We start from the raw sequence: 144,179 nt of genomic DNA, 5'->3' as shown, positions 1-144,179 counted from the left end.
GTTTGCAACTGAAAAGAAACTTTGTGTTCCCAACAAGCTAGGTGAAGGACGGCTTTCACACACACTTATCTCTCAGAACTGAGCAAGTGGAGAGACGTTCGTTCATCTAGCACCAATGGAACGGGTTGCAGGAGACACTTTTTCTCTGCTTTCTCAGTCTGTTTCCTATTGCCGGTTTGATGTTCCTGCAGTTTTCACTGTAAAATCGAGTTGGAGCTAGCACCTCCCCATATATACGTATGGAATGGAGTTTGCAACTGAAAAGAATCTTTGTGTTCCCAACAAGCTAGGTGAAGGACGGCTTTCACACACAGTTATCTCTCAGAACTGAGCAAGTGGAGAGACGTTCGTTCATCTAGCACCAAGGGAACGGGTTGCAGGAGACACTTTTTCTCTGCTTTCTCAGTCTGTTTCCTAGTGCCGGTTTGAAGTTCCTGCAGTTTTCACTGTAAAACCGAGTTGGAGCTAGTACCTCCCCATATATAAGTATGGAATGGAGTTTGCAACTGAAAAGAAACTTTGTGTTCCCAACAAGCTAGGTGAAGGACGGCTTTCACACACACTTATCTCTCAGAACTGAGCAAGTGGAGAGACGTTCGTTCATCTAGCACCAAGGGAACGGGTTGCAGGAGACACTTTTTCTCTGCTTTCTCAGTCTGTTTCCTAGTGCCGGTTTGAAGTTCCTGCAGTTTTCACTGTAAAACCGATTTGCAGCTTGTACCTCCCCATATATATGTATGGAATGGAGTTTGCAACTGAAAAGAAACTTTGTGTTCCCAACAAGCTAGGTGAAGGACGGCTTTCACACACACTTAACTCTCAGAACTGAGCAAGTGGAGAGACGTTCGTTCATCTAGCACCCAGGGAACGGGTTGCAGGAGACACTTTTTCTCTGCTTTCTCAGTCTGTTTCCTAGTGCCGGTTTGAAGTTCCTGCAGTTTTCACTGTCAAACAGAGTTGGAGCTAGTACCTCCCCATATATAAGTATGGAATGGAGTTTGCAACTGAAAAGAAACTTTGTGTTCCCAACAAGCTAGGTGAAGGACGGCTTTCACACACAATTATCTCTCAGAACTGAGCAAGTGGAGAGACGTTCTTTCATCTAGCACCAAGGGAACGGGTTGCAGGAGACACTTTTTCTCTGATTTCTCATTCTGTTTCCTAGTGCCGGTTTGAAGTTCCTGCAGTTTTCACTGTCAAACCGAGTTGGAGCTTGTACCTCCCCATATATATGTATGGAATGGAGTTTGCAACTGAAAAGAAACTTTGTGTTCCCAACAAGCAAGGTGAAGGACGGCTTTCACACACACTTATCTCTCAGAACTGAGCCAGTGGAGAGACGTTCGTTCATCTAGCACCGAGGGAACGGGTTGCAGGAGACACTTTTTCTCTGCTTTCTCAGTCTGTTTCCTAGTGCCGGTTTGAAGTTCCTGCAGTTTTCACTGTAAAACCGAGTTGGAGCTAGTACCTCCCCATATATATGTATGGAATGGAATTTGCAACTGAAAAGAAACTTTGTGTTCCCAACAAGCAAGGTGAAGGACGGCTTTCACACACACTTATCTCTCAGAACTGAGGAAGTGGAGAGACGTTCTTTCATCTAGCACCAAGGCAACGGGTTGCAGGAGACACTTTTTCTCTGCTTTCTCAGTCTGTTTCCTAGTGCCGGTTTGAAGTTCCTGCAGTTTTCACTGTCAAACAGAGTTGGATCTAGTACCTCCCCATATATATGTATGGAATGGAGTTTGCAACTGAAAAGAAACTTTGTGTTCCCAACAAGCTAGGTGAAGGACGGCTTTCACACACACTTATTTCTCAGAACTGAGCAAGTGGAGAGACGTTCGTTCATCTAGCACCAAGGGAACGGTTTGCAGGAGACACTTTTTCTCTGCTTTCTAAGTCTGTTTCCTAGTGCCGGTTTGAAGTTCCTGCAGTTTTCACTGTAAAACCGAGTTGGAGCTAGTACCTCCCCATATATATGTATGGAATGGAGTTTGCAACTGAAAAGAAACTTTGTGTTCCCAACAAGCTAGGTGAAGGACGGCTTTCACACACACTTATCTCTCAGAACTGAGGAAGTGGAAAGACGTTCTTTCATCTAGCACCAAGGCAACGGGTTTCAGGAGACACTTTTTCTCTGCTTTCTCAGTCTGTTTCCTAGTGCCGGTTTGAAGTTGCTGCAGTTTTCACTGTCAAACAGAGTTGGATCTAGTACCTCCCCATATATATGTATGGAATGGAGTTTGCAACTGAAAAGAAACTTTGTGTTCCCAACAAGCTAGGTGAAGGACGGCTTTCACACACACTTATCTCTCAGAACTGAGCAAGTGGAGAGACGTTCGTTCATCTAGCACCAAGGGAACGGGATTCAGGAGACACTTTTTCTCTGCTTTCTCAGTCTGTTTCCTAGTGCCGGTTTGAAGTTCCTGCAGTTTTCACTGTAAAACCGAGTTGGAGCTAGTACCTCCCCATATATATGTATGGAATGGAGTTTGCAACTGAAAAGAAACTTTGTGTTCCCAACAAGCTAGGTGAAGGACGGCTTTCACACCCACTTATCTCTCAGAACTGAGCAAGTGGAGAGACGTTCGTTCATCTAGCACCAATGGAACGGGTTGCAGGAGACACTTTTTCTCTGCTTTCTCAGTCTGTTTCCTATTGCCGGTTTGATGTTCCTGCAGTTTTCACTGTAAAATCGAGTTGGAGCTAGCACCTCCCCATATATATGTATGGAATGGAGTTTGCAACTGAAAAGAATCTTTGTGTTCCCAACAAGCTAGGTGAAGGACGGCTTTCACACACAGTTATCTCTCAGAACTGAGCAAGTGGAGAGACGTTCGTTCATCTAGCACCAAGGGAACGGGTTGCAGGAGACACTTTTTCTCTGCTTTCTCAGTGTGTTTCCTAGTGCCGGTTTGAAGTTCCTGCAGTTTTCACTGTAAAACCGAGTTGGAGCTAGTACCTCCCCATATATAAGTATGGAATGGAGTTTGCAACTGAAAAGAAACTTTGTGTTCCCAACAAGCTAGGTGAAGGACGGCTTTCACACACACTTATCTCTCAGAACTGAGCAAGTGGAGAGACGTTCGTTCATCTAGCACCAAGGGAACGGGTTGCAGGAGACACTTTTTCTCTGCTTTCTCAGTCTGTTTCCTAGTGCCGGTTTGAAGTTCCTGCAGTTTTCACTGTAAAACCGATTTGGAGCTTGTACCTCCCCATTTATATGTATGGAATGGAGTTTGCAACTGAAAAGAAACTTTGTGTTCCCAACAAGCTAGGTGAAGGACGGCTTTCACACACACTTAACTCTCAGAACTGAGCAAGTGGAGAGACGTTCGTTCATCTAGCACCCAGGGAACGGGTTGCAGGAGACACTTTTTCTCTGCTTTCTCAGTCTGTTTCCTAGTGCCGGTTTGAAGTTCCTGCAGTTTTCACTGTCAAACAGAGTTGGAGCTAGTACCTCCCCATATATAAGTATGGAATGGAGTTTGCAACTGAAAAGAAACTTTGTGTTCCCAACAAGCTAGGTGAAGGACGGCTTTCACACACAATTATCTCTCAGAACTGAGCAAGTGGAGAGACGTTCTTTCATCTAGCACCAAGGGAACGGGTTGCAGGAGACACTTTTTCTCTGATTTCTCATTCTGTTTCCTAGTGCCGGTTTGAAGTTCCTGCAGTTTTCACTGTCAAACCGAGTTGGAGCTTGTACCTCCCCATATATATGTATGGAATGGAGTTTGCAACTGAAAAGAAACTTTGTGTTCCCAACAAGCAAGGTGAAGGACGGCTTTCACACACACTTATCTCTCAGAACTGAGCAAGTGGAGAGACGTTCGTTCATCTAGCACCGAGGGAACGGGTTGCAGGAGACACTTTTTCTCTGCTTTCTCAGTCTGTTTCCTAGTGCCGGTTTGAAGTTCCTGCAGTTTTCACTGTAAAACCGAGTTGGAGCTAGTACCTCCCCATATATATGTATGGAATGGAATTTGCAACTGAAAAGAAACTTTGTGTTCCCAACAAGCAAGGTGAAGGACGGCTTTCACACACACTTATCTCTCAGAACTGAGCAAGTGGAGAGACGTTCGTTCATCTAGCACCAAGGGAACGGGTTGCAGGAGACACTTTTTCTCTGCTTTCTCAGTCTGTTTCCTAGTGCCGGTTTGAAGTTCCTGCAGTTTTCACTGTAAAACCGAGTTGGAGCTAGTACCTCCCCATATATAAGTATGGAATGGAGTTTGCAACTGAAAAGAAACTTTGTGTTCCCAACAAGCTAGGTGAAGGACGGCTTTCACACACACTTATCTCTCAGAACTGAGCAAGTGGAGAGACGTTCGTTCATCTAGCACCAAGGGAACGGGTTGCAGGAGACACTTTTTCTCTGCTTTCTCAGTCTGTTTCCTAGTGCCGGTTTGAAGTTCCTGCAGTTTTCACTGTAAAACCGATTTGGAGCTTGTACCTCCCCATATATATGTATGGAATGGAGTTTGCAACTGAAAAGAAACTTTGTGTTCCCAACAAGCTAGGTGAAGGACGGCTTTCACACACACTTAACTCTCAGAACTGAGCAAGTGGAGAGACGTTCGTTCATCTAGCACCCAGGGAACGGGTTGCAGGAGACACTTTTTCTCTGCTTTCTCAGTCTGTTTCCTAGTGCCGGTTTGAAGTTCCTGCAGTTTTCACTGTAAAACCGAGTTGGAGCTAGTACCTCCCCATATATAAGTATGGAATGGAGTTTGCAACTGAAAAGAAACTTTGTGTTCCCAACAAGCTAGGTGAAGGACGGCTTTCACACACACTTATCTCTCAGAACTGAGCAAGTGGAGAGACGTTCGTTCATCTAGCACCAAGGGAACGGGTTGCAGGAGACACTTTTTCTCTGCTTTCTCAGTCTGTTTCCTAGTGCCGGTTTGAAGTTCCTGCAGTTTTCACTGTAAAACCGAGTTGGAGCTAGTACCTCCCCATATATAAGTATGGAATGGAGTTTGCAACTGAAAAGAAACTTTGTGTTCCCAACAAGCTAGGTGAAGGACGGCTTTCACACACACTTATCTCTCAGAACTGAGCAAGTGGAGAGACGTTCGTTCATCTAGCACCAAGGGAACGGGTTGCAGGAGACACTTTTTCTCTGCTTTCTCAGTCTGTTTCCTAGTGCCGGTTTGAAGTTCCTGCAGTTTTCACTGTAAAACCGATTTGGAGCTTGTACCTCCCCATATATATGTATGGAATGGAGTTTGCAACTGAAAAGAAACTTTGTGTTCCCAACAAGCTAGGTGAAGGACGGCTTTCACACACACTTAACTCTCAGAACTGAGCAAGTGGAGAGACGTTCGTTCATCTAGCACCCAGGGAACGGGTTGCAGGAGACACTTTTTCTCTGCTTTCTCAGTCTGTTTCCTAGTGCCGGTTTGAAGTTCCTGCAGTTTTCACTGTAAAACCGAGTTGGAGCTAGTACCTCCCCATATATAAGTATGGAATGGAGTTTGCAACTGAAAAGAAACTTTGTGTTCCCAACAAGCTAGGTGAAGGACGGCTTTCACACACACTTATCTCTCAGAACTGAGCAAGTGGAGAGACGTTCGTTCATCTAGCACCAAGGGAACGGGTTGCAGGAGACACTTTTTCTCTGCTTTCTCAGTCTGTTTCCTAGTGCCGGTTTGAAGTTCCTGCAGTTTTCACTGTAAAACCGATTTGGAGCTTGTACCTCCCCATATATATGTATGGAATGGAGTTTGCAACTGAAAAGAAACTTTGTGTTCCCAACAAGCTAGGTGAAGGACGGCTTTCACACACACTTAACTCTCAGAACTGAGCAAGTGGAGAGACGTTCGTTCATCTAGCACCCAGGGAACGGGTTGCAGGAGACACTTTTTCTCTGCTTTCTCAGTCTGTTTCCTAGTGCCGGTTTGAAGTTCCTGCAGTTTTCACTGTCAAACAGAGTTGGAGCTAGTACCTCCCCATATATAAGTATGGAATGGAGTTTGCAACTGAAAAGAAACTTTGTGTTCCCAACAAGCAAGGTGAAGGACGGCTTTCACACACACTTATCTCTCAGAACTGAGCCAGTGGAGAGACGTTCGTTCATCTAGCACCGAGGGAACGGGTTGCAGGAGACACTTTTTCTCTGCTTTCTCAGTCTGTTTCCTAGTGCCGGTTTGAAGTTCCTGCAGTTTTCACTGTAAAACCGAGTTGGAGCTAGTACCTCCCCATATATATGTATGGAATGGAATTTGCAACTGAAAAGAAACTTTGTGTTCCCAACAAGCAAGGTGAAGGACGGCTTTCACACACACTTATCTCTCAGAACTGAGGAAGTGGAGAGACGTTCTTTCATCTAGCACCAAGGCAACGGGTTGCAGGAGACACTTTTTCTCTGCTTTCTCAGTCTGTTTCCTAGTGCCGGTTTGAAGTTCCTGCAGTTTTCACTGTCAAACAGAGTTGGATCTAGTACCTCCCCATATATATGTATGGAATGGAGTTTGCAACTGAAAAGAAACTTTGTGTTCCCAACAAGCTAGGTGAAGGACGGCTTTCACACACACTTATTTCTCAGAACTGAGCAAGTGGAGAGACGTTCGTTCATCTAGCACCAAGGGAACGGTTTGCAGGAGACACTTTTTCTCTGCTTTCTAAGTCTGTTTCCTAGTGCCGGTTTGAAGTTCCTGCAGTTTTCACTGTAAAACCGAGTTGGAGCTAGTACCTCCCCATATATATGTATGGAATGGAGTTTGCAACTGAAAAGAAACTTTGTGTTCCCAACAAGCTAGGTGAAGGACGGCTTTCACACACACTTATCTCTCAGAACTGAGGAAGTGGAAAGACGTTCTTTCATCTAGCACCAAGGCAACGGGTTTCAGGAGACACTTTTTCTCTGCTTTCTCAGTCTGTTTCCTAGTGCCGGTTTGAAGTTCCTGCAGTTTTCACTGTCAAACAGAGTTGGATCTAGTACCTCCCCATATATATGTATGGAATGGAGTTTGCAACTGAAAAGAAACTTTGTGTTCCCAACAAGCTAGGTGAAGGACGGCTTTCACACACACTTATCTCTCAGAACTGAGCAAGTGGAGAGACGTTCGTTCATCTAGCACCAAGGGAACGGGATTCAGGAGACACTTTTTCTCTGCTTTCTCAGTCTGTTTCCTAGTGCCGGTTTGAAGTTCCTGCAGTTTTCACTGTAAAACCGAGTTGGAGCTAGTACCTCCCCATATATATGTATGGAATGGAGTTTGCAACTGAAAAGAAACTTTGTGTTCCCAACAAGCTAGGTGAAGGACGGCTTTCACACCCACTTATCTCTCAGAACTGAGCAAGTGGAGAGACGTTCGTTCATCTAGCACCAATGGAACGGGTTGCAGGAGACACTTTTTCTCTGCTTTCTCAGTCTGTTTCCTATTGCCGGTTTGATGTTCCTGCAGTTTTCACTGTAAAATCGAGTTGGAGCTAGCACCTCCCCATATATATGTATGGAATGGAGTTTGCAACTGAAAAGAATCTTTGTGTTCCCAACAAGCTAGGTGAAGGACGGCTTTCACACACAGTTATCTCTCAGAACTGAGCAAGTGGAGAGACGTTCGTTCATCTAGCACCAAGGGAACGGGTTGCAGGAGACACATTTTCTCTGCTTTCTCAGTGTGTTTCCTAGTGCCGGTTTGAAGTTCCTGCAGTTTTCACTGTAAAACCGAGTTGGAGCTAGTACCTCCCCATATATAAGTATGGAATGGAGTTTGCAACTGAAAAGAAACTTTGTGTTCCCAACAAGCTAGGTGAAGGACGGCTTTCACACACACTTATCTCTCAGAACTGAGCAAGTGGAGAGACGTTCGTTCATCTAGCACCAAGGGAACGGGTTGCAGGAGACACTTTTTCTCTGCTTTCTCAGTCTGTTTCCTAGTGCCGGTTTGAAGTTCCTGCAGTTTTCACTGTAAAACCGATTTGGAGCTTGTACCTCCCCATTTATATGTATGGAATGGAGTTTGCAACTGAAAAGAAACTTTGTGTTCCCAACAAGCTAGGTGAAGGACGGCTTTCACACACACTTAACTCTCAGAACTGAGCAAGTGGAGAGACGTTCGTTCATCTAGCACCCAGGGAACGGGTTGCAGGAGACACTTTTTCTCTGCTTTCTCAGTCTGTTTCCTAGTGCCGGTTTGAAGTTCCTGCAGTTTTCACTGTCAAACAGAGTTGGAGCTAGTACCTCCCCATATATAAGTATGGAATGGAGTTTGCAACTGAAAAGAAACTTTGTGTTCCCAACAAGCTAGGTGAAGGACGGCTTTCACACACACTTATCTCTCAGAACTGAGCAAGTGGAGAGACGTTCGTTCATCTAGCACCAAGGGAACGGGTTGCAGGAGACACTTTTTCTCTGCTTTCTCAGTCTGTTTCCTAGGGCCGGGTTGAAGTTCCTGCAGTTTTCACTGTAAAACCGATTTGGAGCTTGTACCTCCCCATATATATGTATGGAATGGAGTTTGCAACTGAAAAGTATCTTTGTGTTCCCAACAAGCTAGGTGAAGGACGGCTTTCACACACACTTATCTCTCAGAACTGAGCAAGTGGAGAGACGTTCGTTCATCTAGCACCAAGGGAACGGGTTGCAGGAGACACTTTTTCTCTGCTTTCTCAGTCTGTTTCCTAGTGCCGGTTTGAAGTTCCTGCAGTTTTCACTGTAAAACCGAGTTGGAGCTAGTACCTCCCCATATATAAGTATGGAATGGAGTTTGCAACTGAAAAGAAACTTTGTGTTACCAACAAGCTAGGTGAAGGACGGCTTTCACACACACTTATCTCTCAGAACTGAGGAAGTGGAGAGACGTTCGTTCATCTAGCACCAAGGGAACGGGTTGCAGGAGACACTTTTTCTCTGCTTTCTCAGTCTGTTTCCTAGTGCCGGTTTTAAGTTCCTGCATTTTTCACTGTAAAACCGAGTTGGAGCTAGTACCTCCCCATATATAAGTATGGAATGGAGTTTGCAACTGAAAAGAAACTTTGTGTTCCCAACAAGCTAGGTGAAGGACGGCTTTCACACACACTTATCTCTCAGAACTGAGGAAGTGGAGAGACGTTCTTTCATCTAGCACCAAGGGAACGGGTTGCAGGAGACACTTTTTCTCTGCTTTCTCAGTCTGTTTCCTAGTGCCGGTTTGAAGTTCCTGCAGTTTTCACTGTCAAACAGAGTTGGATCTAGTACCTCCCCATATATATGTATGGAATGGAGTTTGCAACTGAAAAGAAACTTTGTGTTCCCAACAAGCTAGGTGAAGGACGGCTTTCACACACACTTATTTCTCAGAACTGAGCAAGTGGAGAGACGTTCGTTCATCTAGCACCAAGGGAACGGTTTGCAGGAGACACTTTTTCTCTGCTTTCTAAGTCTGTTTCCTAGTGCCGGTTTGAAGTTCCTGCAGTTTTCACTGTAAAACCGAGTTGGAGCTAGTACCTCCCCATATATATGTATGGAATGGAGTTTGCAACTGAAAAGAAACTTTGTGTTCCCAACAAGCTAGGTGAAGGACGGCTTTCACACACACTTATCTCTCAGAACTGAGGAAGTGGAGAGACGTTCTTTCATCTAGCACCAAGGCAACGGGTTGCAGGAGACACTTTTTCTCTGCTTTCTCAGTCTGTTTCCTAGTGCCGGTTTGAAGTTCCTGCAGTTTTCACTGTCAAACAGAGTTGGATCTAGTACCTCCCCATATATATGTATGGAATGGAGTTTGCAACTGAAAAGAAACTTTGTGTTCCCAACAAGCTAGGTGAAGGACGGCTTTCACACACACTTATCTCTCAGAACTGAGCAAGTGGAGAGACGTTCGTTCATCTAGCACCAATGGAACGGGTTGCAGGAGACACTTTTTCTCTGCTTTCTCAGTCTGTTTCCTATTGCCGGTTTGATGTTCCTGCAGTTTTCACTGTAAAATCGAGTTGGAGCTAGCACCTCCCCATATATACGTATGGAATGGAGTTTGCAACTGAAAAGAATCTTTGTGTTCCCAACAAGCTAGGTGAAGGACGGCTTTCACACACAGTTATCTCTCAGAACTGAGCAAGTGGAGAGACGTTCGTTCATCTAGCACCAAGGGAACGGGTTGCAGGAGACACTTTTTCTCTGCTTTCTCAGTCTGTTTCCTAGTGCCGGTTTGAAGTTCCTGCAGTTTTCACTGTAAAACCGATTTGCAGCTTGTACCTCCCCATATATATGTATGGAATGGAGTTTGCAACTGAAAAGAAACTTTGTGTTCCCAACAAGCTAGGTGAAGGACGGCTTTCACACACACTTAACTCTCAGAACTGAGCAAGTGGAGAGACGTTCGTTCATCTAGCACCCAGGGAACGGGTTGCAGGAGACACTTTTTCTCTGCTTTCTCAGTCTGTTTCCTAGTGCCGGTTTGAAGTTCCTGCAGTTTTCACTGTCAAACAGAGTTGGAGCTAGTACCTCCCCATATATAAGTATGGAATGGAGTTTGCAACTGAAAAGAAACTTTGTGTTCCCAACAAGCTAGGTGAAGGACGGCTTTCACACACAATTATCTCTCAGAACTGAGCAAGTGGAGAGACGTTCTTTCATCTAGCACCAAGGGAACGGGTTGCAGGAGACACTTTTTCTCTGATTTCTCATTCTGTTTCCTAGTGCCGGTTTGAAGTTCCTGCAGTTTTCACTGTCAAACCGAGTTGGAGCTTGTACCTCCCCATATATATGTATGGAATGGAGTTTGCAACTGAAAAGAAACTTTGTGTTCCCAACAAGCAAGGTGAAGGACGGCTTTCACACACACTTATCTCTCAGAACTGAGCCAGTGGAGAGACGTTCGTTCATCTAGCACCGAGGGAACGGGTTGCAGGAGACACTTTTTCTCTGCTTTCTCAGTCTGTTTCCTAGTGCCGGTTTGAAGTTCCTGCAGTTTTCACTGTAAAACCGAGTTGGAGCTAGTACCTCCCCATATATATGTATGGAATGGAATTTGCAACTGAAAAGAAACTTTGTGTTCCCAACAAGCAAGGTGAAGGACGGCTTTCACACACACTTATCTCTCAGAACTGAGGAAGTGGAGAGACGTTCTTTCATCTAGCACCAAGGCAACGGGTTGCAGGAGACACTTTTTCTCTGCTTTCTCAGTCTGTTTCCTAGTGCCGGTTTGAAGTTCCTGCAGTTTTCACTGTCAAACAGAGTTGGATCTAGTACCTCCCCATATATATGTATGGAATGGAGTTTGCAACTGAAAAGAAACTTTGTGTTCCCAACAAGCTAGGTGAAGGACGGCTTTCACACACACTTATTTCTCAGAACTGAGCAAGTGGAGAGACGTTCGTTCATCTAGCACCAAGGGAACGGTTTGCAGGAGACACTTTTTCTCTGCTTTCTAAGTCTGTTTCCTAGTGCCGGTTTGAAGTTCCTGCAGTTTTCACTGTAAAACCGAGTTGGAGCTAGTACCTCCCCATATATATGTATGGAATGGAGTTTGCAACTGAAAAGAAACTTTGTGTTCCCAACAAGCTAGGTGAAGGACGGCTTTCACACACACTTATCTCTCAGAACTGAGGAAGTGGAAAGACGTTCTTTCATCTAGCACCAAGGCAACGGGTTTCAGGAGACACTTTTTCTCTGCTTTCTCAGTCTGTTTCCTAGTGCCGGTTTGAAGTTCCTGCAGTTTTCACTGTCAAACAGAGTTGGATCTAGTACCTCCCCATATATATGTATGGAATGGAGTTTGCAACTGAAAAGAAACTTTGTGTTCCCAACAAGCTAGGTGAAGGACGGCTTTCACACACACTTATCTCTCAGAACTGAGCAAGTGGAGAGACGTTCGTTCATCTAGCACCAAGGGAACGGGATTCAGGAGACACTTTTTCTCTGCTTTCTCAGTCTGTTTCCTAGTGCCGGTTTGAAGTTCCTGCAGTTTTCACTGTAAAACCGAGTTGGAGCTAGTACCTCCCCATATATATGTATGGAATGGAGTTTGCAACTGAAAAGAAACTTTGTGTTCCCAACAAGCTAGGTGAAGGACGGCTTTCACACCCACTTATCTCTCAGAACTGAGCAAGTGGAGAGACGTTCGTTCATCTAGCACCAATGGAACGGGTTGCAGGAGACACTTTTTCTCTGCTTTCTCAGTCTGTTTCCTATTGCCGGTTTGATGTTCCTGCAGTTTTCACTGTAAAATCGAGTTGGAGCTAGCACCTCCCCATATATATGTATGGAATGGAGTTTGCAACTGAAAAGAATCTTTGTGTTCCCAACAAGCTAGGTGAAGGACGGCTTTCACACACAGTTATCTCTCAGAACTGAGCAAGTGGAGAGACGTTCGTTCATCTAGCACCAAGGGAACGGGTTGCAGGAGACACTTTTTCTCTGCTTTCTCAGTGTGTTTCCTAGTGCCGGTTTGAAGTTCCTGCAGTTTTCACTGTAAAACCGAGTTGGAGCTAGTACCTCCCCATATATAAGTATGGAATGGAGTTTGCAACTGAAAAGAAACTTTGTGTTCCCAACAAGCTAGGTGAAGGACGGCTTTCACACACACTTATCTCTCAGAACTGAGCAAGTGGAGAGACGTTCGTTCATCTAGCACCAAGGGAACGGGTTGCAGGAGACACTTTTTCTCTGCTTTCTCAGTCTGTTTCCTAGTGCCGGTTTGAAGTTCCTGCAGTTTTCACTGTAAAACCGATTTGGAGCTTGTACCTCCCCATTTATATGTATGGAATGGAGTTTGCAACTGAAAAGAAACTTTGTGTTCCCAACAAGCTAGGTGAAGGACGGCTTTCACACACACTTAACTCTCAGAACTGAGCAAGTGGAGAGACGTTCGTTCATCTAGCACCCAGGGAACGGGTTGCAGGAGACACTTTTTCTCTGCTTTCTCAGTCTGTTTCCTAGTGCCGGTTTGAAGTTCCTGCAGTTTTCACTGTCAAACAGAGTTGGAGCTAGTACCTCCCCATATATAAGTATGGAATGGAGTTTGCAACTGAAAAGAAACTTTGTGTTCCCAACAAGCTAGGTGAAGGACGGCTTTCACACACAATTATCTCTCAGAACTGAGCAAGTGGAGAGACGTTCTTTCATCTAGCACCAAGGGAACGGGTTGCAGGAGACACTTTTTCTCTGATTTCTCATTCTGTTTCCTAGTGCCGGTTTGAAGTTCCTGCAGTTTTCACTGTCAAACCGAGTTGGAGCTTGTACCTCCCCATATATATGTATGGAATGGAGTTTGCAACTGAAAAGAAACTTTGTGTTCCCAACAAGCAAGGTGAAGGACGGCTTTCACACACACTTATCTCTCAGAACTGAGCAAGTGGAGAGACGTTCGTTCATCTAGCACCGAGGGAACGGGTTGCAGGAGACACTTTTTCTCTGCTTTCTCAGTCTGTTTCCTAGTGCCGGTTTGAAGTTCCTGCAGTTTTCACTGTAAAACCGAGTTGGAGCTAGTACCTCCCCATATATATGTATGGAATGGAATTTGCAACTGAAAAGAAACTTTGTGTTCCCAACAAGCAAGGTGAAGGACGGCTTTCACACACACTTATCTCTCAGAACTGAGCAAGTGGAGAGACGTTCGTTCATCTAGCACCAAGGGAACGGGTTGCAGGAGACACTTTTTCTCTGCTTTCTCAGTCTGTTTCCTAGTGCCGGTTTGAAGTTCCTGCAGTTTTCACTGTAAAACCGAGTTGGAGCTAGTACCTCCCCATATATAAGTATGGAATGGAGTTTGCAACTGAAAAGAAACTTTGTGTTCCCAACAAGCTAGGTGAAGGACGGCTTTCACACACACTTATCTCTCAGAACTGAGCAAGTGGAGAGACGTTCGTTCATCTAGCACCAAGGGAACGGGTTGCAGGAGACACTTTTTCTCTGCTTTCTCAGTCTGTTTCCTAGTGCCGGTTTGAAGTTCCTGCAGTTTTCACTGTAAAACCGATTTGGAGCTTGTACCTCCCCATATATATGTATGGAATGGAGTTTGCAACTGAAAAGAAACTTTGTGTTCCCAACAAGCTAGGTGAAGGACGGCTTTCACACACACTTAACTCTCAGAACTGAGCAAGTGGAGAGACGTTCGTTCATCTAGCACCCAGGGAACGGGTTGCAGGAGACACTTTTTCTCTGCTTTCTCAGTCTGTTTCCTAGTGCCGGTTTGAAGTTCCTGCAGTTTTCACTGTAAAACCGAGTTGGAGCTAGTACCTCCCCATATATAAGTATGGAATGGAGTTTGCAACTGAAAAGAAACTTTGTGTTCCCAACAAGCTAGGTGAAGGACGGCTTTCACACACACTTATCTCTCAGAACTGAGCAAGTGGAGAGACGTTCGTTCATCTAGCACCAAGGGAACGGGTTGCAGGAGACACTTTTTCTCTGCTTTCTCAGTCTGTTTCCTAGTGCCGGTTTGAAGTTCCTGCAGTTTTCACTGTAAAACCGAGTTGGAGCTAGTACCTCCCCATATATAAGTATGGAATGGAGTTTGCAACTGAAAAGAAACTTTGTGTTCCCAACAAGCTAGGTGAAGGACGGCTTTCACACACACTTATCTCTCAGAACTGAGCAAGTGGAGAGACGTTCGTTCATCTAGCACCAAGGGAACGGGTTGCAGGAGACACTTTTTCTCTGCTTTCTCAGTCTGTTTCCTAGTGCCGGTTTGAAGTTCCTGCAGTTTTCACTGTAAAACCGATTTGGAGCTTGTACCTCCCCATATATATGTATGGAATGGAGTTTGCAACTGAAAAGAAACTTTGTGTTCCCAACAAGCTAGGTGAAGGACGGCTTTCACACACACTTAACTCTCAGAACTGAGCAAGTGGAGAGACGTTCGTTCATCTAGCACCCAGGGAACGGGTTGCAGGAGACACTTTTTCTCTGCTTTCTCAGTCTGTTTCCTAGTGCCGGTTTGAAGTTCCTGCAGTTTTCACTGTAAAACCGAGTTGGAGCTAGTACCTCCCCATATATAAGTATGGAATGGAGTTTGCAACTGAAAAGAAACTTTGTGTTCCCAACAAGCTAGGTGAAGGACGGCTTTCACACACACTTATCTCTCAGAACTGAGCAAGTGGAGAGACGTTCGTTCATCTAGCACCAAGGGAACGGGTTGCAGGAGACACTTTTTCTCTGCTTTCTCAGTCTGTTTCCTAGTGCCGGTTTGAAGTTCCTGCAGTTTTCACTGTAAAACCGATTTGGAGCTTGTACCTCCCCATATATATGTATGGAATGGAGTTTGCAACTGAAAAGAAACTTTGTGTTCCCAACAAGCTAGGTGAAGGACGGCTTTCACACACACTTAACTCTCAGAACTGAGCAAGTGGAGAGACGTTCGTTCATCTAGCACCCAGGGAACGGGTTGCAGGAGACACTTTTTCTCTGCTTTCTCAGTCTGTTTCCTAGTGCCGGTTTGAAGTTCCTGCAGTTTTCACTGTCAAACAGAGTTGGAGCTAGTACCTCCCCATATATAAGTATGGAATGGAGTTTGCAACTGAAAAGAAACTTTGTGTTCCCAACAAGCTAGGTGAAGGACGGCTTTCACACACAATTATCTCTCAGAACTGAGCAAGTGGAGAGACGTTCTTTCATCTAGCACCAAGGGAACGGGTTGCAGGAGACACTTTTTCTCTGATTTCTCATTCTGTTTCCTAGTGCCGGTTTGAAGTTCCTGCAGTTTTCACTGTCAAACCGAGTTGGAGCTTGTACCTCCCCATATATATGTATGGAATGGAGTTTGCAACTGAAAAGAAACTTTGTGTTCCCAACAAGCAAGGTGAAGGACGGCTTTCACACACACTTATCTCTCAGAACTGAGCCAGTGGAGAGACGTTCGTTCATCTAGCACCGAGGGAACGGGTTGCAGGAGACACTTTTTCTCTGCTTTCTCAGTCTGTTTCCTAGTGCCGGTTTGAAGTTCCTGCAGTTTTCACTGTAAAACCGAGTTGGAGCTAGTACCTCCCCATATATATGTATGGAATGGAATTTGCAACTGAAAAGAAACTTTGTGTTCCCAACAAGCAAGGTGAAGGACGGCTTTCACACACACTTATCTCTCAGAACTGAGGAAGTGGAGAGACGTTCTTTCATCTAGCACCAAGGCAACGGGTTGCAGGAGACACTTTTTCTCTGCTTTCTCAGTCTGTTTCCTAGTGCCGGTTTGAAGTTCCTGCAGTTTTCACTGTCAAACAGAGTTGGATCTAGTACCTCCCCATATATATGTATGGAATGGAGTTTGCAACTGAAAAGAAACTTTGTGTTCCCAACAAGCTAGGTGAAGGACGGCTTTCACACACACTTATTTCTCAGAACTGAGCAAGTGGAGAGACGTTCGTTCATCTAGCACCAAGGGAACGGTTTGCAGGAGACACTTTTTCTCTGCTTTCTAAGTCTGTTTCCTAGTGCCGGTTTGAAGTTCCTGCAGTTTTCACTGTAAAACCGAGTTGGAGCTAGTACCTCCCCATATATATGTATGGAATGGAGTTTGCAACTGAAAAGAAACTTTGTGTTCCCAACAAGCTAGGTGAAGGACGGCTTTCACACACACTTATCTCTCAGAACTGAGGAAGTGGAAAGACGTTCTTTCATCTAGCACCAAGGCAACGGGTTTCAGGAGACACTTTTTCTCTGCTTTCTCAGTCTGTTTCCTAGTGCCGGTTTGAAGTTCCTGCAGTTTTCACTGTCAAACAGAGTTGGATCTAGTACCTCCCCATATATATGTATGGAATGGAGTTTGCAACTGAAAAGAAACTTTGTGTTCCCAACAAGCTAGGTGAAGGACGGCTTTCACACACACTTATCTCTCAGAACTGAGCAAGTGGAGAGACGTTCGTTCATCTAGCACCAAGGGAACGGGATTCAGGAGACACTTTTTCTCTGCTTTCTCAGTCTGTTTCCTAGTGCCGGTTTGAAGTTCCTGCAGTTTTCACTGTAAAACCGAGTTGGAGCTAGTACCTCCCCATATATATGTATGGAATGGAGTTTGCAACTGAAAAGAAACTTTGTGTTCCCAACAAGCTAGGTGAAGGACGGCTTTCACACCCACTTATCTCTCAGAACTGAGCAAGTGGAGAGACGTTCGTTCATCTAGCACCAATGGAACGGGTTGCAGGAGACACTTTTTCTCTGCTTTCTCAGTCTGTTTCCTATTGCCGGTTTGATGTTCCTGCAGTTTTCACTGTAAAATCGAGTTGGAGCTAGCACCTCCCCATATATATGTATGGAATGGAGTTTGCAACTGAAAAGAATCTTTGTGTTCCCAACAAGCTAGGTGAAGGACGGCTTTCACACACAGTTATCTCTCAGAACTGAGCAAGTGGAGAGACGTTCGTTCATCTAGCACCAAGGGAACGGGTTGCAGGAGACACTTTTTCTCTGCTTTCTCAGTGTGTTTCCTAGTGCCGGTTTGAAGTTCCTGCAGTTTTCACTGTAAAACCGAGTTGGAGCTAGTACCTCCCCATATATAAGTATGGAATGGAGTTTGCAACTGAAAAGAAACTTTGTGTTCCCAACAAGCTAGGTGAAGGACGGCTTTCACACACACTTATCTCTCAGAACTGAGCAAGTGGAGAGACGTTCGTTCATCTAGCACCAAGGGAACGGGTTGCAGGAGACACTTTTTCTCTGCTTTCTCAGTCTGTTTCCTAGTGCCGGTTTGAAGTTCCTGCAGTTTTCACTGTAAAACCGATTTGGAGCTTGTACCTCCCCATTTATATGTATGGAATGGAGTTTGCAACTGAAAAGAAACTTTGTGTTCCCAACAAGCTAGGTGAAGGACGGCTTTCACACACACTTAACTCTCAGAACTGAGCAAGTGGAGAGACGTTCGTTCATCTAGCACCCAGGGAACGGGTTGCAGGAGACACTTTTTCTCTGCTTTCTCAGTCTGTTTCCTAGTGCCGGTTTGAAGTTCCTGCAGTTTTCACTGTCAAACAGAGTTGGAGCTAGTACCTCCCCATATATAAGTATGGAATGGAGTTTGCAACTGAAAAGAAACTTTGTGTTCCCAACAAGCTAGGTGAAGGACGGCTTTCACACACAATTATCTCTCAGAACTGAGCAAGTGGAGAGACGTTCTTTCATCTAGCACCAAGGGAACGGGTTGCAGGAGACACTTTTTCTCTGATTTCTCATTCTGTTTCCTAGTGCCGGTTTGAAGTTCCTGCAGTTTTCACTGTCAAACCGAGTTGGAGCTTGTACCTCCCCATATATATGTATGGAATGGAGTTTGCAACTGAAAAGAAACTTTGTGTTCCCAACAAGCAAGGTGAAGGACGGCTTTCACACACACTTATCTCTCAGAACTGAGCAAGTGGAGAGACGTTCGTTCATCTAGCACCGAGGGAACGGGTTGCAGGAGACACTTTTTCTCTGCTTTCTCAGTCTGTTTCCTAGTGCCGGTTTGAAGTTCCTGCAGTTTTCACTGTAAAACCGAGTTGGAGCTAGTACCTCCCCATATATATGTATGGAATGGAATTTGCAACTGAAAAGAAACTTTGTGTTCCCAACAAGCAAGGTGAAGGACGGCTTTCACACACACTTATCTCTCAGAACTGAGCAAGTGGAGAGACGTTCGTTCATCTAGCACCAAGGGAACGGGTTGCAGGAGACACTTTTTCTCTGCTTTCTCAGTCTGTTTCCTAGTGCCGGTTTGAAGTTCCTGCAGTTTTCACTGTAAAACCGAGTTGGAGCTAGTACCTCCCCATATATAAGTATGGAATGGAGTTTGCAACTGAAAAGAAACTTTGTGTTCCCAACAAGCTAGGTGAAGGACGGCTTTCACACACACTTATCTCTCAGAACTGAGCAAGTGGAGAGACGTTCGTTCATCTAGCACCAAGGGAACGGGTTGCAGGAGACACTTTTTCTCTGCTTTCTCAGTCTGTTTCCTAGTGCCGGTTTGAAGTTCCTGCAGTTTTCACTGTAAAACCGATTTGGAGCTTGTACCTCCCCATATATATGTATGGAATGGAGTTTGCAACTGAAAAGAAACTTTGTGTTCCCAACAAGCTAGGTGAAGGACGGCTTTCACACACACTTAACTCTCAGAACTGAGCAAGTGGAGAGACGTTCGTTCATCTAGCACCCAGGGAACGGGTTGCAGGAGACACTTTTTCTCTGCTTTCTCAGTCTGTTTCCTAGTGCCGGTTTGAAGTTCCTGCAGTTTTCACTGTAAAACCGAGTTGGAGCTAGTACCTCCCCATATATAAGTATGGAATGGAGTTTGCAACTGAAAAGAAACTTTGTGTTCCCAACAAGCTAGGTGAAGGACGGCTTTCACACACACTTATCTCTCAGAACTGAGCAAGTGGAGAGACGTTCGTTCATCTAGCACCAAGGGAACGGGTTGCAGGAGACACTTTTTCTCTGCTTTCTCAGTCTGTTTCCTAGTGCCGGTTTGAAGTTCCTGCAGTTTTCACTGTAAAACCGAGTTGGAGCTAGTACCTCCCCATATATAAGTATGGAATGGAGTTTGCAACTGAAAAGAAACTTTGTGTTCCCAACAAGCTAGGTGAAGGACGGCTTTCACACACACTTATCTCTCAGAACTGAGCAAGTGGAGAGACGTTCGTTCATCTAGCACCAAGGGAACGGGTTGCAGGAGACACTTTTTCTCTGCTTTCTCAGTCTGTTTCCTAGTGCCGGTTTGAAGTTCCTGCAGTTTTCACTGTAAAACCGATTTGGAGCTTGTACCTCCCCATATATATGTATGGAATGGAGTTTGCAACTGAAAAGAAACTTTGTGTTCCCAACAAGCTAGGTGAAGGACGGCTTTCACACACACTTAACTCTCAGAACTGAGCAAGTGGAGAGACGTTCGTTCATCTAGCACCCAGGGAACGGGTTGCAGGAGACACTTTTTCTCTGCTTTCTCAGTCTGTTTCCTAGTGCCGGTTTGAAGTTCCTGCAGTTTTCACTGTAAAACCGAGTTGGAGCTAGTACCTCCCCATATATAAGTATGGAATGGAGTTTGCAACTGAAAAGAAACTTTGTGTTCCCAACAAGCTAGGTGAAGGACGGCTTTCACACACACTTATCTCTCAGAACTGAGCAAGTGGAGAGACGTTCGTTCATCTAGCACCAAGGGAACGGGTTGCAGGAGACACTTTTTCTCTGCTTTCTCAGTCTGTTTCCTAGTGCCGGTTTGAAGTTCCTGCAGTTTTCACTGTAAAACCGATTTGGAGCTTGTACCTCCCCATATATATGTATGGAATGGAGTTTGCAACTGAAAAGAAACTTTGTGTTCCCAACAAGCTAGGTGAAGGACGGCTTTCACACACACTTAACTCTCAGAACTGAGCAAGTGGAGAGACGTTCGTTCATCTAGCACCCAGGGAACGGGTTGCAGGAGACACTTTTTCTCTGCTTTCTCAGTCTGTTTCCTAGTGCCGGTTTGAAGTTCCTGCAGTTTTCACTGTCAAACAGAGTTGGAGCTAGTACCTCCCCATATATAAGTATGGAATGGAGTTTGCAACTGAAAAGAAACTTTGTGTTCCCAACAAGCTATGTGAAGGACGGCTTTCACACACAATTATCTCTCAGAACTGAGCAAGTGGAGAGACGTTCTTTCATCTAGCACCAAGGGAACGGGTTGCAGGAGACACTTTTTCTCTGATTTCTCATTCTGTTTCCTAGTGCCGGTTTGAAGTTCCTGCAGTTTTCACTGTCAAACCGAGTTGGAGCTTGTACCTCCCCATATATATGTATGGAATGGAGTTTGCAACTGAAAAGAAACTTTGTGTTCCCAACAAGCAAGGTGAAGGACGGCTTTCACACACACTTATCTCTCAGAACTGAGCAAGTGGAGAGACGTTCGTTCATCTAGCACCGAGGGAACGGGTTGCAGGAGACACTTTTTCTCTGCTTTCTCAGTCTGTTTCCTAGTGCCGGTTTGAAGTTCCTGCAGTTTTCACTGTAAAACCGAGTTGGAGCTAGTACCTCCCCATATATAAGTATGGAATGGAGTTTGCAACTGAAAAGAAACTTTGTGTTCCCAACAAGCTAGGTGAAGGACGGCTTTCACACACACTTATCTCTCAGAACTGAGCAAGTGGAGAGACGTTCGTTCATCTAGCACCAAGGGAACGGGTTGCAGGAGACACTTTTTCTCTGCTTTCTCAGTCTGTTTCCTAGTGCCGGTTTGAAGTTCCTGCAGTTTTCACTGTAAAACCGAATTGGAGCTTGTACCTCCCCATATATATGTATGGAATGGAGTTTGCAACTGAAAAGAAACTTTGTGTTCCCAACAAGCTAGGTGAAGGACGGCTTTCACACACACTTAACTCTCAGAACTGAGCAAGTGGAGAGACGTTCGTTCATCTAGCACCCAGGGAACGGGTTGCAGGAGACACTTTTTCTCTGCTTTCTCAGTCTGTTTCCTAGTGCCGGTTTGAAGTTCCTGAAGTTTTCACTGTCAAACAGAGTTGGAGCTAGTACCTCCCCATATATAAGTATGGAATGGAGTTTGCAACTGAAAAGAAACTTTGTGTTCCCAACAAGCTAGGTGAAGGACGGCTTTCACACACAATTATCTCTCAGAACTGAGCAAGTGGAGAGACGTTCTTTCATCTAGCACCGAGGGAACGGGTTGCAGGAGACACTTTTTCTCTGCTTTCTCAGTCTGTTTCCTAGTGCCGGTTTGAAGTTCCTGCAGTTTTCACTGTAAAACCGAGTTGGAGCTTGTACCTCCCCATATATATGTATGGAATGGAGTTTGCAACTGAAAAGAAACTTTGTGTTCCCAACAAGCAAGGTGAAGGACGGCTTTCACACACACTTATCTCTCAGAACTGAGCAAGTGGAGAGACGTTCGTTCATCTAGCACCGAGGGAACGGGTTGCAGGAGACACTTTTTCTCTGCTTTCTCAGTCTGTTTCCTAGTGCCGGTTTGAAGTTCCTGCAGTTTTCACTGTAAAACCGAGTTGGAGCTAGTACCTCCCCATATATATGTATGGAATGGAATTTGCAACTGAAAAGAAACTTTGTGTTCCCAACAAGCTAGGAGAAGGACGGCTTTCACACACACTTATCTCTCAGAACTGAGCAAGTGGAGAGACGTTCGTTCATCTAGCACCAAGGGAACGGGTTGCAGGAGACACTTTTTCTCTGCTTTCTCAGTCTGTTTCCTAGTGCCGGTTTGAAGTTCCTGCAGTTTTCACTGTAAAACCGATTTGGAGCTTGTACCTCCCCATATATATGTATGGAATGGAGTTTGCAACTGAAAAGAAACTTTGTGTTCCCAACAAGCTAGGTGAAGGACGGCTTTCACACACACTTAACTCTCAGAACTGAGCAAGTGGAGAGACGTTCGTTCATCTAGCACCCAGGGAACGGTTTGCAGGAGACACTTTTTCTCTGCTTTCTCAGTCTGTTTCCTAGTGCCGGTTTGAAGTTCCTGCAGTTTTCACTGTCAAACAGAGTTGGAGCTAGTACCTCCCCATATATAAGTATGGAATGGAGTTTGCAACTGAAAAGAAACTTTGTGTTCCCAACAAGCTAGGTGAAGGACGGCTTTCACACACACTTATCTCTCAGAACTGAGCAAGTGGAGAGACGTTCGTTCATCTAGCACCAATGGAACGGGTTGCAGGAGACACTTTTTCTCTGCTTTCTCAGTCTGTTTCCTATTGCCGGTTTGATGTTCCTGCAGTTTTCACTGTAAAATCGAGTTGGAGCTAGCACCTCCCCATATATATGTATGGAATGGAGTTTGCAACTGAAAAGAATCTTTGTGTTCCCAACAAGATAGGTTTAGGACGGCTTTCACACACACTTATCTCTCAGAACTGAGCAAGTGGAGAGACGTTCGTTCATCTAGCACCAAGGGAACGGGTTGCAGGAGACACTTTTTCTCTGCTTTCTCAGTCTGTTTCCTAGTGCCGGTTTGAAGTTCCTGCAGTTTTCACTGTAAAACCGAGTTGGAGCTAGTACCTCCCCATATATAAGTATGGAATGGAGTTTGCAACTGAAAAGAAACTTTGTGTTCCCAACAAGCTAGGTGAAGGACGGCTTTCACACACACTTATCTCTCAGAACTGAGCAAGTGGAGAGACGTTCGTTCATCTAGCACCAAGGGAACGGTTTGCAGGAGACACTTTTTCTCTGCTTTCTCAGTCTGTTTCCTAGTGCCGCTTTGAAGTTCCTGCAGTTTTCACTGTAAAACGGATTTGGAGCTTGTACCTCCCCATATATATGTATGGAATGGAGTTTGCAACTGAAAAGAAACTTTGTGTTCCCAACAAGCTAGGTGAAGGACGGCTTTCACACACACTTAACTCTCAGAACTGAGCAAGTGGAGAGACGTTCGTTCATCTAGCACCAAGGGAACGGGATTCAGGAGACACTTTTTCTCTGCTTTCTCAGTCTGTTTCCTAGTGCCGGTTTGAAGTTCCTGCAGTTTTCACTGTAAAACCGAGTTGGAGCTAGTACCTCCCCATATATATGTATGGAATGGAGTTTGCAACTGAAAAGAAACTTTGTGTTCCCAACAAGCTAGGTGAAGGACGGCTTTCACACACACTTATCTCTCAGAACTGAGCAAGTGGAGAGACGTTCGTTCATCTAGCACCAAGGGAACGGTTTGCAGGAGACACTATTTCTCTGCTTTCTCAGCCTGTTTCCTAGTGCCGGTTTGAAATTCCTGCAGTTTTCACTGTAAAACCGAGTTGGAGCTAGTACCTCCCCATATATATGTATGGAATGGAGTTTGCAACTGAAAAGAAACTTTGTGTTCCCAACAAGCTAGGTGAAGGACGGCTTTCACACACACTTATCTCTCAGAACTGAGCAAGTGGAGAGACGTTCGTTCATCTAGCACCAAGGGAACGGGATTCAGGAGACACTATTTCTCTGCTTTCTCAGTCCGTTTCCTAGTGCCGGTTTGAAGTTCCTGCAGTTTTCACTGTAAAACCGAGTTGGAGCTAGTACCTCCCCATATATATGTATGGAATGGAGTTTGCAACTGAAAAGAAACTTTGTGTTCCCAACAAGCTAGGTGAAGGACGGCTTTCACACACACTTATCTCTCAGAACTGAGCAAGTGGAGAGACGTTCGTTCATCTAGCACCAAGGGAACGGGTTGCAGGAGGCACTTTTTCTATGCTTTCTCAGTCTGTTTCCTAGTGCCGGTTTGAAGTTCCTGCAGTTTTCACTGTAAAACCGAGTTGGAGCTAGTACCTCCCCATATATATGTATGGAATGCAGTTTGCAACTGAAAAGAAACTTTGTGTTCCCAACAAGCTAGGTGAAGGACGGCTTTCACACACACTTATCTCTCAGAACTGAGCAAGTGGAGAGACGTTCGTTCATCTAGCACCAAGGGAACGGGTTGCAGGAGACACTTTTTCTCTGCTTTCTCAGTCTGTTTCCTAGTGCCGCTTTGAAGTTCCTGCAGTTTTCACTGTAAAACGGATTTGGAGCTTGTACCTCCCCATATATATGTATGGAATGGAGTTTGCAACTGAAAAGAAACTTTGTGTTCCCAACAAGCTAGGTGAAGGACGGCTTTCACACACACTTAACTCTCAGAACTGAGCAAGTGGAGAGACGTTCGTTCATCTAGCACCAAGGGAACGGGATTCAGGAGACACTTTTTCTCTGCTTTCTCAGTCTGTTTCCTAGTGCCGGTTTGAAGTTCCTGCAGTTTTCACTGTAAAACCGAGTTGGAGCTAGTACCTCCCCATATATATGTATGGAATGGAGTTTGCAACTGAAAAGAAACTTTGTGTTCCCAACAAGCTAGGTGAAGGACGGCTTTCACACACACTTATCTCTCAGAACTGAGCAAGTGGAGAGACGTTCGTTCATCTAGCACCAAGGGAACGGTTTGCAGGAGACACTATTTCTCTGCTTTCTCAGTCTGTTTCCTAGTGCCGGTTTGAAATTCCTGCAGTTTTCACTGTAAAACCGAGTTGGAGCTAGTACCTCCCCATATATATGTATGGAATGGAGTTTGCAACTGAAAAGAAACTTTGTGTTCCCAACAAGCTAGGTGAAGGACGGCTTTCACACACACTTATCTCTCAGAACTGAGCAAGTGGAGAGACGTTCGTTCATCTAGCACCAAGGGAACGGGATTCAGGAGACACTATTTCTCTGCTTTCTCAGTCCGTTTCCTAGTGCCGGTTTGAAGTTCCTGCAGTTTTCACTGTAAAACCGAGTTGGAGCTAGTACCTCCCCATATATATGTATGGAATGGAGTTTGCAACTGAAAAGAAACTTTGTGTTCCCAACAAGCTAGGTGAAGGACGGCTTTCACACACACTTATCTCTCAGAACTGAGCAAGTGGAGAGACGTTCGTTCATCTAGCACCAAGGGAACGGGTTGCAGGAGGCACTTTTTCTATGCTTTCTCAGTCTGTTTCCTAGTGCCGGTTTGAAGTTCCTGCAGTTTTCACTGTAAAACCGAGTTGGAGCTAGTACCTCCCCATATATATGTATGGAATGCAGTTTGCAACTGAAAAGAAACTTTGTGTTCCCAACAAGCTAGGTGAAGGACGGCTTTCACACACACTTATCTCTCAGAACTGAGCAAGTGGAGAGACGTTCGTTCATCTAGCACCAAGGGAACGGGTTGCAGGAGACACTTTTTCTCTGCTTTCTCAGTCTGTTTCCTAGTGCCGGTTTGAAGTTCCTGCAGTTTTCACTGTAAAACCGAGTTGGAGCTAGTACCTCCCCATATATATGTATGGAATGGAGTTTGCAACTGAAAAGAAACTTTGTGTTCCCAACAAGCTAGGTGAAGGACGGCTTTCACACACACTTATCTCTCAGAACTGAGCAAGTGGAGAGACGTTCGTTCATCTAGCACCAAGGGAACGGGTTGCAGGAGACACTTTTTCTCTGCTTTCTCAGTCTGTTTCCTAGTGCCGGTTTGAAGTTCCTGCAGTTTTCACTGTAAAACCGAGTTGGAGCTAGTACCTCCCCATATATAAGTATGGAATGGAGTTTGCAACTGAAAAGAAACTTTGTGTTCCCAACAAGCTAGGTGAAGGACGGCTTTCACACCCACTTATCTCTCAGAACTGAGCAAGTGGAGAGACGTTCGTTCATCTAGCACCAAGGGAATGTTTTGCAGGAGACACTTTTTCTCTGCTTTCTCAGTCTGTTTCCTAGTGCCGGTTTGAAGTTCCTGCAGTTTTCACTGTCAAACCGAGTTGGAGCTAGTACCTCCCCATATATAAGTATGGAATGGAGTTTGCAACTGAAAAGAAACTTTGTGTTCCCAACAAGCTAGGTGAAGGACGGCTTTCACACACACTTATCTCTCAGAACTGAGCAAGTGGAGAGACGTTCGTTCATCTAGCACCAAGGGAACGGTTTGCAGGAGACACTTTTTCTCTGCTTTCTAAGTCTGTTTCCTAGTGCCGGTTTGAAGTTCCTGCAGTTTTCACTGTAAAACCGAGTTGGAGCTAGTACCTCCCCATATATATGTATGGAATGGAGTTTGCAACTGAAAAGAATCTTTGTGTTCCCAACAAGCTAGGTGAAGGACGGCTTTCACACACACTTATCTCTCAGAACTGAGGAAGTGGAGAGACGTTCTTTCATCTAGCACCAAGGGAACGGGTTGCAGGAGACACTTTTTCTCTGCTTTCTCAGTCTGTTTCCTAGTGCCGGTTTGATGTTCCTGCAGTTTTCACTGTAAAACCGAGTTGGAGCTAGTACCTCCCCATATATATGTATGGAATGGAGTTTGCAACTGAAAAGAAACTTTGTGTTCCCAACAAGCTAGGTGAAGGACGGCTTTCACACACACTTATCTCTCAGAACTGAGGAAGTGGAGAGACGTTCTTTCATCTAGCACCAAGGGAACGGGTTGCAGGAGACACTTTTTCTCTGCTTTCTCAGTCTGTTTCCTACTGCCGGTTTGAAGTTCCTGCAGTTTTCACTGTCAAACAGAGTTGGATCTAGTACCTCCCCATATATATGTATGGAATGGAGTTTGCAACTGAAAAGAAACTTTGTGTTCCCAACAAGCTAGGTGAAGGACGGCTTTCACACACACTTATCTCTCAGAACTGAGCAAGTGGAGAGACGTTCGTTCATCTAGCACCAAGGGAACGGGATTCAGGAGACACTTTTTCTCTGCTTTCTCAGTCTGTTTCCTAGTGCCGGTTTGAAGTTCCTGCAGTTTTCACTGTAAAACCGAGTTGGAGCTAGTACCTCCCCATATATATGTATGGAATGGAGTTTGCAACTGAAAAGAAACTTTGTGTTCCCAACAAGCTAGGTGAAGGACGGCTTTCACACACAATTATCTCTCAGAACTGAGCAAGTGGAGAGACGTTCGTTCATCTAGCACCAATGGAACGGGTTGCCGGGACACTTTTTCTCTGCTTTCTCAGTCTGTTTCCTTTTGCCGGTTTGATGTTCCTGCAGTTTTCACTGTAAAATCGAGTTGGAGCTAGCACCTCCCCATATATATGTATGGAATGGAGTTTGCAACTGAAAAGAATCTTTGTGTTCCCAACAAGCTAGGTGAAGGACGGCTTTCACACACACTTATCTCTCAGAACTGAGCAAGTGGAGAGACGTTCGTTCATCTAGCACCAAGGGAACGGTTTGCAGGAGACACTATTTCTCTGCTTTCTCAGTCTGTTTCCTAGTGCCGGTTTGAAATTCCTGCAGTTTTCACTGTAAAACCGAGTTGGAGCTAGTACCTCCCCATATATATGTATGGAATGGAGTTTGCAACTGAAAAGAAACTTTGTGTTCCCAACAAGCTAGGTGAAGGACGGCTTTCACACACACTTATCTCTCAGAACTGAGCAAGTGGAGAGACGTTCGTTCATCTAGCACCAAGGGAACGGGATTCAGGAGACACTATTTCTCTGCTTTCTCAGTCTGTTTCCTAGTGCCGGTTTGAAGTTCCTGCAGTTTTCACTGTAAAACCGAGTTGGAGCTAGTACCTCCCCATATATATGTATGGAATGGAGTTTGCAACTGAAAAGAAACTTTGTGTTCCCAACAAGCTAGGTGAAGGACGGCTTTCACACACACTTATCTCTCAGAACTGAGCAAGTGGAGAGACGTTCGTTCATCTAGCACCAAGGGAACGGGTTGCAGGAGGCAGTTTTTCTATGCTTTCTCAGTCTGTTTCCTAGTGCCGGTTTGAAGTTCCTGCAGTTTTCACTGTAAAACCGAGTTGGAGCTAGTACCTCCCCATATATATGTATGGAATGGAGTTTGCAACTGAAAAGAAACTTTGTGTTCCCAACAAGCTAGGTGAAGGACGGCTTTCACACACACTTATCTCTCAGAACTGAGCAAGTGGAGAGACGTTCGTTCATCTAGCACCAAGGGAACGGGATTCAGGAGACACTTTTTCTCTGCTTTCTCAGTCTGTTTCCTAGTGCCGGTTTGAAGTTCCTGCAGTTTTCACTGTAAAACCGAGTTGGAGCTAGTACCTCCCCATATATATGTATGGAATGGAGTTTGCAACTGAAAAGAAACTTTGTGTTCCCAACAAGCTAGGTGAAGGACGGCTTTCACACACACTTATCTCTCAGAACTGAGCAAGTGGAGAGACGTTCGTTCATCTAGCACCAAGGGAACGGGTTGCAGGAGACACTTTTTCTCTGCTTTCTCAGTCTGTTTCCTAGTGCCGGTTTGAAGTTCCTGCAGTTTTCACTGTCAAACAGAGTTGGATCTAGTACCTCCCCATATATATGTATGGAATGGAGTTTGCAACTGAAAAGAAACTTTGTGTTCCCAACAAGCTAGGTGAAGGACGGCTTTCACACACACTTATCTCTCAGAACTGAGCAAGTGGAGAGACGTTCGTTCATCTAGCACCAAGGGAACGGGATTCAGGAGACACTTTTTCTCTGCTTTCTCAGTCTGTTTCCTAGTGCCGGTTTGAAGTTCCTGCAGTTTTCACTGTAAAACCGAGTTGGAGCTAGTACCTCCCCATATATATGTATGGAATGGAGTTTGCAACTGAAAAGAAACTTTGTGTTCCCAACAAGCTAGGTGAAGGACGGCTTTCACACACACTTATCTCTCAGAACTGAGCAAGTGGAGAGACGTTCGTTCATCTAGCACCAATGGAACGGGTTGCCGGGACACTTTTTCTCTGCTTTCTCAGTCTGTTTCCTTTTGCCGGTTTGATGTTCCTGCAGTTTTCACTGTAAAATCGAATTGGAGCTAGCACCTCCCCATATATATGTATGGAATGGAGTTTGCAACTGAAAAGAATCTTTGTGTTCCCAACAAGCTAGGTGAAGGACGGCTTTCACACACACTTATCTCTCAGAACTGAGCAAGTGGAGAGACGTTCGTTCATCTAGCACCAAGGGAACGGTTTGCAGGAGACACTATTTCTCTGCTTTCTCAGTCTGTTTCCTAGTGCCGGTTTGAAATTCCTGCAGTTTTCACTGTAAAACCGAGTTGGAGCTAGTACCTCCCCATATATATGTATGGAATGGAGTTTGCAACTGAAAAGAAACTTTGTGTTCCCAACAAGCTAGGTGAAGGACGGCTTTCACACACACTTATCTCTCAGAACTGAGCAAGTGGAGAGACGTTCGTTCATCTAGCACCAAGGGAACGGGATTCAGGAGACACTATTTCTCTGCTTTCTCAGTCTGTTTCCTAGTGCCGGTTTGAAGTTCCTGCAGTTTTCACTGTAAAACCGAGTTGGAGCTAGTACCTTCCCATATATATGTATGGAATGGAGTTTGCAACTGAAAAGAAACTTTGTGTTCCCAACAAGCTAGGTGAAGGACGGCTTTCACACACACTTATCTCTCAGAACTGAGCAAGTGGAGAGACGTTCGTTCATCTAGCACCAAGGGAACGGGTTGCAGGAGGCAGTTTTTCTATGCTTTCTCAGTCTGTTTCCTAGTGCCGGTTTGAAGTTCCTGCAGTTTTCACTGTAAAACCGAGTTGGAGCTAGTACCTCCCCATATATATGTATGGAATGGAGTTTGCAACTGAAAAGAAACTTTGTGTTCCCAACAAGCTAGGTGAAGGACGGCTTTCACACACACTTATCTCTCAGAACTGAGCAAGTGGAGAGACGTTCGTTCATCTAGCACCAAGGGAACGGGATTCAGGAGACACTTTTTCTCTGCTTTCTCAGTCTGTTTCCTAGTGCCGGTTTGAAGTTCCTGCAGTTTTCACTGTAAAACCGAGTTGGAGCTAGTACCTCCCCATATATATGTATGGAATGGAGTTTGCAACTGAAAAGAAACTTTGTGTTCCCAACAAGCTAGGTGAAGGACGGCTTTCACACACACTTATCTCTCAGAACTGAGCAAGTGGAGAGACGTTCGTTCATCTAGCACCAAGGGAACGGGTTGCAGGAGGCACTTTTTCTATGCTTTCTCAGTCTGTTTCCTAGTGCCGGTTTGAAGTTCCTGCAGTTTTCACTGTCAAACAGAGTTGGATCTAGAACCTCCCCATATATATGTATGGAATGGAGTTTGCAACTGAAAAGAAACTTTGTGTTCCCAACAAGCTAGGTGAAGGACGGCTTTCACACACACTTATCTCTCAGAACTGAGCAAGTGGAGAGACGTTCGTTCATCTAGCACCAAGGGAACGGGATTCAGGAGACACTTTTTCTCTGCTTTCTCAGTCTGTTTCCTAGTGCCGGTTTGAAGTTCCTGCAGTTTTCACTGTAAAACCGAGTTGGAGCTAGTACCTCCCCATATATATGTATGGAATGGAGTTTGCAACTGAAAAGAAACTTTGTGTTCCCAACAAGCTAGGTGAAGGATGGCTTTCACACCCACTTATCTCTCAGAACTGAGCAAGTGGAGAGACGTTCGTTCATCTAGCACCAATGGAACGGGTTGCAGGAGACACTTTTTCTCTGCTTTCTCAGTCTGTTTCCTATTGCCGGTTTGATGTTCCTGCAGTTTTCACTGTAAAATCGAGTTGGAGCTAGCACCTCCCCATATATATGTATGGAATGTAGTTTGCAACTGAAAAGAATCTTTGTGTTCCCAACAAGCTAGGTGAAGGACGGCTTTCACACACACTTATCTCTCAGAACTGAGCAAGTGGAGAGACGTTCGTTCATCTAGCACCAAGGGAACGGGTTGCAGGAGACACTTTTTCTCTGCTTTCTCAGTCTGTTTCCTAGTGCCGGTTTGAAGTTCCTGCAGTTTTCACTGTAAAACCGAGTTGGAGCTAGTACCTCCCCATATATAAGTATGGAATGGAGTTTGCAACTGAAAAGAAACTTTGTGTTCCCAACAAGCTAGGTGAAGGACGGCTTTCACACACACTTATCTCTCAGAACTGAGCAAGTGGAGAGACGTTCGTTCATCTAGCACCAAGGGAACGGGTTGCAGGAGACACTTTTTCTCTGCTTTCTCAGTCTGTTTCCTAGTGCCGGTTTGAAGTTCCTGCAGTTTTCACTGTAAAACCGATTTGGAGCTTGTACCTCCCCATATATATGTATGGAATGGAGTTTGCAACTGAAAAGAATCTTTGTGTTCCCAACAAGCTAGGTGAAGGACGGCTTTCACACACACTTATCTCTCAGAACTGAGCAAGTGGAGAGACGTTCGTTCATCTAGCACCAAGGGAACGGGTTGCAGGAGACACTTTTTCTCTGCTTTCTCAGTCTGTTTCCTAGTGCCGGTTTGAAGTTCCTGCAGTTTTCACTGTAAAACCGAGTTGGAGCTAGTACCTCCCCATATATAAGTATGGAATGGAGTTTGCAACTGAAAAGAAACTTTGTGTTCCCAACAAGCTAGGTGAAGGACGGCTTTCACACACACTTATCTCTCAGAACTGAGGAAGTGGAGAGACGTTCGTTCATCTAGCACCAAGGGAACGGGTTGCAGGAGACACTTTTTCTCTGCTTTCTCAGTCTGTTTCCTAGTGCCGGTTTTAAGTTCCTGCAGTTTTCACTGTAAAACCGAGTTGGAGCTAGTACCTCCCCATATATAAGTATGGAATGGAGTTTGCAACTGAAAAGAAACTTTGTGTTCCCAACAAGCTAGGTGAAGGACGGCTTTCACACACACTTATCTCTCAGAACTGAGGAAGTGGAGAGACGTTCTTTCATCTAGCACCAAGGGAACGGGTTGCAGGAGACACTTTTTCTCTGCTTTCTCAGTCTGTTTCCTAGTGCCGGTTTGAAGTTCCTGCAGTTTTCACTGTCAAACAGAGTTGGATCTAGTACCTCCCCATATATATGTATGGAATGGAGTTTGCAACTGAAAAGAAACTTTGTGTTCCCAACAAGCTAGGTGAAGGACGGCTTTCACACATACTTATTTCTCAGAACTGAGCAAGTGGAGAGACGTTCGTTCATCTAGCACCAAGGGAACGGTTTGCAGGAGACACTTTTTCTCTGCTTTCTAAGTCTGTTTCCTAGTGCCGGTTTGAAGTTCCTGCAGTTTTCACTGTAAAACCGAGTTGGAGCTAGTACCTCCCCATATATATGTATGGAATGGAGTTTGCAACTGAAAAGAAACTTTGTGTTCCCAACAAGCTAGGTGAAGGACGGCTTTCACACACACTTATCTCTCAGAACTGAGCAAGTGGAGAGACGTTCTTTCATCTAGCACCAAGGCAACGGGTTGCAGGAGACACTTTTTCTCTGCTTTCTCAGTCTGTTTCCTAGTGCCGGTTTGAAGTTCCTGCAATTTTCACTGTCAAACAGAGTTGGATCTAGTACCTCCCCATATATATGTATGGAATGGAGTTTGCAACTGAAAAGAAACTTTGTGTTCCCAACAAGCTAGGTGAAGGACGGCTTTCACACACACTTATCTCTCAGAACTGAGCAAGTGGAGAGACGTTCGTTCATCTAGCACCAAGGGAACGGGATTCAGGAGACACTTTTTCTCTGCTTTCTCAGTCTGTTTCCTAGTGCCGGTTTGAAGTTCCTGCAGTTTTCACTGTAAAACCGAGTTGGAGCTAGTACCTCCCCATATATATGTATGGAATGGAGTTTGCAACTGAAAAGAAACTTTGTGTTCCCAACAAGCTAGGTGAAGGACGGCTTTCACACCCACTCATCTCTCAGAACTGAGCAAGTGGAGAGACGTTCGTTCATCTAGCACCAATGGAACGGGTTGCAGGAGACACTTTTTCTCTGCTTTCTCAGTCTGTTTCCTATTGCCGGTTTGATGTTCCTGCAGTTTTCACTGTAAAATCGAGTTGGAGCTAGCACCTCCCCATATATATGTATGGAATGGAGTTTGCAACTGAAAAGAATCTTTGTGTTCCCAACAAGCTAGGTGAAGGACGGCTTTCACACACAGTTATCTCTCAGAACTGAGCAAGTGGAGAGACGTTCGTTCATCTAGCACCAAGGGAACGGGTTGCAGGAGACACTTTTTCTCTGCTTTCTCAGTCTGTTTCCTAGTGCCGGTTTGAAGTTCCTGCAGTTTTCACTGTAAAACCGAGTTGGAGCTAGTACCTCCCCATATATAAGTATGGAATGGAGTTTGCAACTGAAAAGAAACTTTGTGTTCCCAACAAGCTAGGTGAAGGACGGCTTTCACACACACTTATCTCTCAGAACTGAGCAAGTGGAGAGACGTTCGTTCATCTAGCACCAAGGGAACGGGTTGCAGGAGACACTTTTTCTCTGCTTTCTCAGTCTGTTTCCTAGTGCCGGTTTGAAGTTCCTGCAGTTTTCACTGTAAAACCGATTTGGAGCTTGTACCTCCCCATATATATGTATGGAATGGAGTTTGCAACTGAAAAGAAACTTTGTGTTCCCAACAAGCTAGGTGAAGGACGGCTTTCACACACACTTAACTCTCAGAACTGAGCAAGTGGAGAGACGTTCGTTCATCTAGCACCCAGGGAACGGGTTGCAGGAGACACTTTTTCTCTGCTTTCTCAGTCTGTTTCCTAGTGCCGGTTTGAAGTTCCTGCAGTTTTCACTGTCAAACAGAGTTGGAGCTAGTACCTCCCCATATATAAGTATGGAATGGAGTTTGCAACTGAAAAGAAACTTTGTGTTCCCAACAAGCTAGGTGAAGGACGGCTTTCACACACAATTATCTCTCAGAACTGAGCAAGTGGAGAGACGTTCTTTCATCTAGCACCAAGGGAACGGGTTGCAGGAGACACTTTTTCTCTGATTTCTCATTCTGTTTCCTAGTGCCGGTTTGAAGTTCCTGCAGTTTTCACTGTCAAACCGAGTTGGAGCTTGTACCTCCCCATATATATGTATGGAATGGAGTTTGCAACTGAAAAGAAACTTTGTGTTCCCAACAAGCAAGGTGAAGGACGGCTTTCACACACACTTATCTCTCAGAACTGAGCAAGTGGAGAGACGTTCGTTCATCTAGCACCGAGGGAACGGTTTGCAGGAGACACTTTTTCTCTGCTTTCTCAGTCTGTTTCCTAGTGCCGGTTTGAAGTTCCTGCAGTTTTCACTGTAAAACCGAGTTGGAGCTAGTACCTCCCCATATATATGTATGGAATGGAATTTGCAACTGAAAAGAAACTTTGTGTTCCCAACAAGCAAGGTGAAGGACGGCTTTCACACACACTTATCTCTCAGAACTGAGCAAGTGGAGAGACGTTCGTTCATCTAGCACCAAGGGAACGGGTTGCAGGAGACACTTTTTCTCTGCTTTCTCAGTCTGTTTCCTAGTGCCGGTTTGAAGTTCCTGCAGTTTTCACTGTAAAACCGAGTTGGAGCTAGTACCTCCCCATATATAAGTATGGAATGGAGTTTGCAACTGAAAAGAAACTTTGTGTTCCCAACAAGCTAGGTGAAGGACGGCTTTCACACACACTTATCTCTCAGAACTGAGCAAGTGGAGAGACGTTCGTTCATCTAGCACCAAGGGAACGGGTTGCAGGAGACACTTTTTCTCTGCTTTCTCAGTCTGTTTCCTAGTGCCGGTTTGAAGTTCCTGCAGTTTTCACTGTAAAACCGATTTGGAGCTTGTACCTCCCCATATATATGTATGGAATGGAGTTTGCAACTGAAAAGAAACTTTGTGTTCCCAACAAGCTAGGTGAAGGACGGCTTTCACACACACTTAACTCTCAGAACTGAGCAAGTGGAGAGACGTTCGTTCATCTAGCACCCAGGGAACGGGTTGCAGGAGACACTTTTTCTCTGCTTTCTCAGTCTGTTTCCTAGTGCCGGTTTGAAGTTCCTGCAGTTTTCACTGTCAAACAGAGTTGGAGCTAGTACCTCCCCATATATAAGTATGGAATGGAGTTTGCAACTGAAAAGAAACTTTGTGTTCCCAACAAGCTAGGTGAAGGACGGCTTTCACACACAATTATCTCTCAGAACTGAGCAAGTGGAGAGACGTTCTTTCATCTAGCACCAAGGGAACGGGTTGCAGGAGACACTTTTTCTCTGATTTCTCATTCTGTTTCCTAGTGCCGGTTTGAAGTTCCTGCAGTTTTCACTGTCAAACCGAGTTGGAGCTTGTACCTCCCCATATATATGTATGGAATGGAGTTTGCAACTGAAAAGAAACTTTGTGTTCCCAACAAGCAAGGTGAAGGACGGCTTTCACACACACTTATCTCTCAGAACTGAGCAAGTGGAGAGACGTTCGTTCATCTAGCACCGAGGGAACGGGTTGCAGGAGACACTTTTTCTCTGCTTTCTCAGTCTGTTTCCTAGTGCCGGTTTGAAGTTCCTGCAATTTTCACTGTAAAACCGATTTGGAGCTAGTACCTCCCCATATATATGTATGGAATGGAATTTGCAACTGAAAAGAAACTTTGTGTTCCCAACAAGCTAGGTGAAGGACGGCTTTCACACACACTTATCTCTCAGAACTGAGCAAGTGGAGAGACGTTCGTTCATCTAGCACCAAGGGAACGGGTTGCAGGAGACACTTTTTCTCTGCTTTCTCAGTCTGTTTCCTAGTGCCGGTTTGAAGTTCCTGCAGTTTTCACTGTAAAACCGAGTTGGAGCTAGTACCTCCCCATATATAAGTATGGAATGGAGTTTGCAACTGAAAAGAAACTTTGTGTTCCCAACAAGCTAGGTGAAGGACGGCTTTCACACACACTTATCTCTCAGAACTGAGCAAGTGGAGAGACGTTCGTTCATCTAGCACCAAGGGAACGGGTTGCAGGAGACACTTTTTCTCTGCTTTCTCAGTCTGTTTCCTAGTGCCGGTTTGAAGTTCCTGCAGTTTTCACTGTAAAACCGATTTGGAGCTTGTACCTCCCCATATATATGTATGGAATGGAGTTTGCAACTGAAAAGAAACTTTGTGTTCCCTACAAGCTAGGTGAAGGACGGCTTTCACACACACTTAACTCTCAGAACTGAGCAAGTGGAGAGACGTTCGTTCATCTAGCACCCAGGGAACGGGTTGCAGGAGACACTTTTTCTCTGCTTTCTCAGTCTGTTTCCTAGTGCCGGTTTGAAGTTCCTGCAGTTTTCACTGTCAAACAGAATTGGAGCTAGTACCTCCCCATATATAAGTATGGAATGGAGTTTGCAACTGAAAAGAAACTTTGTGTTCCCAACAAGCTAGGTGAAGGACGGCTTTCACACACAATTATCTCTCAGAACTGAGCAAGTGGAGAGACGTTCTTTCATCTAGCACCAAGGGAACGGGTTGCAGGAGACACTTTTTCTCTGATTTCTCATTCTGTTTCCTAGTGCCGGTTTGAAGTTCCTGCAGTTTTCACTGTCAAACCGAGTTGGAGCTTGTACCTCCCCATATATATGTATGGAATGGAGTTTGCAACTGAAAAGAAACTTTGTGTTCCCAACAAGCAAGGTGAAGGACGGCTTTCACACACACTTATCTCTCAGAACTGAGCAAGTGGAGAGACGTTCGTTCATCTAGCACCGAGGGAGCGGGTTGCAGGAGACACTTTTTCTCTGCTTTCTCAGTCTGTTTCCTAGTGCCGGTTTGAAGTTCCTGCAGTTTTCACTGTAAAACCGAGTTGGAGCTAGTACCTCCCCATATATATGTATGGAATGGAATTTGCAACTGAAAAGAAACTTTGTGTTCCCAACAAGCTAGGTGAAGGACGGCTTTCACACACACTTATCTCTCAGAACTGAGCAAGTGGAGAGACGTTCGTTCATCTAGCACCAAGGGAACGGGTTGCAGGAGACACTTTTTCTCTGCTTTCTCAGTCTGTTTCCTAGTGCCAGTTTGAAGTTCCTGCAGTTTTCACTGTAAAACCGAGTTGGAGCTAGTACCTCCCCATATATAAGTATGGAATGGAGTTTGCAACTGAAAAGAAACTTTGTGTTCCCAACAAGCTAGGTGAATGACGGCTTTCACACACACTTATCTCTCAGAACTGAGCAAGTGGAGAGACGTTCGTTCATCTAGCACCAAGGGAACGGGTTGCAGGAGACACTTTTTCTCTGCTTTCTCAGTCTGTTTCCTAGTGCCGGTTTGAAGTTCCTGCAGTTTTCACTGTAAAACCGATTTGGAGCTTGTACCTCCCCATATATATGTATGGAATGGAGTTTGCAACTGAAAAGAAACTTTGTGTTCCCAACAAGCTAGGTGAAGGACGGCTTTCACACACACTTAACTCTCAGAACTGAGCAAGTGGAGAGACGTTCGTTCATCTAGCACCCAGGGAACGGGTTGCAGGAGACACTTTTTCTCTGCTTTCTCAGTCTGATTCCTAGTGCCGGTTTGAAGTTCCTGCAGTTTTCACTGTCAAACAGAGTTGGAGCTAGTACCTCCCCATATATAAGTATGGAATGGAGTTTGCAACTGAAAAGAAACTTTGTGTTCCCAACAAGCAAGGTGAAGGACGGCTTTCACACACAATTATCTCTCAGAACTGAGCAAGTGGAGAGACGTTCTTTCATCTAGCACCGAGGGAACGGGTTGAAGGAGACACTTTTTCTCTGCTTTCTCAGTCTGTTTCCTAGTGCCGGTTTGAAGTTCCTGCAGTTTTCACTGTAAAACCGAGTTGGAGCTTGTACCTCCCCATATATATGTATGGAATGGAGTTTGCAACTGAAAAGAAACTTTGTGTTCCCAACAAGCAAGGTGAAGGACGGCTTTCACACACACTTATCTCTCAGAACTGAGCAAGTGGAGAGACGTTCGTTCATCTAGCACCGAGGGAACGGGTTGCAGGAGACACTTTTTCTCTGCTTTCTCAGTCTGTTTCCTAGTGCCGGTTTGAAGTTCCTGCAGTTTTCACTGTAAAACCGAGTTGGAGCTAGTACCTCCCCATATATATGTATGGAATGGAATTTGCAACTGAAAAGAAACTTTGTGTTCCCAACAAGCTAGGAGAAGGACGGCTTTCACACACACTTATCTCTCAGAACTGAGCAAGTGGAGAGACGTTCGTTCATCTAGCACCAAGGGAACGGGTTGCAGGAGACACTTTTTCTCTGCTTTCTCAGTCTGTTTCCTAGTGCCGGGTTGAAGTTCCTGCAGTTTTCACTGTAAAACCGAGTTGGAGCTAGTACCTCCCCATATATAAGTATGGAATGGAGTTTGCAACTGAAAAGAAACTTTGTGTTCCCAACAAGCTAGTTGAAGGACGGCTTTCACACACACTTATCTCTCAGAACTGAGCAAGTTGAGAGACGTTCGTTCATCTAGCACCAAGGGAACGGGTTGCAGGAGACACTTTTTCTCTGCTTTCTCAGTCTGTTTCCTAGTGCCGGTTTGAAGTTCCTGCAGTTTTCACTGTAAAACCGATTTGGAGCTTGTACCTCCCCATATATATGTATGGAATGGAGTTTGCAACTGAAAAGAAACTTTGTGTTCCCAACAAGCTAGGTGAAGGACGGCTTTCACACACACTTAACTCTCAGAACTGAGCAAGTGGAGAGACGTTCGTTCATCTAGCACCCAGGGAACGGGTTTCAGGAGACACTTTTTCTCTGCTTTCTCAGTCTGTTTCCTAGTGCCGGTTTGAAGTTCCTGCAGTTTTCACTGTCAAACAGAGTTGGAGCTAGTACCTCCCCATATATAAGTATGGAATGGAGTTTGCAACTGAAAAGAAACTTTGTGTTCCCAACAAGCTAGGTGAAGGACGGCTTTCACACACACTTATCTCTCAGAACTGAGCAAGTGGAGAGACGTTCGTTCATCTAGCACCAATGGAACGGGTTGCAGGAGACACTTTTTCTCTGCTTTCTCAGTCTGTTTCCTATTGCCGGTTTGATGTTCCTGCAGTTTTCACTGTAAAATCGAGTTGGAGCTAGCACCTCCCCATATATATGTATGGAATGGAGTTTGCAACTGAAAAGAATCTTTGTGTTCCCAAAAAGCTAGGTGAAGGACGGCTTTCACACACACTTATCTCTCAGAACTGAGCAAGTGGAGAGACGTTCGTTCATCTAGCACCAAGGGAACGGGTTGCAGGAGACACTTTTTCTCTGCTTTCTCAGTCTGTTTCCTAGTGCCGGTTTGAAGTTCCTGCAGTTTTCACTGTAAAACCGAGTTGGAGCTAGTACCTCCCCATATATAAGTATGGAATGGAGTTTGCAACTGAAAAGAAACTTTGTGTTCCCAACAAGCTAGGTGAAGGACGGCTTTCACACACACTTATCTCTCAGAACTGAGCAAGTGGAGAGACGTTCGTTCATCTAGCACCAAGGGAACGGTTTGCAGGAGACACTTTTTCTCTGCTTTCTCAGTCTGTTTCCTAGTGCCGGTTTGAAGTTCCTGCAGTTTTCACTGTAAAACCGATTTGGAGCTTGTACCTCCCCATATATATGTATGGAATGGAGTTTGCAACTGAAAAGAAACTTTGTGTTCCCAACAAGCTAGGTGAAGGACGGCTTTCACACACACTTAACTCTCAGAACTGAGCAAGTGGAGAGACGTTCGTTCATCTAGCACCAAGGGAACGGGATTCAGGAGACACTTTTTCTCTGCTTTCTCAGTCTGTTTCCTAGTGCCGGTTTGAAGTTCCTGCAGTTTTCACTGTAAAACCGAGTTGGAGCTAGTACCTCCCCATATATATGTATGGAATGGAGTTTGCAACTGAAAAGAAACTTTGTGTTCCCAACAAGCTAGGTGAAGGACGGCTTTCACACACACTTATCTCTCAGAACTGAGCAAGTGGAGAGACGTTCGTTCATCTAGCACCAAGGGAACGGTTTGCAGGAGACACTATTTCTCTGCTTTCTCAGTCTGTTTCCTAGTGCCGGTTTGAAATTCCTGCAGTTTTCACTGTAAAACCGAGTTGGAGCTAGTACCTCCCCATATATATGTATGGAATGGAGTTTGCAACTGAAAAGAAACTTTGTGTTCCCAACAAGCTAGGTGAAGGACGGCTTTCACACACACTTATCTCTCAGAACTGAGCAAGTGGAGAGACGTTCGTTCATCTAGCACCAAGGGAACGGGATTCAGGAGACACTATTTCTCTGCTTTCTCAGTCTGTTTCCTAGTGCCGGTTTGAAGTTCCTGCAGTTTTCACTGTAAAACCGAGTTGGAGCTAGTACCTCCCCATATATATGTATGGAATGGAGTTTGCAACTGAAAAGAAACTTTGTGTTCCCAACAAGCTAGGTGAAGGACGGCTTTCACACACACTTATCTCTCAGAACTGAGCAAGTGGAGAGACGTTCGTTCATCTAGCACCAAGGGAACGGGTTGCAGGAGGCACTTTTTCTATGCTTTCTCAGTCTGTTTCCTAGTGCCGGTTTGAAGTTCCTGCAGTTTTCACTGTAAAACCGAGTTGGAGCTAGTACCTCCCCATATATATGTATGGAATGCAGTTTGCAACTGAAAAGAAACTTTGTGTTCCCAACAAGCTAGGTGAAGGACGGCTTTCACACACACTTATCTCTCAGAACTGAGCAAGTGGAGAGACGTTCGTTCATCTAGCACCAAGGGAACGGGTTGCAGGAGACACTTTTTCTCTGCTTTCTCAGTCTGTTTCCTAGTGCCGGTTTGAAGTTCCTGCAGTTTTCACTGTAAAACCGAGTTGGAGCTAGTACCTCCCCATATATATGTATGGAATGGAGTTTGCAACTGAAAAGAAACTTTGTGTTCCCAACAAGCTAGGTGAAGGACGGCTTTCACACACACTTATCTCTCAGAACTGAGCAAGTGGAGAGACGTTCGTTCATCTAGCACCAAGGGAACGGGTTGCAGGAGACACTTTTTCTCTGCTTTCTCAGTCTGTTTCCTAGTGCCGGTTTGAAGTTCCTGCAGTTTTCACTGTAAAACCGAGTTGGAGCTAGTACCTCCCCATATATAAGTATGGAATGGAGTTTGCAACTGAAAAGAAACTTTGTGTTCCCAACAAGCTAGGTGAAGGACGGCTTTCACACCCACTTATCTCTCAGAACTGAGCAAGTGGAGAGACGTTCGTTCATCTAGCACCAAGGGAATGTTTTGCAGGAGACACTTTTTCTCTGCTTTCTCAGTCTGTTTCCTAGTGCCGGTTTGAAGTTCCTGCAGTTTTCACTGTCAAACCGAGTTGGAGCTAGTACCTCCCCATATATAAGTATGGAATGGAGTTTGCAACTGAAAAGAAACTTTGTGTTCCCAACAAGCTAGGTGAAGGACGGCTTTCACACACACTTATCTCTCAGAACTGAGCAAGTGGAGAGACGTTCGTTCATCTAGCACCAAGGGAACGGGTTGCAGGAGACAATTTTTCTCTGCTTTTTCAGTCTGTTTCCTAGTGCCGGTTTGATGTTCCTGCAGTTTTCACTGTAAAACCGAGTTGGAGCTAGTACCTCCCCATATATATGTATGGAATGGAGTTTGCAACTGAAAAGAAACTTTGTGTTCCCAACAAGCTAGGTGAAGGACGGCTTTCACACACACTTATCTCTCAGAACTGAGGAAGTGGAGAGACGTTCTTTCATCTAGCACCAAGGGAACGGGTTGCAGGAGACACTTTTTCTCTGCTTTCTCAGTCTGTTTCCTAGTGCCGGTTTGAAGTTCCTGCAGTTTTCACTGTCAAACAGAGTTGGATCTGGTACCTCCCCATATATATTTATGGAATGGAGTTTGCAACTGAAAAGAAACTTTGTGTTCCCAACAAGCTAGGTGAAGGACGGCTTTCACACACACTTATCTCTCAGAACTGAGCAAGTGGAGAGACGTTCGTTCATCTAGCACCAAGGGAACGGTTTGCAGGAGAGACTTTTTCTCTGCTTTGTAAGTCTGTTTCCTAGTGCCGGTTTGAAGTTCCTGCAGTTTTCACTGTAAAACCGAGTTGGAGCTAGTACCTCCCCATATATATGTATGGAATGGAGTTTGCAACTGAAAAGAAACTTTGTGTTCCCAACAAGCTAGGTGAAGGACGGCTTTCACACACACTTATCTCTCAGAACTGACCAAGTGGAGAGACGTTCGTTCATCTAGCACCAAGGGAACGGGTTGCAGGAGACACTTTTTCTCTGCTTTTTCAGTCTGTTTCCTAGTGCCGGTTTGATGTTCCTGCATTTTTCACTGTAAAACCGAGTTGGAGCTAGTACCTCCCCATATATATGTATGGAATGGAGTTTGCAACTGAAAAGAAACTTTGTGTTCCCAACAAGCTAGGTGAAGGACGGCTTTCACACACACTTATCTCTCAGAACTGAGGAAGTGGAGAGACGTTCTTTCATCTAGCACCAAGGGAACGGGTTGCAGGAGACACTTTTCCTCTGCTTTCTCAGTCTGTTTCCTAGTGCCGGTTTGAAGTTCCTGCAGTTTTCACTGTCAAACAGAGTTGGATCTAGTACCTCCCCATATATATGTATGGAATGGAGTTTGCAACTGAAAAGAAACTTTGTGTTCCCAACAAGCTAGGTGAAGGACGGCTTTCACACACACTTATCTCTCAGAACTGAGCAAGTGGAGAGACGTTCGTTCATCTAGCACCAATGGAACGGGTTGCCGGAGACACTTTTTCTCTGCTTTCTCAGTCTGTTTCCTTTTGCCGGTTTGATGTTCCTGCAGTTTTCACTGTAAAATCGAGTTGGAGCTAGCACCTCCCCATATATATGTATGGAATGGAGTTTGCAACTGAAAAGAATCTTTGTGTTCCCAACAAGCTAGGTGAAGGACGGCTTTCACACACACTTATCTCTCAGAACTGAGCAAGTGGAGAGACGTTCGTTCACCTAGCACCAAGGGAACGGGTTGCAGGAGACACTTTTTCTCTGCTTTCTCAGTCTGTTTCCTAGTGCCGGTTTGAAGTTCCTGCAGTTTTCACTGTAAAACCGAGTTGGAGCTAGTACCTCCCCATATATAAGTATGGAATGGAGTTTGCAACTGAAAAGAAACTTTGTGTTCCCAACAAGCTAGGTGAAGGACGGCTTTCACACACACTTATCTCTCAGAACTGAGCAAGTGGAGAGACGTTCGTTCATCTAGCACCAAGGGAACGGGTTGCAGGAGACACTTTTTCTCTGCTTTCTCAGTCTGTTTCCTAGTGCCGGTTTGAAGTTCCTGCAGTTTTCACTGTAAAACCGATTTGGAGCTTGTACCTCCCCATATATATGTATGGAATGGAGTTTGCAACTGAAAAGAAACTTTGTGTTCCCAACAAGCTAGGTGAAGGACGGCTTTCACACACACATATCTCTCAGAACTGAGCAAGTGGAGAGACGTTCGTTCATCTAGCACCAAGGGAACGGGTTGCAGGAGACACTTTTTCTCTGCTTTCTCAGTCTGTTTCCTAGTGCCGGTTTGAAGTTCCTGCAGTTTTCACTGTAAAACCGAGTTGGAGCTAGTACCTCCCCATATATATTTATGGAATGGAGTTTGCAACTGAAAAGAAACTTTGTGTTCCCAACAAGCTAGGTGAAGGACGGCTTTCACACACACTTATCTCTCAGAACTGAGCAAGTGGAGAGACGTTCGTTCATCTAGCACCAAGGGAACGGGATGCAGGAGACACTTTTTCTCTGCTTTCTCAGTCTGTTTCCTAGTGCCGGTTTGAAGTTCCTGCAGTTTTCACTGTAAAACCGAGTTGGAGCTAGTACCTCCCCATATATAAGTATGGAATGGAGTTTGCAACTGAAAAGAAACTTTGTGTTCCCAACAAGCTAGGTGAAGGACGGCTTTCACACCCACTTAACTCTCAGAACTGAGCAAGTGGAGAGACGTTCGTTCATCTAGCACCAATGGAACGGGTTGCATGAGACACTTTTTCTCTGCTTTCTCAGTCTGTTTCCTATTGCCGGTTTGAAGTTCCTGCAGTTTTCACTGTAAAATCGAGTTGGACCTAGCACCTCCCCATATATATGTATGGAATGGAGTTTGCAACTGAAAAGAAACTTTGTGTTCCCAACAAGTTAGGTGAAGGACGGCTTTCACACACACTTATCTCTCAGAACTGAGCAAGTGGAGAGACGTTCGTTCATCTAGCACCAAGGGAATGTTTTGCAGGAGACACTTTTTCTCTGCTTTCTCAGTCTGTTTCCTAGTGCCGGTTTGAAGTTCCTGCAGTTTTCACTGTCAAACCGATTTGGAGCTAGTACCTCCCCATATATAAGTATGGAATGGAGTTTGCAACTGAAAAGAAACTTTGTGTTCCCAACAAGCTAGGTGAAGGACGGCTTTCACACACACTTATCTCTCAGAACTGAGCAAGTGGAGAGACGTTCGTTCATCTAGCACCAAGGGAACGGGTTGCAGGATACACTTTTTCTCTGCTTTCTCAGTCTGTTTCCTAGTGCCGGTTTGAAGTTCCTGCAGTTTTCACTGTAAATCAGATTTGGAGCTAGTACCTCCCCATATATATGTATGGAATGGAGTTTGAAACTGAAAAGAAACTTTGTGTTCCCAACAAGCTAGGTGAAGGACGGCTTTCACACACACTTATCTCTCAGAATTGAGCAAGTGGAGAGACGTTCGTTCATCTAGCACCAAGGGAACGGGTTGCAGGAGACACTTTTTCTCTGCTTTCTCAGTCTGTTTCCTAGTGCCGGTTTGAAGTTCCTGCAGTTTTCACTGTAAAACCGAGTTGGAGCTAGTACCTCCCCATATATATGTATGGAATGGAGTTTGCAACTGAAAAGAAACTTTGTGTTCCCAACAAGCTAGGTGAAGGACGGCTTTCACACACACTTATCTCTCAGAACTGAGCAAGTGGAGAGACGTTCGTTCATCTAGCACCAAGGGAACGGGTTGCAGGAGACACTTTTTCTCTGCTTTCTCAGTCTGTTTCCTAGTGCCGGTTTGAAGTTCCTGCAGTTTTCACTGTAAAACCGATTTGGAGCTTGTACCTCCCCATATATATGTATGGAATGGAGTTTGCAACTGAAAAGAAACTTTGTGTTCCCAACAAGCTAGGTGAAGGACGGCTTTCAGACACACATATCTCTCAGAACTGAGCAAGTGGAGAGACGTTCGTTCATCTAGCACCAAGGGAACGGGTTGCAGGAGACACTTTTTCTCTGCTTTCTCAGTCTGTTTCCTAGTGCCGGTTTGAAGTTCCTGCAGTTTTCACTGTAAAACCGAGTTGGAGCTAGTACCTCCCCATATATATGTATGGAATGTGGTTTGCAACTGAAAAGAAACTTTGTGTTCCCAACAAGCTAGGTGAAGGACGGCTTTCACACACACTTATCTCTCAGAACTGAGCAAGTGGAGAGACGTTCGTTCATCTAGCACCAAGGGAACGGGTTGCAGGAGACACTTTTTCTCTGCTTTCTCAGTCTGTTTCCTAGTGCCGGTTTGAAGTTCCTGCAGTTTTCACTGTAAAACCGAGTTGGAGCTAGTACCTCCCCATATATAAGTATGGAATGGAGTTTGCAACTGAAAAGAAACTTTGTGTTCCCAACAAGCTAGGTGAAGGACGGCTTTCACACCCACTTATCTCTCAGAACTGAGCAAGTGGAGAGACGTTCGTTCATCTAGCACCAATGGAACGGGTTGCATGAGACACTTTTTCTCTGCTTTCTCAGTCTGTTTCCTATTGCCGGTTTGAAGTTCCTGCAGTTTTCACTGTAAAATCGAGTTGGACCTAGCACCTCCCCATATATATGTATGGAATGGAGTTTGCAACTGAAAAGAAACTTTGTGTTCCCAACAAGTTAGGTGAAGGACGGCTTTCACACACACTTATCTCTCAGAACTGAGCAAGTGGAGAGACGTTCGTTCATCTAGCACCAAGGGAATGTTTTGCAGGAGACACTTTTTCTCTGCTTTCTCAGTCTGTTTCCTAGTGCCGGTTTGAAGTTCCTGCAGTTTTCACTGTCAAACCGAGTTGGAGCTAGTACCTCCCCATATATAAGTATGGAATGGAGTTTGCAACTGAAAAGAAACTTTGTGTTCCCAACAAGCTAGGTGAAGGACGGCTTTCACACACACTTATCTCTCAGAACTGAGCAAGTGGAGAGACGTTCGTTCATCTAGCACCAAGGGAACGGGTTGCAGGATACACTTTTTCTCTGCTTTCTCAGTCTGTTTCCTAGTGCCGGTTTGAAGTTCCTGCAGTTTTCACTGTAAATCAGATTTGGAACTAGTACCTCCCCATATATATGTATGGAATGGAGTTTGCAACTGAAAAGAAACTTTGTGTTCCCAACAAGCTAGGTGAAGGACGGCTTTCACACACACTTATCTCTCAGAATTGAGCAAGTGGAGAGACGTTCGTTCATCTAGCACCAAGGGAACGGGTTGCAGGAGACACTTTTTCTCTGCTTTCTCAGTCTGTTTCCTAGTGCCGGTTTGAAGTTCCTGCAGTTTTCACTGTAAAACCGAGTTGGAGCTAGTACCTCCCCATATATATGTATGGAATGGAGTTTGCAACTGAAAAGAAACTTTGTGTTCCCAACAAGCTAGGTGAAGGACGGCTTTCACACACACTTATCTCTCAGAACTGAGCAAGTGGAGAGACGTTCGTTCATCTAGCACCAAGGGAACGGGTTGCAGGAGACACTTTTTCTCTACTTTCTCAGTCTGTTTCCTAGTGCCGGTTTGAAGTTCCTGAAGTTTTCACTGTAAAACCGAGTTGGAGCTAGTACCTCCCCATATATATGTATGGAATGGAGTTTGCAACTGAAAAGAAACTTTGTGTTCCCAACAAGCTAGGTGAAGGACGGCTTTCACACACACTTATCTCTCAGAACTGAGCAAGTGGAGAGACGTTCGTTCATCTAGCACCAATGGAACGATTTGCATGAGACACTTTTTCTCTGCTTTCTCAGTCTGTTTCCTAGTGCCGGTTTGAAGTTCCTGCAGTTTTCACTGTAAAATCGAGTTGGAGCTAGCACCTCCCCATATATATGTATGGAATGGAGTTTGCAACTGAAAAGAAACTTTGTGTTAACAACAAGTTAGGTGAAGGACGGCTTTCACACACACTTATCTCTCAGAACTGAGCAAGTGGAGAGACGTTCGTTCATCTAGCACCAAGGGAACGGGTTGCAGGATACACTTTTCCTCTGCTTTCTCAGTCTGTTTCCTAGTGCCGGTTTGAAGTTCCTGCAGTTTTCACTGTAAATCAGATTTGGAGCTAGTACCTCCCCATATATATGTATGGAATGGAGTTTGCAACTGAAAAGAAACTTTGTGTTCCCAACAAGCTAGGTGAAGGACGGCTTTCACACACACTTATCTCTCAGAACTGAGCAAGTGGAGAGACGTTCGTTCATCTAGCACCAAGGGAACGGGTTGCAGGAGACACTTTTTCTCTGCTTTCTCAGTCTGTTTCCTAGTGTCGGTTTGAAATTCCTGCAGTTTTCACTGTAAAACCGAGTTGTAGCTAGTACCTCCCCAAATATATATATGGAATGGAGTTTGCAACTGAAAAGAAACTTTGTGTTCCCAACAAGCTAGGTGAAGGACGGCTTTCACACACACTTATCTCTCAGAACTGAGCAAGTGGAGAGACGTTCGTTCATCTAGCACCAAGGGAACGGGTTGCAGGAGACACTTTTTCTCTGCTTTCTCAGTCTGTTTCCTAGTGCCGGTTTGAAGTTCCTGCAGTTTTCACTGTAAAACCGAGTTGGAGCTAGCACCTCCCCATATATATTTATGGAATGGAGTTTGCAACTGAAAAGAAACTTTGTGTTCCCAACAAGCTAGGTGAAGGACGGCTTTCACACACACATATCTCTCAGAACTGAGCAAGTGGAGAGACGTTCGTTCATCTAGCACCAAGGGAACGGGTTGCAGGAGACACTTTTTCTCTGCTTTCTCAGTCTGTTTCCTAGTGCCGGTTTGAAGTTCCTGCAGTTTTCACTGTAAAACCGAGTTGGAGCTAGTACCTCCCCATATATATGTATGGAATGGAGTTTGCAACTGAAAAGAAACTTTGTGTTCCCAACAAGCTAGGTGAAGGACGGCTTTCACACACACTTATCTCTCAGAACTGAGCAAGTGGAGAGACTTTCGTTCATCTAGCACCAAGGGAACGGGTTGCAGGAGACACTTTTTCTCTGCTTTCTCAGTCTGTTTCCTAGTGCCGGTTTCAAGTTCCTGCAGTTTTCACTGTAAAACCGAGTTGGAGCTAGTACCTCCCCATATATATGTATGGAATGGAGTTTGCAACTGAAAAGAAACTTTGTGTTCCCAACAAGTTAGGTGAAGGACGGCTTTCACACACACTTATCTCTCAGAACTGAGCAAGTGGAGAGACGTTCGTTCATCTAGCACCAAGGGAATGTTTTGCAGGAGACACTTTTTCTCTGCTTTCTCAGTCTGTTTCCTAGTGCCGGTTTGAAGTTCCTGCAGTTTTCACTGTCAAACCGATTTGGAGCTAGTACCTCCCCATATATAAGTATGGAATGGAGTTTGCAACTGAAAAGAAACTTTGTGTTCCCAACAAGCTAGGTGAAGGACGGCTTTCACACACACTTATCTCTCAGAACTGAGCAAGTGGAGAGAGGTTCGTTCATCTAGCACCAAGGGAACGGGTTGCAGGAGACACTTTTTCTCTGCTTTCTCAGTCTGTTTCCTAGTGCCGGTTTGAAGTTCCTGCAGTTTTCACTGTAAAACCGAGTTGGAGCTAGTACCTCCCCATATATATGTATGGAATGGAGTTTGCAACTGAAAAGAAACTTTGTGTTCCCAACAAACTAGGTGAAGGACGGCTTTCACACACACTTATCTCTCAGAACTGAGCAAGTGGAGAGACTTTCGTTCATCTAGCACCAAGGGAACGGGTTGCAGGAGACACTTTTTCTCTGCTTTCTCAGTCTGTTTCCTAGTGCCGGTTTGAAGTTCCTGCAGTTTTCACTGTAAAACCGAGTAGGAGCTAGTACCTCCCCATATATATGTATGGAATGGAGTTTGCAACTGAAAAGAAACTTTGTGTTCCCAACAAGTTAGGTGAAGGACGGCTTTCACACACACTTATCTCTCAGAACTGAGCAAGTGGAGAGACGTTCGTTCATCTAGCACCAAGGGAATGTTTTGCAGGAGACACTTTTTCTCTGCTTTCTCAGTCTGTTTCCTAGTGCCGGTTTGAAGTTCCTGCAGTTTTCACTGTCAAACCGATTTGGAGCTAGTACCTCCCCATATATAAGTATGGAATGGAGTTTGCAACTGAAAAGAAACTTTGTGTTCCCAACAAGCTAGGTGAAGGACGGCTTTCACACACACTTATCTCTCAGAACTGAGCAAGTGGAGAGAGGTTCGTTCATCTAGCACCAAGGGAACGGGTTGCAGGATACACTTTTTCTCTGCTTTCTCAGTCTGTTTCCTAGTGCCGGTTTGAAGTTCCTGCAGTTTTCACTGTAAATCAGATTTGGAGCTAGTACCTCCCCATATATATGTATGGAATGGAGTTTGCAACTGAAAAGAAACTTTGTGTTCCCAACAAGCTAGGTGAAGGACGGCTTTCACACACACTTATCTCTCAGAACTGAGCAAGTGGAGAGACGTTCGTTCATCTAGCACCAAGGGAACGGGTTGCAGGAGACACTTTTTCTCTGCTTTCTCAGTCTGTTTCCTAGTGCCGGTTTGAAGTTCCTGCAGTTTTCACTGTAAAACCGAGTTGGAGCTAGTACCTCCCCATATATATGTATGGAATGGAGTTTGCAACTGAAAAGAAACTTTGTGTTCCCAACAAGCTAGGTGAAGGACGGCATTCACACCCACTTATCTCTCAGAACTGAGCAAGTGGAGAGACGTTCGTTCATCTAGCACCAATGGAACGCGTTGCATGAGACACTTTTTCTCTGCTTTCTCAGTCTGTTTCCTAGTGCCGGTTTGAAGTTCCTGCAGTTTTCACTGTAAAATCGAGTTGGAGCTAGCACCTCCCCATATATATGTATGGAATGGAGTTTGCAACTGAAAAGAAACTTTGTGTTCCCAACAAGCTAGGTGAAGGACGGCTTTCACACACACTTATCTCTCAGAACTGAGCAAGTGGAGAGACGTTCGTTCATCTAGCACCAAGGGAACAGTTTGCAGGAGACACTTTTTCTCTGCTTTCTCAGTCTGTTTCCTAGTGCCGGTTTGAAGTTCCTGCAGTTTTCTCTGTCAAACAGAGTTGGAGCTAGTACCTCCCCATATATATGTATGGAATGGAGTTTGCAACTGAAAAGAAACTTTGTGTTCCCAACAAGCTAGGTGAAGGACGGCTTTCACACACCCTTATCTCTCAGAACAGAGCAAGTGGAGAGACGTTAGTTCATCTAGCACCAAGGGAACGGATTGCAGGAGACACTTTTTCTCTGCTTTCTCAGTCTGTTTCCTAGTGCCGGTTTGAAGTTCCTGAAGTTTTCACTGTAAAACCGAGTTGGAGCTTGTACCTCCCCATATATATGTATGGAATGGAGTTTGCAACTGAAAAGAAACTTTGTGTTCCCAACAAGCTAGGTGAAGGACGGCTTTCACACACCCTTATCTCTCAGAACTGAGCAAGTGGAGAGACGTTAGTTCATCTAGCACCAAGGGAACGGATTGCAGGAGACACTTTTTCTCTGCTTTCTCAGTCTGTTTCCTAGTGCCGGTTTGAAGTTCCTGAAGTTTTCACTGTAAAACCGAGTTGGAGCTTGTACCTCCCCATATATATGTATGGAATGGAGTTTGCAACTGAAAAGAAACTTTGTATTCCCAACAAGCTAGGTGAAGGACGGCTTTCACACACCCTTATCTCTCAGAACTGAGCAAGTGGAGAGACGTTCGTTCATCTAGCACCAAGGGAACGGATTGCAGGAGACACTTTTTCTCTGCTTTCTCAGTCTGTTTCCTAGTGCCGGTTTGAAGTTCCTGAAGTTTTCACTGTAAAACCGAGTTGGAGCTTGTACCTCCCCATATATATGTATGGAATGGAGTTTGCAACTGAAAAGAAACTTTGTGTTCCCAACAAGCTAGATGAAAGACGGCTTTCACACACACTTATTTCTCAGAATTGAGCAAGTGGAGAGACGTTCTTTCATCTAGCACCAAGGGAACGGGTTGCATGAGACACTTTTTCTCTGCTTTCTCAGTCTGTTTCCTATTGCCGGTTTGAAGTTCCTGCAGTTTTCACTGTAAAATCGAGTTGGAGCTAGCACCTCCCCATATATATTTATGGAATGGAGTTTGCAACTGAAAAGAAACTATGTGTTCCCAACAAGTTAGGTGAAGGACGGCTTTCACACACACTTATCTCTCAGAACTGAGCAAGTGGAGAGACGTTCGTTCATCTAGCACCAAGGGAATGTTTTGCAGGAGACACTTTTTCTCTGCTTTCTCAGTCTGTTTCCTAGTGCCGGTTTGAAGTTCCTGCAGTTTTCACTGTCAAACCGAGTTGGAGCTAGTACCTCCCCATATATAAGTATGGAATGGAGTTTGCAACTGAAAAGAAACTTTGTGTTCCCAACAAGCTAGGTGAAGGACGGCTTTCACACACACTTATCTCTCAGAACTGAGCAAGTGGAGAGACGTTCGTTCATCTAGCACCAAGGGAACGGGTTGCAGGATACACTTTTCTCTGCTTTCTCAGTCTGTTTCCTAGTGCCGGTTTGAAGTTCCTGCAGTTTTCACTGTAAATCAGATTTGGAGCTAGTACCTCCCCATATATATGTATGGAATGGAGTTTGCAACTGAAAAGAAACTTTGTGTTCCCAACAAGCTAGGTGAAGGACGGCTTTCACACACACTTATCTCTCAGAACTGAGCAAGTGGAGAGACGTTCGTTCATCTAGCACCAAGGGAACGGGTTGCAGGAGACACTTTTTCTCTGCTTTCTCAGTCTGTTTCCTAGTGTCGGTTTGAAATTCCTGCAGTTTTCACTGTAAAACCGAGTTGGAGCTAGTACCTCCCCATATATATGTATGGAATGGGGTTTGCAACTGAAAAGAAACTTTGTGTTCCCAACAAGCTAGGTGAAGGACGGCTTTCACACACACTTATCTCTCAGAACTGAGCAAGTGGAGAGACGTTCGTTCATCTAGCACCGAGGGAACGGGTTGCAGGAGACACTTTTTCTCTGCTTTCTCAGTCTGTTTCCTAGTGCCGGTTTGAAGTTCCTGCATTTTTCACTGTAAAACCGAGTTGGAGCTAGTACCTCCCCATATATATGTATGGAATGGAGTTTGCAACTGAAAAGAAACTTTGTGTTCCCAACAAGCTAGGTGAAGGACGGCATTCACACCCACTTATCTCTCAGAACTGAGCAAGTGGAGAGACGTTCGTTCATCTAGCACCAATGGAACGCGTTGCATGAGACACTTTTTCTCTGCTCTCTCAGTCTGTTTCCTAGTGCCGGTTTGAAGTTCCTGAAGTTTTCACTGTAAAACCGAGTTGGAGCTTGTACCTCCCCATATATATGTATGGAATGGAGTTTGCAACTGAAAAGAAACTTTGTATTCCCAACAAGCTAGGTGAAGGACGGCTTTCACACACCCTTATCTCTCAGAACTGAGCAAGTGGAGAGACGTTCGTTCATCTAGCACCAAGGGAACGGATTGCAGGAGACACTTTTTCTCTGCTTTCTCAGTCTGTTACCTAGTGCCGGTTTGAAGTTCCTGAAGTTTTCACTGTAAAACCGAGTTGGAGCTTGTACCTCCCCATATATATGTATGGAATGGAGTTTGCAACTGAAAAGAAACTTTGTGTTCCCAACAAGCTAGGTAAAGGACGGCTTTCACACACACTTATCTCTCAGAACTGAGCAAGTGGAGAGACGTTCGTTCATCTAGCACCAAGGGAACGGGTTGCATGAGACACTTTTTCTCTGCTTTCTCAGTCTGTTTCCTAGTGCCGGTTTCAAGTTCCTGCAGTTTTCACTGTAAAACCGAGTTGGAGCTAGTACCTCCCCATATATAAGTATGGAATGGAGTTTGCAACTGAAAAGAAACTTTGTGTTCCCAACAAGCTAGGTGAAGGACGGCTTTCACACACACTTAACTCTCAGAACTGAGCAAGTGGAGAGACGTTCGTTCATCTAGCACCAAGGGAACAGTTTGCAGGAGACACTTTTTCTCTGCTTTCTCAGTCTGTTTCCTAGTGCCGGTTTGAAGTTCCTGCAGTTTTCACTGTCAAACAGTGTTGGAGCTAGTACCTCCCCATATATATGTATGGAATGGAGTTTGCAACTGAAAAGAAACTTTGTGTTCCCAACAAGCTAGGTGAAGGACGGCTTTCACACACACTTATCTCTCAGAACTGAGCAAGTGGAGAGACGTTCGTTCATCTAGCACCAAGGGAACGGGTTGCAGGAGACACTTTTTCTCTGCTTTCTCAGTCTGTTTCCTAGTGCCGGTTGGAAATTCCTTCAGTTTTCACTGTAAAACCGAGTTGGAGCTAGTACCTCCCCATATATATGTATGGAATGGAGTTTGCAACTGAAAAGAAACTTTGTGTTCCCAACAAGCTAGGTAAAGGACGGCTTTCACACACACTTATCTCTCAGAACTGAGCAAGTGGAGAGACGTTCGTTCATCTAGCACCAAGGGAACGGGTTGCATGAGACACTTTTTCTCTGCTTTCTCAGTCTGTTTCCTAGTGCCGGTTTCAAGTTCCTGCAGTTTTCACTGTAAAACCGAGTTGGAGCTAGTACCTCCCCATATATAAGTATGGAATGGAGTTTGCAACTGAAAAGAAACTTTGTGTTCCCAACTAGCTAGTTGAAGTACGGCTTTCACACACACTTATCTCTCAGAACTGAGCAAGTGGAGAGACGTTCGTTCATCTAGCACCAAGGGAACAGTTTGCAGGAGACACTTTTTCTCTGCTTTCTCAGTCTGTTTCCTAGTGCCGGTTTGAAGTTCCTGCAGTTTTCACTGTCAAACAGTGTTGGAGCTAGTACCTCCCCATATATATGTATGGAATGGAGTTTGCAACTGAAAAGAAACTTTGTGTTCCCAACAAGCTAGGTGAAGGACGGCTTTCACACACACTTATCTCTCAGAACTGAGCAAGTGGAGAGACGTTCGTTCATCTAGCACCAAGGGAACGGTTTGCAGGAGACACTTTTTCTCTGCTTTCTCAGTCTGTTTCCTAGTGCCGGTTTGAAATTCCTTCAGTTTTCACTGTAAAACCGAGTTGGAGCTAGTACCTCCCCATATATAAGTATGGAATGGAGTTTGCAACTGAAAAGAAACTTTGTGTTCCCAACAAGCTAGGTGAAGGACGGCTTTCACACACACTTATCTCTCAGAACTGAGCAAGTGGAGAGACGTTCGTTCATCTAGCACCGAGGGAACGGGTTGCAGGAGACACTTTTTCTCTGCTTTCTCAGTCTGTTTCCTAGTGCCGGTTTGAAGTTCCTGCAGTTTTCACTGTAAAACCGAGTTGGAGCTAGTACCTCCCCATATATATGTATGGAATGGAGTTTGCAACTGAAAAGAAACTTTGTGTTCCCAACTAGCTAGTTGAAGTACGGCTTTCACACACACTTATCTCTCAGAACTGAGCAAGTGGAGAGACGTTCGTTCATCTAGCACCAAGGGAACGGGTTGCAGGAGAAACTTTTTCTCTGCTTTCTCAGTCTGTTTCCTAGTGCCGGTTTGAAGTTCCTGCAGTTTTCACTGTAAAACCGAGTTGGAGCTAGTACCTCCCCATATATATGTATGGAATGGAGTTTGCAACTGAAAAGAAACTTTGTGTTCCCAACAAGCTAGGTGAAGGACGGCTTTCACACACACTTATCTCTCAGAACTGAGCAAGTGGAGAGACGTTCGTTCATCTAGCACCAAGGGAACGGGTTGCAGGAGACACTTTTTCTCTGCTTTCTCAGTCTGTTTCCTAGTGCCGGTTTGAAGTTCCTAAAGTTTTCACTGTCAAACAGATTTGGAGCTAGTACCTCCCCATATATATGTATGGAATGGTGTTTGCAACTGAAAAGAAACTTTGTGTTCCCAACAAGCTAGGTGAAGGACGGCTTTCACACACACTTTTCTCTCAGAACTGAGCAAGTGGAGAGACGTTCGTTCATCTAGCACCAAGGGAACAGGTTGCAGGAGACACTTTTTCTCTGCTTTCTCAGTCTGTTTCTTAGTGCCGGTTTCAAGTTCCTGCAGTTTTCACTGTAAAACCGAGTTGGAGCTAGTACCTCCCCATATATATATATGGAATGGAGTTTGCAACTGAAAAGAAACTTTGTGTTCCCAACAAGCTAGGTGAAGGACGGCTTTCACACACACTTATCTCTCAGAACTGAGCAAGTGGAGAGACGTTCGTTCATCTAGCACCAAGGGAACGGGTTGCAGGAGACACTGTTTCTCTGCTTTCTCATTCTGTTTCCTAGTGCCGGTTTGAAGTTCCTGCAGTTTTCACTGTAAAACCGAGTTGGAGCTTGTACCTCCCCATATAAATTTATGGAATGGAGTTTGCAACTGAAAAGAAACTTTGTGTTCCCAACAAGCTAGGTGAAGGACGGCTTTCACACACAATTAACTCTCAGAACTGAGCAAGTGGAGAGACGTTCGTTCATCTAGCACCAAGGGAACGGGTTGCAGGAGACACTTTTTCTCTGCTTTCTCAGTCTGTTTCCTAGTGCCGGATTGAAGTTCCTGCATTTTTCACTGTAAAACCGAGTTGGAGCTAGTACCTCCCCATATATATGTATGGAATGGAGTTTGCAACTGAAAAGAAACTTTGTGTTCCCAACAAGCTAGTTGAAGGACGGCATTCACACCCACTTATCTCTCAGAACTGAGCAAGTGGAGAGACGTTCGTTCATCTAGCACCAATGGAACGCGTTGCATGAGACACTTTTTCTCTGCTTTCTCAGTCTGTTTCCTAGTGCCGGTTTGAAGTTCCTGAAGTTTTCACTGTAAAACCGAGTTGGAGCTTGTACCTCCCCATATATATGTATGGAATGGAGTTTGCAACTGAAAAGAAACTTTGTATTCCCAACAAGCTAGGTGAAGGACGGCTTTCACACACCCTTATCTCTCAGAACTGAGCAAGTGGAGAGACGTTCGTTCATCTAGCACCAAGGGAACGGATTGCAGGAGACACTTTTTCTCTGCTTTCTCAGTCTGTTTCCTAGTGCCGGTTTGAAGTTCCTGAAGTTTTCACTGTAAAACCGAGTTGGAGCTTGTACCTCCCCATATATATGTATGGAATGGAGTTTGCAACTGAAACGAAACTTTGTGTTCCCAACAAGCTAGGTGAAGGACGGCTTTCACACACACTTATCTCTCAGAACTGAGCAAGTGGAGAGACGTTCTTTCATCTAGCACCAAGGGAACGGGTTGCAGGAGACACTTTTTCTCTGCTTTCACAGTCTGTTTCCTAGTGCCGGTTAGAAGTTCCTGCAGTTTTCACTGTAAAAACCGAGTTGGAGCTAGTACCTCCCCATATATATGTATGGAATGGAGTTTGCAACTGAAAAGAAACTTTGTGTTCCCAACAAGCTAGGTAAAGGACGGCTTTCACACACACTTATCTCTCAGAACTGAGCAAGTGGAGAGACGTTCGTTCATCTAGCACCAAGGGAACGGGTTGCATGAGACACTTTTTCTCTGCTTTCTCAGTCTGTTTCCTAGTGCCGGTTTCAAGTTCCTGCAGTTTTCACTGTAAAACCGAGTTGGAGCTAGTACCTCCCCATATATAAGTATGGAATGGAGTTTGCAACTGAAAAGAAACTTTGTGTTCCCAACAAGCTAGGTGAAGGACGGCTTTCACACACACATAACTCTCAGAACTGAGCAAGTGGAGAGACGTTCGTTCATCTAGCACCAAGGGAACAGTTTGCAGGAGACACTTTTTCTCTGCTTTCTCAGTCTGTTTCCTAGTGCCGGTTTGAAGTTCCTGCAGTTTTCACTGTCAAACAGAGTTGGAGCTAGTACCTCCCCATATATATGTATGGAATGGAGTTTGCAAATGAAAAGAAACTTTGTGTTCCCAACAAGCTAGGTGAAGGACGGCTTTCACACACACTTATCTCTCAGAACTGAGCAAGTGGAGAGACGTTCGTTCATCTAGCACCAAGGGAACGGGTTGCAGGAGACACTTGTTCTCTGCTTTCTCAGTCTGTTTCCTAGTGCCGGATTGAAGTTCCTGCAGTTTTCTCTGTCAAACAGAGTTGGAGCTAGTACCTCCCCATATATATGTATGGAATGGAGTTTGCAACTGAAAAGAAACTTTCTATTCCGAACAAGCTAGGTGAAGGACGGCTTTCACACACCCTTATCTCTCAGAACTGAGCAAGTGGAGAGACGTTCGTTCATCTAGCACCAAGGGAACGGATTGCAGGAGACACATTTTCTCTGCTTTCTCAGTCTGTTTCCTAGTGCCGGTTTGAAGTTCCTGAAGTTTTCACTGTAAAACCGAGTTGGAGCTTGTACCTCCCCATATATATGTATGGAATGGAGTTTGCACCTGAAAAGAAACTTTGTATTCCCAACAAGCTAGGTGAAGGACGGCTTTCACACACCCTTATCTCTCAGAACTGAGCAAGTGGAGAGACGTTCGTTCATCTAGCACCAAGGGAACGGATTGCAGGAGACACTTTTTCTCTGCTTTCTCAGTCTGTTTCCTAGTGCCGGTTTGAAGTTCCTGAAGTTTTCACTGTAAAACCGTGTTGGAGCTTGTACCTCCCCATATATATGTATGGAATGGAGTTTGCAACTGAAAAGAAACTTTGTGTTCCCAACAAGCTAGGTGAAGGACGGCTTTCACACACCCTTATCTCTCAGAACTGAGCAAGTGGAGAGACGTTCTTTCATCTAGCACCAAGGGAACGGGTTGCAGGAGACACTTTTTCTCTGCTTTCTCAGTCTGTTTCCTAGTGCCGGTTAGAAGTTCCTGCAGTTTTCACTGTAAAACCGAGTTGGAGCTAGTACCTCCCCATATATATGTATGGAATGGAGTTTGCAACTGGAAAGAAACTTTGTGTTCCCAACAAGCTAGGTGAAGGACGGCTTTCACACACACTTATCTCTCAGAACTGAGCAAGTGGAGAGCCGTTCGTTCATCTAGCACCAAGGGAACGGGTTGCAGGAGACACTTGTTCTCTGCTTTCTCAGTCTGTTTCCTAGTGCCGGTTTGAAGTTCCTGCAGTTTTCACTGTCAAACCGTGTTGGAGCTAGTACCTCCCCATATATATGTATGGAATGGAGTTTGCAACTGAAAAGAAACTTTGTGTTCCCAACAAGCTAGGTGAAGGACGGCTTTCACACACACTTATCTCTCAGAACTGAGCAAGTGGAGAGACGTTCGTTCATCTAGCACCAAGGGAACAGGTTGCAGGAGACACTTTTTCTCTGCTTCTCAGTATGTTTCCTAGTGCCGGTTTCAAGTTCCTGCGGTTTTCACTGTAAAACCGAGTTGGAGCTAGCACCTCCCCATATATAAGTATGGAATGGAGTTTGCAACTGAAAAGAAACTTTGTGTTCCCAACAAGCTAGGTGAAGGACGGTTTCACACTCACTTATCTCTCAGAACTGAGCAAGTTGAGAGACGTTCGTTCATCTAGCACCAAGGGAACGGGTTGCAGGAGACACTTTTTCTCTGCTTTCTCAGTCTGTTTCCTAGTGCCGGTTAGAAGTTCCTGCAGTTTTCACTGTAAAACCGAGTTGGAGCTAGTACCTCCCCATATATATGTATGGAATGGAGTTTGCAACTGGAAAGAAACTTTGTGTTCCCAACAAGCTAGGTGAAGGACGGCTTTCACACACACTTATCTCTCAGAACTGAGCAAGTGGAGAGACGTTCGTTCATCTAGCACCGAGGGAACGGGTTGCAGGAGACACTTTTTCTCTGCTTTCTCAGTCTGTTTCCTAGTGCCGGTTTGAAGTTCCTGCATTTTTCACTGTAAAACCGAGTTGGAGCTAGTACCTCCCCATATATATGTATGGAATGGAGTTTGCAACTGAAAAGAAACTTTGTGTTCCCAACAAGCTAGGTGAAGGACGGCATTCACACCCACTTATCTCTCAGAACTGAGCAAGTGGAGAGACGTTCGTTAATCTAGCACCAATGGAACGCGTTGCATGAGACACTTTTTCTCTGCTTTCTCAGTCTGTTTCCTAGTGCCGGTTTGAAGTTCCTGAAGTTTTCACTGTAAAACCGAGTTGGAGCTTGTACCTCCCCATATATATGTATGGAATGGAGTTTGCAACTGAAAAGAAACTTTGTATTCCCAACAAGCTAGGTGAAGGACGGCTTTCACACACCCTTATCTCTCAGAACTGAGCAAGTGGAGAGACGTTCGTTCATCTAGCACCAAGGGAACGGATTGCAGGAGACACTTTTTCTCTGCTTTCTCAGTCTGTTTCCTAGTGCCGGTTTGAAGTTCCTGAAGTTTTCACTGTAAAACCGAGTTGGAGCTTGTACCTCCCCATATATATGTATGGAATGGAGTTTGCAACTGAAACGAAACTTTGTGTTCCCAACAAGCTAGGTGAAGGACGGCTTTCACACACACTTATCTCTCAGAACTGAGCAAGTGGAGAGACGTTCTTTCATCTAGCACCAAGGGAACGGGTTGCAGGAGACACTTTTTCTCTGCTTTCACAGTCTGTTTCCTAGTGCCGGTTAGAAGTTCCTGCAGTTTTCACTGTAAAAACCGAGTTGGAGCTAGTACCTCCCCATATATATGTATGGAATGGAGTTTGCAACTGAAAAGAAACTTTGTGTTCCCAACAAGCTAGGTAAAGGACGGCTTTCACACACACTTATCTCTCAGAACTGAGCAAGTGGAGAGACGTTCGTTCATCTAGCACCAAGGGAACGGGTTGCATGAGACACTTTTTCTCTGCTTTCTCAGTCTGTTTCCTAGTGCCGGTTTCAAGTTCCTGCAGTTTTCACTGTAAAACCGAGTTGGAGCTAGTACCTCCCCATATATAAGTATGGAATGGAGTTTGCAACTGAAAAGAAACTTTGTGTTCCCAACAAGCTAGGTGAAGGACGGCTTTCACACACACTTAACTCTCAGAACTGAGCAAGTGGAGAGACGTTCGTTCATCTAGCACCAAGGGAACAGTTTGCAGGAGACACTTTTTCTCTGCTTTCTCAGTCTGTTTCCTAGTGCCGGTTTGAAGTTCCTGCAGTTTTCACTGTCAAACAGTGTTGGAGCTAGTACCTCCCCATATATATGTATGGAATGGAGTTTGCAAATGAAAAGAAACTTTGTGTTCCCAACAAGCTAGGTGAAGGACGGCTTTCACACACCCTTATCTCTCAGAACTGAGCAAGTGGAGAGACGTTCGTTCATCTAGCACCAAGGGAACGGGTTGCAGGAGACACTTGTTCTCTGCTTTCTCAGTCTGTTTCCTAGTGCCGGATTGAAGTTCCTGCAGTTTTCTCTGTCAAACAGAGTTGGAGCTAGTACCTCCCCATATATATGTATGGAATGGAGTTTGCAACTGAAAAGAAACTTTCTATTCCGAACAAGCTAGGTGAAGGACGGCTTTCACACACCCTTATCTCTCAGAACTGAGCAAGTGGAGAGACGTTCGTTCATCTAGCACCAAGGGAACGGATTGCAGGAGACACATTTTCTCTGCTTTCTCAGTCTGTTTCCTAGTGCCGGTTTGAAGTTCCTGAATTTTTCACTGTAAAACCGAGTTGGAGCTTGTACCTCCCCATATATATGTATGGAATGGAGTTTGCACCTGAAAAGAAACTTTGTATTCCCAACAAGCTAGGTGAAGGACGGCTTTCACACACCCTTATCTCTCAGAACTGAGCAAGTGGAGAGACGTTCGTTCATCTAGCACCAAGGGAACGGATTGCAGGAGACACTTTTTCTCTGCTTTCTCAGTCTGTTTCCTAGTGCCGGTTTGAAGTTCCTGAAGTTTTCACTGTAAAACCGTGTTGGAGCTTGTACCTCCCCATATATATGTATGGAATGGAGTTTGCAACTGAAAAGAAACTTTGTGTTCCCAACAAGCTAGGTGAAGGACGGCTTTCACACACCCTTATCTCTCAGAACTGAGCAAGTGGAGAGACGTTCTTTCATCTAGCACCAAGGGAACGGGTTGCAGGAGACACTTTTTCTCTGCTTTCTCAGTCTGTTTCCTAGTGCCGGTTTGAAGTTCCTGCATTTTTCACTGTAAAACCGAGTTGGAGCTAGTACCTCCCCATATATATGTATGGAATGGAGTTTGCAACTGAAAAGAAACTTTGTGTTCCCAACAAGCTAGTTGAAGGACGGCATTCACACCCACTTATCTCTCAGAACTGAGCAAGTGGAGAGATGTTCGTTCATCTAGCACCAATGGAACGCGTTGCATGAGACACTTTTTCTCTGCTTTCTCAGTCTGTTTCCTAGTGCCGGTTTGAAGTTCCTGAAGTTTTCACTGTAAAACCGAGTTGGAGCTTGTACCTCCCCATATATATGTATGGAATGGAGTTTGCAACTGAAAAGAAACTTTGTATTCCCAACAAGCTAGGTGAAGGACGGCTTTCACACACCCTTATCTCTCAGAACTGAGCAAGTGGAGAGACGTTCGTTCATCTAGCACCAAGGGAACGGGTTGCAGGAGACACTTTTTCTCTGCTTTCTCAGTCTGTTTCCTAGTGCCGGTTAGAAGTTCCTGCAGTTTTCACTGTCAAACCGTGTTGGAGCTAGTACCTCCCCATATATATTTATGGAATGGAGTTTGCAACTGAAAAGAAACTTTGTGTTCCCAACAAGCTAGGTGAAGGACGGCTTTCACACACACTTATCTCTCAGAACTGAGCAAGTGGAGAGACGTTCGTTCATCTAGCACCAAGGGAACAGGTTGCAGGAGACACTTTTTCTCTGCTTCTCAGTATGTTTCCTAGTGCCGGTTTCAAGTTCCTGCGGTTTTCACTGTAAAACCGAGTTGGAGCTAGCACCTCCCCATATATAAGTATGGAATGGAGTTTGCAACTGAAAAGAAACTTTGTGTTCCCAACAAGCTAGGTGAAGGACGGTTTCACACTCACTTATCTCTCAGAACTGAGCAAGTTGAGAGACGTTCGTTCATCTAGCACCAAGGGAACGGGTTGCAGGAGACACTTTTTCTCTGCTTTCTCAGTCTGTTTCCTAGTGCCGGTTAGAAGTTCCTGCAGTTTTCACTGTAAAACCGAGTTGGAGCTAGTACCTCCCCATATATATGTATGGAATGGAGTTTGCAACTGGAAAGAAACTTTGTGTTCCCAACAAGCTAGGTGAAGGACGGCTTTCACACACACTTATCTCTCAGAACTGAGCAAGTTGAGAGACGTTCGTTCATCTAGCACCAAGGGAACGGGTTGCAGGAGACACTTTTTCTCTGCTTTCTCAGTCTGTTTCCTAGTGCCGGTTAGAAGTTCCTGCAGTTTTCACTGTAAAACCGAGTTGGAGCTAGTACCTCCCCATATATATGTATGGAATGGAGTTTGCAACTGGAAAGAAACTTTGTGTTCCCAACAAGCTAGGTGAAGGACGGCTTTCACACACACTTATCTCTCAGAACTGAGCAAGTGGAGAGACGTTCGTTCATTTAGCACCAAGGGAACGGGTTGCAGGAGATACTTTTTCTCTGCTTTCTCAGTCTGTTTCCTAGTGCCGGTTTGAAGTTCCTGCAGTTTTCACTGTAAAACCGAGTTGGAGCTAGTACCTCCCCATATATAAGTATGAAATGGAGTTTGCAACTGAAAAGAAACTTTGTGTTCCCAACAAGCTAGGTGAAGGACGGCTTTCACACTCACTTATCTCTCAGAACTGAGGAAGTGGAGAGACGTTCTTTCATCTAGCACCAAGGGAACGGATTGCAGGAGACACTTTTTCTCTGCTTTCTCAGTCTGTTTCCTAGTGCCGGTTTGAAGTTCCTGCAGTTTTCACTGTCAAACAGAGTTGGAGCTAGTACCTCCCCATATATATGTATGGAATGGAGTTTGCAACTGAAAAGAAACTTTGTGTTCCCAACAAGCTAGGTGAAGGACGGCTTTCACACTCACTTATCTCTCAGAACTGAGCAAGTAGAGAGACTTTCGTTCATCTAGCACCAAGGGAACGGGTTGCAGGAGACACTTTTTCTCTGCTTTCTCAGTCTGTTTCCTAGTGCCGGTTTGAAGTTCCTGCAGTTTTCACTGTCAAACCGTGTTGGAGCTAGTACCTCCCCATATATATGTATGGAATGGAGTTTGCAACTGAAAAGAAACTTTGTGTTCCCAACAAGCTAGGTGAAGGACGGATTTCACACACACTTATCTCTCAGAACTGAGCAAGTGGAGAGACGTTCGTTCATCTAGCACCAAGGGAACGGGTTGCAGGAGATACTTTTTCTCTGCTTTCTCAGTCTGTTTCCTAGTGCCGGTTTGAAGTTCCTGCAGTTTTCACTGTAAAACCGAGTTGGAGCTAGTACCTACCTTATATATGTATGCAATGGAGTTTGCAACTGAAAAGACACTTTGTGTTCCCAACAAGCTAGGTGAAGGACGGCTTTCACACACACTTATCTCTCAGAACTGAGCAAGTGGAGAGACGTTCGTTCATCTAGCACCAAGGGAACGGATTGCAGGAGACACTTTTTCTCTGCTTTCTCAGTCTGTTTCCTAGTGCCGGTTTGAAGTTCCTGAAGTTTTCACTGTAAAACCGAGTTGGAGCTTGTACCTCCCCATATATATGTATGGAATGGAGTTTGCAACTGAAAAGAAACTTTGTATTCCCAACAAGCAAGGTGAAGGACGGCTTTCACACACCCTTATCTCTCAGAACTGAGCAAGTGGAGAGACGTTCGTTCATCTAGCACCAAGGGAACGGATTGCAGGAGACACTATTTCTCTGCTTTCTCAGTCTGTTTCCTAGTGCCGGTTTGATGTTCCTGAAGTTTTCACTGTAAAACCGAGTTGGAGCTTGTACCTCCCCATATATATGTATGGAATGGAGTTTGCAACTGAAAAAAAACTTTGTGTTCCCAACAAGCTATGTGAAGGACGGCTTTCACACACACTTATCTCTCAGAACTGAGCAAGTGGAGAGACGTTCTTTCATCTAGCACCAAGGGAACGGGTTGCAGGAGACACTTTTTCTCTGCTTTCTCAGTCTGTTTCCTAGTGCCGGTTAGAAGTTCCTGCAGTTTTCACTGTAAAACCGAGTTGGAGCTAGTACCTCCCCATATATATGTATGGAATGGAGTTTGCAACTGAAAAGAAACTTTGTGTTCCCAACAAGCTAGGTGAAGGACGGCTTTCACACACACTTATCTCTCAGAACTGAGCAAGTGGAGAGACGTTCGTTCATCTAGCACCAAGGGAACGGGTTCCAGGAGACACTTTTTCTCTGCTTTCTCAGTCTGTTTCCTAGTCCCGGTTTCAAGTTCCTGCAGTTTTCACTGTAAAACCGAGTTGGAGCTAGTACCTCCCCATATATAAGTATGGAATGGAGTTTGCAACTGAAAAGAAACTTTGTGTTCCCAACAAGCTAGGTGAAGGACGGCTTTCACACACACTTAACTCTCAGAACTGAGCAAGTGGAGAGACGTTCGTTCATCTAGCTCCAAGGGAACCGGTGGCAGGAGACACTTTTTCTCTGCTTTCTCAGTCTGTTTCCTAGTGCCGGTTTGAAGTTCCTGCAGTTTTCACTGTCAAACAGAGTTGGAGCTAGTACCTCCCCATATATATGTATGGAATGGAGTTTGCAACTGAAAAGAAACTTTGTGTTCCCAACAAGCTAGGTGAAGGACGGCTTTCACACACACTTATCTCTCAGAACTGAGCAAGTGGAGAGACGTTCGTTCATCTAGCACCAAGGGAACGGGTTGCAGGAGACACTTTTTCTCTGCTTTCTCAGTCTGTTTCCTAGTGCCGGTTTCAAGTTCCTGCAGTTTTCACTGTAAAACCGAGTTGGAGCTAGTTCCTCCCCATATATAAGTATGGAATGGAGTTTGCAACTGAAAAGAAACTTTGTGTTCCCAACAAGCTAGGTGAAGGACGGCTTTCACACACACTTAACTCTCAGAACTGAGCAAGTGGAGAGACGTTCGTTCATCTAGCACCAAGGGAACAGTTTGCAGGAGACACTTTTTCTCTGCTTTCTCAGTCTGTTTCCTAGTGCCGGTTTGAAGTTCCTGCAGTTTTCACTGTCAAACAGAGTTGGAGCTAGTACCTCCCCATATATATGTATGGAATGGAGTTTGCAACTGAAAAGAAACTTTGTATTCCCAACAAGCTAGGTGAAGGACGGCTTTCACACACCCTTATCTCTCAGAACTGAGCAAGTGGAGAGACGTTCATTCATCTAGCACCAAGGGAACGGTTTGCAGGAGACACTTTTTCTCTGGTTTCTCAGTCTGTTTCCTAGTGCCGGTTTGAAATTCCTGCAGTTTTCACTGTAAAACCGAGTTGGAGCTAGTACCTCCCCATATATATTTATGGAATGGAGTTTGCAACTGAAAAGAAACTTTGTGTTCCCAACAAGCTAGGTGAAGGACGGCTTTCACACACACTTATCTCTCAGAACTGAGCAAGTGGAGAGACGTTCGTTCATCTAGCACCGAGGGAAAGGGTTGCAGGAGACACTTTTTCTCTGGTTTCTCAGTCTGTTTCCTAGTGCCGGTTTGAAGTTCCTGCAGTTTTCACTGTAAAACCGAGTTGGAGCTAGTACCTCCCCATATATATGTATGCAATGGAGTTTGCAACTGAAAAGAAACTTTGTGTTCCCAACAAGCTAGGTGAAGGACGGCTTTCACACACACATATCTCTCAGAACTGAGCAAGTGGAGAGACGTTCGTTCATCTAGCACCAAGGGAACGGGTTGCAGGAGACACTTTTTCTCTGCTTTCTCAGTCTGTTTCCTAGTGCCGGTTTGAAGTTCCTGCAGTTTTCACTGTCAAACCGTGTTGGAGCTAGTACCTCCCCATATATATGTATGGAATGGAGTTTGCAACTGAAAAGAAACTTTGTGTTCCCAACAAGCTAGGTGAAGGACGGCTTTCACACACACTTATCTCTCAGAACTGAGCAAGTGGAGAGACTTTCGTTCATCTAGCACCAAGGGAGCAGGTTGCAGGAGACACTTTTTCTCTGCTTCTCAGTATGTTTCCTAGTGCCGGTTTCAAGTTCCTGCGGTTTTCACTGTAAAACCGAGTTGGAGTTAGTACCTCCCCATATATAAGTATGGAATGGAGTTTGCAACTGAAAAGAAACTTTGTGTTCCCAACAAGCTAGGTGAAGGACGGTTTCACACTCACTTATCTCTCAGAACTGAGCAAGTGGAGAGACGTTCTTTCATCTAGCACCAAGGGAACGGGTTGCAGGAGACACTTTTTCTCTGCTTTCTTAGTCTGTTTCCTAGTGCCGGTTAGAAGTTCCTGCAGTTTTCACTGTCAAATCGAGTTGGAGCTAGTACCTCCCCATATATATGTATGGAATGGAGTTTGCAACTGGAAAGAAACTTTGTGTTCCCAACAAGCTAGGTGAAGGACGGCTTTCACACACACTTATCTCTCAGAACTGAGCAAGTGGAGAGACGTTCGTTCATCTAGCACCAAGGGAACAGGTTGCAGGAGACACTTTTTCTCTGCTTTCTCAGTCTGTTTCCTAGTGCCGGTTTGAAGTTCCTGCAGTTTTCACTGTAAAACCGAGTTGGAGCTAGTACCTCCCCATATATATGTAAGGAATGGAGTTTGCAACTGAAAACAATCTATGTGTTCCCAACAAGCTAGGTGAAGGACTGCTTTCACACACACTTATCTCTCAGAACTGAGCAAGTGGAGAGACGTTCGTTCATCTAGCACCAAGGGAACGGGTTGCAGGAGATACTTTTTCTCTGCTTTCTCAGTCTGTTTCCTAGTGCCGGTTTGAAGTTCCTGCAGTTTTCACTGTAAAACCGAGTTGGAGCTAGTACCTCCCTTATATATGTATGCAATGGAGTTTGCAACTGAAAAGACACTTTGTGTTCCCAACAAGCTAGGTGAAGGACGGCTTTCACACACACTTATCTCTCAGAACTGAGCAAGTGGAGAGACGTTCTTTCATCTAGCACCAAGGGAACGTGTTGCAGGAGACACTTTTTCTCTGCTTTCTCAGTCTGTTTCCTAGTGCCGGTTAGAAGTTCCTGCAGTTTTCACTGTCAAACCGAGTTGGAGCTAGTACCTCCCCATATATATGTATGGAATGGAGTTTGCAACTGAAAAGAAACTTTGTGTTCCCAACAAGCTAGGTGAAGGACGGCTTTCACACACACTTATCTCTCAGAACTGAGCAAGTGGAGAGACGTTCGTTCATCTAGCACCAAGGGAACGGGTTGCAGGAGACACTTTTTCTCTGCTTTCTCAGTCTGTTTCCTAGTGCCGGTTTCAAGTTCCTGCAGTTTTCACTGTAAAACCGAGTTGGAGCTAGTACCTCCCCATATATAAGTATGGAATGGAGTTTGCAACTGAAAAGAAACTTTGTGTTCCCAACAAGCTAGGTGAAGGACGGCTTTCACACACACTTAACTCTCAGAACTGAGCAAGTGGAGAGACGTTCGTTCATCTAGCACCAAGGGAACCGGTGGCAGGAGACACTTTTTCTCTGCTTTCTCAGTCTGTTTCCTAGTGCCGGTTTGAAGTTCCTGCAGTTTTCACTGTCAAACAGAGTTGGAGCTAGTACCTCCCCATATATATGTATGGAATGGAGTTTGCAACTGAAAAGAAACTTTGTGTTCCCAACAAGCTAGGTGAAGGACGGCTTTCACACACACTTATCTCTCAGAACTGAGCAAGTGGAGAGACGTTCGTTCATCTAGCACCAAGGGAACGGGTTGCAGGAGACACTTTTTCTCTGCTTTCTCAGTCTGTTTCCTAGTGCCGGTTTCAAGTTCCTGCAGTTTTCACTGTAAAACCGAGTTGGAGCTAGTACCTCCCCATATATAAGTATGGAATGGAGTTTGCAACTGAAAAGAAACTTTGTGTTCCCAACAAGCTAGGTGAAGGACGGCTTTCACACACACATAACTCTCAGAACTGAGCAAGTGGAGAGACGTTCGTTCATCTAGCACCAAGGGAACAGTTTGCAGGAGACACTTTTTCTCTGCTTTCTCAGTCTGTTTCCTAGTGCCGGTTTGAAGTTCCTGCAGTTTTCACTGTCAAACAGAGTTGGAGCTAGTACCTCCCCATATATATGTATGGAATGGAGTTTGCAACTGAAAAGAAACTTTGTATTCCCAACAAGCTAGGTGAAGGACGGCTTTCACACACCCTTATCTCTCAGAACTGAGCAAGTGGAGAGACGTTCATTCATCTAGCACCAAGGGAACGGTTTGCAGGAGACACTTTTTCTCTGGTTTCTCAGTCTGTTTCCTAGTGCCGGTTTGAAATTCCTGCAGTTTTCACTGTAAAACCGAGTTGGAGCTAGTACCTCCCCATATATATTTATGGAATGGAGTTTGCAACTGAAAAGAAACTTTGTGTTCCCAACAAGCTAGGTGAAGAACGGCTTTCACACACACTTATCTCTCAGAACTGAGCAAGTGGAGAGACGTTCGTTCATCTAGCACCGAGGGAAAGGGTTGCAGGAGACACTTTTTCTCTGGTTTCTCAGTCTGTTTCCTAGTGCCGGTTTGAAGTTCCTGCAGTTTTCACTGTAAAACCGAGTTGGAGCTAGTACCTCCCCATATATATGTATGCAATGGAGTTTGCAACTGAAAAGAAACTTTGTGTTCCCAACAAGCTAGGTGAAGGACGGCTTTCACACACACATATCTCTCAGAACTGAGCAAGTGGAGAGACGTTGGTTCATCTAGCACCAAGGGAACGGGTTGCAGGAGACACTTTTTCTCTGCTTTCTCAGTCTGTTTCCTAGTGCCGGTTTGAAGTTCCTGCAGTTTTCACTGTCAAACCGTGTTGGAGCTAGTACCTCCCCATATATATGTATGGAATGGAGTTTGCAACTGAAAAGAAACTTTGTGTTCCCAACAAGCTAGGTGAAGGACGGCTTTCACACACACTTATCTCTCAGAACTGAGCAAGTGGAGAGACTTTCGTTCATCTAGCACCAAGGGAGCAGGTTTCAGGAGACACTTTTTCTCTGCTTTCTCAGTATGTTTCCTAGTGCCGGTTTCAAGTTCCTGCGGTTTTCACTGTAAAACCGAGTTGGAGCTAGTACCTCCCCATATATAAGTATGGAATGGAGTTTGCAACTGAAAAGAAACTATGTGTTCCCAACAAGCTAGGTGAAGGACGGTTTCACACTCACTTATCTCTCAGAACTGAGCAAGTGGAGAGACGTTCTTTCATCTAGCACCAAGGGAACGGGTTGCAGGAGACACTTTTTCTCTGCTTTCTTAGTCTGTTTCCTAGTGCCGGTTAGAAGTTCCTGCAGTTTTCACTGTCAAATCGAGTTGGAGCTAGTACCTCCCCATATATATGTATGGAATGGAGTTTGCAACTGGAAAGAAACTTTGTGTTCCCAACAAGCTAGGTGAAGGACGGCTTTCACACACACTTATCTCTCAGAACTGAGCAAGTGGAGAGACGTTCGTTCATCTAGCACCAAGGGAACAGGTTGCAGGAGACACTTTTTCTCTGCTTTCTCAGTCTGTTTCCTAGTGCCAGTTTGAAGTTCCTGCAGTTTTCACTGTAAAACCGAGTTGGAGCTAGTACCTCCCCATATATATGTAAGGAATGGAGTTTGCAACTGAAAACAATCTATGTGTTCCCAACAAGCTAGGTGAAGGACTGCTTTCACACACACTTATCTCTCAGAACTGAGCAAGTGGAGAGACGTTCGTTCATCTAGCACCAAGGGAACGGGTTGCAGGAGATACTTTTTCTCTGCTTTCTCAGTCTGTTTCCTAGTGCCGGTTTGAAGTTCCTGCAGTTTTCACTGTAAAACCGAGTTGGAGCTAGTACCTCCCTTATATATGTATGCAATGGAGTTTGCAACTGAAAAGACACTTTGTGTTCCCAACAAGCTAGGTGAAGGACGGCTTTCACACACACTTATCTCTCAGAACTGAGCAAGTGGAGAGACGTTCGTTCATCTAGCACCAAGGGAACGGATTGCAGGAGACACTTTTTCTCTGCTTTCTCAGTCTGTTTCCTAGTGCCGGTTTGAAGTTCCTGAAGTTTTCACTGTAAAACCGAGTTGGAGCTTGTACCTCCCCATATATATGTATGGAATGGAGTTTGCAACTGAAAAGAAACTTTGTATTCCCAACAAGCAAGGTGAAGGACGGCTTTCACACACCCTTATCTCTCAGAACTGAGCAAGTGGAGAGACGTTCGTTCATCTAGCACCAAGGGAACGGATTGCAGGAGACACTTTTTCTCTGCTTTCTCAGTCTGTTTCCTAGTGCCGGTTTGAAGTTCCTGAAGTTTTCACTGTAAAACCGAGTTGGAGCTAGTACCTCCCCATATATAAGTATGGAATGGAGTTTGCAACTGAAAAGAAACTTTGTGTTCCCAACAAGCTAGGTGAAGGACGGTTTCACACTCACTTATCTCTCAGAACTGAGCAAGTGGAGAGACGTTCGTTCATCTAGCACCAAGGGAACGGGTTGCAGGAGACACTTTTTCTCTGCTTTCTCAGTCTGTTTCCTAGTGCCGGTTACAAGTTCCTGCAGTTTTCACTGTAAAACCGAGTTGGAGCTACTACCTCCCCATATATATGTATGGAATGGAGTTTGCAACTGGAAAGAAACTTTGTGTTCCCAACAAGCTAGGTGAAGGACGGCTTTCACACACACTTATCTCTCAGAACTGAGCAAGTGGGGAGACGTTCGTTCATCTAGCACCAAGGGAACAGGTTGCAGGAGACACTTTTTCTCTGCTTTCTCAGTCTGTTTCCTAGTGCCGGTTTGAAGTTCCTTCAGTTTTCACTGTCAAACAGAGTTGGAGCTAGTACCTCCCCATATATATGTATGAAATGGAGTTTGCAACTGAAAAGAAACTTTGTATTCCCAACAAGCTAGGTGAAGGACGGCTTTCACACACCCTTATCTCTCAGAAGTGAGCAAGTGGAGAGACGTTCGTTCATCTAGCACCAAGGGAACGGGTTGCAGGAGACACTTGTTCTCTGCTTTCTCAGTCTGTTTCCTAGTACCGGTTTGAAGTTCCTGCAATTTTCACTGTCAAACCGTGTTGGAGCTAGTACCTCCCCATATATATGTATGGAATGGAGTTTGCAACTGAAAAGAAACTTTGTGTTCCCAACAAGCTAGGTGAAGGACGGCTTTCACACACACTTATCTCTCAGAACTGAGCAAGTGGAGAGACGTTCGTTCATCTAGCACCAAGGGAACAGGTTGCAGGAGACACTTTTTCTCTGCTTCTCAGTATGTTTCCTAGTGCCGGTTTCAAGTTCCTGCGGTTTTCACTGTAAAACCGAGTTGGAGCTAGTACCTCCCCATATATAAGTATGGAATGGAGTTTGCAACTGAAAAGAAACTTTGTGTTCCCAACAAGCTAGGTGAAGGACGGTTTCACACTCACTTATCTCTCAGAACTGAGCAAGTGGAGAGACGTTCGTTCATCTAGCACCAAGGGAACGGGTTGCAGGAGACACTTTTTCTCTGCTTTCTCAGTCTGTTTCCTAGTGCCGGTTAGAAGTTCCTGCAGTTTTCACTGTAAAACCGAGTTGGAGCTAGTACCTCCCCATATATAGGTATGGAATGGAGTTTGCAACTGGAAAGAAACTTTGTGTTCCCAACAAGCTAGGTGAAGGACGGCTTTCACACACACTTATCTCTCAGAACTGAGCAAGTGGAGAGACGTTCGTTCATCTAGCACGAAGGGAACAGGTTGCAGGAGACACTTTTTCTCTGCTTTCTCAGTCTGTTTCCTAGTGCCGGTTAGAAGTTCCTGCAGTTTTCACTGTCAAATCGAGTTGGAGCTAGTACCTCCCCATATATATGTATGGAATGGAGTTTGCAACTGGAAAGAAACTTTGTGTTCCCAACAAGCTAGGTGAAGGACGGCTTTCACACACACTTATCTCTCAGAACTGAGCAAGTGGAGAGACGTTCGTTCATCTAGCACCAAGGGAACAGGTTGCAGGAGACACTTTTTCTCTGCTTTCTCAGTCTGTTTCCTAGTGCCAGTTTGAAGTTCCTGCAGTTTTCACTGTAAAACCGAGTTGGAGCTAGTACCTCCCCATATATATGTAAGGAATGGAGTTTGCAACTGAAAACAATCTATGTGTTCCCAACAAGCTAGGTGAAGGACTGCTTTCACACACACTTATCTCTCAGAACTGAGCAAGTGGAGAGACGTTCGTTCATCTAGCACCAAGGGAACGGGTTGCAGGAGATACTTTTTCTCTGCTTTCTCAGTCTGTTTCCTAGTGCCGGTTTGAAGTTCCTGCAGTTTTCACTGTAAAACCGAGTTGGAGCTAGTACCTCCCTTATATATGTATGCAATGGAGTTTGCAACTGAAAAGACACTTTGTGTTCCCAACAAGCTAGGTGAAGGACGGCTTTCACACACACTTATCTCTCAGAACTGAGCAAGTGGAGAGACGTTCGTTCATCTAGCACCAAGGGAACGGATTGCAGGAGACACTTTTTCTCTGCTTTCTCAGTCTGTTTCCTAGTGCCGGTTTGAAGTTCCTGAAGTTTTCACTGTAAAACCGAGTTGGAGCTTGTACCTCCCCATATATATGTATGGAATGGAGTTTGCAACTGAAAAGAAACTTTGTATTCCCAACAAGCAAGGTGAAGGACGGCTTTCACACACCCTTATCTCTCAGAACTGAGCAAGTGGAGAGACGTTCGTTCATCTAGCACCAAGGGAACGGATTGCAGGAGACACTTTTTCTCTGCTTTCTCAGTCTGTTTCCTAGTGCCGGTTTGAAGTTCCTGAAGTTTTCACTGTAAAACCGAGTTGGAGCTAGTACCTCCCCATATATAAGTATGGAATGGAGTTTGCAACTGAAAAGAAACTTTGTGTTCCCAACAAGCTAGGTGAAGGACGGTTTCACACTCACTTATCTCTCAGAACTGAGCAAGTGGAGAGACGTTCGTTCATCTAGCACCAAGGGAACGGGTTGCAGGAGACACTTTTTCTCTGCTTTCTCAGTCTGTTTCCTAGTGCCGGTTACAAGTTCCTGCAGTTTTCACTGTAAAACCGAGTTGGAGCTACTACCTCCCCATATATATGTATGGAATGGAGTTTGCAACTGGAAAGAAACTTTGTGTTCCCAACAAGCTAGGTGAAGGACGGCTTTCACACACACTTATCTCTCAGAACTGAGCAAGTGGGGAGACGTTCGTTCATCTAGCACCAAGGGAACAGGTTGCAGGAGACACTTTTTCTCTGCTTTCTCAGTCTGTTTCCTAGTGCCGGTTTGAAGTTCCTGCAGTTTTCACTGTCAAACAGAGTTGGAGCTAGTACCTCCCCATATATATGTATGAAATGGAGTTTGCAACTGAAAAGAAACTTTGTATTCCCAACAAGCTAGGTGAAGGACGGCTTTCACACACCCTTATCTCTCAGAAGTGAGCAAGTGGAGAGACGTTCGTTCATCTAGCACCAAGGGAACGGGTTGCAGGAGACACTTGTTCTCTGCTTTCTCAGTCTGTTTCCTAGTACCGGTTTGAAGTTCCTGCAATTTTCACTGTCAAACCGTGTTGGAGCTAGTACCTCCCCATATATATGTATGGAATGGAGTTTGCAACTGAAAAGAAACTTTGTGTTCCCAACAAGCTAGGTGAAGGACGGCTTTCACACACACTTATCTCTCAGAACTGAGCAAGTGGAGAGACGTTCGTTCATCTAGCACCAAGGGAACAGGTTGCAGGAGACACTTTTTCTCTGCTTCTCAGTATGTTTCCTAGTGCCGGTTTCAAGTTCCTGCGGTTTTCACTGTAAAACCGAGTTGGAGCTAGTACCTCCCCATATATAAGTATGGAATGGAGTTTGCAACTGAAAAGAAACTTTGTGTTCCCAACAAGCTAGGTGAAGGACGGTTTCACACTCACTTATCTCTCAGAACTGAGCAAGTGGAGAGACGTTCGTTCATCTAGCACCAAGGGAACGGGTTGCAGGAGACACTTTTTCTCTGCTTTCTCAGTCTGTTTCCTAGTGCCGGTTAGAAGTTCCTGCAGTTTTCACTGTAAAACCGAGTTGGAGCTAGTACCTCCCCATATATAGGTATGGAATGGAGTTTGCAACTGGAAAGAAACTTTGTGTTCCCAACAAGCTAGGTGAAGGACGGCTTTCACACACACTTATCTCTCAGAACTGAGCAAGTGGAGAGACGTTCGTTCATCTAGCACGAAGGGAACAGGTTGCAGGAGACACTTTTTCTCTGCTTTCTCAGTCTGTTTCCTAGTGCCGGTTTGAAGTTCCTGCAGTTTTCACTGTAAAACAGATTTGGAGCTAGTACCTCCCCATATATATGTATGGAATGGGGTTTGCAACTGAAAACAATCTATGTGTTCCCAACAAGCTAGGTGAAGGCCTGCTTTCACACACACTTATCCCTCAGAACTGAGCAAGTGGAGAGACGTTCGTTCATCTAGCACCAAGGGAACGGGTTGCAGGAGATACTTTTTCTCTGCTTTCTCATTCTGTTTCCTAGTGCCGGTTTGAAGTTGCTGCAGTTTTCACTGTAAAACCGAGTTGGAGCTTGTACTCCCTTATATAAGTATGGAATGGAGTTTGCAACTGAAAACAATCTATGTGTTCCCAACAAGCTAGGTGAAGGACTGCTTTCACACACACTTATCTCTCAGAACTGAGCAAGTGGAGAGACGTTCGTTCATCTAGCACCAAGGGAACGGGTTGCAGGAGATACTTTTTCTCTGCTTTCTCAGTCTGTTTCCTAGTGCCGGTTTGAAGTTCCTGCAGTTTTCACTGTAAAACCGAGTTGGAGCTAGTACCTACCTTATATATGTATGCAATGGAGTTTGCAACTGAAAAGACACTTTGTGTTCCCAACAAGCTAGGTGAAGGACGGCTTTCACACACACTTATCTCTCAGAACTGAGCAAGTGGAGAGACGTTCGTTCATCTAGCACCAAGGGAACGGATTGCAGGAGACACTTTTTCTCTGCTTTCTCAGTCTGTTTCCTAGTGCCGGTTTGAAGTTCCTGAAGTTTTCACTGTAAAACCGAGTTGGAGCTTGTACCTCCCCATATATATGTATGGAATGGAGTTTGCAACTGAAAAGAAACTTTGTATTCCCAACAAGCAAGGTGAAGGACGGCTTTCACACACCCTTATCTCTCAGAACTGAGCAAGTGGAGAGACGTTCGTTCATCTAGCACCAAGGGAACGGATTGCAGGAGACACTATTTCTCTGCTTTCTCAGTCTGTTTCCTAGTGCCGGTTTGATGTTCCTGAAGTTTTCACTGTAAAACCGAGTTGGAGCTTGTACCTCCCCATATATATGTATGGAATGGAGTTTGCAACTGAAAAGAAACTTTGTGTTCCCAACAAGCTATGTGAAGGACGGCTTTCACACACACTTATCTCTCAGAACTGAGCAAGTGGAGAGACGTTCTTTCATCTAGCACCAAGGGAACGTGTTGCAGGAGACACTTTTTCTCTGCTTTCTCAGTCTGTTTCCTAGTGCCGGTTAGAAGTTCCTGCAGTTTTCACTGTCAAACCGAGTTGGAGCTAGTACCTCCCCATATATATGTATGGAATGGAGTTTGCAACTGAAAAGAAACTTTGTGTTCCCAACAAGCTAGGTGAAGGACGGCTTTCACACACACTTATCTCTCAGAACTGAGCAAGTGGAGAGACGTTCGTTCATCTAGCACCAAGGGAACGGGTTGCAGGAGACACTTTTTCTCTGCTTTCTCAGTCTGTTTCCTAGTGCCGGTTTCAAGTTCCTGCAGTTTTCACTGTCAAACCGAGTTGGAGCTAGTACCTCCCCATATATAGGTATGGAATGGAGTTTGCAACTGGAAAGAAACTTTGTGTTCCCAACAAGCTAGGTGAAGGACGGCTTTCACACACAATTATCTCTCAGAACTGAGCAAGTGGAGAGACGTTCGTTCATCTAGCACGAAGGGAACAGGTTGCAGGAGACACTTTTTCTCTGCTTTCTCAGTCTGTTTCCTAGTGCCGGTTTGAAGTTCCTGCAGTTTTCACTGTAAAACAGAGTTGGAGCTAGTACCTCCCCATATATATGTATGGAATGGGGTTTGCAACTGAAAACAATCTATGTGTTCCCAACAAGCTAGGTGAAGGCCTGCTTTCACACACACTTATCCCTCAGAACTGAGCAAGTGGAGAGACGTTCGTTCATCTAGCACCAAGGGAACGGGTTGCAGGAGATACTTTTTCTCTGCTTTCTCATTCTGTTTCCTAGTGCCGGTTTGAAGTTGCTGCAGTTTTCACTGTAAAACCGAGTTGGAGCTTGTACCTCCCTTATATAAGTATGGAATGGAGTTTGCAACTGAAAACAATCTATGTGTTCCCAACAAGCTAGGTGAAGGACTGCTTTCACACACACTTATCTCTCAGAACTGAGCAAGTGGAGAGACGTTCGTTCATCTAGCACCAAGGGAACGGGTTGCAGGAGATACTTTTTCTCTGCTTTCTCAGTCTGTTTCCTAGTGCCGGTTTGAAGTTCCTGCAGTTTTCACTGTAAAACCGAGTTGGAGCTAGTACCTACCTTATATATGTATGCAATGGAGTTTGCAACTGAAAAGACACTTTGTGTTCCCAACAAGCTAGGTGAAGGACGGCTTTCACACACACTTATCTCTCAGAACTGAGCAAGTGGAGAGACGTTCGTTCATCTAGCACGAAGGGAACAGGTTGCAGGAGACACTTTTTCTCTGCTTTCTCAGTCTGTTTCCTAGTGCCGGTTTGAAGTTCCTGCAGTTTTCACTGTAAAACAGAGTTGGAGCTAGAACCTCCCCATATATATGTATGGAATGGGGTTTGCAACTGAAAACAATCTATGTGTTCCCAACAAGCTAGGTGAAGGCCTGCTTTCACACACACTTATCCCTCAGAACTGAGCAAGTGGAGAGACGTTCGTTCATCTAGCACCAAGGGAACGGGTTGCAGGAGATACTTTTTCTCTGCTTTCTCATTCTGTTTCCTAGTGCCGGTTTGAAGTTGCTGCAGTTTTCACTGTAAAACCGAGTTGGAGCTTGTACCTCCCTTATATAAGTATGGAATGGAGTTTGCAACTGAAAAGACACTTTGTGTTCCCAACAAGCTAGGTGAAGGACGGTTTCACACTCACTTATCTCTCAGAACTGAGCAAGTGGAGAGACGTTCTTTCATCTAGCACCAAGGGAACTGGTTGCAGGAGACACTTTTTCTCTGCTTTCTTAGTCTGTTTCCTAGTGCCGGTTAGAAGTTCCTGCAGTTTTCACTGTCAAATCGAGTTGGAGCTAGTACCTCCCCATATATATGTATGGAATGGAGTTTGCAACTGGAAAGAAACTTTGTGTTCCCAACAAGCTAGGTGAAGGACGGCTTTCACACACACTTATCTCTCAGAACTGAGCAAGTGGAGAGACGTTCGTTCATCTAGCACCAAGGGAACAGGTTGCAGGAGACACTTTTTCTCTGCTTTCTCAGTCTGTTTCCTAGTGCCGGTTTGAAGTTCCTGCAGTTTTCACTGTAAAACCGAGTTGGAGCTAGTACCTCCCCATATATATGTAAGGAATGGAGTTTGCAACTGAAAACAATCTATGTGTTCCCAACAAGCTAGGTGAAGGACTGCTTTCACTCACACTTATCTCTCAGAACTGAGCAAGTGGAGAGACGTTCGTTCATCTAGCACCAAGGGAACGGGTTGCAGGAGATACTTTTTCTCTGCTTTCTCAGTCTGTTTCCTAGTGCCGGTTTGAAGTTCCTGCAGTTTTCACTGTAAAACCGAGTTGGAGCTAGTACCTCCCTTATATATGTATGCAATGGAGTTTGCAACTGAAAAGACACTTTGTGTTCCCAACAAGCTAGGTGAAGGACGGCTTTCACACACACTTATCTCTCAGAACTGAGCAAGTGGAGAGACGTTCGTTCATCTAGCACCAAGGGAACGGATTGCAGGAGACACTTTTTCTCTGCTTTCTCAGTCTGTTTCCTAGTGCCGGTTTGAAGTTCCTGAAGTTTTCACTGTAAAACCGAGTTGGAGCTTGTACCACCCCATATATATGTATGGAATGGAGTTTGCAACTGAAAAGAAACTTTGTATTCCCAACAAGCAAGGTGAAGGACGGCTTTCACACACCCTTATCTCTCAGAAATGAGCAAGTGGAGAGACGTTCGTTCATCTAGCACCAAGGGAACGGATTGCAGGAGACACTTTTTCTCTGCTTTCTCAGTCTGTTTCCTAGTGCCGGTTTGAAGTTCCTGAAGTTTTCACTGTAAAACCGAGTTGGAGCTTGTACCTCCCCATATATATGTATGGAATGGAGTTTGCAACTGAAAAGAAACTTTGTGTTCCCAACAAGCTAGGTGAAGGACGGCTTTCACACACACTTATCTCTCAGAACTGAGCAAGTGGAGAGACGTTCGTTCATCTAGCACCAAGGGAACGGGTTGCAGGAGACACTTTTTCTCTGCTCTCTCAGTCTGTTTCCTAGTGCCGGTTTCAAGTTCCTGCAGTTTTCACTGTAAAACCGGGTTGGAGCTAGTACCTCCCCATATATAAGTATGGAATGGAGTTTGCAACTGAAAAGAAACTTTGTGTTCCCAACAAGCTAGGTGAAGGACGGCTTTCACACACACTTAACTCTCAGAACTGAGCAAGTGGAGAGACGTTCGTTCATCTAGCACCAAGGGAACAGTTTGCAGGAGACACTTTTTCTCTGCTTTCTCAGTCTGTTTCCTAGTGCCGGTTTGAAGTTCCTGCAGTTTTCACTGTAAAACCGAGTTGGAGCTAGTACCTCCCCATATATATGTATGGAATGGAGTTTGCAACTGAAAAGAAACTTTGTATTCCCAACAAGCTAGGTGAAGGACGGCTTTCACACACCCTTATCTCTCAGAACTGAGCAAGTGGAGAGACGTTCGTTCATCTAGCACCAAGGGAACGGGTTACAGGAGACACTTGTTCTCTGCTTTCTCAGTCTGTTTCCTAGTGCCGGTTTGAAGTTCCTGCAATTTTCACTGTCAAACCGTGTTGGAGCTAGTACCTCCCCATATATATGTATGGAATGGAGTTTGCAACTGAAAAGAAACTTTGTGTTCCCAACAAGCTAGGTGAAGGACGGCTTTCACACACACTTATCTCTCAGAACTGAGCAAGTGGAGAGACGTTCGTTCATCTAGCACCAAGGGAACAGGTTGCAGGAGACACTTTTTCTCTGCTTCTCAGTATGTTTCCTAGTGCCGGTTTCAAGTTCCTGCGGTTTTCACTGTAAAACCGAGTTGGAGCTAGTACCTCCCCATATATAAGTATGGAATGGAGTTTGCAACTGAAAAGAAACTTTGTGTTCCCAACAAGCTAGGTGAAGGACGGTTTCACACTCACTTATCTCTCAGAACTGAGCAAGTGGAGAGACGTTCGTTCATCTAGCACCAAGGGAACGGGTTGCAGGAGACACTTTTTCTCTGCTTTCTCAGTCTGTTTCCTAGTGCCGGTTAGAAGTTCCTGCAGTTTTCACTGTAAAACCGAGTTGGAGCTACTACCTCCCCATATATATGTATGGAATGGAGTTTGCAACTGGAAAGAAACTTTGTGTTCCCAACAAGCTAGGTGAAGGACGGCTTTCACACACACTTATCTCTCAGAACTGAGCAAGTGGGGAGACGTTCGTTAATCTAGCACCAAGGGAACAGGTTGCAGGAGACACTTTTTCTCTGCTTTCTCAGTCTGTTTCCTAGTGCCGGTTTGAAGTTCCTGCAGTTTTCACTGTCAAACAGAGTTGGAGCTAGTACCTCCCCATATATATGTATGGAATGGAGTTTGCAACTGAAAAGAAACTTTGTATTCCCAACAAGCTAGGTGAAGGACGGCTTTCACACACCCTTATCTCTCAGAAGTGAGCAAGTGGAGAGACGTTCGTTCATCTAGCACCAAGGGAACGGGTTGCAGGAGACACTTGTTCTCTGCTTTCTCAGTCTGTTTCCTAGTGCTGGTTTGAAGTTCCTGCAATTTTCACTGTCAAACCGTGTTGGAGCTAGTACCTCCCCATATATATGTATGGAATGGAGTTTGCAACTGAAAAGAAACTTTGTGTTCCCAACAAGCTAGGTGAAGGACGGCTTTCACACACACTTATCTCTCAGAACTGAGCAAGTGGAGAGACGTTCGTTCATCTAGCACCAAGGGAACAGGTTGCAGGAGACACTTTTTCTCTGCTTCTCAGTATGTTTCCTAGTGCCGGTTTCAAGTTCCTGCGGTTTTCACTGTAAAACCGAGTTGGAGCTAGTACCTCCCCATATATAAGTATGGAATGGAGTTTGCAACTGAAAAGAAACTTTGTGTTCCCAACAAGCTAGGTGAAGGACGGTTTCACACTCACTTATCTCTCAGAACTGAGCAAGTGGAGAGACGTTCGTTCATCTAGCACCAAGGGAACGGGTTGCAGGAGACACTTTTTCTCTGCTTTCTCAGTCTGTTTCCTAGTGCCGGTTAGAAGTTCCTGCAGTTTTCACTGTAAAACCGAGTTGGAGCTAGTACCTCCCCATATATAGGTATGGAATGGAGTTTGCAACTGGAAAGAAACTTTGTGTTCCCAACAAGCTAGGTGAAGGACGGCTTTCACACACACTTATCTCTCAGAACTGAGCAAGTGGAGAGACGTTCGTTCATCTAGCACGAAGGGAACAGGTTGCAGGAGACACTTTTTCTCTGCTTTCTCAGTCTGTTTCCTAGTGCCGGTTTGAAGTTCCTGCAGTTTTCACTGTAAAACAGAGTTGGAGCTAGTACCTCCCCATATATATGTATGGAATGGGGTTTGCAACTGAAAACAATCTATGTGTTCCCAACAAGCTAGGTGAAGGCCTGCTTTCACACACACTTATCCCTCAGAACTGAGCAAGTGGAGAGACGTTCGTTCATCTAGCACCAAGGGAACGGGTTGCAGGAGATACTTTTTCTCTGCTTTCTCATTCTGTTTCCTAGTGCCGGTTTGAAGTTGCTGCAGTTTTCACTGTAAAACCGAGTTGGAGCTTGTACCTCCCTTATATAAGTATGGAATGGAGTTTGCAACTGAAAAGACACTTTGTGTTCCCAACAAGCTAGGTGAAGGACGGCTTTCACACACACTTATCTCTCAGAACTGAGCAAGTGGAGAGACGTTCGTTCATCTAGCACCAAGGGAACGGGTTGCAGGAGACACTTTTCTCTGCTTTCTCAGTCTGTTTCCTAGTGCCGGTTTGAAGTTCCTGCAGTTTTCACTGTAAAACCGAGTTGGAGCTAGTACCTCCCCATATATAAGTATGAAATGGAGTTTGCAACTGAAAAGAAACTTTGTGTTCCCAACAAGCTAGGTGAAGGACGGCTTTCACACTCACTTATCTCTCAGAACTTAGGAAGTGGAGAGACGTTCTTTCATCTAGCACCAAGGGAACGGATTGCAGGAGACACTTTTTCTCTGCTTTCTCAGTCTGTTTCCTAGTGCCGGTTTGAAGTTCCTGCAGTTTTCACTGTCAAACAGAGTTGGAGCTAGTACCTCCCCATATATATGTATGGAATGGAGTTTGCAACTGAAAAGAAACTTTGTGTTCCCAACAAGCTAGGTGAAGGACGGCTTTCACACTCACTTATCTCTCAGAACTGAGCAAGTGGAGAGACTTTCGTTCATCTAGCACCAAGGGAACGGGTTGCAGGAGACACTTTTTCTCTGCTTTCTCAGTCTGTTTCCTAGTGCCGGTTTGAAGTTCCTGCAATTTTCACTGAAAAACCGAGTTGGAGCTTCTACCTCCCCATATATATGTATGGAATGGAGTTTGCAACTGAAAAGAAACTTTGTGTTCCCAACAAGCTAGGTGAAGGACGGCTTTCACACACACTTATCTCTCAGAACTGAGCAAGTGGATATACGTTCGTTCATCTAGCACCAAGGGAACGGTTTGCAGGAGACACTTTTTCTCTGGTTTCTCAGTCTGTTTCCTAGTGCCGGTTTGAAATTCCTGCAGTTTTCACTGTAAAACCGAGTTGGAGCTAGTACCTCCCCATATATATGTATGGAATGGAGTTTGCAACTGAAAAGAAACTTTGTGTTCCCAACAAGCTAGGTGAAGGACGGTTTCACACTCACTTATCTCTCAGAACTGAGCAAGTGGAGAGACGTTCTTTCATCTAGCACCAAGGGAACGGGTGGCAGGAGACACTTTTTCTCTGCTTTCTTAGTCTGTTTCCTAGTGCCGGTTAGAAGTTCCTGCAGTTTTCACTGTCAAATCGAGTTGGAGCTAGTACCTCCCCATATATATGTATGGAATGGAGTTTGCAACTGGAAAGAAACTTTGTGTTCCCAACAAGCTAGGTGAAGGACGGCTTTCACACACACTTATCTCTCAGAACTGAGCAAGTGGAGAGACGTTCGTTCATCTAGCACCAAGGGAACAGGTTGCAGGAGACACTTTTTCTCTGCTTTCTCAGTCTGTTTCCTAGTGCCGGTTTGAAGTTCCTGCAGTTTTCACTGTAAAACCGAGTTGGAGCTAGTACCTCCCCATATATATGTAAGGAATGGAGTTTGCAACTGAAAACAATCTATGTGTTCCCAACAAGCTAGGTGAAGGACTGCTTTCACACACACTTATCTCTCAGAACTGAGCAAGTGGAGAGACGTTCGTTCATCTAGCACCAAGGGAACGGGTTGCAGGAGATACTTTTTCTCTGCTTTCTCAGTCTGTTTCCTAGTGCCGGTTTGAAGTTCCTGCAGTTTTCACTGTAAAACCGAGTTGGAGCTAGTACCTCCCTTATATATGTATGCAATGGAGTTTGCAACTGAAAAGACACTTTGTGTTCCCAACAAGCTAGGTGAAGGACGGCTTTCACACACACTTATCTCTCAGAACTGAGCAAGTGGAGAGACGTTCGTTCATCTAGCACCAAGGGAACGGATTGCAGGAGACACTTTTTCTCTGCTTTCTCAGTCTGTTTCCTAGTGCCGGTTTGAAGTTCCTGAAGTTTTCACTGTAAAACCGAGTTGGAGCTTGTACCTCCCCATATATATGTATGGAATGGAGTTTGCAACTGAAAAGAAACTTTGTATTCCCAACAAGCAAGGTGAAGGACGGCTTTCACACACCCTTATCTCTCAGAACTGAGCAAGTGGAGAGACGTTCGTTCATCTAGCACCAAGGGAACGGATTGCAGGAGACACTTTTTCTCTGCTTTCTCAGTCTGTTTCCTAGTGCCGGTTTGAAGTTCCTGAAGTTTTCACTGTAAAACCGAGTTGGAGCTTGCACCTCCCCATATATATGTATGGAATGGAGTTTGCAACTGAAAAGAAACTTTGTGTTCCCAACAAGCTAGGTGAAGGACGGCTTTCACACACACTTATCTCTCAGAACTGAGCAAGTGGAGAGACGTTCGTTCATCTAGCACCAAGGGAACGGGTTGCAGGAGACACTTTTTCTCTGCTCTCTCAGTCTGTTTCCTAGTGCCGGTTTCAAGTTCCTGCAGTTTTCACTGTAAAACCGGGTTGGAGCTAGTACCTCCCCATATATAAGTATGGAATGGAGTTTGCAACTGAAAAGAAACTTTGTGTTCCCAACAAGCTAGGTGAAGGACGGCTTTCACACACACTTAACTCTCAGAACTGAGCAAGTGGAGAGACGTTCGTTCATCTAGCACCAAGGGAACAGTTTGCAGGAGACACTTTTTCTCTGCTTTCTCAGTCTGTTTCCTAGTGCCGGTTTGAAGTTCCTGCAGTTTTCACTGTAAAACCGAGTTGGAGCTAGTACCTCCCCATATATATGTATGGAATGGAGTTTGCAACTGAAAAGAAACTTTGTATTCCCAACAAGCTAGGTGAAGGACGGCTTTCACACACCCTTATCTCTCAGAACTGAGCAAGTGGAGAGACGTTCGTTCATCTAGCACCAAGGGAACGGGTTACAGGAGACACTTGTTCTCTGCTTTCTCAGTCTGTTTCCTAGTGCCGGTTTGAAGTTCCTGCAATTTTCACTGTCAAACCGTGTTGGAGCTAGTACCTCCCCATATATATGTATGGAATGGAGTTTGCAACTGAAAAGAAACTTTGTGTTCCCAACAAGCTAGGTGAAGGACGGCTTTCACACACACTTATCTCTCAGAACTGAGCAAGTGGAGAGACGTTCGTTCATCTAGCACCAAGGGAACAGGTTGCAGGAGACACTTTTTCTCTGCTTCTCAGTATGTTTCCTAGTGCCGGTTTCAAGTTCCTGCGGTTTTCACTGTAAAACCGAGTTGGAGCGAGTACCTCCCCATATATAAGTATGGAATGGAGTTTGCAACTGAAAAGAAACTTTGTGTTCCCAACAAGCTAGGTGAAGGACGGTTTCACACTCACTTATCTCTCAGAACTGAGCAAGTGGAGAGACGTTCGTTCATCTAGCACCAAGGGAACGGGTTGCAGGAGACACTTTTTCTCTGCTTTCTCAGTCTGTTTCCTAGTGCCGGTTATAAGTTCCTGCAGTTTTCACTGTAAAACCGAGTTGGAGCTACTACCTCCCCATATATATGTATGGAATGGAGTTTGCAACTGGAAAGAAACTTTGTGTTCCCAACAAGCTAGGTGAAGGACGGCTTTCACACACACTTATCTCTCAGAACTGAGCAAGTGGGGAGACGTTCGTTCATCTAGCACCAAGGGAACAGGTTGCAGGAGACACTTTTTCTCTGCTTTCTCAGTCTGTTTCCTAGTGCCGGTTTGAAGTTCCTGCAGTTTTCACTGTCAAACAGAGTTGGAGCTAGTACCTCCCCATATATATGTATGGAATGGAGTTTGCAACTGAAAAGAAACTTTGTATTCCCAACAAGCTAGGTGAAGGACGGCTTTCACACACCCTTATCTCTCAGAAGTGAGCAAGTGGAGAGACGTTCGTTCATCTAGCACCAAGGGAACGGGTTGCAGGAGACACTTGTTCTCTGCTTTCTCAGTCTGTTTCCTAGTGCCGGTTTGAAGTTCCTGCAGTTTTCACTGTAAAACCGAGTTGGAGCTTGTACCTCCCTTATATAAGTATGGAATGGAGTTTGCAACTGAAAAGACACTTTGTGTTCCCAACAAGCTAGGTGAAGGACGGCTTTCACACACACTTATCTCTCAGAACTGAGCAAGTGGAGAGACGTTCGTTCATCTAGCACCAAGGGAACGGGTTGCAGGAGACACTTTTCTCTGCTTTCTCAGTCTGTTTCCTAGTGCCGGTTTGAAGTTCCTGCAGTTTTCACTGTAAAACCGAGTTGGAGCTAGTACCTCCCCATATATAAGTATGAAATGGAGTTTGCAACTGAAAAGAAACTTTGTGTTCCCAACAAGCTAGGTGAAGGACGGCTTTCACACTCACTTATCTCTCAGAACTTAGGAAGTGGAGAGACGTTCTTTCATCTAGCACCAAGGGAACGGATTGCAGGAGACACTTTTTCTCTGCTTTCTCAGTCTGTTTCCTAGTGCCGGTTTGAAGTTCCTGCAGTTTTCACTGTCAAACAGAGTTGGAGCTAGTACCTCCCCATATATATGTATGGAATGGAGTTTGCAACTGAAAAGAAACTTTGTGTTCCCAACAAGCTAGGTGAAGGACGGCTTTCACACTCACTTATCTCTCAGAACTGAGCAAGTGGAGAGACTTTCGTTCATCTAGCACCAAGGGAACGGGTTGCAGGAGACACTTTTTCTCTGCTTTCTCAGTCTGTTTCCTAGTGCCGGTTTGAAGTTCCTGCAATTTTCACTGAAAAACCGAGTTGGAGCTTCTACCTCCCCATATATATGTATGGAATGGAGTTTGCAACTGAAAAGAAACTTTGTGTTCCCAACAAGCTAGGTGAAGGACGGCTTTCACACACACTTATCTCTCAGAACTGAGCAAGTGGATATACGTTCGTTCATCTAGCACCAAGGGAACGGTTTGCAGGAGAAACTTTTTCTCTGCTTTCTCAGTCTGTTTCCTAGTGCCGGTTTGAAATTCCTGCAGTTTTCACTGTAAAACCGAGTTGGAGCTAGTACCTCCCCATATATATGTATGGAATGGAGTTTGCAACTGAAAAGAAACTTTGTGTTCCCAACAAGCTAGGTGAAGGACGGCTTTCACACACACTTATCTCTCAGAACTGAGCAAGTGGAGAGACGTTCGTTCATCTAGCACCGAGGGAACGGGTTGCAGGAGACACTTTTTCTCTGGTTTCTCAGTCTGTTTCCTAGTGCCGGTTTGAAGTTCCTGCAGTTTTCACTGTAAAACCGAGTTGGAGCTAGTACCTCCCCATATATATGTATGGAATGGAGTTTGCAACTGAAAAGAAACTTTGTGTTCCCAACAAGCTAGGTGAAGGACGGCTTTCACACACACTTATCTCTCAGAACTGAGCAAGTGGAGAGACGTTCGTTCATCTAGCACCAAGGGAACGGGTTGCAGGAGACACTTTTTCTCTGCTTTCTCAGTCTGTTTCCTAGTGCCGCTTTGAAGTTCCTGCAGTTTTCACTGTCAAACCGTGTAGGAGCTAGTACCTCCCCATATATATGTATGGATTGGAGTTTGCAACTGAAAAGAAACTTTGTGTTCCCAACAAGCTAGGTGTAGGACGGCTTTCACACACACTTATCTCTCAGAACTGAGCAAGTGGAGAGACGTTCGTTCATCTAGCACCAAGGGAGCAGGTTGCAGGAGACACTTTTTCTCTGCTTCTCAGTATGTTTCCTAGTGCCGGTTTCAAGTTCCTGCGGTTTTCACTGTAAAACCGAGTTGGAGCTAGTACCTCCCCATATATAAGTATGGAATGGAGTTTGCAACTGAAAAGAAACTTTGTGTTCCCAACAAGCTAGGTGAAGGACGGTTTCACACTCACTTATCTCTCAGAACTGAGCAAGTGGAGAGACGTTCTTTCATCTAGCACCAAGGGAACGGGTTGCAGGAGACACTTTTTCTCTGCTTTCTTAGTCTGTTTCCTAGTGCCGGTTTGAAGTTCCTGCAGTTTTCACTGTCAAATCGAGTTGGAGCTAGTACATCCCCATATATATGTATGGAATGGAGTTTGCAACTGGAAAGAAACTTTGTGTTCCCAACAAGCTAGGTGAAGGACGGCTTTCACACACACTTATCTCTCAGAACTGAGCAAGTGGAGAGACGTTCGTTCATCTAGCACCAAGGGAACGGGTTGCAGGAGATACTTTTTCTCTGCTTTCTCAGTCTGTTTCCTAGTGCCGGTTTGAAGTTCCTGCAGTTTTCACTATAAAACCGAGTTGGAGCTAGTACCTCCCTTATATATGTATGCAATGGAGTTTGCAACTGAAAAGACACTTTGTGTTCCCAACAAGCTAGGTGAAGGACGGCTTTCACACACACTTATCTCTCAGAACTGAGCAAGTGGAGAGACGTTCGTTCATCTAGCACCAAGGGAACGGGTTGCAGTAGACACTATTTATCTGCTTTCTCAGTCTGTTTCCTAGTGCCGGTTTCAAGTTCCTGCAGTTTTCACTGTAAAACCGAGTTGGAGCTAGTACCTCCCCATATATAAGTATGGAATGGAGTTTGCAACTGAAAAGAAACTTTGTGTTCCCAACAAGCTAGGTGAAGGACGGCTTTCACACACACATAACTCTCAGAACTGAGCAAGTGGAGAGACGTTCGTTCATCTAGCACCAAGGGAACAGTTTGCAGGAGACACTTTTTCTCTGCTTTCTCAGTCTGTTTCCTAGTGCCGGTTTGAAGTTCCTGCAGTTTTCACTGTCAAACAGAGTTGGAGCTAGTACCTCCCCATATATATGTATGGAATGGAGTTTGCAAATGAAAAGAAACTTTGTGTTCCCAACAAGCTAGGTGAAGGACGGCTTTCACACACACTTATCTCTCAGAACTGAGCAAGTGGAGAGACGTTCGTTCATCTAGCACCAAGGGAACGGGTTGCAGGAGACACTTGTTCTCTGCTTTCTCAGTCTGTTTCCTAGTGCCGGATTGAAGTTCCTGCAGTTTTCTCTGTCAAACAGAGTTGGAGCTAGTACCTCCCCATATATATGTATGGAATGGAGTTTGCAACTGAAAAGAAACTTTCTATTCCGAACAAGCTAGGTGAAGGACGGCTTTCACACACCCTTATCTCTCAGAACTGAGCAAGTGGAGAGACGTTCGTTCATCTAGCACCAAGGGAACGGATTGCAGGAGACACATTTTCTCTGCTTTCTCAGTCTGTTTCCTAGTGCCGGTTTGAAGTTCCTGAAGTTTTCACTGTAAAACCGAGTTGGAGCTTGTACCTCCCCATATATATGTATGGAATGGAGTTTGCACCTGAAAAGAAACTTTGTATTCCCAACAAGCTAGGTGAAGGACGGCTTTCACACACCCTTATCTCTCAGAACTGAGCAAGTGGAGAGACGTTCGTTCATCTAGCACCAAGGGAACGGATTGCAGGAGACACTTTTTCTCTGCTTTCTCAGTCTGTTTCCTAGTGCCGGTTTGAAGTTCCTGAAGTTTTCACTGTAAAACCGTGTTGGAGCTTGTACCTCCCCATATATATGTATGGAATGGAGTTTGCAACTGAAAAGAAACTTTGTGTTCCCAACAAGCTAGGTGAAGGACGGCTTTCACACACCCTTATCTCTCAGAACTGAGCAAGTGGAGAGACGTTCTTTCATCTAGCACCAAGGGAACGGGTTGCAGGAGACACTTTTTCTCTGCTTTCTCAGTCTGTTTCCTAGTGCCGGTTAGAAGTTCCTGCAGTTTTCACTGTAAAACCGAGTTGGAGCTAGTACCTCCCCATATATATGTATGGAATGGAGTTTGCAACTGGAAAGAAACTTTGTGTTCCCAACAAGCTAGGTGAAGGACGGCTTTCACACACACTTATCTCTCAGAACTGAGCAAGTGGAGAGCCGTTCGTTCATCTAGCACCAAGGGAACGGGTTGCAGGAGACACTTGTTCTCTGCTTTCTCAGTCTGTTTCCTAGTGCCGGTTTGAAGTTCCTGCAGTTTTCACTGTCAAACCGTGTTGGAGCTAGTACCTCCCCATATATATGTATGGAATGGAGTTTGCAACTGAAAAGAAACTTTGTGTTCCCAACAAGCTAGGTGAAGGACGGCTTTCACACACACTTATCTCTCAGAACTGAGCAAGTGGAGAGACGTTCGTTCATCTAGCACCAAGGGAACAGGTTGCAGGAGACACTTTTTCTCTGCTTCTCAGTATGTTTCCTAGTGCCGGTTTCAAGTTCCTGCGGTTTTCACTGTAAAACCGAGTTGGAGCTAGCACCTCCCCATATATAAGTATGGAATGGAGTTTGCAACTTAAAAGAAACTTTGTGTTCCCAACAAGCTAGGTGAAGGACGGTTTCACACTCACTTATCTCTCAGAACTGAGCAAGTTGAGAGACGTTCGTTCATCTAGCACCAAGGGAACGGGTTGCAGGAGACACTTTTTCTCTGCTTTCTCAGTCTGTTTCCTAGTGCCGGTTAGAAGTTCCTGCAGTTTTCACTGTAAAACCGAGTTGGAGCTAGTACCTCCCCATATATATGTATGGAATGGAGTTTGCAACTGGAAAGAAACTTTGTGTTCCCAACAAGCTAGGTGAAGGACGGCTTTCACACACACTTATCTCTCAGAACTGAGCAAGTGGAGAGACGTTCGTTCATCTAGCACCGAGGGAACGGGTTGCAGGAGACACTTTTTCTCTGCTTTCTCAGTCTGTTTCCTAGTGCCGGTTTGAAGTTCCTGCATTTTTCACTGTAAAACCGAGTTGGAGCTAGTACCTCCCCATATATATGTATGGAATGGAGTTTGCAACTGAAAAGAAACTTTGTGTTCCCAACAAGCTAGGTGAAGGACGGCATTCACACCCACTTATCTCTCAGAACTGAGCAAGTGGAGAGACGTTCGTTAATCTAGCACCAATGGAACGCGTTGCATGAGACACTTTTTCTCTGCTTTCTCAGTCTGTTTCCTAGTGCCGGTTTGAAGTTCCTGAAGTTTTCACTGTAAAACCGAGTTGGAGCTTGTACCTCCCCATATATATGTATGGAATGGAGTTTGCAACTGAAAAGAAACTTTGTATTCCCAACAAGCTAGGTGAAGGACGGCTTTCACACACCCTTATCTCTCAGAACTGAGCAAGTGGAGAGACGTTCGTTCATCTAGCACCAAGGGAACGGATTGCAGGAGACACTTTTTCTCTGCTTTCTCAGTCTGTTTCCTAGTGCCGGTTTGAAGTTCCTGAAGTTTTCACTGTAAAACCGAGTTGGAGCTTGTACCTCCCCATATATATGTATGGAATGGAGTTTGCAACTGAAACGAAACTTTGTGTTCCCAACAAGCTAGGTGAAGGACGGCTTTCACACACACTTATCTCTCAGAACTGAGCAAGTGGAGAGACGTTCTTTCATCTAGCACCAAGGGAACGGGTTGCAGGAGACACTTTTTCTCTGCTTTCACAGTCTGTTTCCTAGTGCCGGTTAGAAGTTCCTGCAGTTTTCACTGTAAAAACCGAGTTGGAGCTAGTACCTCCCCATATATATGTATGGAATGGAGTTTGCAACTGAAAAGAAACTTTGTGTTCCCAACAAGCTAGGTAAAGGACGGCTTTCACACACACTTATCTCTCAGAACTGAGCAAGTGGAGAGACGTTCGTTCATCTAGCACCAAGGGAACGGGTTGCATGAGACACTTTTTCTCTGCTTTCTCAGTCTGTTTCCTAGTGCCGGTTTCAAGTTCCTGCAGTTTTCACTGTAAAACCGAGTTGGAGCTAGTACCTCCCCATATATAAGTATGGAATGGAGTTTGCAACTGAAAAGAAACTTTGTGTTCCCAACAAGCTAGGTGAAGGACGGCTTTCACACACACTTAACTCTCAGAACTGAGCAAGTGGAGAGACGTTCGTTCATCTAGCACCAAGGGAACAGTTTGCAGGAGACACTTTTTCTCTGCTTTCTCAGTCTGTTTCCTAGTGCCGGTTTGAAGTTCCTGCAGTTTTCACTGTCAAACAGTGTTGGAGCTAGTACCTCCCCATATATATGTATGGAATGGAGTTTGCAAATGAAAAGAAACTTTGTGTTCCCAACAAGCTAGGTGAAGGACGGCTTTCACACACCCTTATCTCTCAGAACTGAGCAAGTGGAGAGACGTTCGTTCATCTAGCACCAAGGGAACGGGTTGCAGGAGACACTTGTTCTCTGCTTTCTCAGTCTGTTTCCTAGTGCCGGATTGAAGTTCCTGCAGTTTTCTCTGTCAAACAGAGTTGGAGCTAGTACCTCCCCATATATATGTATGGAATGGAGTTTGCAACTGAAAAGAAACTTTCTATTCCGAACAAGCTAGGTGAAGGACGGCTTTCACACACCCTTATCTCTCAGAACTGAGCAAGTGGAGAGACGTTCGTTCATCTAGCACCAAGGGAACGGATTGCAGGAGACACATTTTCTCTGCTTTCTCAGTCTGTTTCCTAGTGCCGGTTTGAAGTTCCTGAATTTTTCACTGTAAAACCGAGTTGGAGCTTGTACCTCCCCATATATATGTATGGAATGGAGTTTGCACCTGAAAAGAAACTTTGTATTCCCAACAAGCTAGGTGAAGGACGGCTTTCACACACCCTTATCTCTCAGAACTGAGCAAGTGGAGAGACGTTCGTTCATCTAGCACCAAGGGAACGGATTGCAGGAGACACTTTTTCTCTGCTTTCTCAGTCTGTTTCCTAGTGCCGGTTTGAAGTTCCTGCAGTTTTCACTGTAAAACCGTGTTGGAGCTTGTACCTCCCCATATATATGTATGGAATGGAGTTTGCAACTGAAAAGAAACTTTGTGTTCCCAACAAGCTAGGTGAAGGACGGCTTTCACACACCCTTATCTCTCAGAACTGAGCAAGTGGAGAGACGTTCTTTCATCTAGCACCAAGGGAACGGGATGCAGGAGACACTTTTTCTCTGCTTTCTCAGTCTGTTTCCTAGTGCCGGTTTGAAGTTCCTGCATTTTTCACTGTAAAACCGAGTTGGAGCTAGTACCTCCCCATATATATGTATGGAATGGAGTTTGCAACTGAAAAGAAACTTTGTGTTCCCAACAAGCTAGTTGAAGGACGGCATTCACACCCACTTATCTCTCAGAACTGAGCAAGTGGAGAGATGTTCGTTCATCTAGCACCAATGGAACGCGTTGCATGAGACACTTTTTCTCTGCTTTCTCAGTCTGTTTCCTAGTGCCGGTTTGAAGTTCCTGAAGTTTTCACTGTAAAACCGAGTTGGAGCTTGTACCTCCCCATATATATGTATGGAATGGAGTTTGCAACTGAAAAGAAACTTTGTATTCCCAACAAGCTAGGTGAAGGACGGCTTTACACACCCTTATCTCTCAGAACTGAGCAAGTGGAGAGACGTTCGTTCATCTAGCACCAAGGGAACGGATTGCAGGAGACACTTTTTCTCTGCTTTCTCAGTCTGTTTCCTAGTGCCGGTTTGAAGTTCCTGAAGTTTTCACTGTAAAACCGAGTTGGAGCTTGTACCTCCCCATATATATGTATGGAATGGAGTTTGCAACTGAAACGAAACTTTGTGTTCCCAACAAGCTAGGTGAAGGACGGCTTTCACACACACTTATCTCTCAGAACTGAGCAAGTGGAGAGACGTTCTTTCATCTAGCACCAAGGGAACGGGTTGCAGGAGACACTTTTTCTCTGCTTTCACAGTCTGTTTCCTAGTGCCGGTTAGAAGTTCCTGCAGTTTTCACTGTAAAAACCGAGTTGGAGCTAGTACCTCCCCATATATATGTATGGAATGGAGTTTGCAACTGAAAAGAAACTTGGTGTTCCCAACAAGCTAGGTAAAGGACGGCTTTCACACACACTTATCTCTCAGAACTGAGCAAGTGGAGAGACGTTCGTTCATCTAGCACCAAGGGAACGGGTTGCATGAGACACTTTTTCTCTGCTTTCTCAGTCTGTTTCCTAGTGCCGGTTTCAAGTTCCTGCAGTTTTCACTGTAAAACCGAGTTGGAGCTAGTACCTCCCCATATATAAGTATGGAATGGAGTTTGAAACTGAAAAGAAACTTTGTGTTCCCAACAAGCTAGGTGAAGGACGGCTTTCACACACACATAACTCTCAGAACTGAGCAAGTGGAGAGACGTTCGTTCATCTAGCACCAAGGGAACAGTTTGCAGGAGACACTTTTTCTCTGCTTTCTCAGTCTGTTTCCTAGTGCCGGTTTGAAGTTCCTGCAGTTTTCACTGTCAAACAGAGTTGGAGCTAGTACCTCCCCATATATATGTATGGAATGGAGTTTGCAAATGAAAAGAAACTTTGTGTTCCCAACAAGCTAGGTGAAGGACGGCTTTCACACACCCTTATCTCTCAGAACTGAGCAAGTGGAGAGACGTTCGTTCATCTAGCACCAAGGGAACGGGTTGCAGGAGACACTTGTTCTCTGCTTTCTCAGTCTGTTTCCTAGTGCCGGATTGAAGTTCCTGCAGTTTTCTCTGTCAAACAGAGTTGGAGCTAGTACCTCCCCATATATATGTATGGAATGGAGTTTGCAACTGAAAAGAAACTTTCTATTCCGAACAAGCTAGGTGAAGGACGGCTTTCACACACCCTTATCTCTCAGAACTGAGCAAGTGGAGAGACGTTCGTTCATCTAGCACCAAGGGAACGGATTGCAGGAGACACATTTTCTCTGCTTTCTCAGTCTGTTTCCTAGTGCCGGTTTGAAGTTCCTGAAGTTTTCACTGTAAAACCGAGTTGGAGCTTGTACCTCCCCATATATATGTATGGAATGGAGTTTGCACCTGAAAAGAAACTTTGTATTCCCAACAAGCTAGGTGAAGGACGGCTTTCACACACCCTTATCTCTCAGAACTGAGCAAGTGGAGAGACGTTCGTTCATCTAGCACCAAGGGAACGGATTGCAGGAGACACTTTTTCTCTGCTTTCTCAGTCTGTTTCCTAGTGCCGGTTTGAAGTTCCTGAAGTTTTCACTGTAAAACCGTGTTGGAGCTTGTACCTCCCCATATATATGTATGGAATGGAGTTTGCAACTGAAAAGAAACTTTGTGTTCCCAACAAGCTAGGTGAAGGACGGCTTTCACACACCCTTATCTCTCAGAACTGAGCAAGTGGAGAGACGTTCTTTCATCTAGCACCAAGGGAACGGGTTGCAGGAGACACTTTTTCTCTGCTTTCTCAGTCTGTTTCCTAGTGCCGGTTAGAAGTTCCTGCAGTTTTCACTGTAAAACCGAGTTGGAGCTAGTACCTCCCCATATATATGTATGGAATGGAGTTTGCAACTGGAAAGAAACTTTGTGTTCCCAACAAGCTAGGTGAAGGACGGCTTTCACACACACTTATCTCTCAGAACTGAGCAAGTGGAGAGCCGTTCGTTCATCTAGCACCAAGGGAACGGGTTGCAGGAGACACTTTTTCTCTGCTTTCTCAGTCTGTTTCCTAGTGCCGGTTAGAAGTTCCTGCAGTTTTCACTGTCAAACCGTGTTGGAGCTAGTACCTCCCCATATATATGTATGGAATGGAGTTTGCAACTGAAAAGAAACTTTGTGTTCCCAACAAGCTAGGTGAAGGACGGCTTTCACACACACTTATCTCTCAGAACTGAGCAAGTGGAGAGACGTTCGTTCATCTAGCACCAAGGGAACAGGTTGCAGGAGACACTTTTTCTCTGCTTCTCAGTATGTTTCCTAGTGCCGGTTTCAAGTTCCTGCGGTTTTCACTGTAAAACCGAGTTGGAGCTAGCACCTCCCCATATATAAGTATGGAATGGAGTTTGCAACTGAAAAGAAACTTTGTGTTCCCAACAAGCTAGGTGAAGGACGGTTTCACACTCACTTATCTCTCAGAACTGAGCAAGTTGAGAGACGTTCGTTCATCTAGCACCAAGGGAACGGGTTGCAGGAGACACTTTTTCTCTGCTTTCTCAGTCTGTTTCCTAGTGCCGGTTAGAAGTTCCTGCAGTTTTCACTGTAAAACCGAGTTGGAGCTAGTACCTCCCCATATATATGTATGGAATGGAGTTTGCAACTGGAAAGAAACTTTGTGTTCCCAACAAGCTAGGTGAAGGACGGCTTTCACACACACTTATCTCTCAGAACTGAGCAAGTTGAGAGACGTTCGTTCATCTAGCACCAAGGGAACGGGTTGCAGGAGACACTTTTGCTCTGCTTTCTCAGTCTGTTTCCTAGTGCCGGTTAGAAGTTCCTGCAGTTTTCACTGTAAAACCGAGTTGGAGCTAGTACCTCCCCATATATATGTATGGAATGGAGTTTGCAACTGGAAAGAAACTTTGTGTTCCCAACAAGCTAGGTGAAGGACGGCTTTCACACACACTTATCTCTCAGAACTGAGCAAGTGGAGAGACGTTCGTTCATTTAGCACCAAGGGAACGGGTTGCAGGAGATACTTTTTCTCTGCTTTCTCAGTCTGTTTCCTAGTGCCGGTTTGAAGTTCCTGCAGTTTTCACTGTAAAACCGAGTTGGAGCTAGTACCTCCCCATATATAAGTATGAAATGGAGTTTGCAACTGAAAAGAAACTTTGTGTTCCCAACAAGCTAGGTGAAGGACGGCTTTCACACTCACTTATCTCTCAGAACTGAGGAAGTGGAGAGACGTTCTTTCATCTAGCACCAAGGGAACGGATTGCAGGAGACACTTTTTCTCTGCTTTCTCAGTCTGTTTCCTAGTGCCGGTTTGAAGTTCCTGCAGTTTTCACTGTCAAACAGAGTTGGAGCTAGTACCTCCCCATATATATGTATGGAATGGAGTTTGCAACTGAAAAGAAACTTTGTGTTCCCAACAAGCTAGGTGAAGGACGGCTTTCACACTCACTTATCTCTCAGAACTGAGCAAGTGGAGAGACTTTCGTTCATCTAGCACCAAGGGAACGGGTTGCAGGAGACACTTTTTCTCTGCTTTCTCAGTCTGTTTCCTAGTGCCGGTTTGAAGTTCCTGCAGTTTTCACTGTCAAACCGTGTTGGAGCTAGTACCTCCCCATATATATGTATGGAATGGAGTTTGCAACTGAAAAGAAACTTTGTGTTCCCAACAAGCTAGGTGAAGGACGGATTTCACACACACTTATCTCTCAGAACTGAGCAAGTGGAGAGACGTTCGTTCATCTAGCACCAAGGGAACGGGTTGCAGGAGATACTTTTTCTCTGCTTTCTCAGTCTGTTTCCTAGTGCCGGTTTGAAGTTCCTGCAGTTTTCACTGTAAAACCGAGTTGGAGCTAGTACCTACCTTATATATGTATGCAATGGAGTTTGCAACTGAAAAGACACTTTGTGTTCCCAACAAGCTAGGTGAAGGACGGCTTTCACACACACTTATCTCTCAGAACTGAGCAAGTGGAGAGACGTTCGTTCATCTAGCACCAAGGGAACGGATTGCAGGAGACAGTTTTTCTCTGCTTTCTCAGTCTGTTTCCTAGTGCCGGTTTGAAGTTCCTGAAGTTTTCACTGTAAAACCGAGTTGGAGCTTGTACCTCCCCATATATATGTATGGAATGGAGTTTGCAACTGAAAAGAAACTTTGTATTCCCAACAAGCAAGGTGAAGGACGGCTTTCACACACCCTTATCTCTCAGAACTGAGCAAGTGGAGAGACGTTCGTTCATCTAGCACCAAGGGAACGGATTGCAGGAGACACTATTTCTCTGCTTTCTCAGTCTGTTTCCTAGTGCCGGTTTGATGTTCCTGAAGTTTTCACTGTAAAACCGAGTTGGAGCTTGTACCTCCCCATATATATGTATGGAATGGAGTTTGCAACTGAAAAAAAACTTTGTGTTCCCAACAAGCTATGTGAAGGACGGCTTTCACACACACTTATCTCTCAGAACTGAGCAAGTGGAGAGACGTTCTTTCATCTAGCACCAAGGGAACGGGTTGCAGGAGACACTTTTTCTCTGCTTTCTCAGTCTGTTTCCTAGTGCCGGTTAGAAGTTCCTGCAGTTTTCACTGTCAAACCGAGTTGGAGCTAGTACCTCCCCATATATATGTATGGAATGGAGTTTGCAACTGAAAAGAAACTTTGTGTTCCCAACAAGCTAGGTGAAGGACGGCTTTCACACACACTTATCTCTCAGAACTGAGCAAGTGGAGAGACGTTCGTTCATCTAGCACCAAGGGAACGGGTTCCAGGAGACACTTTTTCTCTGCTTTCTCAGTCTGTTTCCTAGTCCCGGTTTCAAGTTCCTGCAGTTTTCACTGTAAAACCGAGTTGGAGCTAGTACCTCCCCATATATAAGTATGGAATGGAGTTTGCAACTGAAAAGAAACTTTGTGTTCCCAACAAGCTAGGTGAAGGACGGCTTTCACACACACTTAACTCTCAGAACTGAGCAAGTGGAGAGACGTTCGTTCATCTAGCTCCAAGGGAACCGGTGGCAGGAGACACTTTTTCTCTGCTTTCTCAGTCTGTTTCCTAGTGCCGGTTTGAAGTTCCTGCAGTTTTCACTGTCAAACAGAGTTGGAGCTAGTACCTCCCCATATATATGTATGGAATGGAGTTTGCAACTGAAAAGAAACTTTGTGTTCCCAACAAGCTAGGTGAAGGACGGCTTTCACACACACTTATCTCTCAGAACTGAGCAAGTGGAGAGACGTTCGTTCATCTAGCACCAAGGGAACGGGTTGCAGGAGACACTTTTTCTCTGCTTTCTCAGTCTGTTTCCTAGTGCCGGTTTCAAGTTCCTGCAGTTTTCACTGTAAAACCGAGTTGGAGCTAGTTCCTCCCCATATATAAGTATGGAATGGAGTTTGCAACTGAAAAGAAACTTTGTGTTCCCAACAAGCTAGGTGAAGGACGGCTTTCACACACACTTAACTCTCAGAACTGAGCAAGTGGAGAGACGTTCGTTCATCTAGCACCAAGGGAACAGTTTGCAGGAGACACTTTTTCTCTGCTTTCTCAGTCTGTTTCCTAGTGCCGGTTTGAAGTTCCTGCAGTTTTCACTGTCAAACAGAGTTGGAGCTAGTACCTCCCCATATATATGTATGGAATGGAGTTTGCAACTGAAAAGAAACTTTGTATTCCCAACAAGCTAGGTGAAGGACGGCTTTCACACACCCTTATCTCTCAGAACTGAGCAAGTGGAGAGACGTTCATTCATCTAGCACCAAGGGAACGGTTTGCAGGAGACACTTTTTCTCTGGTTTCTCAGTCTGTTTCCTAGTGCCGGTTTGAAATTCCTGCAGTTTTCACTGTAAAACCGAGTTGGAGCTAGTACCTCCCCATATATATTTATGGAATGGAGTTTGCAACTGAAAAGAAACTTTGTGTTCCCAACAAGCTAGGTGAAGGACGGCTTTCACACACACTTATCTCTCAGAACTGAGCAAGTGGAGAGACGTTCGTTCATCTAGCACCGAGGGAAAGGGTTGCAGGAGACACTTTTTCTCTGGTTTCTCAGTCTGTTTCCTAGTGCCGGTTTGAAGTTCCTGCAGTTTTCACTGTAAAACCGAGTTGGAGCTAGTACCTCCCCATATATATGTATGCAATGGAGTTTGCAACTGAAAAGAAACTTTGTGTTCCCAACAAGCTAGGTGAAGGACGGCTTTCACACACACATATCTCTCAGAACTGAGCAAGTGGAGAGACGTTCGTTCATCTAGCACCAAGGGAACGGGTTGCAGGAGACACTTTTTCTCTGCTTTCTCAGTCTGTTTCCTAGTGCCGGTTTGAAGTTCCTGCAGTTTTCACTGTCAAACCGTGTTGGAGCTAGTACCTCCCCATATATATGTATGGAATGGAGTTTGCAACTGAAAAGAAACTTTGTGTTCCCAACAAGCTAGGTGAAGGACGGCTTTCACACACACTTATCTCTCAGAACTGAGCAAGTGGAGAGACTTTCGTTCATCTAGCACCAAGGGAGCAGGTTGCAGGAGACACTTTTTCTCTGCTTCTCAGTATGTTTCCTAGTGCCGGTTTCAAGTTCCTGCGGTTTTCACTGTAAAACCGAGTTGGAGTTAGTACCTCCCCATATATAAGTATGGAATGGAGTTTGCAACTGAAAAGAAACTTTGTGTTCCCAACAAGCTAGGTGAAGGACGGTTTCACACTCACTTATCTCTCAGAACTGAGCAAGTGGAGAGACGTTCTTTCATCTAGCACCAAGGGAACGGGTTGCAGGAGACACTTTTTCTCTGCTTTCTTAGTCTGTTTCCTAGTGCCGGTTAGAAGTTCCTGCAGTTTTCACTGTCAAATCGAGTTGGAGCTAGTACCTCCCCATATATATGTATGGAATGGAGTTTGCAACTGGAAAGAAACTTTGTGTTCCCAACAAGCTAGGTGAAGGACGGCTTTCACACACACTTATCTCTCAGAACTGAGCAAGTGGAGAGACGTTCGTTCATCTAGCACCAAGGGAACAGGTTGCAGGAGACACTTTTTCTCTGCTTTCTCAGTCTGTTTCCTAGTGCCGGTTTGAAGTTCCTGCAGTTTTCACTGTAAAACCGAGTTGGAGCTAGTACCTCCCCATATATATGTAAGGAATGGAGTTTGCAACTGAAAACAATCTATGTGTTCCCAACAAGCTAGGTGAAGGACTGCTTTCACACACACTTATCTCTCAGAACTGAGCAAGTGGAGAGACGTTCGTTCATCTAGCACCAAGGGAACGGGTTGCAGGAGATACTTTTTCTCTGCTTTCTCAGTCTGTTTCCTAGTGCCGGTTTGAAGTTCCTGCAGTTTTCACTGTAAAACCGAGTTGGAGCTAGTACCTCCCTTATATATGTATGCAATGGAGTTTGCAACTGAAAAGACACTTTGTGTTCCCAACAAGCTAGGTGAAGGACGGCTTTCACACACACTTATCTCTCAGAACTGAGCAAGTGGAGAGACGTTCGTTCATCTAGCACCAAGGGAACGGATTGCAGGAGACACTTTTTCTCTGCTTTCTCAGTCTGTTTCCTAGTGCCGGTTTGAAGTTCCTGAAGTTTTCACTGTAAAACCGAGTTGGAGCTTGTACCTCCCCATATATATGTATGGAATGGAGTTTGCAACTGAAAAGAAACTTTGTATTCCCAACAAGCAAGGTGAAGGACGGCTTTCACACACCCTTATCTCTCAGAACTGAGCAAGTGGAGAGACGTTCGTTCATCTAGCACCAAGGGAACGGATTGCAGGAGACACTTTTTCTCTGCTTTCTCAGTCTGTTTCCTAGTGCCGGTTTGAAGTTCCTGAAGTTTTCACTGTAAAACCGAGTTGGAGCTTGTACCTCCCCATATATATGTATGGAATGGAGTTTGCAACTGAAAAGAAACTTTGTGTTCCCAACAAGCTAGGTGAAGGACGGCTTTCACACACACTTATCTCTCAGAACTGAGGAAGTAGAGACACGTTCGTTCATCTAGCACCAAGGGAACGGGTTGCAGGAGATACTTTTTCTCTGCTTTCTCAGTCTGTTTCCTAGTGCCGGTTTGAAGTTCCTGCAGTTTTCACTGTAAAACCGAGTTGGAGCTAGTACCTCCCCATATATAAGTATGAAATGGAGTTTGCAACTGAAAAGAAACTTTGTGTTCCCAACAAGCTAGGTGAAGGACGGCTTTCACACTCACTTATCTCTCAGAACTGAGGAAGTGGAGAGACGTTCTTTCATCTAGCACCAAGGGAACGGATTGCAGGAGACACTTTTTCTCTGCTTTCTCAGTCTGTTTCCTAGTGCCGGTTTGAAGTTCCTGCAGTTTTCACTGTCAAACAGAGTTGGAGCTAGTACCTCCCCATATATATGTATGGAATGGAGTTTGCAACTGAAAAGAAACTTTGTGTTCCCAACAAGCTAGGTGAAGGACGGCTTTCACACTCACTTATCTCTCAGAACTGAGCAAGTGGAGAGACTTTCGTTCATCTAGCACCAAGGGAACGGGTTGCAGGAGACACTTTTTCTCTGCTTTCTCAGTCTGTTTCCTAGTGCCGGTTTGAAGTTCCTGCAATTTTCACTGAAAAACCGAGTTGGAGCTTCTACCTCCCCATATATATGTATGGAATGGAGTTTGCAACTGAAAAGAAACTTTGTGTTCCCAACAAGCTAGGTGAAGGACGGCTTTCACACACACTTATCTCTCAGAACTGAGCAAGTGGAGAGACGTTCGTTCATCTAGCACCAAGGGAACAGGTTGCAGGAGATACTTTTTCTCTGCTTTCTCAGTCTTTTTCCTAGTGCCGGTTTGAAGTTCCTGCAGTTTTCACTGTAAAACCGAGTTGGAGCTAGTACCTCCCCATATATATGTAAGGAATGGAGTTTGCAACTGAAAACAATCTATGTGTTCCCAACAAGCTAGGTGAAGGGCTGCTTTCACACACACTTATCTCTCAGAACTGAGCAAGTGGAGAGACGTTCGTTCATCTAGCACCAAGGGAACGGGTTGCAGGAGATACTTTTTCTCTGCTTTCTCAGTCTGTTTCCTAGTGCCGGTTTGAAGTTCCTGCAGTTTTCACTGTAAAACCGAGTTGGAGCTAGTACCTACCTTATATATGTATGCAATGGAGTTTGCAACTGAAAAGACACTTTGTGTTCCCAACAAGCTAGGTGAAGGACGGCTTTCACACACACTTATCTCTCAGAACTGAGCAAGTGGAGAGACGTTCGTTCATCTAGCACCAAGGGAACGGATTGCAGGAGACACTTTTTCTCTGCTTTCTCAGTCTGTTTCCTAGTGCCGGTTTGAAGTTCCTGAAGTTTTCACTGTAAAACCGAGTTGGAGCTTGTACCTCCCCATATATATGTATGGAATGGAGTTTGCAACTGAAAAGAAACTTTGTATTCCCAACAAGCAAGGTGAAGGACGGCTTTCACACACCCTTATCTCTCAGAACTGAGCAAGTGGAGAGACGTTCGTTCATCTAGCACCAAGGGAACGGATTGCAGGAGACACTATTTCTCTGCTTTCTCAGTCTGTTTCCTAGTGCCGGTTTGAAGTTCCTGCAGTTTTCACTGTAAAACCGAGTTGGAGCTTGTACCTCCCCATATATATGTATGGAATGGAGTTTGCAACTGAAAAGAAACTTTGTGTTCCCAACAAGCTATGTGAAGGACGGCTTTCACACACACTTATCTCTCAGAACTGAGCAAGTGGAGAGACGTTCTTTCATCTAGCACCAAGGGAACGTGTTGCAGGAGACACTTTTTCTCTGCTTTCTCAGTCTGTTTCCTAGTGCCGGTTAGAAGTTCCTGCAGTTTTCACTGTCAAACCGAGTTGGAGCTAGTACCTCCCCATATATATGTATGGAATGGAGTTTGCAACTGAAAAGAAACTTTGTGTTCCCAACAAGCTAGGTGAAGGACGGCTTTCACACACACTTATCTCTCAGAACTGAGCAAGTGGAGAGACGTTCGTTCATCTAGCACCAAGGGAACGGGTTGCAGGAGACACTTTTTCTCTGCTTTCTCAGTCTGTTTCCTAGTGCCGGTTTCAAGTTCCTGCAGTTTTCACTGTAAAACCGAGTTGGAGCTAGTACCTCCCCATATATAAGTATGGAATGGAGTTTGCAACTGAAAAGAAACTTTGTGTTCCCAACAAGCTAGGTGAAGGACGGCTTTCACACACACTTAACTCTCAGAACTGAGCAAGTGGAGAGACGTTCGTTCATCTAGCACCAAGGGAACCGGTGGCAGGAGACACTTTTTCTCTGCTTTCTCAGTCTGTTTCCTAGTGCCGGTTTGAAGTTCCTGCAGTTTTCACTGTCAAACAGAGTTGGAGCTAGTACCTCCCCATATATATGTATGGAATGGAGTTTGCAACTGAAAAGAAACTTTGTGTTCCCAACAAGCTAGGTGAAGGACGGCTTTCACACACACTTATCTCTCAGAACTGAGCAAGTGGAGAGACGTTCGTTCATCTAGCACCAAGGGAACGGGTTGCAGGAGACACTTTTTCTCTGCTTTCTCAGTCTGTTTCCTAGTGCCGGTTTCAAGTTCCTGCAGTTTTCACTGTAAAACCGAGTTGGAGCTAGTACCTCCCCATATATAAGTATGGAATGGAGTTTGCAACTGAAAAGAAACTTTGTGTTCCCAACAAGCTAGGTGAAGGACGGCTTTCACACACACATAACTCTCAGAACTGAGCAAGTGGAGAGACGTTCGTTCATCTAGCACCAAGGGAACAGTTTGCAGGAGACACTTTTTCTCTGCTTTCTCAGTCTGTTTCCTAGTGCCGGTTTGAAGTTCCTGCAGTTTTCACTGTCAAACAGAGTTGGAGCTAGTACCTCCCCATATATATGTATGGAATGGAGTTTGCAACTGAAAAGAAACTTTGTATTCCCAACAAGCTAGGTGAAGGACGGCTTTCACACACCCTTATCTCTCAGAACTGAGCAAGTGGAGAGACGTTCATTCATCTAGCACCAAGGGAACGGTTTGCAGGAGACACTTTTTCTCTGGTTTCTCAGTCTGTTTCCTAGTGCCGGTTTGAAATTCCTGCAGTTTTCACTGTAAAACCGAGTTGGAGCTAGTACCTCCCCATATATATTTATGGAATGGAGTTTGCAACTGAAAAGAAACTTTGTGTTCCCAACAAGCTAGGTGAAGAACGGCTTTCACACACACTTATCTCTCAGAACTGAGCAAGTGGAGAGACGTTCGTTCATCTAGCACCGAGGGAAAGGGTTGCAGGAGACACTTTTTCTCTGGTTTCTCAGTCTGTTTCCTAGTGCCGGTTTGAAGTTCCTGCAGTTTTCACTGTAAAACCGAGTTGGAGCTAGTACCTCCCCATATATATGTATGCAATGGAGTTTGCAACTGAAAAGAAACTTTGTGTTCCCAACAAGCTAGGTGAAGGACGGCTTTCACACACACATATCTCTCAGAACTGAGCAAGTGGAGAGACGTTGGTTCATCTAGCACCAAGGGAACGGGTTGCAGGAGACACTTTTTCTCTGCTTTCTCAGTCTGTTTCCTAGTGCCGGTTTGAAGTTCCTGCAGTTTTCACTGTCAAACCGTGTTGGAGCTAGTACCTCCCCATATATATGTATGGAATGGAGTTTGCAACTGAAAAGAAACTTTGTGTTCCCAACAAGCTAGGTGAAGGACGGCTTTCACACACACTTATCTCTCAGAACTGAGCAAGTGGAGAGACTTTCGTTCATCTAGCACCAAGGGAGCAGGTTTCAGGAGACACTTTTTCTCTGCTTTCTCAGTATGTTTCCTAGTGCCGGTTTCAAGTTCCTGCGGTTTTCACTGTAAAACCGAGTTGGAGCTAGTACCTCCCCATATATAAGTATGGAATGGAGTTTGCAACTGAAAAGAAACTATGTGTTCCCAACAAGCTAGGTGAAGGACGGTTTCACACTCACTTATCTCTCAGAACTGAGCAAGTGGAGAGACGTTCTTTCATCTAGCACCAAGGGAACGGGTTGCAGGAGACACTTTTTCTCTGCTTTCTTAGTCTGTTTCCTAGTGCCGGTTAGAAGTTCCTGCAGTTTTCACTGTCAAATCGAGTTGGAGCTAGTACCTCCCCATATATATGTATGGAATGGAGTTTGCAACTGGAAAGAAACTTTGTGTTCCCAACAAGCTAGGTGAAGGACGGCTTTCACACACACTTATCTCTCAGAACTGAGCAAGTGGAGAGACGTTCGTTCATCTAGCACCAAGGGAACAGGTTGCAGGAGACACTTTTTCTCTGCTTTCTCAGTCTGTTTCCTAGTGCCAGTTTGAAGTTCCTGCAGTTTTCACTGTAAAACCGAGTTGGAGCTAGTACCTCCCCATATATATGTAAGGAATGGAGTTTGCAACTGAAAACAATCTATGTGTTCCCAACAAGCTAGGTGAAGGACTGCTTTCACACACACTTATCTCTCAGAACTGAGCAAGTGGAGAGACGTTCGTTCATCTAGCACCAAGGGAACGGGTTGCAGGAGATACTTTTTCTCTGCTTTCTCAGTCTGTTTCCTAGTGCCGGTTTGAAGTTCCTGCAGTTTTCACTGTAAAACCGAGTTGGAGCTAGTACCTCCCTTATATATGTATGCAATGGAGTTTGCAACTGAAAAGACACTTTGTGTTCCCAACAAGCTAGGTGAAGGACGGCTTTCACACACACTTATCTCTCAGAACTGAGCAAGTGGAGAGACGTTCGTTCATCTAGCACCAAGGGAACGGATTGCAGGAGACACTTTTTCTCTGCTTTCTCAGTCTGTTTCCTAGTGCCGGTTTGAAGTTCCTGAAGTTTTCACTGTAAAACCGAGTTGGAGCTTGTACCTCCCCATATATATGTATGGAATGGAGTTTGCAACTGAAAAGAAACTTTGTATTCCCAACAAGCAAGGTGAAGGACGGCTTTCACACACCCTTATCTCTCAGAACTGAGCAAGTGGAGAGACGTTCGTTCATCTAGCACCAAGGGAACGGATTGCAGGAGACACTTTTTCTCTGCTTTCTCAGTCTGTTTCCTAGTGCCGGTTTGAAGTTCCTGAAGTTTTCACTGTAAAACCGAGTTGGAGCTAGTACCTCCCCATATATAAGTATGGAATGGAGTTTGCAACTGAAAAGAAACTTTGTGTTCCCAACAAGCTAGGTGAAGGACGGTTTCACACTCACTTATCTCTCAGAACTGAGCAAGTGGAGAGACGTTCGTTCATCTAGCACCAAGGGAACGGGTTGCAGGAGACACTTTTTCTCTGCTTTCTCAGTCTGTTTCCTAGTGCCGGTTACAAGTTCCTGCAGTTTTCACTGTAAAACCGAGTTGGAGCTACTACCTCCCCATATATATGTATGGAATGGAGTTTGCAACTGGAAAGAAACTTTGTGTTCCCAACAAGCTAGGTGAAGGACGGCTTTCACACACACTTATCTCTCAGAACTGAGCAAGTGGGGAGACGTTCGTTCATCTAGCACCAAGGGAACAGGTTGCAGGAGACACTTTTTCTCTGCTTTCTCAGTCTGTTTCCTAGTGCCGGTTTGAAGTTCCTGCAGTTTTCACTGTCAAACAGAGTTGGAGCTAGTACCTCCCCATATATATGTATGAAATGGAGTTTGCAACTGAAAAGAAACTTTGTATTCCCAACAAGCTAGGTGAAGGACGGCTTTCACACACCCTTATCTCTCAGAAGTGAGCAAGTGGAGAGACGTTCGTTCATCTAGCACCAAGGGAACGGGTTGCAGGAGACACTTGTTCTCTGCTTTCTCAGTCTGTTTCCTAGTACCGGTTTGAAGTTCCTGCAATTTTCACTGTCAAACCGTGTTGGAGCTAGTACCTCCCCATATATATGTATGGAATGGAGTTTGCAACTGAAAAGAAACTTTGTGTTCCCAACAAGCTAGGTGAAGGACGGCTTTCACACACACTTATCTCTCAGAACTGAGCAAGTGGAGAGACGTTCGTTCATCTAGCACCAAGGGAACAGGTTGCAGGAGACACTTTTTCTCTGCTTCTCAGTATGTTTCCTAGTGCCGGTTTCAAGTTCCTGCGGTTTTCACTGTAAAACCGAGTTGGAGCTAGTACCTCCCCATATATAAGTATGGAATGGAGTTTGCAACTGAAAAGAAACTTTGTGTTCCCAACAAGCTAGGTGAAGGACGGTTTCACACTCACTTATCTCTCAGAACTGAGCAAGTGGAGAGACGTTCGTTCATCTAGCACCAAGGGAACGGGTTGCAGGAGACACTTTTTCTCTGCTTTCTCAGTCTGTTTCCTAGTGCCGGTTAGAAGTTCCTGCAGTTTTCACTGTAAAACCGAGTTGGAGCTAGTACCTCCCCATATATAGGTATGGAATGGAGTTTGCAACTGGAAAGAAACTTTGTGTTCCCAACAAGCTAGGTGAAGGACGGCTTTCACACACACTTATCTCTCAGAACTGAGCAAGTGGAGAGACGTTCGTTCATCTAGCACGAAGGGAACAGGTTGCAGGAGACACTTTTTCTCTGCTTTCTCAGTCTGTTTCCTAGTGCCGGTTTGAAGTTCCTGCAGTTTTCACTGTAAAACAGATTTGGAGCTAGTACCTCCCCATACATATGTATGGAATGGGGTTTGCAACTGAAAACAATCTATGTGTTCCCAACAAGCTAGGTGAAGGCCTGCTTTCACACACACTTATCCCTCAGAACTGAGCAAGTGGAGAGACGTTCGTTCATCTAGCACCAAGGGAACGGGTTGCAGGAGATACTTTTTCTCTGCTTTCTCATTCTGTTTCCTAGTGCCGGTTTGAAGTTGCTGCAGTTTTCACTGTAAAACCGAGTTGGAGCTTGTACTCCCTTATATAAGTATGGAATGGAGTTTGCAACTGAAAACAATCTATGTGTTCCCAACAAGCTAGGTGAAGGACTGCTTTCACACACACTTATCTCTCAGAACTGAGCAAGTGGAGAGACGTTCGTTCATCTAGCACCAAGGGAACGGGTTGCAGGAGATACTTTTTCTCTGCTTTCTCAGTCTGTTTCCTAGTGCCGGTTTGAAGTTCCTGCAGTTTTCACTGTAAAACCGAGTTGGAGCTAGTACCTACCTTATATATGTATGCAATGGAGTTTGCAACTGAAAAGACACTTTGTGTTCCCAACAAGCTAGGTGAAGGACGGCTTTCACACACACTTATCTCTCAGAACTGAGCAAGTGGAGAGACGTTCGTTCATCTAGCACCAAGGGAACGGATTGCAGGAGACACTTTTTCTCTGCTTTCTCAGTCTGTTTCCTAGTGCCGGTTTGAAGTTCCTGAAGTTTTCACTGTAAAACCGAGTTGGAGCTTGTACCTCCCCATATATATGTATGGAATGGAGTTTGCAACTGAAAAGAAACTTTGTATTCCCAACAAGCAAGGTGAAGGACGGCTTTCACACACCCTTATCTCTCAGAACTGAGCAAGTGGAGAGACGTTCGTTCATCTAGCACCAAGGGAACGGATTGCAGGAGACACTATTTCTCTGCTTTCTCAGTCTGTTTCCTAGTGCCGGTTTGATGTTCCTGAAGTTTTCACTGTAAAACCGAGTTGGAGCTTGTACCTCCCCATATATATGTATGGAATGGAGTTTGCAACTGAAAAGAAACTTTGTGTTCCCAACAAGCTATGTGAAGGACGGCTTTCACACACACTTATCTCTCAGAACTGAGCAAGTGGAGAGACGTTCTTTCATCTAGCACCAAGGGAACGTGTTGCAGGAGACACTTTTTCTCTGCTTTCTCAGTCTGTTTCCTAGTGCCGGTTAGAAGTTCCTGCAGTTTTCACTGTCAAACCGAGTTGGAGCTAGTACCTCCCCATATATATGTATGGAATGGAGTTTGCAACTGAAAAGAAACTTTGTGTTCCCAACAAGCTAGGTGAAGGACGGCTTTCACACACACTTATCTCTCAGAACTGAGCAAGTGGAGAGACGTTCGTTCATCTAGCACCAAGGGAACGGGTTGCAGGAGACACTTTTTCTCTGCTTTCTCAGTCTGTTTCCTAGTGCCGGTTTCAAGTTCCTGCAGTTTTCACTGTCAAACCGAGTTGGAGCTAGTACCTCCCCATATATAGGTATGGAATGGAGTTTGCAACTGGAAAGAAACTTTGTGTTCCCAACAAGCTAGGTGAAGGACGGCTTTCACACACAATTATCTCTCAGAACTGAGCAAGTGGAGAGACGTTCGTTCATCTAGCACGAAGGGAACAGGTTGCAGGAGACACTTTTTCTCTGCTTTCTCAGTCTGTTTCCTAGTGCCGGTTTGAAGTTCCTGCAGTTTTCACTGTAAAACAGAGTTGGAGCTAGTACCTCCCCATATATATGTATGGAATGGGGTTTGCAACTGAAAACAATCTATGTGTTCCCAACAAGCTAGGTGAAGGCCTGCTTTCACACACACTTATCCCTCAGAACTGAGCAAGTGGAGAGACGTTCGTTCATCTAGCACCAAGGGAACGGGTTGCAGGAGATACTTTTTCTCTGCTTTCTCATTCTGTTTCCTAGTGCCGGTTTGAAGTTGCTGCAGTTTTCACTGTAAAACCGAGTTGGAGCTTGTACCTCCCTTATATAAGTATGGAATGGAGTTTGCAACTGAAAACAATCTATGTGTTCCCAACAAGCTAGGTGAAGGACTGCTTTCACACACACTTATCTCTCAGAACTGAGCAAGTGGAGAGACGTTCGTTCATCTAGCACCAAGGGAACGGGTTGCAGGAGATACTTTTTCTCTGCTTTCTCAGTCTGTTTCCTAGTGCCGGTTTGAAGTTCCTGCAGTTTTCACTGTAAAACCGAGTTGGAGCTAGTACCTACCTTATATATGTATGCAATGGAGTTTGCAACTGAAAAGACACTTTGTGTTCCCAACAAGCTAGGTGAAGGACGGCTTTCACACACACTTATCTCTCAGAACTGAGCAAGTGGAGAGACGTTCGTTCATCTAGCACGAAGGGAACAGGTTGCAGGAGACACTTTTTCTCTGCTTTCTCAGTCTGTTTCCTAGTGCCGGTTTGAAGTTCCTGCAGTTTTCACTGTAAAACAGAGTTGGAGCTAGAACCTCCCCATATATATGTATGGAATGGGGTTTGCAACTGAAAACAATCTATGTGTTCCCAACAAGCTAGGTGAAGGCCTGCTTTCACACACACTTATCCCTCAGAACTGAGCAAGTGGAGAGACGTTCGTTCATCTAGCACCAAGGGAACGGGTTGCAGGAGATACTTTTTCTCTGCTTTCTCATTCTGTTTCCTAGTGCCGGTTTGAAGTTGCTGCAGTTTTCACTGTAAAACCGAGTTGGAGCTTGTACCTCCCTTATATAAGTATGGAATGGAGTTTGCAACTGAAAAGACACTTTGTGTTCCCAACAAGCTAGGTGAAGGACGGTTTCACACTCACTTATCTCTCAGAACTGAGCAAGTGGAGAGACGTTCTTTCATCTAGCACCAAGGGAACGGGTTGCAGGAGACACTTTTTCTCTGCTTTCTTAGTCTGTTTCCTAGTGCCGGTTAGAAGTTCCTGCAGTTTTCACTGTCAAATCGAGTTGGAGCTAGTACCTCCCCATATATATGTATGGAATGGAGTTTGCAACTGGAAAGAAACTTTGTGTTCCCAACAAGCTAGGTGAAGGACGGCTTTCACACACACTTATCTCTCAGAACTGAGCAAGTGGAGAGACGTTCGTTCATCTAGCACCAAGGGAACAGGTTGCAGGAGACACTTTTTCTCTGCTTTCTCAGTCTGTTTCCTAGTGCCGGTTTGAAGTTCCTGCAGTTTTCACTGTAAAACCGAGTTGGAGCTAGTACCTCCCCATATATATGTAAGGAATGGAGTTTGCAACTGAAAACAATCTATGTGTTCCCAACAAGCTAGGTGAAGGACTGCTTTCACTCACACTTATCTCTCAGAACTGAGCAAGTGGAGAGACGTTCGTTCATCTAGCACCAAGGGAACGGGTTGCAGGAGATACTTTTTCTCTGCTTTCTCAGTCTGTTTCCTAGTGCCGGTTTGAAGTTCCTGCAGTTTTCACTGTAAAACCGAGTTGGAGCTAGTACCTCCCTTATATATGTATGCAATGGAGTTTGCAACTGAAAAGACACTTTGTGTTCCCAACAAGCTAGGTGAAGGACGGCTTTCACACACACTTATCTCTCAGAACTGAGCAAGTGGAGAGACGTTCGTTCATCTAGCACCAAGGGAACGGATTGCAGGAGACACTTTTTCTCTGCTTTCTCAGTCTGTTTCCTAGTGCCGGTTTGAAGTTCCTGAAGTTTTCACTGTAAAACCGAGTTGGAGCTTGTACCACCCCATATATATGTATGGAATGGAGTTTGCAACTGAAAAGAAACTTTGTATTCCCAACAAGCAAGGTGAAGGACGGCTTTCACACACCCTTATCTCTCAGAACTGAGCAAGTGGAGAGACGTTCGTTCATCTAGCACCAAGGGAACGGATTGCAGGAGACACTTTTTCTCTGCTTTCTCAGTCTGTTTCCTAGTGCCGGTTTGAAGTTCCTGAAGTTTTCACTGTAAAACCGAGTTGGAGCTTGTACCTCCCCATATATATGTATGGAATGGAGTTTGCAACTGAAAAGAAACTTTGTGTTCCCAACAAGCTAGGTGAAGGACGGCTTTCACACACACTTATCTCTCAGAACTGAGCAAGTGGAGAGACGTTCGTTCATCTAGCACCAAGGGAACGGGTTGCAGGAGACACTTTTTCTCTGCTCTCTCAGTCTGTTTCCTAGTGCCGGTTTCAAGTTCCTGCAGTTTTCACTGTAAAACCGGGTTGGAGCTAGTACCTCCCCATATATAAGTATGGAATGGAGTTTGCAACTGAAAAGAAACTTTGTGTTCCCAACAAGCTAGGTGAAGGACGGCTTTCACACACACTTAACTCTCAGAACTGAGCAAGTGGAGAGACGTTCGTTCATCTAGCACCAAGGGAACAGTTTGCAGGAGACACTTTTTCTCTGCTTTCTCAGTCTGTTTCCTAGTGCCGGTTTGAAGTTCCTGCAGTTTTCACTGTCAAACAGAGTTGGAGCTAGTACCTCCCCATATATATGTATGAAATGGAGTTTGCAACTGAAAAGAAGCTTTGTATTCCCAACAAGCTAGGTGAAGGACGGCTTTCACACACCCTTATCTCTCAGAAGTGAGCAAGTGGAGAGACGTTCGTTCATCTAGCACCAAGGGAACGGGTTGCAGGAGACACTTGTTCTCTGCTTTCTCAGTCTGTTTCCTAGTACCGGTTTGAAGTTCCTGCAATTTTCACTGTCAAACCGTGTTGGAGCTAGTACCTCCCCATATATATGTATGGAATGGAGTTTGCAACTGAAAAGAAACTTTGTGTTCCCAACAAGCTAGGTGAAGGACGGCTTTCACACACACTTATCTCTCAGAACTGAGCAAGTGGAGAGACGTTCGTTCATCTAGCACCAAGGGAACAGGTTGCAGGAGACACTTTTTCTCTGCTTCTCAGTATGTTTCCTAGTGCCGGTTTCAAGTTCCTGCGGTTTTCACTGTAAAACCGAGTTGGAGCTAGTACCTCCCCATATATAAGTATGGAATGGAGTTTGCAACTGAAAAGAAACTTTGTGTTCCCAACAAGCTAGGTGAAGGACGGTTTCACACTCACTTATCTCTCAGAACTGAGCAAGTGGAGAGACGTTCGTTCATCTAGCGCCAAGGGAACGGGTTGCAGGAGACACTTTTTCTCTGCTTTCTCAGTCTGTTTCCTAGTGCCGGTTAGAAGTTCCTGCAGTTTTCACTGTAAAACCGAGTTGGAGCTAGTACCTCCCCATATATAGGTATGGAATGGAGTTTGCAACTGGAAAGAAACTTTGTGTTCCCAACAAGCTAGGTGAAGGACGGCTTTCACACACACTTATCTCTCAGAACTGAGCAAGTGGAGAGACGTTCGTTCATCTAGCACGAAGGGAACAGGTTGCAGGAGACACTTTTTCTCTGCTTTCTCAGTCTGTTTCCTAGTGCCGGTTTGAAGTTCCTGCAGTTTTCACTGTAAAACAGATTTGGAGCTAGTACCTCCCCATATATATGTATGGAATGGGGTTTGCAACTGAAAACAATCTATGTGTTCCCAACAAGCTAGGTGAAGGCCTGCTTTCACACACACTTATCCCTCAGAACTGAGCAAGTGGAGAGACGTTCGTTCATCTAGCACCAAGGGAACGGGTTGCAGGAGATACTTTTTCTCTGCTTTCTCATTCTGTTTCCTAGTGCCGGTTTGAAGTTGCTGCAGTTTTCACTGTAAAACCGAGTTGGAGCTTGTACTCCCTTATATAAGTATGGAATGGAGTTTGCAACTGAAAACAATCTATGTGTTCCCAACAAGCTAGGTGAAGGACTGCTTTCACACACACTTATCTCTCAGAACTGAGCAAGTGGAGAGACGTTCGTTCATCTAGCACCAAGGGAACGGGTTGCAGGAGATACTTTTTCTCTGCTTTCTCAGTCTGTTTCCTAGTGCCGGTTTGAAGTTCCTGCAGTTTTCACTGTAAAACCGAGTTGGAGCTAGTACCTACCTTATATATGTATGCAATGGAGTTTGCAACTGAAAAGACACTTTGTGTTCCCAACAAGCTAGGTGAAGGACGGCTTTCACACACACTTATCTCTCAGAACTGAGCAAGTGGAGAGACGTTCGTTCATCTAGCACCAAGGGAACGGATTGCAGGAGACACTTTTTCTCTGCTTTCTCAGTCTGTTTCCTAGTGCCGGTTTGAAGTTCCTGAAGTTTTCACTGTAAAACCGAGTTGGAGCTTGTACCTCCCCATATATATGTATGGAATGGAGTTTGCAACTGAAAAGAAACTTTGTATTCCCAACAAGCTATGTGAAGGACGGCTTTCACACACACTTATCTCTCAGAACTGAGCAAGTGGAGAGACGTTCTTTCATCTAGCACCAAGGGAACGTGTTGCAGGAGACACTTTTTCTCTGCTTTCTCAGTCTGTTTCCTAGTGCCGGTTAGAAGTTCCTGCAGTTTTCACTGTCAAACCGAGTTGGAGCTAGTACCTCCCCATATATATGTATGGAATGGAGTTTGCAACTGAAAAGAAACTTTGTGTTCCCAACAAGCTAGGTGAAGGACGGCTTTCACACACACTTATCTCTCAGAACTGAGCAAGTGGAGAGACGTTCGTTCATCTAGCACCAAGGGAACGGGTTGCAGGAGACACTTTTTCTCTGCTTTCTCAGTCTGTTTCCTAGTGCCGGTTTCAAGTTCCTGCAGTTTTCACTGTCAAACCGAGTTGGAGCTAGTACCTCCCCATATATAGGTATGGAATGGAGTTTGCAACTGGAAAGAAACTTTGTGTTCCCAACAAGCTAGGTGAAGGACGGCTTTCACACACAATTATCTCTCAGAACTGAGCAAGTGGAGAGACGTTCGTTCATCTAGCACGAAGGGAACAGGTTGCAGGAGACACTTTTTCTCTGCTTTCTCAGTCTGTTTCCTAGTGCCGGTTTGAAGTTCCTGCAGTTTTCACTGTAAAACAGAGTTGGAGCTAGTACCTCCCCATATATATGTATGGAATGGGGTTTGCAACTGAAAACAATCTATGTGTTCCCAACAAGCTAGGTGAAGGCCTGCTTTCACACACACTTATCCCTCAGAACTGAGCAAGTGGAGAGACGTTCGTTCATCTAGCACCAAGGGAACGGGTTGCAGGAGATACTTTTTCTCTGCTTTCTCATTCTGTTTCCTAGTGCCGGTTTGAAGTTGCTGCAGTTTTCACTGTAAAACCGAGTTGGAGCTTGTACCTCCCTTATATAAGTATGGAATGGAGTTTGCAACTGAAAACAATCTATGTGTTCCCAACAAGCTAGGTGAAGGACTGCTTTCACACACACTTATCTCTCAGAACTGAGCAAGTGGAGAGACGTTCGTTCATCTAGCACCAAGGGAACGGGTTGCAGGAGATACTTTTTCTCTGCTTTCTCAGTCTGTTTCCTAGTGCCGGTTTGAAGTTCCTGCAGTTTTCACTGTAAAACCGAGTTGGAGCTAGTACCTACCTTATATATGTATGCAATGGAGTTTGCAACTGAAAAGACACTTTGTGTTCCCAACAAGCTAGGTGAAGGACGGCTTTCACACACACTTATCTCTCAGAACTGAGCAAGTGGAGAGACGTTCGTTCATCTAGCACGAAGGGAACAGGTTGCAGGAGACACTTTTTCTCTGCTTTCTCAGTCTGTTTCCTAGTGCCGGTTTGAAGTTCCTGCAGTTTTCACTGTAAAACAGAGTTGGAGCTAGAACCTCCCCATATATATGTATGGAATGGGGTTTGCAACTGAAAACAATCTATGTGTTCCCAACAAGCTAGGTGAAGGCCTGCTTTCACACACACTTATCCCTCAGAACTGAGCAAGTGGAGAGACGTTCGTTCATCTAGCACCAAGGGAACGGGTTGCAGGAGATACTTTTTCTCTGCTTTCTCATTCTGTTTCCTAGTGCCGGTTTGAAGTTGCTGCAGTTTTCACTGTAAAACCGAGTTGGAGCTTGTACCTCCCTTATATAATTATGGAATGGAGTTTGCAACTGAAAAGACACTTTGTGTTCCCAACAAGCTAGGTGAAGGACGGTTTCACACTCACTTATCTCTCAGAACTGAGCAAGTGGAGAGACGTTCTTTCATCTAGCACCAAGGGAACGGGTTGCAGGAGACACTTTTTCTCTGCTTTCTTAGTCTGTTTCCTAGTGCCGGTTAGAAGTTCCTGCAGTTTTCACTGTCAAATCGAGTTGGAGCTAGTACCTCCCCATATATATGTATGGAATGGAGTTTGCAACTGGAAAGAAACTTTGTGTTCCCAACAAGCTAGGTGAAGGACGGCTTTCACACACACTTATCTCTCAGAACTGAGCAAGTGGAGAGACGTTCGTTCATCTAGCACCAAGGGAACAGGTTGCAGGAGACACTTTTTCTCTGCTTTCTCAGTCTGTTTCCTAGTGCCGGTTTGAAGTTCCTGCAGTTTTCACTGTAAAACCGAGTTGGAGCTAGTACCTCCCCATATATATGTAAGGAATGGAGTTTGCAACTGAAAACAATCTATGTGTTCCCAACAAGCTAGGTGAAGGACTGCTTTCACTCACACTTATCTCTCAGAACTGAGCAAGTGGAGAGACGTTCGTTCATCTAGCACCAAGGGAACGGGTTGCAGGAGATACTTTTTCTCTGCTTTCTCAGTCTGTTTCCTAGTGCCGGTTTGAAGTTCCTGCAGTTTTCACTGTAAAACCGAGTTGGAGCTAGTACCTCCCTTATATATGTATGCAATGGAGTTTGCAACTGAAAAGACACTTTGTGTTCCCAACAAGCTAGGTGAAGGACGGCTTTCACACACACTTATCTCTCAGAACTGAGCAAGTGGAGAGACGTTCGTTCATCTAGCACCAAGGGAACGGATTGCAGGAGACACTTTTTCTCTGCTTTCTCAGTCTGTTTCCTAGTGCCGGTTTGAAGTTCCTGAAGTTTTCACTGTAAAACCGAGTTGGAGCTTGTACCACCCCATATATATGTATGGAATGGAGTTTGCAACTGAAAAGAAACTTTGTATTCCCAACAAGCAAGGTGAAGGACGGCTTTCACACACCCTTATCTCTCAGAACTGAGCAAGTGGAGAGACGTTCGTTCATCTAGCACCAAGGGAACGGATTGCAGGAGACACTTTTTCTCTGCTTTCTCAGTCTGTTTCCTAGTGCCGGTTTGAAGTTCCTGAAGTTTTCACTGTAAAACCGAGTTGGAGCTTGTACCTCCCCATATATATGTATGGAATGGAGTTTGCAACTGAAAAGAAACTTTGTGTTCCCAACAAGCTAGGTGAAGGACGGCTTTCACACACACTTATCTCTCAGAACTGAGCAAGTGGAGAGACGTTCGTTCATCTAGCACCAAGGGAACGGGTTGCAGGAGACACTTTTTCTCTGCTCTCTCAGTCTGTTTCCTAGTGCCGGTTTCAAGTTCCTGCAGTTTTCACTGTAAAACCGGGTTGGAGCTAGTACCTCCCCATATATAAGTATGGAATGGAGTTTGCAACTGAAAAGAAACTTTGTGTTCCCAACAAGCTAGGTGAAGGACGGCTTTCACACACACTTAACTCTCAGAACTGAGCAAGTGGAGAGACGTTCGTTCATCTAGCACCAAGGGAACAGTTTGCAGGAGACACTTTTTCTCTGCTTTCTCAGTCTGTTTCCTAGTGCCGGTTTGAAGTTCCTGCAGTTTTCACTGTAAAACCGAGTTGGAGCTAGTACCTCCCCATATATATGTATGGAATGGAGTTTGCAACTGAAAAGAAACTTTGTATTCCCAACAAGCTAGGTGAAGGACGGCTTTCACACACCCTTATCTCTCAGAACTGAGCAAGTGGAGAGACGTTCGTTCATCTAGCACCAAGGGAACGGGTTACAGGAGACACTTGTTCTCTGCTTTCTCAGTCTGTTTCCTAGTGCCGGTTTGAAGTTCCTGCAATTTTCACTGTCAAACCGTGTTGGAGCTAGTACCTCCCCATATATATGTATGGAATGGAGTTTGCAACTGAAAAGAAACTTTGTGTTCCCAACAAGCTAGGTGAAGGACGGCTTTCACACACACTTATCTCTCAGAACTGAGCAAGTGGAGAGACGTTCGTTCATCTAGCACCAAGGGAACAGGTTGCAGGAGACACTTTTTCTCTGCTTCTCAGTATGTTTCCTAGTGCCGGTTTCAAGTTCCTGCGGTTTTCACTGTAAAACCGAGTTGGAGCTAGTACCTCCCCATATATAAGTATGGAATGGAGTTTGCAACTGAAAAGAAACTTTGTGTTCCCAACAAGCTAGGTGAAGGACGGTTTCACACTCACTTATCTCTCAGAACTGAGCAAGTGGAGAGACGTTCGTTCATCTAGCACCAAGGGAACGGGTTGCAGGAGACACTTTTTCTCTGCTTTCTCAGTCTGTTTCCTAGTGCCGGTTAGAAGTTCCTGCAGTTTTCACTGTAAAACCGAGTTGGAGCTACTACCTCCCCATATATATGTATGGAATGGAGTTTGCAACTGGAAAGAAACTTTGTGTTCCCAACAAGCTAGGTGAAGGACGGCTTTCACACACACTTATCTCTCAGAACTGAGCAAGTGGGGAGACGTTCGTTCATCTAGCACCAAGGGAACAGGTTGCAGGAGACACTTTTTCTCTGCTTTCTCAGTCTGTTTCCTAGTGCCGGTTTGAAGTTCCTGCAGTTTTCACTGTCAAACAGAGTTGGAGCTAGTACCTCCCCATATATATGTATGGAATGGAGTTTGCAACTGAAAAGAAACTTTGTATTCCCAACAAGCTAGGTGAAGGACGGCTTTCACACACCCTTATCTCTCAGAAGTGAGCAAGTGGAGAGACGTTCGTTCATCTAGCACCAAGGGAACGGGTTGCAGGAGACACTTGTTCTCTGCTTTCTCAGTCTGTTTCCTAGTGCTGGTTTGAAGTTCCTGCAATTTTCACTGTCAAACCGTGTTGGAGCTAGTACCTCCCCATATATATGTATGGAATGGAGTTTGCAACTGAAAAGAAACTTTGTGTTCCCAACAAGCTAGGTGAAGGACGGCTTTCACACACACTTATCTCTCAGAACTGAGCAAGTGGAGAGACGTTCGTTCATCTAGCACCAAGGGAACAGGTTGCAGGAGACACTTTTTCTCTGCTTCTCAGTATGTTTCCTAGTGCCGGTTTCAAGTTCCTGCGGTTTTCACTGTAAAACCGAGTTGGAGCTAGTACCTCCCCATATATAAGTATGGAATGGAGTTTGCAACTGAAAAGAAACTTTGTGTTCCCAACAAGCTAGGTGAAGGACGGTTTCACACTCACTTATCTCTCAGAACTGAGCAAGTGGAGAGACGTTCGTTCATCTAGCACCAAGGGAACGGGTTGCAGGAGACACTTTTTCTCTGCTTTCTCAGTCTGTTTCCTAGTGCCGGTTAGAAGTTCCTGCAGTTTTCACTGTAAAACCGAGTTGGAGCTAGTACCTCCCCATATATAGGTATGGAATGGAGTTTGCAACTGGAAAGAAACTTTGTGTTCCCAACAAGCTAGGTGAAGGACGGCTTTCACACACACTTATCTCTCAGAACTGAGCAAGTGGAGAGACGTTCGTTCATCTAGCACGAAGGGAACAGGTTGCAGGAGACACTTTTTCTCTGCTTTCTCAGTCTGTTTCCTAGTGCCGGTTTGAAGTTCCTGCAGTTTTCACTGTAAAACAGAGTTGGAGCTAGTACCTCCCCATATATATGTATGGAATGGGGTTTGCAACTGAAAACAATCTATGTGTTCCCAACAAGCTAGGTGAAGGCCTGCTTTCACACACACTTATCCCTCAGAACTGAGCAAGTGGAGAGACGTTCGTTCATCTAGCACCAAGGGAACGGGTTGCAGGAGATACTTTTTCTCTGCTTTCTCATTCTGTTTCCTAGTGCCGGTTTGAAGTTGCTGCAGTTTTCACTGTAAAACCGAGTTGGAGCTTGTACCTCCCTTATATAAGTATGGAATGGAGTTTGCAACTGAAAAGACACTTTGTGTTCCCAACAAGCTAGGTGAAGGACGGCTTTCACACACACTTATCTCTCAGAACTGAGCAAGTGGAGAGACGTTCGTTCATCTAGCACCAAGGGAACGGGTTGCAGGAGACACTTTTCTCTGCTTTCTCAGTCTGTTTCCTAGTGCCGGTTTGAAGTTCCTGCAGTTTTCACTGTAAAACCGAGTTGGAGCTAGTACCTCCCCATATATAAGTATGAAATGGAGTTTGCAACTGAAAAGAAACTTTGTGTTCCCAACAAGCTAGGTGAAGGACGGCTTTCACACTCACTTATCTCTCAGAACTTAGGAAGTGGAGAGACGTTCTTTCATCTAGCACCAAGGGAACGGATTGCAGGAGACACTTTTTCTCTGCTTTCTCAGTCTGTTTCCTAGTGCCGGTTTGAAGTTCCTGCAGTTTTCACTGTCAAACAGAGTTGGAGCTAGTACCTCCCCATATATATGTATGGAATGGAGTTTGCAACTGAAAAGAAACTTTGTGTTCCCAACAAGCTAGATGAAGGACGGCTTTCACACTCACTTATCTCTCAGAACTGAGCAAGTGGAGAGACTTTCGTTCATCTAGCACCAAGGGAACGGGTTGCAGGAGACACTTTTTCTCTGCTTTCTCAGTCTGTTTCCTAGTGCCGGTTTGAAGTTCCTGCAATTTTCACTGAAAAACCGAGTTGGAGCTTCTACCTCCCCATATATATGTATGGAATGGAGTTTGCAACTGAAAAGAAACTTTGTGTTCCCAACAAGCTAGGTGAAGGACGGCTTTCACACACACTTATCTCTCAGAACTGAGCAAGTGGATATACGTTCGTTCATCTAGCACCAAGGGAACGGTTTGCAGGAGACACTTTTTCTCTGGTTTCTCAGTCTGTTTCCTAGTGCCGGTTTGAAATTCCTGCAGTTTTCACTGTAAAACCGAGTTGGAGCTAGTACCTCCCCATATATATGTATGGAATGGAGTTTGCAACTGAAAAGAAACTTTGTGTTCCCAACAAGCTAGGTGAAGGACGGTTTCACACTCACTTATCTCTCAGAACTGAGCAAGTGGAGAGACGTTCTTTCATCTAGCACCAAGGGAACGGGTGGCAGGAGACACTTTTTCTCTGCTTTCTTAGTCTGTTTCCTAGTGCCGGTTAGAAGTTCCTGCAGTTTTCACTGTCAAATCGAGTTGGAGCTAGTACCTCCCCATATATATGTATGGAATGGAGTTTGCAACTGGAAAGAAACTTTGTGTTCCCAACAAGCTAGGTGAAGGACGGCTTTCACAAACACTTATCTCTCAGAACTGAGCAAGTGGAGAGACGTTCGTTCATCTAGCACCAAGGGAACAGGTTGCAGGAGACACTTTTTCTCTGCTTTCTCAGTCTGTTTCCTAGTGCCGGTTTGAAGTTCCTGCAGTTTTCACTGTAAAACCGAGTTGGAGCTAGTACCTCCCCATATATATGTAAGGAATGGAGTTTGCAACTGAAAACAATCTATGTGTTCCCAACAAGCTAGGTGAAGGACTGCTTTCACACACACTTATCTCTCAGAACTGAGCAAGTGGAGAGACGTTCGTTCATCTAGCACCAAGGGAACGGGTTGCAGGAGATACTTTTTCTCTGCTTTCTCAGTCTGTTTCCTAGTGCCGGTTTGAAGTTCCTGCAGTTTTCACTGTAAAACCGAGTTGGAGCTAGTACCTCCCTTATATATGTATGCAATGGAGTTTGCAACTGAAAAGACACTTTGTGTTCCCAACAAGCTAGGTGAAGGACGGCTTTCACACACACTTATCTCTCAGAACTGAGCAAGTGGAGAGACGTTCGTTCATCTAGCACCAAGGGAACGGATTGCAGGAGACACTTTTTCTCTGCTTTCTCAGTCTGTTTCCTAGTGCCGGTTTGAAGTTCCTGAAGTTTTCACTGTAAAACCGAGTTGGAGCTTGTACCTCCCCATATATATGTATGGAATGGAGTTTGCAACTGAAAAGAAACTTTGTATTCCCAACAAGCAAGGTGAAGGACGGCTTTCACACACCCTTATCTCTCAGAACTGAGCAAGTGGAGAGACGTTCGTTCATCTAGCACCAAGGGAACGGATTGCAGGAGACACTTTTTCTCTGCTTTCTCAGTCTGTTTCCTAGTGCCGGTTTGAAGTTCCTGAAGTTTTCACTGTAAAACCGAGTTGGAGCTTGCACCTCCCCATATATATGTATGGAATGGAGTTTGCAACTGAAAAGAAACTTTGTGTTCCCAACAAGCTAGGTGAAGGACGGCTTTCACACACACTTATCTCTCAGAACTGAGCAAGTGGAGAGACGTTCGTTCATCTAGCACCAAGGGAACGGGTTGCAGGAGACACTTTTTCTCTGCTCTCTCAGTCTGTTTCCTAGTGCCGGTTTCAAGTTCCTGCAGTTTTCACTGTAAAACCGGGTTGGAGCTAGTACCTCCCCATATATAAGTATGGAATGGAGTTTGCAACTGAAAAGAAACTTTGTGTTCCCAACAAGCTAGGTGAAGGACGGCTTTCACACACACTTAACTCTCAGAACTGAGCAAGTGGAGAGACGTTCGTTCATCTAGCACCAAGGGAACAGTTTGCAGGAGACACTTTTTCTCTGCTTTCTCAGTCTGTTTCCTAGTGCCGGTTTGAAGTTCCTGCAGATTTCACTGGAAAACCGAGTTGGAGCTAGTACCTCCCCATATATATGTATGGAGTGTAGTTTGCAACTGAAAAGAATCTTTGTGTTCCCAACAAGCTAGGTGAAGGACGGCTTTCACACACACTTATCTCTCAGAACTGAGCAAGTGGAGAGACGTTCGTTCATCTAGCACCAAGGGAACGGGTTGCAGGAGACACTTTTTCTCTGCTTTCTCAGTCTGTTTCCTACTGCCGGTTTGAAATTCCTTCAGTTTTCACTGTAAAACCGAGTTGGAGCTAGTACCACCCCATATATATGTATGGAATGGAGTTTGCAACTGAAAAGAAACTTTGTGTTCCCAACAAGCTAGGTGAAGGACGGCTTTCACATACACTTATCTCTCAGAATTGAGCAAGTGGAGAGACTTTCGTTCATCTAGCACCGAGGGAACGGGTTGCAGGAGACACTATTTATCTGCTTTCTCAGTCTGTTTCCTAGTGCCGGTTTGAAGTTCCTGCAGTTTTCACTGTAAAACCGACTTGGAGCTAGTACCTCCCCATATATATGTATGGAATGGAGTTTGCAACTGAAAAGAAACTTTGTGTTCCCAACAAGCTAGGTGAAGGACGGCTTTCACACACACTTATCTCTCAGAACTAAGTAAGTGGAGAGACGTTCGTTCATCTAGCACCAAGGGAACGGGTTGCAGGAGACACTTTTTCTCTGCTTTCTCAGTCTGTTTCCTAGTGCCGGTTTGAAGTTCCTGCAGTTTTCACTGTAAAACTGAGTTGGAGCTAATACCTCCCCATATATATGTATGGAATGGAGTTTGCAACTGAAAAGAAACTTTGTGTTCCCAACAAGCTAGGTGAAGGACGGCTTTCACACACACTTATCTCTCAGAACTGAGCAAGTGGAGAGACGTTCTTTCATCTAGCACCAAGGGAACGGGTTGCAGGGGACACTTTTTCTCTGCTTTCTCAGTCTGTTTCCTAGTGCCGGTTTGAAGTTCCTGCAGTTTTCACTGTCAAACAGATTTGGAGCTAGTTCCTCCCAATATATATGTATGGAATGGAGTTTGCAACTGAAAAGAAACTTTGTGTTCCCAACAAGCTAGGTGAAGGACGGCTTTCACACACACTTATCTCTCAGAACTGAGCAAGTGGAGAGACGTTCGTTCATCTAGCACCGAGGGAACGGGTTGCAGGAGACACTTTTTCTCTGGTTTCTAAGTCTGTTTCCTAGTGCCGGTTTGAAGTTCCTGCAGTTTTCACTGTAAAACCGTGTTGGAGCTAGTACCTCCCCATATATATGTATGGAATGGAGTTTGCAACTGAAAAGAAACTTTGTGTTCCCAACAAGCTAGGTGAAGGACGGCTTTCACACACACTTATCTCTCAGAACTGAGCAAGTGGAGAGACGTTCGTTCATCTAGCACCAAGGGAACGGGTTGCAGGAGACACTTTTTCTCTGCTTTCTCAGTCTGTTTCATAGTGCCGGTTTGAAGTTCCTGCAGTTTTCACTGTAAAACCGAGTTGGAGCTAGTACCTCCCCATATATATGTATGGAATGGAGTTTGCAACTGAAAACAATCTATGTGTTCCCAACAAGCTAGGTGAAGGACTGCTTTCACACACACTTATCTCTCAGAACTGAGCAAGTGGAGAGACGTTCGTTCATCTAGCACCAAGGGAACGGGTTGCAGGAGATACTTTTTCTCTGCTTTCTCAGTCTGTTTCCTAGTGCCGGTTTGAAATTCCTGCAGTTTTCACTGTAAAACCGAGTTGGAGCTAGTACCTCCCTTATATATGTATGCAATGGAGTTTGCAACTGAAAAGACACTTTGTGTTCCCAACAAGCTAGGTGAAGGACGGCTTTCACACACACTTATCTCTCAGAACTGAGCAAGTGGAGAGACGTTCGTTCATCTAGCACCAAGGGAACGGGTTCCAGGAGACACTTTTCTCTGCTTTCTCAGTCTGTTTCCTAGTGCCGGTTTGAAGTTCCTGCAGTTTTCACTGTAAAACCGAGTTGGAGCTAGTACCTCCCCATATATAAGTATGAAATGGAGTTTGCAACTGAAAAGAAACTTTGTGTTCCCAACAATCTAGGTGAAGGACGGCTTTCACACACACTTATCTCTCAGAACTGAGGAAGTGGAGAGACGTTCTTTCATCTAGCACCAAGGGAACGGATTGCAGGAGACACTTTTTCTCTGCTTTCTCAGTCTGTTTCCTAGTGCCGGTTTGAAGTTCCTGCAGTTTTCACTGTCAAACAGAGTTGGAGCTAGTACCTCCCCATATATATGTATGGAATGGAGTTTGCAACTGAAAAGAAACTTTGTGTTCCCAACAAGCTAGGTGAAGGACGGCTTTCACACTCACTTATCTCTCAGAACTGAGCAAGTGGAGAGACTTTCGTTCATCTAGCACCAAGGGAACGGGTTGCAGGAGACAATTTTTCTCTGCTTTCTCAGTCTGTTTCCTAGTGCCGGTTTGAAGTTCCTGCAGTTTTCACTGTAAAACCGAGTTGGAGCTTCTACCTCCCCATATATATGTATGGAATGGAGTTTGCAACTGAAAAGAAACTTTGTGTTCCCAACAAGCTAGGTGAAGGACGGCTTTCACACACACTTATCTCTCAGAACTGAGCAAGTGGAGAGACGTTCGTTCATCTAGCACCAAGGGAACGGTTTGCAGGAGACACTTTTTCTCTGCTATCTCAGTCTGTTTCCTAGTGCCGGTTTGAAATTCCTGCAGTTTTCACTGTAAATCCGAGTTGGAGCTAGTACCTCCCCATATATATGTATGGAATGGAGTTTGCAACTGAAAAGAAACTTTGTGTTCCCAACAAGCTAGGTGAAGGACGGCTTTCACACACACTTATCTCTCAGAACTGAGCAAGTGGAGAGACGTTCGTTCATCTAGCACCGAGGGAACGGGTTGCAGGAGACACTTTTTCTCTGTTTTCTAAGTCTGTTTCCTAGTGCCGGTTTGAAGTTCCTGCAGTTTTCACTGTAAAACCGTGTTGCAGCTAGTACCTCCCCATATATATGTATGGAATGGAGTTTGCAACTGAAAAGAAACTTTGTGTTCCCAACAAGCTAGGTGAAGGACGGCTTTCACACACACTTATCTCTCAGAACTGAGCAAGTGGAGAGACGTTCGTACATCTAGCACCAAGGGAACGGGTTGCAGGAGACACTTTTTCTCTGCTTTCTCAGTCTGTTTCCTAGTGCCGGTTTGAAGTTCCTGCAGTTTTCACTGTAAAACCGAGTTGGAGCTAGTACCTCCCCATATATATGTATGGAATGGAGTTTGCAACTGAAAAGAAACTTTGTGTTCCCAACAAGCTAGGTGAAGGACGGCTTTCACACACACTTATCTCTCAGAACTGAGCAAGTGGAGAGACGTTCGTTCATCTAGCACCAAGGGAACGGGTTGCAGGAGACACTTTTTCTCTGCTTTCTCAGTCTGTTTCTTAGTGCCGGTTTCAAGTTCCTGCAGTTTTCACTGTAAAACCGAGTTGGAGCTAGTACCTCCCCATATATATGTATGGAATGGAGTTTGCAACTGAAAAGAAACTTTGTGTTCCCAACAAGCTAGGTGAAGGACGGCTTTCACACACACTTATCTCTCAGAACTGAGCAAGTGGAGAGACGTTCGTTCATCTAGCACCGAGGGAACGGGTTGCAGGAGACACTTTTTCTCTGCTTTCTCAGTCTGTTTCCTAGTGCCGGTTTGAAGTTCCTGCAGATTTCACTTTAAAACCGAGTTGGAGCTATTACCTCCCCATATATATGTATGGAGTGTAGTTTGCAACTGAAAAGAATCTTTGTGTTCCCAACAAGCTAGGTGAAGGACGGCTTTCACACACACTTATCTCTCAGACCTGAGCAAGTGGAGAGACGTTCGTTCATCTAGCACCAAGGGAACGGGTTGCAGGAGACACTTTTTCTCTGCTTTCTCAGTCTGTTTCCTACTGCCGGTTTGAAATTCCTTCAGTTTTCACTGTAAAACCGAGTTGGAGCTAGTACCTCCCCATATATATGTATGGAATGGAGTTTGCAACTGAAAAGAAACTTTGTGTTCCCAACAAGCTAGGTGAAGTACGGCTTTCACATACACTTATCTCTCAGAATTGAGCAAGTGGAGAGACTTTCGTTCATCTAGCACCGAGGGAACGGGTTGCAGGAGACACTATTTATCTGCTTTCTCAGTCTGTTTCCTAGTGCCGGTTTGAAGTTCCTGCAGTTTTCACTGTAAAACCGACTTGGAGCTAGTACCTCCCCATATATATGTATGGAATGGAGTTTGCAACTGAAAAGAAACTTTGTGTTCCCAACAAGCTAGGTGAAGGACGGCTTTCACACACACTTATCTCTCAGAACTAAGTAAGTGGAGAGACGTTCGTTCATCTAGCACCAAGGGAACGGGTTGCAGGAGACACTTTTTCTCTGCTTTCTCAGTCTGTTTCCTAGTGCCGGTTTGAAGTTCCTGCAGTTTTCACTGTAAAACCGAGTTGGAGCTAGTACCTCCCCATATATATGTATGGAATGGAGTTTGCAACTGAAAAGAAACTTTGTGTTCCCAACAAGCTAGGTGAAGGACGGCTTTCACACACACTTATCTCTCAGAACTGAGCAAGTGGAGAGACGTTCTTTCATCTAGCACCAAGGGAACGGGTTGCAGGGGACACTTTTTCTCTGCTTTCTCAGTCTGTTTCCTAGTGCCGGTTTGAAGTTCCTGCATTTTTCACTGTCAAACAGATTTGGAGCTAGTTCCTCCCAATATATATGTATGGAATGGAGTTTGCAACTGAAAAGAAACTTTGTGTTCCCAACAAGCTAGGTGAAGGACGGCTTTCACACACACTTATCTCTCAGAACTGAGCAAGTGGAGAGACGTTCGTTCATCTAGCACCGAGGGAACGGGTTGCAGGAGACACTTTTTCTCTGGTTTCTAAGTCTGTTTCCTAGTGCCGGTTTGAAGTTCCTGCAGTTTTCACTGTAAAACCGTGTTGGAGCTAGTACCTCCCCATATATATGTATGGAATGGAGTTTGCAACTGAAAAGAAACTTTGTGTTCCCAACAAGCTAGGTGAAGGACGGCTTTCACACACACTTATCTCTCAGAACTGAGCAAGTGGAGAGACGTTCGTTCATCTAGCACCAAGGGAACGGGTTGCAGGAGACACTTTTTCTCTGCTTTCTCAGTCTGTTTCCTAGTGACGGTTTGAAGTTCCTGCAGATTTCACTGTAAAACCGAGTTGGAGCTAGTACCTCCCCATATATATGTATGGAATGGAGTTTGCAACTGAAAAGAAACTTTGTGTTCCCAACAAGCTAGGTGAAGGACGGCTTTCACATACACTTATCTCTCAGAATTGAGCAAGTGGAGAGACTTTCGTTCATCTAGCACCGAGGGAACGGGTTGCAGGAGACACTATTTATCTGCTTTCTCAGTCTGTTTCCTAGTGCCGGTTTGAAGTTCCTGCAGTTTTCACTGTAAAACCGACTTGGAGCTAGTACCTCCCCATATATATGTATGGAATGGAGTTTGCAACTGAAAAGAAACTTTGTGTTCCCAACAAGCTAGGTGAAGGACGGCTTTCACACACACTTATCTCTCAGAACTAAGTAAGTGGAGAGACGTTCGTTCATCTAGCACCAAGGGAACGGGTTGCAGGAGACACTTTTTCTCTGCTTTCTCAGTCTGTTTCCTAGTGCCGGTTTGAAGTTCCTGCAGTTTTCACTGTAAAACCGAGTTGGAGCTAGTACCTCCCCATATATATGTATGGAATGGAGTTTGCAACTGAAAAGAAACTTTGTGTTCCCAACAAGCTAGGTGAAGGACGGCTTTCACACACACTTATCTCTCAGAACTGAGCAAGTGGAGAGACGTTCTTTCATCTAGCACCAAGGGAACGGGTTGCAGGGGACACTTTTTCTCTGCTTTCTCAGTCTGTTTCCTAGTGCCGGTTTGAAGTTCCTGCATTTTTCACTGTCAAACAGATTTGGAGCTAGTTCCTCCCAATATATATGTATGGAATGGAGTTTGCAACTGAAAAGAAACTTTGTGTTCCCAACAAGCTAGGTGAAGGACGGCTTTCACACACACTTATCTCTCAGAACTGAGCAAGTGGAGAGACGTTCGTTCATCTAGCACCAAGGGAACGGGTTGCAGGAGACACTTTTTCTCTGCTTTCTCAGTCTGTTTCTTAGTGCCGGTTTCAAGTTCCTGCAGTTTTCACTGTAAAACCGAGTTGGAGCTAGTACCTCCCCATATATATGTATGGAATGGAGTTTGCAACTGAAAAGAAACTTTGTGTTCCCAACAAGCTAGGTGAAGGACGGCTTTCACACACACTTATCTCTCAGAACTGAGCAAGTGGAGAGACGTTCGTTCATCTAGCACCAAGGGAACGGTTTGCAGGAGACACTTTTTCTCTGCTTTCTCAGTCTGTTTCCTAGTGCCGGTTTGAAATTCCTGCAGTTTTCACTGTAAAACCGAGTTGGAGCTAGTACCTCCCCATATATATGTATGGAATGGAGTTTGCAACTGAAAAGAAACTTTGTGTTCCCAACAAGCTAGGTGAAGGACGGCTTTCACACACACTTATCTCTCAGAACTGAGCAAGTGGAGAGACGTTCGTTCATCTAGCACCAAGGGAACGTGTTGCAGGAGACACTTTTTCTCTTCTTTCTCAGTCTGTTTCCTAGTGCCTGTTTGAAATTCCTGCAGTTTTCACTGTCAAAGAGAGTTGGAGCTAGTACCTCCCCATATATATGTATGGAATGGAGTTTGCAACTGAAAAGAAACTTTGTGTTCCCAACAAGCTAGGTGAAGGACGGCTTTCACACACACTTATCTCTCAGAACTGAGCAAGTGGAGAGACGTTCGTTCATCTAGCACCAAGGGAACGGTTTGCAGGAGACACTTTTTCTCTGCTATCTCAGTCTGTTTCCTAGTGCCGGTTTGAAATTCCTGCAGTTTTCACTGTAAATCCGAGTTGGAGCTAGTACCTCCCCATATATATGTATGGAATGGAGTTTGCAACTGAAAAGAAACTTTGTGTTCCCAACAAGCTAGGTGAAGGACGGCTTTCACACACACTTATCTCTCAGAACTGAGCAAGTGGAGAGACGTTCGTTCATCTAGCACCGAGGGAACGGGTTGCAGGAGACACTTTTTCTCTGTTTTCTAAGTCTGTTTCCTAGTGCCGGTTTGAAGTTCCTGCAGTTTTCACTGTAAAACCGTGTTGCAGCTAGTACCTCCCCATATATATGTATGGAATGGAGTTTGCAACTGAAAAGAAACTTTGTGTTCCCAACAAGCTAGGTGAAGGACGGCTTTCACACACACTTATCTCTCAGAACTGAGCAAGTGGAGAGACGTTCGTACATCTAGCACCAAGGGAACGGGTTGCAGGAGACACTTTTTCTCTGCTTTCTCAGTCTGTTTCCTAGTGCCGGTTTGAAGTTCCTGCAGTTTTCACTGTAAAACCGAGTTGGAGCTAGTACCTCCCCATATATATGTATGGAATGGAGTTTGCAACTGAAAAGAAACTTTGTGTTCCCAACAAGCTAGGTGAAGGACGGCTTTCACACACACTTATCTCTCAGAACTGAGCAAGTGGAGAGACGTTCGTTCATCTAGCACCAAGCGAACGGGTTGCAGGAGACACTTTTTCTCTGCTTTCTCAGTCTGTTTCTTAGTGCCGGTTTCAAGTTCCTGCAGTTTTCACTGTAAAACCGAGTTGGAGCTAGTACCTCCCCATATATATGTATGGAATGGAGTTTGCAACTGAAAAGAAACTTTGTGTTCCCAACAAGCTAGGTGAAGGACGGCTTTCACACACACTTATCTCTCAGAACTGAGCAAGTGGAGAGACGTTCGTTCATCTAGCACCGAGGGAACGGGTTGCAGGAGACACTTTTTCTCTGCTTTCTCAGTCTGTTTCCTAGTGCCGGTTTGAAGTTCCTGCAGATTTCACTTTAAAACCGAGTTGGAGCTATTACCTCCCCATATATATGTATGGAGTGTAGTTTGCAACTGAAAAGAATCTTTGTGTTCCCAACAAGCTAGGTGAAGGACGGCTTTCACACACACTTATCTCTCAGACCTGAGCAAGTGGAGAGACGTTCGTTCATCTAGCACCAAGGGAACGGGTTGCAGGAGACAATTTTTCTCTGCTTTCTCAGTCTGTTTCCTACTGCCGGTTTGAAATTCCTTCAGTTTTCACTGTAAAACCGAGTTGGAGCTAGTACCTCCCCATATATATGTATGGAATGGAGTTTGCAACTGAAAAGAAACTTTGTGTTCCCAACAAGCTAGGTGAAGTACGGCTTTCACATACACTTATCTCTCAGAATTGAGCAAGTGGAGAGACTTTCGTTCATCTAGCACCGAGGGAACGGGTTGCAGGAGACACTATTTATCTGCTTTCTCAGTCTGTTTCCTAGTGCCGGTTTGAAGTTCCTGCAGTTTTCACTGTAAAACCGACTTGGAGCTAGTACCTCCCCATATATATGTATGGAATGGAGTTTGCAACTGAAAAGAAACTTTGTGTTCCCAACAAGCTAGGTGAAGGACGGCTTTCACACACACTTATCTCTCAGAACTAAGTAAGTGGAGAGACGTTCGTTCATCTAGCACCAAGGGAACGGGTTGCAGGAGACACTTTTTCTCTGCTTTCTCAGTCTGTTTCCTAGTGCCGGTTTGAAGTTCCTGCAGTTTTCACTGTAAAACCGAGTTGGAGCTAGTACCTCCCCATATATATGTATGGAATGGAGTTTGCAACTGAAAAGAAACTTTGTGTTCCCAACAAGCTAGGTGAAGGACGGCTTTCACACACACTTATCTCTCAGAACTGAGCAAGTGGAGAGACGTTCTTTCATCTAGCACCAAGGGAACGGGTTGCAGGGGACACTTTTTCTCTGCTTTCTCAGTCTGTTTCCTAGTGCCGGTTTGAAGTTCCTGCATTTTTCACTGTCAAACAGATTTGGAGCTAGTTCCTCCCAATATATATGTATGGAATGGAGTTTGCAACTGAAAAGAAACTTTGTGTTCCCAACAAGCTAGGTGAAGGACGGCTTTCACACACACTTATCTCTCAGAACTGAGCAAGTGGAGAGACGTTCGTTCATCTAGCACCGAGGGAACGGGTTGCAGGAGACACTTTTTCTCTGGTTTCTAAGTCTGTTTCCTAGTGCCGGTTTGAAGTTCCTGCAGTTTTCACTGTAAAACCGTGTTGGAGCTAGTACCTCCCCATATATATGTATGGAATGGAGTTTGCAACTGAAAAGAAACTTTGTGTTCCCAACAAGCTAGGTGAAGGACGGCTTTCACACACACTTATCTCTCAGAACTGAGCAAGTGGAGAGACGTTCGTTCATCTAGCACCAAGGGAACGGGTTGCAGGAGACACTTTTTCTCTGCTTTCTCAGTCTGTTTCCTAGTGACGGTTTGAAGTTCCTGCAGATTTCACTGTAAAACCGAGTTGGAGCTAGTACCTCCCCATATATATGTATGGAATGGAGTTTGCAACTGAAAAGAAACTTTGTGTTCCCAACAAGCTAGGTGAAGGACGGCTTTCACATACACTTATCTCTCAGAATTGAGCAAGTGGAGAGACTTTCGTTCATCTAGCACCGAGGGAACGGGTTGCAGGAGACACTATTTATCTGCTTTCTCAGTCTGTTTCCTAGTGCCGGTTTGAAGTTCCTGCAGTTTTCACTGTAAAACCGACTTGGAGCTAGTACCTCCCCATATATATGTATGGAATGGAGTTTGCAACTGAAAAGAAACTTTGTGTTCCCAACAAGCTAGGTGAAGGACGGCTTTCACACACACTTATCTCTCAGAACTGAGCAAGTGGAGAGACGTTCGTTCATCTAGCACCAAGGGAACGTGTTGCAGGAGACACTTTTTCTCTTCTTTCTCAGTCTGTTTCCTAGTGCCTGTTTGAAATTCCTGCAGTTTTCACTGTCAAAGAGAGTTGGAGCTAGTACCTCCCCATATATATGTATGGAATGGAGTTTGCAACTGAAAAGAAACTTTGTGTTCCCAACAAGCTAGGTGAAGGACGGCTTTCACACACACTTATCTCTCAGAACTGAGCAAGTGGAGAGACGTTCGTTCATCTAGCACCCAGGGAACGGGTTGCAGGAGACACTTTTTCTCTGCTTTCTCAGTCTGTTTCCTAGTGCCGGTTTGAAGTTCCTGCAGTTTTCACTGTAAAACCGAGTTGGAGATAGTACCTCCCCATATATATGTATGGAATGGAGTTTGCAACTGAAAAGAAACTTTGTGTTCCCAACAAGCTAGGTGAAGGACGGCTTTCACACACACTTATCTCTCAGAACTGAGCAAGTGGAGAGACGTTCGTTCATCTAGCACCAAGGGAACGGGTTGCAGGAGACACTTTTTCTCTGCTTTCTCAGTCTGTTTCCTACTGCCGGTTTGAAATTCCTTCAGTTTTCACTGTAAAACCGAGTTGGAGCTAGTACCTCCCCATATATATGTATGGAATGGAGTTTGCAACTGAAAAGAAACTTTGTGTTCCCAACAAGCTAGGTGAAGGACGGCTTTCACATACACTTATCTCTCAGAATTGAGCAAGTGGAGAGACTTTCGTTCATCTAGCACCGAGGGAACGGGTTGCAGTAGACACTATTTATCTGCTTTCTCAGTCTGTTTCCTAGTGCCGGTTTGAAGTTCCTGCAGTTTTCACTGTAAAACCGACTTGGAGCTAGTACCTCCCCATATATATGTATGGAATGGAGTTTGCAACTGAAAAGAAACTTTGTGTTCCCAACAAGCTAGGTGAAGGACGGCTTTCACACACACTTATCTCTCAGAACTAAGTAAGTGGAGAGACGTTCGTTCATCTAGCACCAAGGGAACGGGTTGCAGGAGACACTTTTTCTCTGCTTTCTCAGTCTGTTTCCTAGTGCCGTTTTGAAGTTCCTGCAGTTTTCACTGTAAAACCGAGTTGGAGCTAGTACCTCCCCATATATATGTATGGAATGGAGTTTGCAACTGAAAAGAAACTTTGTGTTCCCAACAAGCTAGGTGAAGGACGGCTTTCACACACACTTATCTCTCAGAACTGAGCAAGTGGAGAGACGTTCTTTCATCTAGCACCAAGGGAACGGGTTGCAGGGGACACTTTTTCTCTGCTTTCTCAGTCTGTTTCCTAGTGCCGGTTTGAAGTTCCTGCATTTTTCACTGTCAAACAGATTTGGAGCTAGTTCCTCCCAATATATATGTATGGAATGGAGTTTGCAACTGAAAAGAAACTTTGTGTTCCCAACAAGCTAGGTGAAGGACGGCTTTCACACACACTTATCTCTCAGAACTGAGCAAGTGGAGAGACGTTCGTTCATCTAGCACCGAGGGAACGGGTTGCAGGAGACACTTTTTCTCTGGTTTCTAAGTCTGTTTCCTAGTGCCGGTTTGAAGTTCCTGCAGTTTTCACTGTAAAACCGTGTTGGAGCTAGTACCTCCCCATATATATGTATGGAATGGAGTTTGCAACTGAAAAGAAACTTTGTGTTCCCAACAAGCTAGGTGAAGGACGGCTTTCACACACACTTATCTCTCAGAACTGAGCAAGTGGAGAGACGTTCGTTCATCTAGCACCAAGGGAACGGGTTGCAGGAGACACTTTTTCTCTGCTTTCTCAGTATGTTTCTAAGTGCCGGTTTGAAGTTCCTGCAGATTTCACTGTAAAACCGAGTTGGAGCTAGTACCTCCCCATATATATGTATGGAATGGAGTTTGCAACTGAAAAGAAACTTTGTGTTCCCAACAAGCTAGGTGAAGGACGGCTTTCACATACACTTATCTCTCAGAAGTGAGCAAGTGGAGAGACTTTCGTTCATCTAGCACCGAGGGAACGGGTTGCAGGAGACACTATTTATCTGCTTTCTCAGTCTGTTTCCTAGTGCCGGTTTGAAGTTCCTGCAGTTTTCACTGTAAAACCGACTTGGAGCTAGTACCTCCCCATATATATGTATGGAATGGAGTTTGCAACTGAAAAGAAACTTTGTGTTCCCAACAAGCTAGGTGAAGGACGGCTTTCACACACACTTATCTCTCAGAACTAAGTAAGTGGAGAGACGTTCGTTCATCTAGCACCAAGGGAACGGGTTGCAGGAGACACTTTTTCTCTGCTTTCTCAGTCTGTTTCCTAGTGCCGGTTTGAAGTTCCTGCAGTTTTCACTGTCAAACCGAGTTGGAGCTAGTACCTCCCCATATATATGTATGGAATGGAGTTTGCAACTGAAAAGAAACTTTGTGTTCCCAACAAGCTAGGTGAAGGACGGCTTTCACACACACTTATCTCTCAGAACTGAGCAAGTGGAGAGACGTTCTTTCATCTAGCACCAAGGGAACGGGTTGCAGGGGACACTTTTTCTCTGCTTTCTCAGTCTGTTTCCTAGTGCCGGTTTGAAGTTCCTGCATTTTTCACTGTCAAACAGATTTGGAGCTAGTTCCTCCCAATATATATGTATGGAATGGAGTTTGCAACTGAAAAGAAACTTTGTGTTCCCAACAAGCTAGGTGAAGGACGGCTTTCACACACACTTATCTCTCAGAACTGAGCAAGTGGAGAGACGTTCGTTCATCTAGCACCAAGGGAACGGGTTGCAGGAGACACTTTTTCTCTGCTTTCTCAGTCTGTTTCTTAGTGCCGGTTTCAAGTTCCTGCAGTTTTCACTGTAAAACCGAGTTGGAGCTAGTACCTCCCCATATATATGTATGGAATGGAGTTTGCAACTGAAAAGAAACTTTGTGTTCCCAACAAGCTAGGTGAAGGACGGCTTTCACACACACTTATCTCTCAGAACTGAGCAAGTGGAGAGACGTTCGTTCATCTAGCACCAAGGGAACGGTTTGCAGGAGACACTTTTTCTCTGCTTTCTCAGTCTGTTTCCTAGTGCCGGTTTGAAATTCCTGCAGTTTTCACTGTAAAACCGAGTTGGAGCTAGTACCTCCCCATATATATGTATGGAATGGAGTTTGCAACTGAAAAGAAACTTTGTGTTCCCAACAAGCTAGGTGAAGGACTGCTTTCACACACACTTATCTCTCAGAACTGAGCAAGTGGAGAGACGTTCGTTCATCTAGCACCAAGGGAACGGGTTGCAGGAGACAGTTTTTCTCTTCTTTCTCAGTCTGTTTCCTAGTGCCTGTTTGAAATTCCTGCAGTTTTCACTGTCAAAGAGAGTTGGAGCTAGTACCTCCCCATATATATGTATGGAATGGAGTTTGCAACTGAAAAGAAACTTTGTGTTCCCAACAAGCTAGGTGAAGGACGGCTTTCACACACACTTATCTCTCAGAACTGAGCAAGTGGAGAGACGTTCGTTCATCTAGCACCCAGGGAACGGGTTGCAGGAGACACTTTTTCTCTGCTTTCTCAGTCTGTTTCCTAGTGCCGGTTTGAAGTTCCTGCAGTTTTCACTGTAAAACCGAGTTGGAGCTAGTACCTCCCCATATATATGTATGGAATGGAGTTTGCAACTGAAAAGAAACTTTGTGTTCCCAACAAGCTAGGTGAAGGACTGCTTTCACACACACTTATCTCTCAGAACTGAGCAAGTGGAGAGACGTTCGTTCATCTAGCACCAAGGGAACGGTTTGCAGGAGACACTTTTTCTCTGCTTTCTCAGTCTGTTTCCTAGTGCCGGTTTGAAATTCCTGCAGTTTTCACTGTAAAACCGAGTTGGAGCTAGTACCTCCCCATATATATGTATGGAATGGAGTTTGCAACTGAAAAGAAACTTTGTGTTCCCAACAAGCTAGGTGAAGGACGGCTTTCACACACACTTATCTCTCAGAACTGAGCAAGTGGAGAGACGTTCGTTCATCTAGCACCGAGGGAACGGGTTGCAGGAGACACTTTTTCTCTGCTTTCTCAGTCTGTTTCCTAGTGCCGGTTTGAAGTTCCTGCAGTTTTCATTGTAAAACCGATTTGGAGCTAGTACCTCCCCATATATATGTATGGAATGGAGTTTGCAACTGAAAAGAAACTTTGTGTTCCCAACAAGCTAGGTGAAGGACGGCTTTCACACACACTTATCTCTCAGAACTGAGCAAGTGGAGAGACGTTCGTTCATCTAGCACCGAGGGAACGGGTTGCAGGAGACACTTTTCTCTGTTTCTCAGTCTGTTTCCTAGTGCCGGTTTGAAGTTCCTGCAGTTTTCACTGTAAAACCGAGTTGGAGCTAGTACCTCCCCATATATATGTATGGAATGGAGTTTGCAACTGAAAAGAAACTTTGTGTTCCCTACAAGCTAGGTGAAGGACGGCTTTCACACACACTTATCTCTCAGAACTGAGCAAGCGGAGAGACGTTCGTTCATCTAGCACCGAGGGAACGGGTTGCAGGGGACACTTTTTCTCTGCTTTCTCAGTCTGTTTCCTAGTGCCGGTTTGAAGTTCCTGCAGTTTTCACTGTAAAACCGAGTTGGAGCTAGTACCTCCCCATATATATGTATGGAATGGAGTTTGCAAGTGAAAAGAATCTTTGTGTTCCCAACAAGCTAGGTGAAGGACGGCTTTCACACACACATATCTCTCAGAACTGAGCAAGTGGAGAGACGTTCGTTCATCTAGCACCAAGGGAACGGGCTGCAGGAGACACTTTTTCTCTGCTTTCTCAGTCTGTTTCCTAGTGCCGGTTTGAAGTTCCTGCAGTTTTCACTGTAAAACCGAGTTGGAGCTAGTACCTCCCCATATATATGTATGGAATGGAGTTTGCAAGTGAAAAGAAACTTTGTGTTCCCAACAAGCTAGGTGAAGGACGGCTTTCACACACAATTATCTCTCAGAACTGAGCAAGTGGAGAGACGTTCGTTCATCTAGCACCAAGGGAACGTTTTGCAGGAGACACTTTTACTCTGCTTTCTCAGACTGTTTCCTAGTGCCGGTTTGAAGTTCCTGCAGTTTTCACTGTAAAACCGAGTTGGAGCTTCTACCTCCCCATATATATGTATGGAATGGAGTTTGCAACTGAAAAGAATCTTTGTGTTCCCAACAAGCTAGGTGAAGGACGGCTTTCACACACACTTATCTCTCAGAACTGAGCAAGTGGAGAGACGTTCGTTCATCTAGCACCAAGGGAAAGGGTTGCAGGAGACACTTTTTCTCTGCTTTCTCAGTCTGTTCCCTAGTGCCGGTTTGAAGTTCCTGCAGTTTTCACTGTAAAACCGAGTTGGAGCTAGTACCTCCCCATATATATGTATGGAATGGAGTTTGCAACTGAAAAGAAACTTTGTGTTCCCAACAAGCTAGGTGAAGGGCGGCTTTCACACACACTTATCTCTCAGAACTGAGCAAGTGGAGAGACGTTCGTTCATCTAGCACCGAGGGAACGGGTTGCAGGAGACACTTTTTCTCTGCTTTCTCAGTCTGTTTCCTAGTGCCGGTTTGAAGTTCCTGCAGTTTTCACTGTAAAACCGAGTTGGAGCTAGTACCTCCCCATATATATGTATGGAATGGAGTTTGCAACTGAAAAGAAACTTTGTGTTCCCAACAAGCTAGGTGAAGGACGGCTTTCACACACACTTATCTCTCAGAACTGAGCACGTGGAGAGACGTTCGTTCATCTAGCACCGAGGGAACGGGTTGCAGGGGACACTTTTTCTCTGCTTTCTCAGTCTGTTTCCTAGTGCCGGTTTGAAGTTCCTGCAGTTTTCACTGTAAAACCGAGTTGGAGCTAGTACCTCCCCATATATATGTATGGAATGGAGTTTGCAACTGAAAAGAAACTTTGTGTTCCCAACAAGCTAGGTGAAGGACTGCTTTCACACACACTTATCTCTCAGAACTGAGCAAGTGGAGAGACGTTCGTTCATCTAGCACCAAGGGAACGGTTTGCAGGAGACACTTTTTCTCTGCTTTCTCAGTCTGTTTCCTAGTGCCGGTTTGAAATTCCTGCAGTTTTCACTGTAAAACCGAGTTGGAGCTAGTACCTCCCCATATATATGTATGGAATGGAGTTTGCAACTGGAAAGAAACTTTGTGTTCCCAACAAGCTAGGTGAAGGACGGCTTTCACACACACTTATCTCTCAGAACTGAGCAAGTGGGGAGACGTTCGTTCATCTAGCACCAAGGGAACAGGTTGCAGGAGACACTTTTTCTCTGCTTTCTCAGTCTGTTTCCTAGTGCCGGTTTGAAGTTCCTGCAGTTTTCACTGTAAAACAGAGTTGGAGCTAGTACCTCCCCATATATATGTATGGAATGGAGTTTGCAACTGAAAACAATCTATGTGTTCCCAACAAGCTAGGTGAAGGCCTGCTTTCACACACACTTATCCCTCAGAACTGAGCAAGTGGAGAGACGTTCGTTCATCTAGCACCAAGGGAACGGGTTGCAGGAGATACTTTTTCTCTGCTTTCTCATTCTGTTTCCTAGTGCCGGTTTGAAGTTCCTGCAGTTTTCACTGTAAAACCGAGTTGGAGCTTGTACCTCCCTTATATATGTATGCAATGGAGTTTGCAACTGAAAAGACACTTTGTGTTCCCAACAAGCTAGGTGAAGGACGGCTTTCACACACACTTATCTCTCAGAACTGAGCAAGTGGAGAGACGTTCGTTCATCTAGCACCAAGGGAACGGGTTGCAGGAGACACTTTTCTCTGCTTTCTCAGTCTGTTTCCTAGTGCCGGTTTGAAGTTCCTGCAGTTTTCACTGTAAAACCGAGTTGGAGCTAGTACCTCCCCATATATAAGTATGGAATGGAGTTTGCAACTGAAAAGAAACTTTGTGTTCCCAACAAGCTAGGTGAAGGACGGCTTTCACACTCACTTATCTCTCAGAACTGAGGAAGTGGAGAGACGTTCTTTCATCTAGCACCAAGGGAACGGATTGCAGGAGACACTTTTTCTCTGCTTTCTCAGTCTGTTTCCTAGTGCCGGTTTGAAGTTCCTGCAGTTTTCACTGTCAAACAGAGTTGGAGCTAGTACCTCCCCATATATATGTATGGAATGGAGTTTGCAACTGAAAAGAAACTTTGTGTTCCCAACAAGCTAGGTGAAGGACGGCTTTCACACACACTTATCTCTCAGAACTGAGCAAGTGGAGAGACTTTCGTTCATCTAGCACCAAGGGAACGGGTTGCAGGAGACACTTTTTCTCTGCTTTCTCAGTCTGTTTCCTAGTGCCGGTTTGAAGTTCCTGCAGTTTTCACTGAAAAACCGAGTTGGAGCTTCTACCTCCCCATATATATGTATGGAATGGAGTTTGCAACTGAAAAGAAACTTTGTGTTCCCAACAAGCTAGGTGAAGGACGGCTTTCACACACACTTATCTCTCAGAAGTGAGCAAGTGGAGAGACGTTCGTTCATCTAGCACCAAGGGAACGGTTTGCAGGAGACACTTTTTCTCTGGTTTCTCAGTCTGTTTCCTAGTGCCGGTTTGAAATTCCTGCAGTTTTCACTGTAAAACCGAGTTGGAGCTATTACCTCCCCATATATATGTATGGAATGGAGTTTGCAACTGAAAAGAAACTTTGTGTTCCCAACAAGCTAGGTGAAGGACGGCTTTCACACACACTTATCTCTCAGAACTGAGCAAGTGGAGAGACGTTCGTTCATCTAGCACCGAGGGAACGGGTTGCAGGAGACACTTTTTCTCTGGTTTCTCAGTCTGTTTCCTAGTGCCGGTTTGAAGTTCCTGCAGTTTTCACTGTAAAACCGAGTTGGAGCTATTACCTCCCCATATATATGTATGGAATGGAGTTTGCAACTGAAAAGAAACTTTGTGTTCCCAACAAGCTAGGTGAAGGACGGCTTTCACACACACTTATCTCTCAGAACTGAGCAAGTGGAGAGACGTTCTTTCATCTAGCACCAAGGGAACGGGTTGCAGGAGACACTTTTTCTCTGCTTTCTCAGTTTGTTTCCTAGTGCCGGTTTGAAGTTCCTGCAGTTTTCACTGTCAAACCGTGTTGGAGCTAGTACCTCCCCATATATATGTATGGAATGGAGTTTGCAACTGAAAAGAAACTTTGTGTTCCCAACAAGCTAGGTGTAGGACGGCTTTCACACACACTTATCTCTCAGAACTGAGCAAGTGGAGAGACGTTCGTTCATCTAGCACCAAGGGAGCAGGTTGCAGGAGACACTTTTTCTCTGCTTCTCAGTATGTTTCCTAGTGCCGGTTTCAAGTTCCTGCGGTTTTCACTGTAAAACCGAGTTGGAGCTAGTACCTCCCCATATATAAGTATGGAATGGAGTTTGCAACTGAAAAGAAACTTTGTGTTCCCAACAAGCTAGGTGAAGGACGGTTTCACACTCACTTATCTCTCAGAACTGAGCAAGTGGAGAGACGTTCTTTCATCTAGCACCAAGGGAACGGGTTGCAGGAGACACTTTTTCTCTGCTTTCTTAGTCTGTTTCCTAGTGCCGGTTAGAAGTTCCTGCAGTTTTCACTGTCAAATCGAGTTGGAGCTAGTACCTCCCCATATATATGTATGGAATGGAGTTTGCAACTGGAAAGAAACTTTGTGTTCCCAACAAGCTAGGTGAAGGACGGCTTTCACACACACTTATCTCTCAGAACTGAGCAAGTGGAGAGACGTTCTTTCATCTAGCACCAAGGTAACGGGTTGCAGGAGACACTTTTTCTCTGCTTTCTCAGTCTGTTTCCTAGTGCCGGTTTGAAGTTCCTGCAGTTTTCACTGTAAAACCGAGTTGGAGCTAGTACCTCCCCATATATATGTATGGAATGGAGTTTGCAACTGAAAAGAAACTTTGTGTTCCCAACAAGCTAGGTGAAGGACGGCTTTCACACACACTTATCTCTCAGAACTGAGCAAGTGGAGAGACGTTCTTTCATCTAGCACCAAGGGAACGGGTTGCAGGAGACACTTTTTCTCTGCTTTCTCAGTTTGTTTCCTAGTGCCGGTTTGAAGTTCCTGCAGTTTTCACTGTCAAACCGTGTTGGAGCTAGTACCTCCCCATATATATGTATGGAATGGAGTTTGCAACTGAAAAGAAACTTTGTGTTCCCAACAAGCTAGGTGTAGGACGGCTTTCACACACACTTATCTCTCAGAACTGAGCAAGTGGAGAGACGTTCGTTCATCTAGCACCAAGGGAGCAGGTTGCAGGAGACACTTTTTCTCTGCTTCTCAGTATGTTTCCTAGTGCCGGTTTCAAGTTCCTGCGGTTTTCACTGTAAAACCGAGTTGGAGCTAGTACCTCCCCATATATAAGTATGGAATGGAGTTTGCAACTGAAAAGAAACTTTGTGTTCCCAACAAGCTAGGTGAAGGACGGTTTCACACTCACTTATCTCTCAGAACTGAGCAAGTGGAGAGACGTTCTTTCATCTAGCACCAAGGGAACGGGTTGCAGGAGACACTTTTTCTCTGCTTTCTTAGTCTGTTTCCTAGTGCCGGTTAGAAGTTCCTGCAGTTTTCACTGTCAAATCGAGTTGGAGCTAGTACCTCCCCATATATATGTATGGAATGGAGTTTGCAACTGGAAAGAAACTTTGTGTTCCCAACAAGCTAGGTGAAGGACGGCTTTCACACACACTTATCTCTCAGAACTGAGCAAGTGGAGAGACGTTCTTTCATCTAGCACCAAGGTAACGGGTTGCAGGAGACACTTTTTCTCTGCTTTCTCAGTCTGTTTCCTAGTGCCGGTTTGAAGTTCCTGCAGTTTTCACTGTAAAACCGAGTTGGAGCTAGTACCTCCCCATATATATGTATGGAATGGAGTTTGCAACTGAAAAGAAACTTTGTGTTCCCAACAAGCTAGGTGAAGGACGGCTTTCACACACACTTATCTCTCAGAACTGAGCAAGTGGAGAGACGTTCGTTCATCTAGCACCAAGGGAACGGTTTGCAGGAGACACTTTTTCTCTGCTTTCTCAGTCTGTTTCCTAGTGCCGGTTTGAAGTTCCTGCAGTTTTCACTGTAAAACCGAGTTGGAGCTAGTACCTCCCCATATATATTTATGGAATGGAGTTTGCAACTGAAAAGAAACTTTGTGTTCCCAACAAGCTAGTTGAATGACGGCTTTCACACACAATTATCTCTCAGAACTGAGCAAGTGGAGAGACGTTCGTTCATCTAGCACCAAGGGAACGGTTTGCAGGAGACACTTTTTCTCTGTTTTCTCAGTCTGTTTCCTAGTGCCGGTTTGAAGTTCCTGCAGTTTTCACTGTAAAACCGAGTTGGAGCTAGTACCTCCCCATATATATGTATGGAATGGAGTTTGCAACTGAAAAGAAACTTTGTGTTCCCAACAAGCTAGGTGAAGGACGGCTTTCACACACACTTATCTCTCAGAACTGAGCAAGTGGAGAGACGTTCGTTCATCTAGCACCAAGGGAACGGTTTGCAGGAGACACTTTTTCTCTGCTTTCTCAGTCTGTTTCCTAGTGCCGGTTTGAAGTTCCTGCAGTTTTCACTGTAAAACCGAGTTGGAGCTAGTACCTCCCCATATATATGTATGGAATGGAGCTTGCAACTGAAAAGAAACTTTGTGTTCCCAACAAGCTAGGTGAAGGACGGCTTTCACACACACTTATCTCTCAGAACTGAGCAAGTGGAGAGACGTTCGTTCATCTAGCACCAAGGGAACGGGTTTCAGGAGACACTTTTTCTCTGCTTTCTCAGTCTGTTTCCTAGTGCCGGTTTGAAGTTCCTGCAGTTTTCACAGTAAAACCGAGTTGGAGCTAGTACCTCCCCATATATATGTATGGAATGGAGTTTGCAACTGAAAAGAAACTTTGTGTTCCCAACAAGCTAGGTGAAGGACGGCTTTCACACACACTTTTCTCTCAGAACTGAGCAAGTGGAGAGACGTTCGTTCATCTAGCACCAAGGGAACGGGTTGCAGGAGACACTTTTTCTCTGCTTTCTCAGTCTGTTTCCTAGTGCCGGTTTGAAATTCCTGCAGTTTTCACTGTAAAACCGAGTTGGAGCTAGTACCTCCCCATATATATGTATGGAATGGAGTTTGCAACTGAAAAGAAACTTTGTGTTCCCAACAAGCTAGGTGAAGGACGGCTTTAACACACACTTATCTCTCAGAACTGAGCAAGTGGAGAGACGTTCGTTCATCTAGCACCGAGGGAACGGGTTGCAGGAGACACTTTTTCTCTGTTTTCTCAGTCTGTTTCCTAGTGCCGGTTTGAAGTTCCTGCAGTTTTCACTGTAAAACCGAGTTGGAGCTAGTACCTCCCCATATATATGTATGGAATGGAGTTTGCAACTGAAAAGAAACTTTGTGTTCCCAACAAGCTAGTTGAAGTACGGCTTTCACACACACTTATCTCTCAGAACTGAGCAAGTGGAGAGACGTTCGTTCATCTAGCACCAAGGGAACGGGTTGCAGGAGACACTTTTTCTCTGCTTTCTCAGTCTGTTTCCTAGTGCCGGTTTGAAATTCCTGCAGTTTTCACTGTAAAACAGAGTTGGAGCTAGTACCTCCCAATATATATGTATGGAATGGTGTTTGCAACTGAAAAGAAACTTTGTGTTCCCAACAAGCTAGGTGAAGGACGGCTTTCACACACACTTATCTCTCAGAACTGAGCAAGTGGAGAGACGTTCGTTCATCTAGCACCAAGGGAACGGGTTGCAGGATACACTTTTTCTCTGCTTTCTCAGTCTGTTTCCTAGTGCCGGTTTGAAGTTCCTGCAGTTTTCACTGTAAAACCGAGTTGGAGCTAGTACCTCCCCGTATATATTTATGGAATGGAGTTTGCAACTGAAAAGACACTTTGTGTTCCCAACAAGCTAGGTGAATGACGGCTTTCACACACACTTATCTCTCAGAACTGAGCAAGTGGAGAGATGTTCGTTCATCTAGCACCAAGGGAACGGTTTGCAGGAGACACTTTTTCTCTGCTTTCTCAGTCTGTTTCCTAGTGCCGGTTTGAAATTCCTGCAGTTTTCACTGTAAAACCGAGTTGGAGCTAGTACCTCCCCATATATATGTATGGAATGGAGTTTGCAACTGAAAAGAAACTTTGTGTTCCCAACAAGCTAGGTGAAGGACGGCTTTCACACACACTTATCTCTCAGAACTGAGCAAGTGGAGAGACGTTCGTTCATCTAGCACCGAGGGAACAGGTAGCAGGAGACACTTTTTCTCTGCTTTCTCAGTCTGTTTCCTAGTGCCGGTTTGAAGTTCCTGCAGTTTTCACTGTAAAACCGAGTTGGAGCTAGTACCTCCCCATATATATGTATGGAATGGTGTTTGCAACTGAAAACAATCTATGTGTTCCCAACAAGCTAGGTGAAGGACGGCTTTCACACACACTTATCTCTCAGAACTGAGCAAGTGGAGAGACGTTCGTTCATCTAGCACCAAGGGAACGGGTTGCAGGCGACACTTTTTCTCTGCTTTCTCTGTCTGTTTCCTAGTGCCGGTTTGAAGTTCCTGCAGTTTTCACTGTAAAACCGAGTTGGAGCTAGTACCTCCCCATATATATGTATGGAATGGAGTTTGCAACTGAAAACAATCTATGTGTTCCCAACAAGCTAGGTGAAGGACGGCTTTCACACACACCTATCTCTCAGAACTGAGCAAGTGGAGAGAATT

This window comes from Camelus bactrianus, chromosome 1, assembly GCF_048773025.1.
Source record: "Camelus bactrianus isolate YW-2024 breed Bactrian camel chromosome 1, ASM4877302v1, whole genome shotgun sequence".
Lineage (NCBI taxonomy): Eukaryota > Metazoa > Chordata > Mammalia > Artiodactyla > Camelidae > Camelus > Camelus bactrianus.
Note: the sequence above shows the minus strand (reverse complement) of the source record.